This window comes from Neopelma chrysocephalum, unplaced genomic scaffold (assembly GCF_003984885.1).
Source record: "Neopelma chrysocephalum unplaced genomic scaffold, ASM398488v2 Primary Assembly neopelma1_84, whole genome shotgun sequence".
NCBI lineage: Eukaryota > Metazoa > Chordata > Aves > Passeriformes > Pipridae > Neopelma > Neopelma chrysocephalum.
The window spans coordinates 4,093,858-4,236,768 of NW_020897746.1; the positions used below are offsets into that span (position 1 = coordinate 4,093,858).

Genomic DNA, 142,911 nt, shown 5'->3' on the forward strand with positions numbered 1-142,911 from the left:
TAGGGAAGCAAAAGTGAGGAAAGCAGAAGCAGGTCTCAAAAGTAGATTTTGTGGTGGTTTTTTTTTTGCAAACTGCTCTTTAAAGATAAGAAAGCCCGGACTTCTCATCTTTTCTTCCCATTTGAGGAATTGCAGACTGCCTTTGGGAGGAGTGCAAAGCTGAGGGGGAGCTGCAAGGGGAGGTTGGCCGTCAGCAAGGTCCCCACACTCTGGGGTTGTGCCACTTCTCCCTGGGGATTGTGTCAGTGGCACCAAACCCACAGGACCTGGGAAACAGGGCAGGGCACCCACACAGCCCCAGGAGAGCCCCAGGTGACCTGTCCAGCTGCAGCAAGTCCAAGGCACCCCAGGAGCATCCCCTTGATCACACGGTCCCTCTTCTGGGTGCTAGGCATTTCCCAGTCTGCTTTGGCTGGGACAACTTTGTGATGCTCAGAAACTGGTGGGGCTTTGGGAAGAAGTGAGGGTGCTGAGGGAACGTTGAGTGTGCAATAGTCCAGCTTCCAGCCTTTTTGGCCATGCTAAGCAGTCATAGTGAGGGGCAATCCTGTGTCACTGACTGTGCACATCCAGACAGAGAGATGGCCCTGAGCCAGCAGGAGAGTGGAGGCAGCCAGAGCGTGGAGAGAGGGAAGAGGGGTCAGGCCCTACATTTCCAACCAGGCTTCCCACCCCCAGCCAGGCTTCCCACCCCCAGCCCTAGGGGTGCAAGGCAGCAGCACTTACGTCTCTGCATTATCAGAGCACCCTTTCATACGTGCAAAATCATCTGATGCCCACCCAAGGCACTATTAGGGTTACTTTGGGTTCAAGGGACAGTGCATGAGTTATCACCCAGGAATCACCCCATTAAGCTGAGTGGAGCTGCACCCAGGGTAAGGGGGATGGAGCTCAGCCCCACACACCCAGTGCTCACCCCGCTCCAGCCCTTCCCAGCACACAGTGGTTCCCAGATGAAGCTGCACATCATTTTCCAAGCTTTGGAGGTTCTGGTGGTGACAGGCACCCAGCTCCCACCAGCTGTGTTGGAGAGCAAAGGGCCTGACTCCTGTCACAGCCCCGCTGACTTGGAGCCTGACAGGCAGAGCTCCTGGTTCCTCAGGAGATGCAGACCCAGCCTGCTGCCTGTGATCACGGCTGAGTGCAGAGCTCGGCTAGACTTGCTTTTATCCCTTTCCTTTTCACTTCATCCTTAAAATTAGATGTTAAGTTTATTCCCCAATTAGACCAGGAAAGGATAAAATGTTTGGTTTGGGGGATTTTTATTTTTACTTTTTTTCTTTTAAAGGCTTGCTCTTGCTGTGAATTTATTGGGTATTGCTGACTGCAGAGGAAATCCTGTGGTTTTTGCTTTCCCTGCTTGTTGTTCAGATGTGAAGGTGCAGAGGATGCCTCAAGCCTTGAGTGAGCTCAGCTCTCACACAAGGCAAAGAGAGCACAAGCGATTGAGCAAAATCAGCCCACAACTCTCCTTTCTGATCTCAGCCTCCCCTCTGCTTGGACTGGAAGCTGAAGCAGGAATGTGGTTTTGGCAAACAACCTCAAAAAGTAAATTGCTTGCTCTGTGGACCGAAAAACACACTCTTTCTCCTCTAACCACTGCCTCTCTGCAGGGAAACAAGCCAATAAATGAACAAGAAAAGAGACCTGGCCTCTAGAGCTTAGCAAAGCAGGAAGGCTGCGGGTCATGGGTGGTATTCCCACAGGTCAGGGGGCTGATGCTCCAGCCCTGCTCTCACCCTAGAACCAGCCTCTGCTGCTGGAGAGGAGGAGAAAAGGGATTTACTGCATAAAACACCATTAAGGACTTTGCTTTAGGTACCAGCTGAGTGCACTTTGGTGGCCATAAACCAAATGATGTGTATATATTATGTGTGTGTGTTTGTATGTATCTATACAACATGTTGTTAGAGGTTCTTTCCAGGCAGATCCTGCCTCCTCCCAGGGGGAAGGGAGGCAACAAAGCCACAGCATTTTGCACTGACATTAGTGCCTTCCCCAGACCAGGTTCCCTTAGGCATTTGCCTGTGCTGGTGCAGGGCTGGTGCTGACAGCACAGGCAGGTTCCCCAGGGTGCTGCCTGCTCTCACCACTGGAGTTGCTTTGGGTCCAGCCTGCATCCCTTCCCAAAATGATGGTCTAGCAAATTCTGGCACCGGGTCCCTCATGTGCACTGGGCTGGACGGGACAAGGGGGCTGTGGCTCTGGGGCAGAGGTGGCAATGGGGCTGAAGGTCTCCCCTGGGACAGCAGAAGGTCAGAGCTGTTTCTGGGGCAGAGGCTGGCTGTGGCTGATGCCGGTTCTGACCTCCAGCACAGTTTTTGTGCGAGCTCTTTTCTCATGCCATGGCATTGCTGCTCTCTGCTTGCACGTATTTAAACCCCTCCGGGTCAGCAGAGAGGAGAAATGTCCTCTGTGCTACCAAAGCACAAAGTGACTCCTGCATTCTGTGCCTGTGACACTTCCGCAGGGGCCCTGGCTGCCATGCAGGGCTCTGGCTCTCAACTCCACCAGAAAAAATGATGGTGTTTGGAGCTGGGGTTTTGGCTCAGGCCCATCTTGAGCAATATTGTTTCTCTTGTTTTTGAAACCATAATGCACTGCACTTGGTGGTGATGTCAGGTACTTGTGGATTGTAATTACTGTGTAACCCAGCAGCCCAGAGAGGGATGTCTCAGGAGGGGCAGCCTGAGGGGAAGAAAAGTTAGTCCTTTATGAAATGCAGATGTTTTTAAAGAGCTGCAATTAACTGGACTCGATGCAGAGTATTGCAGATATAAAAGTTAAACAGGCTTGTATTTTAAATGTCTTCTGTGTATTTCAAGGGGTCACTCAGGTCTGTAGTGCAGGATTTCAGTCCTATCTGTGCTGACCCCAGCATCACCCTCTTGCTTCGGGTTCTGATCTTATCGTGGTGCTTTTTCTTCTCCATCCAAAAACTGAGGAGCACCTAAACTCCGTGTGCAGGGCTGTGACCCTTTGCTCCATCCTTCAGCACAGCACAGGCTGGAAACTGGCTTCAGGACGATGCAGAGAATGAGGCAAGATGGGCAGCACGGAAAAGAAAAACAAAACCCCCCAGCGCTCGCAGCTGAATAGAGCGAGCTCTCCAACCCCAAGTTATGAATTTTGTCAATGAAATTAGCCAACAATGTTTGGGAAAGAATAAAAATAAAGCAGTGAGGGCTCAAAGAAAAACCAGCAGAGCCCGGGAGTGAATGGGGGCTTTGTTCGGGCTCCGGGCCCTTCAATAGGCAGCCTGAAAGCCTGTGAGTCACGGCGCTGCTGGCCAGCGCGGGGCCTCCCGGAACGGCCGGGGGGAAAATCCGCCCCGCTCCCACTTCACAGGCTGACCAGCGACAGAATAAAGTTAATTTACTGTTAAAGTTAATTTGTTGGGTGAGAGGAGGAAACGAGGAGCATGTTATAATAAACGCAGCAGCAGAGAGGCTGAGGGAAGAGTGTCTGAGCAAGGGCTCCCCTTGCCCCCCAGATAACGGGGTCTGTTGTGGCTGTGGGTCTCACAGTGCACACGGGCACAGCCCAGGGATCCCAGTAACATTCTCTGCAGGGAGAAACTGCCTTTACATAGGAAATCCCTGGTACAGCAGCAAGGTGATGCTGGGGATGGGGATGCACATGAGCTGGGGATGGGGATGCTGTGATTCCCAGGGCCAGCAGCAAGCCTGGCATTGGAGATCCAGATCTGTGTTGGTGTGGGATGGCTGTGAGCCATATTTTGGTGGCTGTAGTGCAGGCAGGGCAGGCAGCACCTCAGGTCACACCAGGTGTGTTTGGCACACAGAGGTGGGCTCTGCAGGGCTGTGCAAAGCGGCACATTCCTGGGATGTGATTTCACTTCTGGCCACACACTCAAACCTTTGGAGAACTGGAAAGTGCTCGCTGTGCCCTGCACATACCCATGAGGGTGAGGGGGAACCACAGAGTGGGGGAACAGGTACCATTTTGTGCCAAACCAGTGCTGTACCTAACGCAGGGGTTTGCATGCGCAGAGCCCCGTGCGGGGTTTGGTGGGAGTAGCTGCTGCTCCCAAACAAAGGGCTCCTTTCTTCCCAGCAACCCGAGGTAGCTGGTGTGAGCTGAATACAACCTGCCTCAAGCCTTTGTTCTGTGGTACCTAACTCACCCCATACTTGGAATCAGACAGGAAAATGATGGCCCATCTCCACAGGGCTCGGAGGAGCTGCCTTCGCTTTGTCCCACCACTCCATCCGTGACCCTTCCCACAGGCAGGGACGGCCCAGCTGAGGATGATGGTTGTGCAGGGTGAAGGATTCCCAGCCTGGCACTGACTCAGCACGCCGGGAGTTGTACAAGTGCCTGCCACCCCCCTGTCCAGCCCCCGGGCACGCCGCCACGCTGCCGTGGTTTCAGACAGGCACGGCTTGTCCTGGGGGCGGCCGCCGAGCAGGGGAATTAGGGCACTGCTGGGGCCATCCGGCCGGAGCGGGGGGAGCACGGCAGGGCCCTGCAAGGTGGAATGGGCCGGTGTCATGAGCCAGTGACACGAACTGGTGTGGATGTCCAGCCTGGACGGGGCTCTCCTGCAGCCCAGAGCGCAGATGTTGGGTTGTATCACCTCCCTCGCCACATCAGCCAGTATCTAATGAGGCAGAGAGGCACCAAGATCGCTTCTGGATTACGCATCATTTGGGAGGAAAATGTAATGGTTTGTTACAACATTTTAAAATCTGGGTTAAGCCCAGAAATGGCACAGCAGAGGTAACCACCAGGCAGCAACAAAACGGTACCATCTCCCCTTCCCAGCTGCACGAGGCCATGTTGTGTGACCAAAGTAATCCTCCTTTCTGCTCACTTCACCTTTCCGGATTTATCATTTTAATGTTCTCTGGGCCACCAAGCCCCACAGCTGTAAATTAATTTTTAAAGTAATACAGGTTTTAAAACTTCCATCTGCTTTAATGAGCTTGGGGGAATCCTGTTGTATTAAAAAACATGCATGCAATTATTTTTCCATCTTGGGTTTGCCAGTTCCCAGAACCACTCGGGCGATGACATCTTCTTCCCCTCTCCAAAGTGTTTTCTTGTGATAATGTGGCATTGTATCCTGATGGTGTGTGTTTTGCCACATGTGGGCAAGGCTAGAGAGGACTTCTCTGAGGACGAAGCAGTATCATTAGCAGGTCCCTCGGTGGCTTCCCAGTCACCTTTCCATTAATCCAGTTCTGCATCACAGAATTACGAAGCGGCTAATGAACAGCTCCAGCGCCGGGAGCCTGGAGGTACCGTATTAACCGGACGTCTCTTTGAACTGCCTGATTTCTGGTGGGAAAACTTCATGGAGAAACGAGATTGTGTTTGTTTTCACAGCCTTCTGCATCTGTTTTTAAATATTTGCTCACAGTAGTTCTGGTGGGTTTTTTTTTCTTTCTTTCTTTTTTTTTTTTATTAGCAATTAGCCTAATAAGGCACCTTTTCATTGCTTTGCATGTAGATTAACCACTTCAGAGAGTACAAAATAAACATTTTGCAATGCATGCATGTATCTTCTGGAAGAGATGAGTAACTTGCTTCCGCTGAGACAAAGTCCTCCTAACATCAGGGTTTTGCTCTAATCATTAGTGCCCGAGACTTTTTTTTTGTTCCCTTTTATTTCCCTTAAGACAACTTCTTACAGCGTTCGTTAACCTGAATTTTTAACACAATTAATTCTTATTTAGCCTGTGCCTTCAAAATGATGTTCTTTATAAGTAAAAAATAAACAGTCTGTGATTGTGCAACTTTGTTTTGATACCTGAGCATTTAGAAGATGCATCTCCATCAGCCTGGCTGGCTGTCAGTCTAAGCAGGATCACAGCCAGGGAGTCATTCTGCACTTCGTGGAGACCCTACTCTAGTCTTTTTTACCCCCTGAATAAAAATTTGTAGGATCTAAACATCTTCATCACTTCTCTGTTGAGCACAGTAAATGTTGTGTTCCAGAACGAGAGGGGGACAGTGGGAAGGAAGAGGAAGCATGACTGCATGAGCATGATTTTTTTTTGGCAAATGAGGTTCAAAATCACCGAGCTGTTAATGCTTATCCCTTGACATCACAATATCGCCACTCGAGGAGAGCCCCTGAAGTCCTGGACTCAGCAATCTGCATTTTCACCTTAATTTTTGCTGTTCAACTCGAGCTACCCAGTGCTCGATTCAAAGGCACTTGAGCACAAGCAAAGCCCTGAAACTGCAGCCAAAAATTAAGCCTGAGTGCCCACAGTGACTCAGGGCAGTGGAGGTGACAAGGGCTGCCTCTGCCTCTGATTCTACACTGTTTCCCCGAGGATGTGCTGGCGGCTCCTCCCCGGCTGGCCCGGGCATGGCCCCAGCTCTAATAAGATCAGTCCTGCGGCGTGTTTCCTGAGCACTGGGAACAATGAGCCTCTGTCCCACACGCCGCCGCAGTGAGAACAAGAACCAGACCGAAAAACAGGGAGAAAAAATGGGAGGAGGGGAGGAGAAAGATCTTCATCTTGGAGCAAACCTGTGCTTGTGTTCACCTCCTGCGTCGGCGAAGCTGAACCGCTCTGTGCCTGTGCCCGCAGCCAGACAATAAGTTACCAGTGCTGGTGAAGGATTTTTTTCCAGTGCAAGGCCTTAACCTCCCCCTCCAGGGACTCCTTCACTCCTCTCAGCTCCCCTCGTGCCCACGTGGCCCTTTTCCAGAGCCGGTGACAAATTCCACATCACTGCAAAGGAATTTCCTTTCCCTTCCAGAGAAAAGGGACCAGGCTGGGTGCAGCAGGGTGGGCCCTTCCCACCCAAGAGGGGCATCTCCCAAGAGGGTTTTGCTGTGCTGCACCAGGGGCAGGAAACACCTCCTCCTATAACAAATGGGTCGGTGGTCCAAACATGGAGGACAACCAACCTGTGAAATGGAGATGGATAAATAGACTGTCTTAAATCACAGAATCACAGGATGGGTTGGGTTGGAAGGGACCTTAAACCTCATCTAGTTCAACCCCCTCGCCATAGAGGAGTTGGGAATGAGTTTCGCTGCTGTTTAAGGCTTTTGCCTAAATGATGGCTGCTGGTTCTTGGGGAATTTGATCCTTCTCCCAGCCTCAGGGTTGGGGCAAGCCCAAGGTTTCCAGCAGAGCTCCCTGGCCCTGCTCTGGGCTGGCTCTCCAGAACACTCCCTGCCCACAGCAGAGCCCAGGGCCAGCAGTGAAACACAGCAGAGCCTTGGACCAGCCAGGCTGTGCTGGCCCCACAGCCCGTGGATTTTCTTTGGAAAGGTTTTTAGGGGAGAAGTACTCAAAAGGAAGTCCTTCCAGTGCAGCAGGAATCGTGCTCTTCCCTGCTGCTTTTTTGCCTGAATCTTTCCCCTGTGCCAAGTGATTATTTGGTGTGACTCAGTGGCTTTGATGGAGCATTGCTGATTTACACCAGCTGATGAGCTGCTCTGATTTTCTTATAGAAAATCACAGTTAGGCTGTTACACTTAACCTGTACTAAACTGTGCATGAATGATTTATTGTGTACTTATCATGCAAATGACACTAATAGACTTTGTCATACGTAGGAGAAGATGCTAGAAGATTACTAAAAGCTGCTGCACTTAAAAATGTTTCAGAAGAAAATAGTCTTACATTGTATCACCTGAGAAATCCATCTGATCTCCCCTTGAAACACTTACATGAGAGAACAGTGTGAAGGTTGTGCTGCATTGTGTGAAGTACCTTGAGGCTGTAACAGAAAAGCTACAAGAAGTATTTTAAAGGAATATATATCGATACCCAGAGCTGCATCACAAGGAGGGAGAGAGCTGTTTTCCTCTCGTATCTCGTTCAACCCGACTCGTGATCCAGGAGTGTTTGATGACTTCAGGATCAGACTGCAGAGAAGAAACAAACCAAAAGCAGTCCTGTCTAATTAACTGAACATATTTACATGTGTAAAACTCTCCTGTAGTCCTCGTAATGACTAATGCATAATTATGCACAGACAAATCCCCACAGTAAACACAAATATTTTTGTTTGTGATTATTTATCTCAGGAGAGCTTGGCAATTTGTCAGGGCTTTGCTGAGCTTCTCAGCTGAGCCAAGTGAGGTGTGGGCAGCGAGTGACTGCCATGGTCACCCCAGGAGCCCCTTTCAGCCATGTAGCAATAGAGGAGGGCAGCTTTGGGCTCACAAAACACCTTTGCATTGAGATTTATAGGATCATAGAATTATTTAGTTTGGAAAAGACCTTTAAGATCATCAGGTCCGACCATTAACACACCACTGCCAAAACCACCTCTAGACCATGTCCCCCAGCACCACAGGTATGCAGCTTTTAAATACCTCCAGGGATGACTGGGATCAAAACAAGGCATTTTGCAAGTTTATTCCAATTTCATGGAAATACTGTGATTTCCCCCAAGTCCAGACAACGTTCACAACCTTTTCATATTAAACCCCTCCTTCTTTTGTGCTGCCTTCCCCAGACTGCTCAGATGGAAACGGGCTCATGTGTGGTTATCCTGTCTAGATGTGACTTTACCAGATGATGATTGTCCACAGAGAAAAGCCATTTCCCAGTGGCTCCTTCCTCTGCCCAAGTTCAGTTATCAGAGCTGCAGGAGCCAAGTAGGACAGGCATCCCTGTGCACCCTCCAGCACATTGCAGAGGGGAAAGGAACATCCTCCAGGGGCCAGATCTCTTGGCCCCTTCACCATGAGAGGACCAGCATGGACACAGCAGGTTCCTGTGGGGAAATCCTGAATTCTCCCAGTGCCTGCAGAAGAAATGACAAAAAACCACATGACAAAAAAATTAATCCTTGTAGCCAACATGGAAGGAGGATTTTAGCTGGGGTGGGGGGAGACTATTGGCACATTGATCCATTCAACATGTGTGCTGGGTAGCCAAGGGAGTGTGAGCAGAGCAGAAAGCAAGAGCACTTGCAGGGTATAAAAGTATAGCTCTACACTTCCCACTGGCCTCAGTGGATGCCAGATTTTTGTACTTTTGCTGTCAACTGGCTTGCCCCAGGGCATTTCACAGCTCTCTGCAAGGATGGACAAATCTCCCTGCTCAGACCCCACCAAAGCCTGTTTGACATCAGCTCTGACGTCCCTGCTTTCAGTGGGGCATCTGTATCAGAAAATCCATAGCACTTTCATTTCACACAGAACATTATGGTGGTCTGGAAAGCTGTGGGGAAAAGAAAGCCTGAGGTGGAAATCCCAAGCCAACACCACAGCAGGTACAGGCAGCTGTGGGACTTGTCTGCATGGTGCCCTGAGCTCACTGGACTTGCAGGAGCTCTGATCCACCCCACTGGTGTCACGTCTCCTCCCTGACCTGCTGTCACCCTGCCTGGGAGCAGCCTGGTCATTTCAACTTGCACCGAAGCCTCTGACTTCCCAAAACTCTCCGGGGTCACCAGTCTGCTCTCCAAGGACTCTGTGCCATCTCATCTTAATCCATGGAGCCATGCAACCCCTAGTGATAAATTCATCACTTGGTCAATGGCTTTCCTCCTAAAATCCTCTTCAGGGAACAATTCTCCCATGTCTGATACAATGACTAATTGATAACTTTCTTTAAGAGGACTGCACGATAACTTTCTTTAAAGCAGTATATTATGATCAGTGGGTTTTCCAAGGAGCGTGCTGCGCTCTTAATTCTCACCTTCATTATTTTAATACCTCTGTAAAATGGGTTTCTAATAGATCTATATTGCCATAAAACTTTAGGGATGGTGGGTGGGTGTCAATAAATTCTTTGCAATCTAAGCGGCTCCGCCAGCCAGGTTGGGAGCAGAGTGACAGGCTCTGGGGAGAAGCCAGGTCTTGACTCAGGATTGCAGCTTCCAGAGGCATGACCTTCCCTGATTTGACCCCGTCCTGCTGTCTCTGAACACCTTGCAAAACTTCATTAAGCTACATGACTAGTATCTGTCACAAGCAATTCTTTCTCTCCCACCTCCTCACCCCAGGGATAAGTCATATCAGCTCTGTCAGGAATACAGAAGCTGCCCTAGGTACAATCCAACCCGAAGTGTTGATACCTGGTAGGTCTGTGCGGAATAACAGTCATCACATCAGAGCTTTTCACCCAAAGATCCCAAGGCAGGCAATAAATGTACGTTATATTGGCATCAATCCCCTTCAGAAAGCTGTCAGCCACCAAGGAGATGGAAGGCAGCAGCCACGATCCCCAGCATAATCAAAGAAAGAAAGAAGTGGATGTTATGGCCCTCTGAAAACATGGGGGGCTTTTAGAGAGCTCAAATTATTCCCATGATGATTAGCCAGGACATTGGGAAAAACTCTTTTACCATTGAATCCACCACCTGGTCTCATGGAAACTGCCCAAGAATCTTGTTTTTGTCTCACCCATAGTAACTAATTTTTACCTTGAACATTGAAGTTGCTGGCTGTAGCTGTAAGCATTTGCCATTCTGCCTCCTTTGCCCTGAAGAGCTCCCAGCATTAGATGTCTGACACATATTATAAAGCCCTGCTGCAAAACCCCACCAAAGGCTGTTGTTTGTCCTAAGGAAATGGTGTTGGGTTGCCACAGGCACTGTGGAGGTGGTGTGGGAGCAGTGCCTGGCCTGAGGACTGGGGTTTATTTTTTTACTCAAGTGTTTGCAAGTTCTTGCACTGCTGCTCTGAGAGCTGGTGGGGTGCTAGAAGGCATTCTCCTCCCTGCCACTTGTTTCAGAGGAATTTTCCTGCCTTGGGCGTTTCTTGGGTGCAGCTGTTTGAGCTGCCCACGTGAAAAAAGGTCAAACTGGTATATACAGCAAATTAACCTTTTTGTGTTAAAACTCTGCTTTATTCCATTGGGATAAGAGACTCACAAACAGGAAAACCAAAACCATCTTGAGTTCTGAGCACATCATGAAAACAGCTCCAGTGCCTCCCATACATGCCTGAGGCTTCTATGGTGAAGATAAAAATCAACAAGCTGAGGGAGACTCAGAAAAACCTTTTCTGAAAGGTGTTTTCAGCAAAGAAGTGCTGGCACCTTCCTCCCAGCTCATTGAAATGTTGGGCAATCAGGGATTTTTCCCTTTCTGCTGCAGTATTCTTATTTTGGACACTTGGCTTGGTGCCCCTGTGAGCCTGCCAGTGCCAGAGGTGACAACTCCAGTATTTCACGGGGGGTTTGCACACTCAGCAGTGGGTTTGTTCTGAAACATCTGCAGCTGTGACCAGATGATGAGCACTGTCTGTGCCACTGGAACAGTCTGTGTCTTCCCTCTGCTTGTTCCAGCCCCCTCCTACCAACAAATGATGACCGTGCAGGTGGAAAACAGAGGAAGAGAAACTGATTAATGGCAATATTTTTACTCCCAGAAGCACAGCAGGAAATTTGCATCTCTGCACAGTTCTCCAGCCTATAGACTTAACTCAAAGTGGGCATTTACAGGTTACAGCCTTTAAACCATTGTTTCCTCTCCCCCAGAGTAAGCTATAGGGTAAGCAAGTCCTGGGCTCTGCCCATTCTGTTCAGGGCAGATTATGTATTTATTGTTAAACAGCTATTGATAATAAGCAGAACATGTTATCACCACTGCTGTGTGCTGTGGCAAGCGGGGTAGGGAGTCATGTGCTTCTTGCTTGCTTTTTGGCCTCAGGACACTTGTGTTCTTGTTTGTACAATAGCTCTGCTTGGAGAGCAAGAATAAAAAATACCTTGTTTTCCCCCTTCCCAGATCACTGTTTAGCATCGTGCTACATCTCTCTCGTGGGAAATACAGGTTAGAGACTCTCAGGTTGGGAATTGAATTGAATCCAGATGTTGTGTTTTCTGGGCAAGTGTTTGAAGTATTTGGTTGTTACACAAAAAAAGGGGAACCAGCTCATCCAAGCTGGGGGTAAGAGGTGAGTTGTCAGCCTCCTGTGATGATGCTTGTCATGGTGGTTTTGCTGATGGGAAATGTTGATGCCAGAGATCAGGAGGAACCCGGGATACCAGGTTTTCAGGAGCCTTTTCTGCTTTGGGTCAGTGCCACAGAAAGGACACTCCATAGCTGGGTACAACCATCCCAATGTGGGTGTCTCACAGCAGGGCATGGTCCCAGCAAGTAGGATGAAAATGCGGGGAGGGAAATGTAAGTTATTAAAGTGAGTTTTTCCATTAAAAAATGATGAGTAAGTTAAGTACAATTCATTAATGGTTGGACTCAAAGATCGCAGTGGTCTTTTCCAAACTTTAAAATTCTATGATGCTGTGATTCTACGATTCTATGTAAGTGTTCACCCTAAAGGTACAGTTAATTGGTAGGGTGGCCAGAAAGGATGTTTGCATCCTTCAGAGGGAATGGACTCCATGCAAACACCTCATACATCCATAACTTCCTTGGAAAAGCCCTTGCTACCCTTGATCCTGGCTTCCCAGAGTGATCCTGCCCACCCTGCCCCTGAAAATCAGCTCAGACAAGGGAGGGCCTTGGAGGTGTAGCTTCACTTTGTGTGGGCTCTGGGAAATCCTGTTCAGCGTCAGGGAGTGGATTCTCCTCAAGGCTTTGAGATCAGCTTTGTGTGTGCTCATTATCGCTTGGTAAGAGGTGCTTGGTGACTATTTTGACCCACTTCTGTACTCGGTTGGATGACAGGAAAATAAGCAAGAGGTGTCAAATCTACAGTAGAGGAATATTTTGCCTTGGTGTGGTTGAGCCACCCCAACAGAGCCCTGAATGTGTGAAGAGCTCTGCTTAGCCCAGCTTTGTCACTCCCAGCAAAGAAAAGGCTGTATCTGTGTGAGTGCCTGCCTCTTTGTGCTCATACCCATCCATTCAGCATGCCCAGCACCCTGTGAACATTTTGGTCACAGCCCTTTCCCCGAGACACAGGCGGATTGGGAAATTGGAAGTTTACAAGGCAGCGGTGCAAGCTCAGGAATTCCTCCTGCTCTGTGAGCGCTGAACTGCTGGCATCGTATGTCCCTTTTCCTCCCCTTCACACCAGCTCACATCTGTTCTTACTCATGTGTGACAAAAAAAGACTACCTGAGCGCTGGGGGGAAGGAGAAGGTTCAAAGGCAGCAGCGGCTGCCCGGAGCAGCTCTGGGAAACACGGCTCAAGGAGAAGCCCGTGCCCCACCAGGGTCCTGTCAGCTCAGGCCAAGGGGGCTACTGAGGACAAGTGTACGTGGTGACAGCAGTCACCAGCTCCTACAAAGCCTCAGCCCGTGGCGCTGGGGGTGCAAATGCACCCAGGATCTGTGCGAGCTTCCAGGATCTCTGTGAGCTCCCAAGGGGAGTGGGAGGGCAAAACCTCAGCGGGAGAACAAAACAAGGGGGGGGGAATAAAATTTCCATTGGATAAAGCCCTGTATTTACTGGTAAAAGAACTCAGGTAAGACAGGAAAGGTTTACTAGAACACGTTTTTACCTGTTAAGGATGGTATTTTAGAACACGGGTATCAAACACAGATATCCGTGTCTGTGTGGCTGTCGTTACATCATGCTTTTTGATGGTAATTTTGCCAGGGCCAAGAAAACAGATTAGTACACAAATCACTTTCAGTTTTATTCCATTTTGACATTTCAGGGTCTCCAGCAACTTGGCATCACTCTGCGGAGCCAGAAATATTTGTGTGTTAAAAGCGTGTTTTGAATTACAAATATTTCCACGTTCACAACACATAATTTAAGGGACCAGGAACATTCCTCCGCTCGATTGCCAAGCAGAGTTTTTGGTGCAGGGCAGCCTCTTGTATGTACATGGTGAGGATGAGGATGCTTGTCCCCTGTGCAGGACACGTGGCTTCTCCTGTTCTGCTTCTTTGGGGTGGTTGGTTTATCGGGAGAGCAAAAACCTCTTTTGAAAGCAGCACTGTGGGAGCTGCTGCGGCTCCAGGGCAGGTGTGGGAAGGAGTCTATAGGTGCTGACCTACATTTAAGCAAGGAGACCAAGCTGGAGCTGTGCCAGCTCTTGGGATGGCACAAGGGCATTTTCCCTCCAAGCCAGGTCTGCCACCATCGTGGTGCATTAATTCACTCCCGTTGAAAGGTGTCAGACTGATATTCAAAACGTGATGGGGGGGAAAAAAAGCACCTTGTTCTTAATAATTTTTCCTTTCTTTGTGCCAATGAAGTACAATGGGACATTTAAATCTGATTTTTATAACATTTTGCATGGCTATAGATCACGGTCTGACCTGGAGAAGACACTTTGTTCTGACTACAATGATTTGATATTTCATATTTTAGTATTTTTTGTCTTCCCCGTAGTATTTCTGCTGCATTCTGGCACAATATGGGCTCCCTCCAGTGGTCAAGGGGCTCCGGGCTCCTGGTGCTGCTTGCCCAGGGGCTGGCACAGGGTGGCTTTGGGGCTGGCATCACAAATCCCAAAAGGAATCGTGCTGGGGCTGTACTTCTCTTACCCCCCCCCCCCGCTGTGGGTGCGATCCCACTGCCAGCAGTGACAGCCCTGCTCTGTAACCCACGTTCAATTCAGATTTAAGCGGAATGGCCTGAGCAAATAAAGATTCAGGGTCTGGATTTCCTTGCAGTTCCCAAAACGTTTGCTGCAGAAGGGGGAGAGGAAGCAGGAGACGAGAGAGAACCAGAGAGGATCTGCTGAAAGACCCAGACACAACAATTTTTAGCAAAAATGACTCATTTTTGCATTCCACTCTTCCCTGTGTTATTTTGAGACCAAATCCTGATTCTCTCCTCAAGCAAACAGTTAACATGGTTATTGCGGGAGGCAAACCAACCACTCTGAAACCTGACATTTCCATCTCCCCTCTCCGAGGTGCACAATTCCCGGGGGGTTTCCCGGTTTGCTTAGCCACGGCTTCATTGGAAATACTGGAATTATTTTTGGAGGCACCTGGGTAGGATGGGGATCCCCTGTGAGGGGCAACAGCCCGGCAGAGCCGTGCAGGGGGGCACTGGGGAGAGCTGGGGCGTATCTGGAGATACACCCGGAGTGTAACCCAGTTGCACCCATGTGCAGACCCACACCTCGGTATATCTGCTGGCACACGCACGGCCATGGACATGCCAGGGTACAGGTAGAGCCAGAGGGATGTGTGTTTAAGGCAAGGGATGCTGGAAAGGGTGAGAGGGGGCTGTTGGCACCTCGGGGTGCAGCAGGACCATGTTTCACCCCATCTTTCCCTTCTCCTCCCCCCTGGAGCAGCCCCTTCCCATCCCCGTGGAAGGGAGCTCCAACGTGGGGTGTATGAGGGAGGGGTGAACGCACCCACGGCTGTTTGCAGGGGGTGTGTGAAGCCTCCCTGCACCCCTTTGAGGGTGGGGGGCACAAGCTCTTTCACCCCCCCTAACCCGGGTGCGGGTTTGCGAGGGAGGGTGAAAAGCACCGAATGCCGTTTGCACGGGGGTCTGCATGGGGCTCTGCGGGTGAAGCCCGTCTGCCCCCTTCGGGGGGGGACACAGCTCTCCCGCCCCCCTCCACCCCGGAGATTTGGGGGGGGGGAGAGGGAATGTGAATGCACCGACGGTCGTTTGCACGGGGTTTGTGTGTATGTTTGAAGCCCCTGTGGCCGCCTGTGGCGGGGGGACACAGCTCTCCCGTCCCCCCTCGCCCCGCGGGTGTTCAGGAGGGAGGGGTGAACGCCCCGACGGCGTTCGCGGGGGATGCGTGTGAATGCACCGCCACCCATCTGCACGGGGCGGGGGCGAAGCCCCTCTAAACCCCTCTGGGGGGCATTAGCCCCTCTACAATCCTTTCGGGGGGGGGGGCACAGCCCCTCTACACTCCTTTGGCGGGGGTGCCCCCGCACAGCTCTCCCGGTCCTCCCCTCTTCCCTCCCGCGGAGGTTCACTGGGGTGTTTGTGCAGTGAATGCACCGAGTGCACTGACACCCGTGTGCACGGGCTGGGGGAGAAGCCCCTCTACACTCCTTTGAGGGGGGCATAGCCCCTCTACAACACTTTCGGGGGTGGCACAGATCTCCTGTTTCCCCTCCCCCCTCCCGCGGGGTGGGGTGTGAATGCATCGAATGCACCGACACCCATTTCCACGGGGTGGGGGTGAAGCCCCTCTATAACCCTTTCGGATATGTGTGTGTGTGTGTGTGAAGTCACTCTGCATCTCCTTCGGGGGGGGGGGCACATCTCTCCCGATTCCTCCTCCTCCGCGGGGGTTCACGGGGTGCGTGTCTGTGGGTGTAAATGCACCTACATCCATTCGCACGGGTGGGAGGGCAAAACTCCTCTACAAGCCTTTGGGAGGGTGGGGGGCAAAGCCCCTCTAAACCCTTTCGGAGGAGTCACAGCTCTGCCGTCCCCCCCCGTCTCCCGCGGGGGTTCACGGTGGGTGGGGCTGCGTGTGTGCGAACGCTCCGAATGCACCGGCACCCATTGGCACGGGGTGAGGGATGAAGCCCCTCTACACCCCTTTTTTGGGGGGGGTGTCACAGCTTCCCCCCTTCTCCCCCATTCCCCCCTCCTCCTGCGCGCGCGCGCGCGGGGCAGTGGCGGGAGGGCGCGCGCGCGCGGTGGGCGTGGCCTCGCCGCTGTTTGGCTGCGGCCGCCGCGCTCATTTGCATGTCGGGGAAGGGCGGGGCCTCCCCCGCTCCCCTCCGCGTCACGTGGCCCGCGCGGCTGGGCGTGAGGGGGGGGGCGGTGAGCGCGGCACTTCCTGTTCGCGGGCAGCGCGGGAGGGGGCGCGCGCGCGGAGCCGCCCCGCGGTCTCGCGCTGCCTGGCGGGGCTCTGTCAGTCAGCGACAAAATGGCCGCGGCGGCGGCGGCAGCGGCGGCAGCGGCTCCTCTGCTCCCCAGGGCGGCACCGGCACCGGCGGCGGCGGCGGCGGCGCGGAGGAGCGGGGGACCGGCCCGCCAGCACTGAGCACCCCCACAACCCCCCTCCCCGGCACCGCCTTGCCCTGTGAGCGGACGGAGGCGAGAGCGAGCGCGGGAGGAGACGGCGAAGAGGCGCTGCGCCCCCCGCCCCCAACGCCCCGGCGGACCGACCGACCCTGCCCGAGGCGCTGCTGCGGCTCCCCGGGGACGCGCCGCCGCCTCCCCGCCGACCCCCTCCCCGGGTCCCAGCTGCTCCCGCCGCCCACCCGGATCCCCGCCGGATCCCTGCGGAGGACACGGAGAGAGCCGCGGGATCCCCCGCCCCGCGCCCGCCCGCGGATCCCGCTGCGAGCACAGACTGTCGGGTTTCCCCCGCTCCCTCCTCCCTCCGTGAAAGACTTTTTGCTGGATCCTCCTCCCCGGATCCCCCTCCCCGCGCTCGCTCCTTCCTGCGGGAGCGGCCGCCGGATCCTCCTCCCGGCCCGGATCGCCCGCGGGGTCCCTGCGGAGCCGCGGACCCTCCTCCCCTGGCAGAGACACCGCTGGATCCTCCGCCCCCCCGGAGCTCCCGGCGGGATCCTCCTCCCGCCCGCAGCCCCATGTGAGACTCCGCGTCCCCCCCGGTGGCTCCGCCGTGGTGTTTTATTTTTCTCTCTCCCCCTCCTCCCTCTTTTATTTTGAAGGGGGGATCCATCTTAAAACTCTCTCTTTTTTTTTTTTTTTCTGGATCCCGGTTTCTCTTTTTTGATTTGCACTTTTTGAAAAAGCCCTCAGATGCTCCTCCATGTGGACTGAGAACCCATCAAGGCACACACAACACGAGAACTCATCCTGATCAACTCCAAATCCTGGCTTTTCGTGGGTTTTGCTGCAACACATAAAAGCAAACTTGTATTTAAGACACACTCGTGCAAAAATTTAGCTGGGGACTTGAACGTGTATTTTGTCTTGGTCTTGGTTATATATTTTTTTTTTTGGTTTTTATTTTTGCTTCACTGGAAGTCAAAAGCTTGTTTTGGAATTGGACCTGCTTTTGCTGCACTTCTCCTCTGGGCTGGATAACACTGAAGCTCTTTGCTTTTCTACTTGGATAGTGTTTTCCTGTTGATCTGTTGGGTTTTTTTTTTCATCTCCTGTGTGGCAGACTTTTTTTTTTCTGAGGGGGGTAAACAAACGACAACAACAAAAAAAACTTAGTTTTTTTGGCCGTGTGAGATTTTTTTCGTATTCAGATTCGTGAAATTACGGGTACACTTACAAAAAAATTTTAAAAAGAAGCATTAAAAATAAGAAAGGAACACGTCAGAAAGACCCCTACACGGTAGACAAAATACTCACTTGTTTCCTTACAGCAAGACTGAATCGAAAGCTGCCAAAGAGCCCCATAAAGAAAAGACTAAAAGGTAAGAAGGGGTAAGAGCCTCTCTGAATCCGGGCATGGTAGAAGTTAGCAGGGAAGAGACCTGCTAGACTACTGCATTCCTCCTTTTCTCACAAGTCTAAACCAAATTATTATATTTTTGTAAACTGCTTATTAGTCAGTGAAGCAAGTACCACCCGGAAACACTTCAAAATGCATTTGTTTTTATACGGTTTTTTTTTCCTGTGAACTACTTGCGGATTTCTAATAATGCTAGAATTAATTTTGTATCTTTTTCTCTGTCCCTTTTCCCAGTTGCAGTCGCTGTTTTTCACCAAACAGCGATTTGAAATACCATTTGTAAGCATGTTGTGCCACTCAGACATGACACGAAAGCAGGTTCTGCTGCAAGGCATGACCGTGTGCTCTTGGTTTAGAACTTACACGTGTGAAAATCATCGCAGAGCGTGTTGGAAATGATCCCAGGGCTGGAAAATTGAGGGCATGGCCAGCAGTGCTGCTCTGTGGGCGAGCAGATGAGCTCCAGCTTTGTCCTTCGTGGCAGCTTTCTCTTAAAAGTTAGAATATCTAGATTAGGGTTTTTTTTCCCCTTTCCCCCTAAGGAATGAGGCTGTGGGGGTTCGCAGTAATTTTCTTCTGAGTATTCAGAGAGATGTTCCTCTAAACCTGAAATGTCCAGGGGCAGAGGGAATATGAAACAGAGTTTATTCCTTTAACTGCGACGCAGAATGGGAGGAAAACGGGGAGGGCTCAGTTGTTAACCTGAGAAATCTTGAAACACTGGAAGTTTATTAATTGTTTGAGGCTTCTTTGTTTGTATCACAAGTTTGTGTCAAAGGTTAATCTTCTTAATATGTAATTAGTTGAAGGTTCAATTATGGGATTTATTGAACTCAGTTGGGTTTTTTCTCCCTGTTTTTCCATTAAATGTAATGCTGCTGGTCTTTGTGGCTAGTTTATTTTCTGCTACAACTCCAGTGTATGCGCGAGAAGAGATTTATTCAATTATTCTAACAGCCAGTTTAAATTTAGAAATAATCTTCGGTACGTCATAGCCATGTCTGTTGCATATTTTCCCTCTCGTTTGCATATGGATGTATCTGGCGAATTATGCTAATTTATATACAGAAATTTGCTTTGGACATTAGGCCGGTTAGGGTAATTAAAATTCCAATAAATCCCGCTGTTAGTGGGCTGGTCGATGGTGCAGAGCTTTAAATCAGGTGGGTGTCGGTGGTGCCGTGGACCTGAGGACAATGCCAGAGTGGAGGAGCAGGAGAACATCTGCACTGCTGCTGGATGCACTGGGGAAGGAAGGCATGGCTTCCAAATCCTGCCCTAATCCCATGCGGTGGGTGGGTTTTTTTCGGCTTCACCTACGGCTGAGAATTTAAACGCAGTTTCCTCTCGGATATTACATTTTTTTATAATAATTTCAAGAAAGTGGTGGGAAGGTACGCGCAGATTCTCACTGCTTCCCCCTGTGTTTTCCAAGGAAACAGTAGGTGATTTGCAGCGGGTGCAACCTGTGCTTAAAGCACATCACACAGTTTTCCACCATCGCGGTTCCTCAAATTCAGAAATCCCTGGGATATCAGTCTGGCCGCTCCAGTGTGTTATTTGTGAGCTCAAAATGGTGTGCTGAGGAACCAGCCCCCGGATGCACTGGCGTTCCTGCTCTGGCTTCTGGAATCCTTTCCAGAACATGAAAGCATCAGTGTCAGCCCTGCGTACGCCAGTGAGAAAACTGCTCCAGCCTGTGGGAGGCTCGGTCTGTCATTGGTAACACTGATGCTGCTTTTTGGGTGAGATTGTTGCTTTTTGGGTGAGATACAGAAGCTGTGTTATCCTCGGGTGTTGGGTAACCTTTGCTGCTTCCGAGCCCGTGACTCAGTCTGTGAAGAAAGCTGTAGTAAATCAGATTATTTTGAACTTTTTTAGGGAAAATGAGTGCTGAAGGGCACCAGCAGTACTGTAATAATGCCTTGCGTCGCTTTGTCCTTATCTTCAAAGGAGAACGGATCATTTCTGACTTAAAGGGATCCGCCTGGCACGGAGCTGGTGAGATGAGGAAGGTTCATTTCAGTCCAGCCCCTGGAGAGCAGGTGCTGGCATCGGGAAAACTGTGCTGGAGCCAGGACTTGCTCCAGGGCAAGAGGGGATACGTGTTAGTAGGCGCTGTTATTTTAGGCAACATTTTGTAGTTGTGTCTAAAGGTTTTGTTTATAGTAATGAAAGAAACAGGGCAGGCAAACCTTTTTAGTGGGAGCTCGTCTGGATTGCAGTAGGATATATTCAGGAAATATTTACGTTGCTGTTCTCTGGGTGGATTGCCATATTGACAAATTTAGGGGTCGGTATCCATCAGACTAAGAGCTGACTGGACCCGAGCAGTGTGTTACATACGAGTGGCTTATGTGTGCTCGTACATGTGTTTTACAGCACTGGGATTATTTTGTAACTCGGCTGTCAGTGGTGCAGGGCATCGTTCCCAGTGCCCGGGAATGTCCCTGTGGGCAGCCTTGGGCCGTGCCGTTTCCATGCTGGTACAGAGGATAGTGGAGTTTGCTCTGGGACGCTGCCCTTGGCTGAAGAACCACTTGGGAACCTGGAGGTTCCCCTTCAGACCTGGTATCTCCCAAAATCTGATCCCCTGTGAGTGGATGAGGTTTGCCTTACCCGCCATTGCAAAGCCTGATGGACCTTGCTGGGATCCATGAAAACCCCACCTGTCTGGTTTAATTTCTTTTTTGTTATTCCAGGGCTTGCCTTTCCTGTTAAAATAACAAGCTGTGCTTTTTGGTGAGTTGTGATCTTTCACTGATGTTTAAGGGAAGGAAGGTAATTCTATACTTTTTCCTTTCAATGAGCTTTTTAAGACTTTGAAAATTATAGAACAAAATTCCCTTAATAAGAGAAATAACATACTACTTTTAACCTGAAGATTCTTTTTTGAAGTTCTCAAAGCCCCCACGTTCCATACCTTGCCGAGCTGGATTAACTATAAAACAAGATAAAGGTTTTGTCAAGCAGGGGCTTATAATCACTTTGTGTCTTGGAGCAAACTGTTGCTGAGTGGCAGCCTTATAGAAAGCTTACCTTTAAATTAGTTTAGTAATAAAACCTTCTGGTTTTCATTCAGAAAGGCCATGAAATTTATTTACAGATTAACTGCCTGCTGTTAATTCAAAATAACCTACACTTCTCCATCCCGTTCAGGTGCTCCATGCCATGGAGACTCCTTTTCTCTTTCGTGTTCAGGTTATTAAAAGCCCAATGGCAGCGTTTACTTTCAATTTTAGCTGTGAAGACTTAACCAAGAGCAGTGTATGTGGGAACGGGTAATATGTTAACTTAGCAGCTGGCCTCGCCGAGATAAACATGCGCTTTTCCAAATGCTGTCATCTGGCCCCTTTCCAAAACAAGCTGAAGGAGGAGGTCAGGGGTGGAGCCATCCCTTGCTTCAGTAAAAAGAGGCTTTCATTTGGAAAGAATTGCCAGAGCGTATTGACTACGAGAAGTGCAGATTTAGAATGAAATGGCCAAACCCTCCTTAAGTAAAGCAAATACTCTCTGGTGATGACTTAAATCTCAGTGCCTTGTTACACTGCTGCTTCTCTTTGAAGGTTCAGCAGCTTAAATGCAGGGTGCATATTGCTGCTTTTTTAAAAAAAAAAAAAATCAGTGCTTTATGTAGGACTTTAAACGAGAACTGATGAAAAATGTATCATCTTTGGTTACAGTAGAGACCTGCAACACAAAAGTGCTATTGTTTTAATCGTTTAAAATTCAGATTACAAGATAATGGTAATACCATTAGAAGGTTTCCCTTTGGCCTGGAAGCTGCAGGTAGGAGTGTGTCGATCCCTCAGTATTAAAGATGAATGATAAGGAAACCTCTTAAATGCCTGTGACGCTGCAGTCTAGCCAATTTAGGATCAGCTGATGCCTTCTAGTGATAATGGCTTGAGGTTTTCAGCTGTATTATGAAGATATCAGCCAGGGCAAATAGTGTTTAGAGGAGAAGTATACTTTATTGAATGGGGAGATGATCTAGAAGTGACAGTAAATTGCATTACTAAATGATCTATGTGCTCTGTGCAGTCTCTTCACTGGCAAATGCTATTGGTGAAATGAAAGATGGTTATTCTTAATGTATGAAAGCAGAGGAATCAAAGTATTATTTGATCTTCCTTTAGGAATCTGTGCTGTTTTTGAAAACTGTCTGCCAAAAGCATGGCTTAGTTGTACATCTTAAATTCCCAAAGTAGATGTACTTACAGTTATTTTATCATTCCTTAATTATAGTTAACTTCTAAAATTACTTAATCATGGTTAACTTCACTGTGGCTTCACTCACACAGTTACAACTGTGTTTTCTGAAACTTTATTTGTGCAGCTTCCTGCCCTGTCACTAATATGTTTTAGAATCTCCCGCACAAGATGAAAATATCAGAATTTGATCATAACAAAACTGCCTTTTCTTGCACACAGAATAGCCACAGTGCTCCTTGAGGTTGTATCAAAGATGGTATCACTCGCAGAAAACACAGCAGTACTTGAAAACATGCATCTGATTCCTTTGTCTTTTTTTTAAAGTGTAACATATCTCCCTCTTCATCCCAATGAAAAGGCTTCTGTCACTGAAGACAGCTGTAAAATAACGGGCTGTTCTTACATCTCATGGCTCAGGGTACCAAGCAAATCTGAGTGAGTTTTGGTCTCAGCCCTGGGTGTGAATCAGCACTGTAATTTCTCAGCACTGAGGTCTTGAACGTAGTTGTAATTCAAGCTCATAAAATATTCGAAGCCCTGACGGTACCGAGCTCTGCTTTCTGGAGCTCTTCCCCGTGGGTTTGCAGCCAAGGATGGCTGAGAGTGAGAACAGTTATCTGTGCTGCAGCAGTGATGGTTTATGGCTGGGTGCCCAGATTGTCTGGCTTTGCACACAGCTTTATAGTTTGCCTTTGAGGGCTGTGGAGGAGGTGGAAGTCATTTGTAATAAACAGCTATCTGCAGCCTGCTTTTTCTGGGGTTTGAAATGTACAGCCATTTAAAAAAATTGTAAGGTAGATATACATTTACTTAGATTTCAGTCAGGAAATTCTATGTTTATAAGCTCAATTATGAGAAATGTTAACAATTGGTTTATATTAAAAAATAGCTAATATTTATCCCTTGGATGTTTGGGCTGCTCTTAAGCTCTGAATTGCTAGAGAATAACGTTGGGTTTTTTGGGTATTTTTTTATTTGAGAGAAAAATTGACTTGTCAAATCGGCTGGCGTCCTTTGTGGTAATTAAACCCCAGAGAAAAATATGTTTATATGTCTCAAAATAGTTATCATGCAGCTACCAGCTATAGGCTCATTTAGGAAAAGATAACACCCACCCTCCTTCCACCCAAGGAAAACAGCCACCCTGGGCTGTGAAGTGTTCAGTGGCTGCCCATGGGTGTTTTCCAGAGGCAGATCCATTCTCCCCCCCGCCTGCCTCTCCCCAGCTTCTTGTTCATGAGGTCTGTGCATGTTTTCCTATGATTTTCCAAAGGGATGGTGGATGCTGCCTTTGTTATGGTCTTGACCAAGAGGAATCTCCTAGATTGGCATTAGCTGTTTTTTTTTAGCTGTGCTGTTTTCTTTCCTGCTCCTTTTTTCCCTTACTGTGTTCTGTCTGCATGAAGTTTACAGTTTTATCTCTCATACTACATTTCCAAGGCTTCCCGATGGGAAATGGGAGAGCTTTTTTGTTTTGGTTGAGGGATAAGGGAGCACTGGCAGTGGCTTGGATACATTCTGGGTGGTCAGTATGTTCACAGATCGATTGTTAGTCCAGGATGACTTCTGCCAAGTCTATTTTAGGCTCAGCCAGATATCTGTGTTGTGTCACTCCAATTTCAGTGCTGCTCTAGCCCTGGACTCTCAGGTCTTTTAGCTCTTCAGAATTCCAAAGTGTTTTGATGGCTGATGCTCCCGTCATTCATTGGTGCTGACAATGGAGATCCTTGTTTTTAAACAGTAGCTGGTTACTGGTAAACAAAAGAGCATCAGCCCAGTGCTTTAACACAAACCATTCTAGGAAAAAAAAAAGGCAGTTCAGGGAGAATGCCAAGGAAAAAAAAAATCAGTACAGATGCATAATGTGTGACTGCCATTTGCCTGTGTTCCTACAAGGTCACGGACAGACCACAGAAGGTGGTCTTTGACTTTGTTTGTGATGGTTTTTCTTGAACTCAGTGTATGCTCACGGTAGCCTTGAGGATGATATTGTATATGAAATGTGAAGTTAAAAACTGTAGTAGCACTTGCAGGCATAGCTTAATGGGGTGTGTGTAAATCAAGTAAGACTCTTTACACAAGTGTATTACCAAAGCCAGGCTGGAGCAGGATTCCTCGTTATCCCTCTACTGTCTGTCTGTACATTTCAATTTTCTTCTCTCAATATTTTTAATCAATTGCACTTAACAAGTGCACAAGCTTACTTAACACAGGAGAATTGCTTCTAGTGTTTGAGTTGTCTGAATTTTCTCCACGTTGTCAGCCTTGAAATGGATGCTACACTTGAAAGTGTGTCTCTTACAAAAGATACTCCATCTCTGCAAATCTAATCATCCTTATCTCCTTATGGGGTCACGGCTGGAATGCTGTAAGTGCCCAGTTCTGTACCTCCTTCCTGCTCTGTGATGCTGAAAAAAACTGCAGTTAGTTAAAAATAACCTGTAGGCATAAGAGTGCTGATCACATCTGCTCATAACGTACCTCTCCATCTTCCTGCCTGTGAAATTATTTGTTTTCTCTTTGCTGATGTGAACTATAATGAGGTGTATGTTTATCTTCAGCCTTTTGAAAATAAATTAATGTGGAAGATGCAGCATCTTCTGATAAGGAAGGAGGAGAGCATGGTGGTAGCAAACTAAATGCTATTTAATGTGTTCTGGTGTGATCATAATAAAATATAACTGTCTGATCTGGGTGTGGAACTCGAATTTGGTCTGTCACAATAATAGAGCTGCTGCTGAGGAGCAGAGTCTCTGTATAAAGAGGTGGAAGATTTATTATATGGGACTTACTGGAGCTTGGTGAATGTGTAATTTTTACTATTTCTGTTCTTCTAATCAAACTCACAGAAGTCCCTCACTTTAGAAGAGAATGGTCCAATTAAGTATCATTACACACCAGCAGTACATTATCTAGAGATGTCAATCTTTATACTCTGGTACCACACTTACATGTAGTAATTGAATAAAGCAATAGTTGGGTTAGTGGAGGATGTTTATGTAATGATTTGCTTGAAAAAAGACCCTCAACTTTAATTTTTTTCTTACGTTTGCGAAAATGAAATGTTCTTCACAGATTTCTAGGGGAAATACTGCAGTGATAACAAACCCCATTGCTTTTGAAGCAAATAACCCAGACTGATAGATATAGTCTGTTTTATCTGGGTGATATTGGAACTCTCTGATAGTCAACTGCACTGAAACCCTGATTCCATCTTCCCCCCATCCCCAATCCCTCCATCAGCATCTAGACGAGCAAGAGCTGCTCTTTCTGGAATTCTGTCTGCATCTCCTGATCAGATAACATACTTGGAGACATACTGGATATATTTCTGAGAATATTTGCTCCCCTGGGCATTTCATGCACTAAATGAAGGCATAAAATAGTTATTACTAAGATTGTAATTGACCATAAATTGATTTCCAAAGTGGTATTTACTGCAACTGGTTTTCCTGTCCTGGAAGATCATTTACGGCTATTTCCTTTCCCCATCTCTTCCCTGACCCCGTCTCTCCTCCCCCGTGGAGCTGCTATTCATTTGCTAAGTTGAAAAATGGATGAGGGCCCATTCTGATGGTGGATCTGATATTCTAATTTATGCTTTTACTATTGAAAGCCAAGTAGAGGAACAGAGAAGTTTATTTCCATCAAGTTCATCAAGTTTTAAGGGTTACCTTTTCAGCACTGCAGAGCTACTCTTTTAAACTCTGACAGATTTGTGGAGGGAAAGGTGCTGCCTTGGATCGTGCTGTTTCCTTAACTTTGGATGATAAATCCTTTTCTGAATTTTGTGGACCCAGTTTCCAGCCTAAGGATAGGTACAGAGTAATGTAAGGGTTTCTTATCTCTTGAGTTATGTTGCTTTACTAATTTTCAAAACAGCATTGCAGCTGAAGAGACAGTGGAACAAAAACTAAATAGCTTCAAAATGTATTGAATAGCTTCAGAATGTGTTGTCGTAAAGGTGAATGAAGGATCATGGTGAGCAGTGCATTGATTTTTGTGGTTAAACACCAAATGTGTAAAAAGTGCACAAACAAGTAGATTTTCTTCATTTGTGTTTAAACTTTCACGTATTTGCAGTGCACGACTTTTAGTACAGTTTATTAGTCTATAGTGTGTTTTGTCTTCCTTGACTCGGATCAAATTTGGTGTTAACCTCCTGCAGAGAATTCCAGGACCCCTGACATTTTATTGTGACTCTTGATTAGCTCACCAGGGTTCCTGCTAAGAATTCTTCTTTCATTCATTTGATAAATTGAATTCCCTATTCACAGTGCCTTTAAATAGAATGGTATTTGGAAAACTTGAAGACAACAGCTTGAATGTTCAATGAGCTCACTCAGCAAATTTAAAAATGCAGAAGAAGGAAATTGTGGGTTTGTGTATAAAACTTTTAAAAGAATAAATGTTTTATAAAAACTTAAGATTTGCACCTTCATATTTGCTTTAAATGTATTTCCCTTTTGGTTTCTAAGACAAGGGAGTTGTGTTAACATCAGTTTTCCCTTTTTCATCTTATTTTTCCTTGTTATGTTGTGTCTTTGTGGGAGGAGGTACAATGAGGTGACACACATCCATATAGTGGAACTTCAGCTTCCCAAGGCAGGATGGTTGTGGGGAGAGAGAGCATCTATCTTGTTCTTCACCTGGATTATGCCACTCACCCCTTTCACTGTGCTGCACTGTGCAATACTCCAGTCTGGGCTCTACAGCATGTCCTCATTCTTTTCTAATTCTGTATCTTGAGACACCTTCCCTGTGAGGCTGCTGTCCTTTGTCCTTTGATACCCCCATCCAGGACTGCAGCAGTGTCCTGCCCCTCCCACCACTTGTGTTTTCTGAGGTGACACTTGGAGATCTCAGTGGTGGGATAGCAGAGGCCCATTCCCTGGATGGGATGCAGTCTTTCTACAGGCTGGTTTCTGCAGGCTACTGCCACACATTGATGAAATGGCTTTAATATCGTGGTAAACTCGGGCTGGAGGGGACTCAGGAGGTCATCTCAGATGGGCAGGTCAGTGTTTAAGTTGAGTGACACGTGTGTGTCTGGTACCTGCTGCTCCTCACTGTGTTGCTGGTATGTGCTGGTGTTATTCTTAGACTTGCCTGGTGCAGCTTCCCTGCCTGTGGGTAGGAATCAGGGAAGTGTCGATGCATTTTTCTGCTGTGCCTGTGGCAGGAATTCTGCCTGAAGGAGAGGTATTGCTTCCAAACCTCATCTTCCTGGGCCTGTAATGACACTGGAGCCACTCATGAATGTGGGCACACAGTGGATGTGTGTGACTGTGGTTGGGTGCGTTTAGCTGAAGGTCTGTTGGCACCACCCTATTCCCAGAACAAGCACAAGAGTAGCACTGTGAACATACCTGTCATCAGTGTAAATTCTGTTTCCTGCTTTCTGATGCTCTAGGTTGTGTTGTCCAGCCTCCACTTGTGTGAGAGCACCAACCTCATCTTTAGCTCTGGCACTGTGGTTTCACCTCCTGCTACTACCAAAGTGATTGGGCTCAGAAATATGTATACATCACATATCACTGTGAGGGAAGGGAGAAAGGAGAACTAGGGGTGTTGAATCCTTACAGGCAAAAGGGTGCATGATTTTAGTTGTGCAGACTTGCCATTTTTTTAACCAAGAATCGTGAAGGTGTAGCTGTGTTTGCTGGAGGGCTGTGAAGGTTTGGTGCTCCTGCCCTGCTGGCCTGCAGCACATGTTGTCCCTCCTGAGCCTGTTACTGCTGGACAGGGGGACAGGGGATGCTCTGCCAGCCTCTGGCCCTGGGAGTGGTCAGCTCTCAGAGCCCAGTGGCTGTGCTTGTGTGGCAAAACATCCTGTGCAGCTGCTGCTTCTGTTCCTATTTCCCAGCCTTCTACATTGCAGTATCCCCGTGCAGCTGCCCTAGGAAGCAGTGCTCCTCTGACATCTCCTTCCAGTTCATCCAAATAATTTGGGACACAGACTTGTCCATAGATTGCTTCTGGGTTAGTTAATGGGAGATAACTCAGTTTGGCAGTTGGTCAGTGTGGGGCTTTGCCTCTGTTGGCACAGGGCTCTCATCTACTGAAGTATTTGCAGAAACCAAAATAGCAAACAGTATCTGGAGAGACAAATGCTGTGCTCTTGCTGAGCTGCTGGATTCCAAAGCTGTTTTCCTTTGTGCATTATGTCCCAGGAAGATTGGGGACGAGCTCTGGAGCAGATGCCAGATCAACTGCTGGTAGCTATCATCAGGCCAGGGAGGGAGGCAGCGCTGGGAAAGTAAATCTGGTTATCTGCACTCTTCACAGTGTGTAGCTTAATTTTCCAATTGGTCCGTGTTTGCTGGGGGAGGAGAGTTGTTTTTCATAGCACATTTTGTGCTGTTTGTAGCCTGCTTTGAGTGGTGAATTTAATGGAAGCTTTTTTGAGGGGTGTGGGTTTTTTCTCTTGGATCTTACATAGCCTGAGTGGTGCACACAATGGGATACTTGAAGTCTGCTGGGGTGTTGTCAGCAGGCTGAGGGAGCAAATTCTGATGTGATTCATGTCTGACATGTATACAAGGGTGAGAGGGTGAGGTTTGGTGAAGAGTGTTTTAGCCCATGCCCAGATTTACCTACTAACTCCTTAAGTTGCCCCAGAGTAGAGGTTGCATGGGCACTAATAGTCCTGCACCATGGAGCAACACCTTCCCAGGAGAGGGGATGTACCTGTGTGATGGCAGCTTTGCACCCTTTAGGATCATCTACATGAGCCTGTTGGTTTGGATGGGGAGTTCCATGTTTGATTGGCATCGTGTGTCTTGGAGTGCGGCTATTAGATTCCTTTTAAGTGTAATGGCATTGGATGATGAGTTCCAAGGGTGCAGTTAATGCTTTCCTGCTGCAAGTGAGGGTGGTGTACATGGGAGCAGACTGGAGCTGGACTCCACCTGAAACGGGGATAGCATGGCAGTGAAATCCTCTGCACCAATAGTTTTGCTCTGCAGATCCACTCCTGTGATCTGCAGTACTTAGTCAAGAAGATGTAACATCTTAAACATTCCCGTTTGTACTCCAGTCATTAGTACACTGTCCCTCTCTGCTACAGTCCAGGAGAAATTGGAGTGTTAAAGGGAAACAAAAGGAAGCCTGTAGGTGAAAAACAAAAACTCCAAACCCAACAAACATTCACTGGGACTTGGGGAAGTGCTTAAATATGGACTCTTCAAACTCCTGACTCATAGTTCATCTGCATCCTTAGTTTATGAAGACTGTGTTTCTGCTCTGGGATTTCCCCCCACCTCTAGTGACTGGTAGTCAACCAGTAGAAGCTGAAACACGGCCAGGTCAGTGTGCCTTGAATTGCATGATAATAACTACCAAGTCTGCTTTATTTTTGTTCTAATCTAATCTACTGCAGTGGTTGTTTACCCTACATGTACATAAAGTAGGGTCACAATAAGTTAATAGTGGGTGAACTTGCAGGGGGAGCCCAGGTCCCTCGGGCAAACAGTACCTGGCACTCAGCTCTGCTCGGAGTCCTGCCAGGATTTTACTGTTAGAAACTCCATGTGCTGCTGCTGGAGATGCAGCCTGGAGACAGGGTGTGGAACACAGGTGCTCTTTTTTCTTCTGATCATGGAATTTGTATTTTACAGCTTGTAAGAGCAGGATTATTAATTCGGTCTTTTGGGCAACCTAAAACCTGCCTGTAGTTTTAGTAAGATATTTTAATTGAATATGTTGCTTTTCACACCACGTTCTCAACTGATGCTGTGTTTATTGAGTGTTTTTTGAATGGCATCTACACTGTGCTCCTGCACAAATTCCAAATTTGGTGGAATTTCTAAGTGACTACAGGAATCAGGCTGCTGTCCTTGTTTGGGAGATCAGTTTTATGTTACGTTTTTCAAGATAAGTTGACAAGAAACTGGGGGCATCAAAGTCCCAGGCCCACAGCTGTTGGCAGTGGGTGATATTCTGATGTTTCAGAGGAAGGAATCCCCTGTTAAAGCAAGTCATGTATTAAGGAGGGACAAGTGCAGGGCAGGGACATAATTTGACAGCTAGAAACCCCAAAATGTGGGATTACTAAATCATCAATTGAGGTCAAACAAAAACCCTTGTCAAACTTCATTTAGGACTCCCCATAGGAACTAATTTTGCACCCAGACTTTGAAATTACAGGGTTTAGTTTCAAGCTCTGTGATCACACCTGTACATGTAACTCCTCCACAGACTTATCTTCTCCACAGTGGTGTGACTGAGGGCTTTCCCCCATTAATTCCCTTGGAAGGATATTGTAGGATTTTACTTTGTGAATGGGTAGAGGCCTCCAGTTTCCAGACTGATTGTCATTGTGGCCAGGACACGGTGTGGCCTTGTATCAGTGTTACTTCATAAAAACAAATCTTTTTTTTTTTGTGGTTTTTCTTTTCTCCCCCAACTGTATATTTGTAAAGATTTGGTATCTCTTATAATGTTGGGGTTTTTTAAATGCTTCACTGAGGAGGATTTTTCTTTATGCCTAATCCAAATCTTCTTTGTTGCAATTTAAATTCGGTGCCACTTACCACAGCTAAAGTAGAAAGATTTTACTCTGTACTTCTCTACCTCTGTCTTTAACACCTATTTGAATAACGGGGTTGCCATCTCTTTAGATTAATTGAATCCAAGTCTGAAGTCTTTTCCAAGAGCCTGTGCTTTTTTGATCTCTGATCCTTGGTGCTGTTTTATTGACTCTCCAGCTGACCTGTATTTCTGTTGCTGTAGATAGACCCAAACTGGACACAGCACAGCAGCTGATGAATTTCTGACCATCTGTGACATTGTTGCTTTGCCTTTGCAGTGAGATCCGCTCTAACACCTGCTTTTTTCCTCCCCAAAACTGGTGTTCAGCCAGTTGTTCGCTGTGTTTTATTTATTTAAGATTATTCCTCCCAAACATGGTACCCTACACTTTTTCTCACTGAATTACTCTTGTTTTTTTCCTGCGTCTTGAGTTTATCAGGTTGTTCTCCATACTGTCCCTCCTTAATTGTTTGGCAGCCCCATGACTTGACATATTCTGGAAACTAAGTAAGTGCACACAATTTTCCAGCAGCAAAGTGGTTAGTAAAAATTTTGCTGCTGGCCATGTGTCATTCTGCAACAAAAATCCATTGATTCCCTGCCTCATCAGAGGGGTTTTGTGGGTGTTTTATTGTAAGTTTATGTACCTTGTTCTTAAAACTATTAAATTATAAAGGAACCATGTTCTTATTAACAAAACTTTGCACACTGGTTGAGAAGTCAGTAAATTAGTTTTGTTGCCTCCCTTTCATCCTTTTCAAAAATACCTGTGACTGTGCCACAGGAAAAAAATCACTTCCCCCCACCCCCCAAAATTCTTGATGATGTTTTTCTCTCTTCCCCTGTAAATTATATGCAGTCTTTGTCATTTGCTGCTCTTCCACAGTGTTACCCACCTTCTGCTCATGCTTTAATGACTTAGACACAGTTGTTCCTGTGGTAAATGACAGCAGGCCCAGCCAGTGGAGGAACATCCCATTTCTCTTGGGACTTTTTAAGCTGTTCTTATTTTTGCTGGTCTGATTTCCTGTTTGGAGTGCTAGCAAAATGCTTAGCTCCATCTCCTTTTCTTCCCTGCTGGTTCATGAAGTTTTCCAGAGAAGCCAAATCATTCGTTCTTCCCAAATTTTAGGAGAAGGGACTTAAATACATCTTGAGCTTCATGCTTGGAGCCGTGTTCACCAGCCCTTTTTGGGGAGGGAGCCAGAATGGAACATGGTGGTGGTGGAGATGCTGGGGGCAGGAGCAGCTTGGTTGTTGGTGCTTTGCTGCCCCTGGAGCAAAGCCTCCCTCCGCAGGGAAGAGCCCCACAAAATCCCTGGGAGAAGAGAAGTGCCGTCATCTGGGGGCTCAGCACCAGTGCAGGCGGTTGTTGGCCATCTGTTCCCAGCTGACCTCTTTAGAGAGGGCTAAAGCAGAAAGAAAAGTACTGTCACTTTAGCCCTCGTAGGGTCATCTGTCACTAGTCCCCCTTTCCCACTGAGAATCAAAACTAATATTTCTTCTTGCTTATTAATGAAGCACTTAAAGGTTGATTTATTGTTGCTTTTTATATGCACAATGCTAATATTTTGTTGGCCGTCCTCAATTTGTCCCCATGTGTTTGTGCTGGGGTTTTTTTCATATTCCTTCTTATTTATTTGACCTAGTTTTGCATGCTGCTTTCTTTTTGAGGTGATTGGAGAGCTTGTAATTAGGGACCAGCTTGACTCTCCTTGATTAATGACTGAGCCTGGATATCAAGGGAACAAAGCTGGCACTTCAACGTCACACCAGCTCCTTGCCTTCACCAGTATTTACTCTAGAAAGGTCACAGAGCTGGGCCGTGTAAAGATGAGACAAAACCAGCAGTAGGAAATTGTGGAGTTTTAGTTTATCCATTCTAGAAGTCATGAAAACAAGGACTGCTGCTGCTGTTGTGACTTCTTGCTTTATGTAGTATTCTTCCTATATATGTGATGTGCATTATTTAGATTCTTGGTGATTTCCAAGAAACAACACCTGCCTCGTCCTGTGGGACAGTATTTTTCAGTTGCCCTGAATGAATTGAAACCTGCCTTTCCAGAGTTTGCTGCTCTTTTTTTTTTTTTTTTTTTCAATTTTACACCCCTTTTCATCACCACCCTTCAAGCTGTTTTCTCCCTTTGTTATCTCAGCCACTTCTTTCTTACCATTTAGAATCAGATCCTGAAGAACTTTCTAAATACTAATTTTCTTCATCTCTGTTCGAAAAAGTGTGATACCAGATTTTGAGAACTTGTGATTACTTTGTGTTTCTTGTCTGTGGTGTCCAGACCCTCTTGCGTGGATCTATTAATTCCTTCAAAAAACCTCCACTGGTAGCTGCCTTTGGGTGATTATTTGCCAGTTCCTTACAATTCTACTTTAAAGATTTTCTTTTTCTTTTCATTTCTTTTTTCTCCCATCCTCACTGCTAGGAAAAACACCTGCACAGGAATGCAGGAGGGCCTGTTTTATGGTGAGGGAAGTCAAAATGAGAACACTACTTGAGCAGTTTGTAGGATTTCTGTCAGTAATAGCAAGTTTCACAACTGTCAAGAGAGGTTATTCCAGCAGGATATAAATTTAAGGTACAAAAGGTATTCTGGAATTAAGATATGGGGTTTAAACCAGACAAAGGCATCTGTAGACCAAGATTAATAATTCTGTGCTGAAGAGGTAGTTTTCCTATGTTGTTAAATAAACCTTCAGCATCTTACAGATACAACAAAATTCATTAGGCTGTTGGGGTTTGGAGCAGTGTCACATGGAACAAGAGAGACAGGTCTCTGTTTTGTCCTCAATTACTGCAGGAACTTTTGAACTCCAAAACACTGTATGGGTAATAATACAAATACACTCTACTTGAAGTTTGTTTAAGAATGCAATATTCCCTACAGGTGTACTGCAAAATGCTGTCAGAACGTGACATTAGCTCTAATTCAAAATACCAGCTGTGGAAGCAATCCAACGCCTGACACCAACTAGAAAACTCAAGTTCTTACTTAATCTAAGAAATAAATCAGCCGAGAGTTGTTATTTTTTTAAAGGGCATTAATAAGCCTTTCTGCAACAGGCACTGACAGACCAGAGCCACAGTCCTCAAGTTGTTCTCACCATGACCTGCAGTTCCTCTTGTTTTCCTGTTCTGAGAGCTCTTAAGCACATGCACTTTAAAGATAACCTTGGTTTAGGCTTGGATTTAATAAGCTGTTTGCAACCTGTGAAAACAACACTCGATTCTGTAGTAAAACCCTTTGCTCATGAAAATCCCCCACGTTTCTGATACATCCAATCCATATATATTAAAAAGGCAAACTCCTACAAGGATATTCTGAGACACTCCTGGTTTAAAACATGAGCTTTGTGTTCATAAGTGTTTTAGCGTATTTCCTGTAATAAAGATTAAACTGTCTCTCAGGAAGTAAAGCTGCAACATGTGCCTCTGACAACGTAATCCAACTTTATATAGCAATGTTTTTATTGTTTTCCTTTTGTTTTGCTCCTAGATGACTAATTTCTGACTAGTGACAGCAAGAGTTGCCATCTGAGGGGCTGCTTGGAGCTTCATTTCTATTTTAAGCACATTTAAAGCACATGTATTCAGAAGTGTCATTATGTAAATCAGTTTTGAAAATTGAACTCCATTAAAAATTATAGTATCATTTTCTGAGCTAATCTGAGGCTATTTTAATATCAGGAGTGAAAAACCCCCGCAACCAAAACCCAGGTTTTGGGGCAGAGGGGCACTTTTACCTCAGATGTTGTAATTGATGTGATAATATGGTTATAAAATGTGTTGTATTTTTAATGGAGCAAAACATTTGCTCTTCTTTGATTTTGAAAATCCACTGAGGTGTTGTATTACCTGGAAACCAAAGTTCGTAGTGGAGTCCAGTGTGAGGAGTGAGACTTTGGCAGTGATGAAAGTTGATCCCAAGTGTTGGACATTTAAGGTTTGGCTGGACGAGGTGCTTTGGCCAAGAAAGGTTGGACCAGATGATCACTGAGATCCCTTCCAACCTGGTGTTCTGTGGAAGGAACTTGATATTAAAAAAAGAGGCCTAACAAGAAAATAAATACTTTCATAGCTTAAAGAAGACTCTGCATATAAAGCAAAGTGGTGGTGGTTTGTTTTTGTGGGGGCTTTTTTGGTTTTGTTTTTAAATACTACCCTGAGTATTGAAGGGGTTTGAAGTGTAATTGTGGTGGTGTGGGATCGCTGTAATGCCGGGGGTTTTCTTAAGTACTAACAAGAGGAAGCCAAAAAGTTTCTCATTTTGCGCTGACTTGTCTCATTCACCTGCTTTAAAAAAAAAACCAAAAAAAGGCTTGAACTTCCCCTGGCAATAGTCTGACAGTTTGGGAGAGTTCACTGGAACACAGGCTTTGTAGAGTCTGGTGTGACTTGGGTAGGGAGCACTGAAAATGAAGGGACTGGATGTTGTTTCTTTGTAGTTCCTGAGATCCTGGGGACTTCAGTTCTCCTCCGGAGCTTAGAGGAATAAAGGCAAACCTGTTACGGTTTCAACTCAGTTTCTTTTGGGAATGTAAGTTATCACTTTTTGCAGAGCCCTAGAAGAAGCCATTTAAAAGTACAGTTTTAAGTACCTTTTTCTTAAGTGCAATTTAACATGTGTTGCAAACACCCACCTGCAACTCCTATGAGCAAACGTTTGTCAAACCTTGATTTACAGTGTGAGCTCTAAAAGGTGGCCCTTTGGAACTGGAATAAAGCTGAGCAGTCATGCAGGTGATGAAATTTTGGCCACGACAGGAAGTGATTCAGTATTTGAAGTACAGATATCTAATGCCATTTCAGATGTCCTGACCTTCAGTGGTGCACCAGGCACTCCCCGGTGTGCCTGACCTCCAGCTGCTCTTCCAGACCCTGGATCTTGCCCATATATCTCACTTCTGTACATAGTTTGGGTGCTGTGAAGTGTCTAAAAGGACACTATCACCTAAGTTTAGACCGGTGAAATGCTGATGTAGTGTTTACTGTTTTGGGTAACACAAGGAAAGGGGGGATCTGCTTTGGTTTAGTCTGGAGCTCCATGCAGGATCTGTGTAAGCATTAAAGCATCTTCAGTGGCCAAAATCAATATTTTCAGGCAAACGAAAAAGCCAAAAACCAGAACACCCTTCAGCAGCTGAAATCTCAAAAAAATTTACTGCAATGTTCCTTTTTTTATGAAAAGCCAAACTATGTAGGAATAGGTAAATTTGTTAAAAGGGAAATGAAAGAAACAGTTAAATTCAAAATGTTTCAGGGCAATGTTTGAAAACACGAGGTGTGAAATGCCCTTCAGCTAAAGGGCTGAGACACACACAGACCTGTTGTGATTAAAAATTAAGCAAAGAGTTTTGTTGCTAAAAAAACCTTTTTTAACATCAACAGAAAAAATCTAAACAAAAAAAAGGGGGGGGCTGTAGGCTTTGGCAAGTTAAATGTGAAGCAGTAGTGAATTAGGCTAAAAGTGGTCTTGGGGAGTAATTGGAAGACATTGAATCTAATAATAGTGATAGTAATGGCCTCAACCCATCAGAATCAGCCTTCTCAGAAGATCTGTAAGGCTGATAAATGATCAGGACCTGAAGAGCTGTCAAGGATGATAAAATAGTTATAGAGAAGTAAATGAATTATTTGCATTGGTATTTATTGGGAAGGATGTTAGGGAGGGTCACTGCTATAACCATTTATTACAGTGATGGACATAGCAGAGATAGGAAGCTTTCAAATGGGTTTTCTTCTTGATTTGGGACAATTCAGGTTAAATTTTAATCAGGATGCTACTGGAACAGTCCTATTTTGTATTAATGCAAATGATTCAGCTAGAATTTATAGGATGAACACAAAATATGATTGGATTTCTTCCGGATCTTAGTGTACAAGTCTAGAGAACAAAACTGATGTGTATGAGAAATTAATACAGCACGTTTGATCAAAAAAAGTAAAGTAATTCAAAAATAATGTACTCATTCATGATCTTTAAAGTATATTGTGAATCACAGCTGTTGAAAGCCAGCAAAACTTGCACTAATTACCTGGAGTTATTCCTTTTTTTCCAGTTTTAAACTTTCTTTCCCTAGAATTTGCTAATATTAAGTAGTACTTGTGAGTGATTGTGGAAAGAGGTTCCAAATACAATCTATTCTTTCTGAATTTTCATTGCCTACTGGTTTATTTGTTGTTAGTTTCAATTTTGGAACAACTTTTTTTTTAGTACTTTTATTGCAGCCTTAGAAGCAGCCTTTATTAGACATGAGAGGTAGAAAGTTGGCAATACAAGCATGGATTGTTTAGTTTTCTAGGTAAACTTGGTCTTATTGTAAATCTCTTCCCAACCTTTGTTCTTATCAGGGAGAAAGAACAAGAAACACAAGAAGAGGAACATTTGATGGAAGAAAAGAAAAAGAAAAAGCAGGAAGAAAAGAAAAAGAAGGAAGGTGCTCAGAAAAAGGTTTGTTCATGTTCCTGTTGTAAATGAGCCCTTTACTCCTAAGAGTAACCTGCAGGTGTTGATGGATTACACTGTTTGTTTTGATTTTAAAAAGGAATCGATCACTGTCTTTTTCAGTATAAAAATTGAGCATCATAAAAAAAGTGGGTAGGTTCCAAACAGATAAAAACTTCACAGGTTTTGTGTCTAAGCCAATAGTGTGTGTGGATTCAAAGGGATAGGGGGCAAGTTCACAGAAGTTACTTCTGCTGAGTGTTAAAAAGTTCACAAACATAATGTTTGGTTCAGAAAGCCTCTGTTTCTCAAGAGAGAGAACACTGGATGGGTAGATGGGGTCAGTGCCATATCCCTTGCCATACTTTATACTGTCTCTTTGGCATCTGCTTTTGGCATCAATCAGACAGAGGCAGCCATTCTTACATTCCTTATACATGGAGTTGAACTAACATTCTCCAGTTCTTAACTGGAACTAATGCCTGATTTGTGTAAGGACTTCCTGCACAAAGTTAGGCCTGCAGCCCTATCATTATTAGGTATAATTTTGAGTATTGACAAATAGTTGATTTGTTTTGTTCTTTTCTTCTTTCAGGCTGCTGAACAAAAAACCAAAGGTAAATTCATGTTTATTCTTTGTGAACTGTTTGATATTTTTATGAGCTTGTTTAAAAAAGGAGTGCTTGTACTTTTCATTATTTGTGTCTGTTAATTGGGGAGAGTATATCTTACTAGGATAGTTCTGTTCCTGAAGTTTTGTTGGAGGATCTGACTATATGTTTGGTTTCTCAGCTTTTGCTTATATTGCTGTGTATCCTATCCAGCTTTTTGACAAGAATATATGGATTAATTTTCTGTGAAATGTGACACAGCATTTGTCCTCTTTTTTTCTCTGGTCTCAGGACAGATGTAGTTCTCCATTTAGTTGTTTAGTTATTTATCTGTTTCAAAGACAACTAATGGCCACTCTGCCTCTGCATGCACAATTCAACTCAATTTAGTGTGCAAACTCAGGTCATTGAACTTACTGGAAACTATTCCCCCCACTTGCACCACTGCCCATTTTTTTTCTTGGGAAGAGACTGGGGCTGGTTTGCAGCACAGTCCCAGAAGCAGCAGAGGTAAGGACTGGATTCCCCTTCGTGGGCACTGAACTCCCAGTTGCCCTGGGAGAAATCTTTTTGTCTGGTCTGCCCTTTGGTGTACATGGCAGCACACAGAACTCAGGCTGTGGAACAGTTCTGAACCAGTTAATATGCACTGTTATTTATTGCTGGGTAATTAGGTGACAGACAGACAAGTGGAACTTCCCAGATTCCCAAAGACTGAGAATTAGAGAAGAACCAAGCCTAACATACGGGATTGACTAAACAACTTATGTTTCAAACACTTTTTATTATTATACACTTATTATACAGCAGAAATTAAGTATTGCCTCAGTAATACTGAATTCAGAAAAATAAAGACCTGACTACCTGATGAAGACACTGTAACAAGTAATTTATTGAAACTCTGTCCTTTTCTTTCCAAGTTGTTCCTATGTAGAAAATGTGAATTCAGAAGTTTAAGTTTGAATTCTGTTGCATCTGCCCTGTGAGATCTCATGCAGTTTATAACAGTGGATTTTGCTTTCAGAAGGCAGCAGAAGTAGCTAAATCCCACCAAGTCTTAGGTACATAAAAAAACTTTGGAATTAAGATGCATGAGAGCGATTTCTAGCTAAATATAATGTTTCTGTTTCTGCAGTATTGCATGTTTTGTTCTCTGTATCAGCTCATTTCTGTGTGAAAAGATTTCTCTGTTCTATAATGGATTATAATGACTTTTTAATGTCACAATTCAGTGGCAGATGTTTTTGCTGTCAGAGTAACTGCATTCATTTTCACGTGCTAATGCAGTGGCTCTTCATTTCTGTTACTAGTGAGACTCAGCGCCTTCTGCTTTGCCTCTGTGGGATGTTACTATTTCTGTCTCTTGTTGTGACAGCTTTGCTTTTAATTGCTTGAAACTGCCAAGTTTAAGTTTTTAGATAATAACTTCAGTTTTTCAGGTATGCTTGGGAGTTTGTTTCTTTCAAGTATTTTTGGTCCACTCTCCTTGTACTTAATCATCCTGTGCTACTGCTATAAAATATGAATTGGGAAGAAGACAACAGTGAATAAAAGTAGTTATCTTAGAGATTAAGTAGTTTAGGCATTTATTGCTTCATCTGTCCGAAGCAGTGATGCACCTTTTTGTAGTTCAGGGTCCTTGGAAGGAGTTGATCTGTCCTGCAGAGAAACAAAACCTCCTGTTCATCCTCAGGGCAATGGCCAGGGGTTATTTACAGTCCTTTAAGTGACCCTTCTTTGAATTTCCTTTGTCTGGCAACTACTCATTTCTTTTAAGGTTGCTCTGTGGGAATGCTTTTCCACTTCGTGGTACAGTTCCTTACCTTTTTCTGTAGGAGGGATGTGCATAAGCTTATGATAGGTAGCAGGAATTTCCTAAAATATGGAAAATATTAATACAAAATTAAAGAGAGGAAAAAGTTGACTGAACCTTTTTTCCTCAGATATTCAAAGTTGACTGTAAACTTTATTGCAGTGCTGCACAACTATTTAATTTGGATACATTTTCAAGGTTGAGTGACAAATGCTACTACAACTAAAAGGCAACCACAGGGATTATCATTGAATTTAATTAATTTATTTCCTATCTGGGACACAGTAATTAAATTAGTTGTAAAGACAGGATGTCACAGTAACACTGAGTGGACTGCATCAGGTATCACATGCCAGTGGGCAGGATGCATTAAATCAGAGATTAAAACTGGGCTGAAACTGAACATTGTGCAAAATGTAGATTTTGGTAGCTGAGATATAAATATGACTTAATGTAGTTGCTTGTGGTAACTTAAAAGAAGATTGCTTCATTTTATGCATGTGTCATTCAGTTCTGCAACTGGGTTGCCATAGCAGTGAGAAATGCTTGCACCAGTTGGAGAAAATAAACCACACAACTGGAAATGGGATATGGAAGGGTTTTTTGGTTTGTTTTTTGGCTGATTGGAGACAATATATTTACTCTCAGCAGAGTTTGTGAAGGAAAAGACACTTTGTTGAAGTGGGTTGGAAGGGCTGAGCTTGGGAGTTGATAGCAAGGGAGGGTTTACCCTTTGGGGGTGTGCTGGAAGCCTGTGCTCTTATCAAGGTGCTTTTTAATTCTTTTTAATTAGTAGTAAGATTAATAATTAATAACAAGTAATAGTAAGGTTTTCATTTATTTGTCCAGCACAGAGGCAGATGTGGAGATGTGTCCCGTCTAGTAATGAACTCGTTTGCTTTGTTCACGGAGCTCTGATCTCCGTAAGCTGAGATGGGGCTGTTGCATGTTCAGTCTCTGGTGAGGCCTCAGGAAAAGAGAAACTAGTAAGGAGGAAGGAGGTTTCCTGTGGGGGTGTGTATGTGGTGTGTTGTCAGTTCAGTATTGCCCTGAGGCCTCAGCCCGAGCTGAATGTTTCCATTTGTGATGTGGAGCACAAACCCCTTCCAAAATAAACACACATTTCCACCCACAGAGGAAAGGTATGTGGCTGCTGCTGGAGTTACTGGTCCAGGGGTAGGAAGTGCTCCCTCACACAGCTCTTGCATCTATTTAAACAACTTAAATTATTTTTTGCTGTTTAAACAACGATCCAACCCTTTAAATCTTCTCTACATAACAACTCCTTCATTTTCTATTTTTTTTCCTGCGACGTTGTTTGCCAAAGTATTTTTGCGAGGCTGAATCTTTTATAAATACCCTGTTGGCAACAATTCTAGGGAATGTGTGAAAGGAAGAAAGATTGAAGAGCTGATAAGTAGCTGAAATGTTTCTCAATTACTTGAGAACAAATGAAAGTAGTCTTCCTGTTCAGCTGAAGAGGAGTGCTGCAGAATTAGATGAGGTGAAATGAGCAGGTTTTTGTTGCACATCCACGTTACTGTTCTTTTATGGTAATTTTTTTGAGAACAGGACTATTGAGCACAGGCTATTAGTGTTTATTTTACATGTGTAAACTCGTGCCAGTTTATATTCACTTGATAAAGAAACTTGGTGTATAAAGGCTTTTGTAATGAAAACATTCAGCTGTAAGTACTAGTAAGAGTTCTGTTCTGTATGTTAAATAGTCACTAGTATGGGAAATGGCTGTTATTTAATAACTACAGGGGACTTTAGGGGAGCTGTGGTCGTGATAAATAGTATGAGGTCAGCGTGTTTTGCTGCCTGCTTCTCTTCCAGCCATCCTGCTGCAGGTGTAGTCAGCACACAGGTGATCAGTTCCTTGGCTGCTTTACTCACACCCCAGCTGAATACACTTTGTCTAAAGCAAAGTTGAAGTGCTGGTATCAAATAGTTTAAGTGGGTCGTTACTCAAACATCCACCATGGTAATTGAAAGGCAAAGTATCCATCCAGGTCTCCAGCATTACCTCTAGTAAAGGTAAGTGTTAAATCTGCAAACAGAGAGTTAAGTCTATACTACTTTTAGTTTAAAGTAGGAAACAAATATTTGATTAGAAATCTTAATTTGGACACTATTTCTGGAAAGCAGAGATGGTCAGTCTGCCTCTTGGACCTTCATGATCCTTGTAGGTCAGTCTTTGGCATGTTCATGGCGTGGGACCAGGAAGAGAGATGTGGGCTTTCCAAGGGGAAGATGGGAACTTCAGCTCACTGCTTGTGAAGCAGGATTGCAGAAGCTGGAGTGGCTGCAGTAATCCTGGGATTCAGCAGCTCATCCAGCACTGCCCACCCTCTGTTAAAGGGGTTCAGTGAATCTTGAGCATTGTTCCTTTCCACCTATGGTCTGTTCTGGAGTTTCCCCTCCCCCAGGCTGTCTGGGCCTCTTGGGACTTTTCACTATGTCATGATTTTAATCAGGAAGGTTGTCTGCAGACTGGGAGGTTATTCTACCAAGGTTTAGGCTTTAATATGTTTTATTTTGAGGGACTGAACAGAAAGCACTTAGCAGTATGTGATTGCTTGGTAAACCATTGTGGTGTCGCAAATGTTGGCATACTTTCTTCAGGTTAGCTTTAAAAATTTGCATAGCATTTTTTATCCCACAAGCAGTGCTGTATATTTTACCTGGAGCACCATAGTCAACTGTATTATGAAGAAGAGCTAAAGGGAAAAAAGAATGGATGAATATATCTGAAATACCATCCCCTGTTCTGGCATTTCTATTTAAATGACAGGAACAGTGGCATACCTGTCTTAAAAGCCAGGCATTTCCATTTCCAAATTAGCCATGTAGATGGTTGCATAGTTGTAAATTGATTCTTTACTTACCCTCCCCAAATGGGCTGTTAGAATGTTCTCTATTGGGCTCATTTGGATGTGAATCACCTTCCTGTAACCTCCATTCTCCTCACACAGAAATGCAGTTTGTGTACACTGATAATGTGCTCTTTCTGGCTGTGGTAGATGTGACTGATGTTTAATGGTAGTTCCATAGAAAATAGGGGAAAATGAAACTTTTTAGAGAATTTCATTGGTATTTTAAGTGGAATTAGGTGTGTAACACAATCAGTCTTTTTTAAAAAGTAAAGTCTTGAGCTTTTCTGGTTTGTGTCGTATTATTGTAGGAACCAGCAGAGGCTTTTTCCATAAGATTAGAAAATGTGTTCCAGCCTACAAATCAGGTATGATTTTCAACAGATTTACAACCTCTGACTCATTTGAGTATTTATAGCTTATGCTTGAATATCTGCCTCTGCCATCTTGTTAGTTAAGTGCTGTGTTTGTACTGAACTGCTGCACATTGTAGTGACAAAATGTGCCATAAATCATCATTGCAGAAGGAGGGGGAGCACTGCAGTAAGTTCTTCAATTAGATCTTAATATGCAGTCACTTGATAACTTAATGATAACCTGTGGCCATACATTAAGGCTTAATAACACAAAAATGTTTTCTTTTTGATAAACGTTATCATGGTGATGTTTTGCTATTATAAGTATCTTTAAACAAACATGAGTTTGTTCATAAAACCGACTGAGATATCAACTTCTCTGATAGAGGAGTAATTACTGTTTTATAGCCTGCAAAGAACTGAGTATTGAGGTAATTTGTGAGTCCGTGCCATAATACTGGGAGAAAAGGAGTAGAAAATGCAAAAGATTAGAGCAGACAGGAGGAGCAATTTGCATAGTCAAGGAGACAAAGCAAGAAGGATGAGCTGGGAGGCTTGGAGTTAACTAGTACAGGGAAAAACTTTGGTTTCCTGCTTATCTTTTTCAGTTGGGATGGCTGTGACAAGCCATTGAGTTTTTAGTGGTGGCAGTAGTTCAGTGGTATTTAATAGGGTTTTTGCTGTCACAAGTGTAAGCAGCATTATGGGCATCTTCAGCATTGCCATTATGAAGTAAAGAAAAAAAAAGTAAGTGTGTGGATAACCTGTGGTAAACTATATCTGGGGATGTAGCACTTTTTGTGTTGGTCTTCAAAGGTGTCCAGCTAGAGATCTGCTTTGAGAATTGGTGTCTTTTTGCAGGAGAGGGGTTTGTCAGGGCTGGACACCCAGAGCCCTGTAACCAAGTACTGGCAGCTCTGAAGGTTTAAGTCTTCTGTAGCTCCTGTGAAGCTTTAGACTCTTTAGCTTTCAAATAAATCCTCTCTTCAGACAACGAGGCACCAAAGCAATCAGTTCAGGTTTTTAGGAAAAAAAGAAAAACAAGCAAACACAAAATTCTCCAGGGTTGTTTGAAAATAAGGAGAACCCAAGAGATACATTCTTCCTGATGTGTTCCTGTCCTGAGCTGGATTTACAGGACACCTGCCCCAAAGAGGTGCTTCAAAGTCTTTTCCTGGAGTTGCTGCTGCTTCCTTCCTGCTGGTCCAGTAAAGCACCTCCAGTCCTGGTCAGTGGTTGCCTTGTGAGCTTTGCACATTCCTCATCAGGGAATACAAGCTTTTATTTTCCTTAGAGATGGTCTGTGGTAGTTTGCCATCATGCAAATGTAGGGATGTTCTTATAATATAAATACAGGCAGAATATTGCTCTGGTCTTCCACGTGCTTTGCCTTTTCTCAGTTTCCTCAATTAGGAAATGATCTGGGCTTATCAGATTGAGGATGGCAGTAGCCTGACCTGTATATAGTTAGTTTTAAAGCTAGATGAAAATGAGAGCTTTCCAACACTAGATACAGTTAATTAAAAGCATTTTTCAAATGCTCTAAATGTTGTAAGGGTTGATAACCTGGGCAGTAGGACTAACATGCTTTCATCAGATTTCCCTTTACATTGTCCATTGTCAAATACATTTAAAACCTGGGATATTATCTCTACATGAATACTCTGTGAAGAGAGAGTAAGCACAGATTAGGTAACACCAGTTTGGCTTTTCTCATGTAGACCTAATTGTCAGGGTTCCCTTTGGTGGGAAGCGTTTCCAGGTAAATCCCTGGTTTGCTTTCTGAACAACAAAACCGCCAATACAATTGTTGACAACTGGATATTCTAGAATTTAAATTCTAACACAGCTCCACAATGCTAACACTGGTGGTTAGGGTCAGACTGCACGCTGGGTTATGGTTATTTATCTGCCCACAGTGGGCTCTTTCATCCCCAGTGCTGTGCTGCTTTTGCAGTGCTGGGCATTCCCCAGTGCAGTGTGTTTGTGAAACATCAAACTGTTGCACTTCTGGCATCCCAGCAGCTCAGGCATTGGCATATATTCTGTTCTTCTGTCAGTCTGCTTATAACTGTTTTCCAACTGTAAATAGAGTGTTGTCTGACACTTATTGTCCATCAGAGTGTATATGCCCCAGTATTAGAGACCAGATGTATTTTTCCATTTTAACATGCCACTCCTGTATCTACTGATCACAACAGACACCCACCCCACATCTCTTCGCTTTCTTACCCACCCAAAAAAGTCTGAGATTTGTTTTCTTGGGAGTGGCTTTATAACACAGCTTATGTGTTTATCAGTGTGCTCCTCCCTTTGCTTTCTAAACTGAAGTCTGTCGTTCGCTTTTACTCTTCTTTTAAAGAAATATGTCCATGAAGGTAGTTTCTTGTCTGCCTTGAGGTCTGGCTCACTTAGGTTTTCCTGGAGAAGGCAGCTCACAGTTTCCCATGAAAAAATGACCTCTGAGCTTTGATTTATCTGCAGTGTGCTGACCACTTTCCATTATTAGATTATCATCTTGCTACCTGGAGGAGGCTTGTAACGCATATAAATATAATATTGATAAGATCTGCAAACTGTAAGCTGGAGGAGGGGTTCATCAGGGGAATGGATTAGCTCACTTTGGTAATGATTATTTTGAGATATGTGCTGGGTTTCTAACACTTCTCCATCCCTTCCTTGAGAAGGATGAAATCAGCTTTGAACTGTAACTCTAGTACATGCTCTTGGGGGGTAGTTACTGTACAAATGCTGAAGAGGGTTATCTTGGGAAAACAAAGGGAACAAAAACATGAGTTTGATTCTTTTACACTGTGTGTGAAGCCTTTGGCCTGAGGGACCTTGTATTCTGGTGTTGACATTCCTCTACTCTGAGAACCCAGACTTCCCTGTGTTTTGCTAGATAAATTAATGTTTTTCTCAAGTTCTTATAGATTGTAGCCCATACTTTACAAATCCTACAGGACTACTTAAAAAGTGTGTTTGAGCAGCTCACACTCTTGGTCAGGCATGCACTATGCATGTGATCCTTCAGGTTATTCCTGACCTGGCTCAGGCAGTGCAGTGTGCATCAGCATCCAGAGAGGTGGTTTGCTCATGAGGTTGATTGTAGGTCCAAAATCACCAAGAGAGGAGGTGATTTTCCCTTTAGGCATCCTGCCCTGGCCTTGTGGGATGGCAGCAGTGGCTCATGCTAAACTGTCTTGTGGGACTGCATTTAACACCACTGCTGAATGCTTTGGACGCTCCTCAGCTGCCCTGAGCCTGTCAACTGTTCTTACTGTTTGCCCAAGAGGAACAGCTGAACTTGAGGCCAGATTCAGGCTCTCCAGTTGCCTCTTCCCATGTTAACAGAAGTGGTTCTCTGTGTTTATCATAGTCTCCTGGAGATCTGTCCTCCTGTTTTCAGGATGCCCTTAATGTTTCTGGCATCATTCCTGATTTGGCTGCTGTTGCTGTCTTTTTTTCAACAGTCTATGGAGCCAGACTTTTCACCTTTCCAAGGCCAGACAGGCTCTCATGAACTTCTCTAAAGCACATGAGTTACTAAGCTTCAGAAATGACGATTCCTCACCTCTGTTTAAAATTCAAATGCGACACGGAGGTCTTATTATCATAGGACTATATATATCCCTTTAGATGAGCAACAGGGATTATCTTAACCGTCTCCCCATTCTGACAGGCCCAGCAAAAGTTCTTGAAAGATGTATTGATTATTATTGGAAAGTCATCTTTGTACAGACCTGAACAGTTTTTCCTGTAACTTCAGCCCCTTCTTTCCTGGCTGCTTTGCCCAATATGTGGAGAGCTGATTTCCCCTCCTCTGCAGGGGCCTTTTTGTGTGTCCTGTTTTTCACTTAACAGCCCATTCAGTTTTTCCTTGTGCTAGTGTTTTCAAGCTGTTTTTCAAACCATAATAATTTATGTTTCTCTTCTTTGGAAGGCCTTCCAGTTGGTCCAGAGTTATTTTTTAAATGCAGTATCTGTATGTTGTGGTTTAACCCCAGCAGCAGCTCAGCCCCAAGCAGCCACTTGCTCACCCTCCCCCGATGGGATGTGGAGAGAACTGGAAGAGTAAAAGTGAGAAAACTCGTGGGTTGAAATAAAGACAGTTTAAGTAGAGCAAAAGTCACACACACAGGCAAAGCAAAACAAGGAATTCATTCCCCACTTGCCATGGCAGGCAGGTGTTCAGCCATCCCCAGGACAGCAGGGCTCCATCACACATAACAGTGACTTGGGAAAACAAACACCACTGCTGCAAATGTCCCCCTCTTTCTTCTTCTTCCCCAGCTTTATATGCTGAGCACGGTGCCATCTGGTCTGGAATATCCCTTGGGTCAGTTGGGGTCAGCTGTCCTGGCTGTGTCCCCTCCAGCTCCTTGTGCCCCCCCTTTCTCCTCGCTGTCGCTGTGGGGTGAGGAGCAGGAAAGGCCTTGGCTGTCTGTGAGCCCTGCTCAGCAATAATGAAAACACCTGGGTTATCAGCACTGCTTCCAGCACAAACCCAAACCACAGCCCCACACCAGCTACTGTGAAAAAAATTAACTCTATCTCAGCCAAAAATTAACTCTTTCCCAGCCAAAACTGGCATGCTAATTGAAGGATCATTAAAAAATGTTGAGTTAATCTGTGTAAGGATATTCTGGTGCTTTTCATAAGTAAAACCAAAGGTTGTATTCTGTGTATGACAAGCTCACCCCATTGCACAGCTCTGTAATCTGGGCTGTTCCATAGTAGTGCTGCTTATTCTCCTTCAGTTACCTGTCCCTGAACTGGGCTTGCTTTAAGGAGCTCCCAAGTTTTAGATACCTTCTTTAATTCTGTAAGGATGTAGATTTAATAACATGGAGTTTCTTCTTCACACTCTCCCTGTTTCTCCTCTTTGACCACTAACGTTTTTCCCTCTGCAGGTTGTCCTTTGAAGTGTACATTTAACTGTATTACTTGTTTTAGTTTCCCAGCAGTTTCCACTGCAGTTGCTTAGGCCTGATTGACAAACCATGAGAGTACTTCCAGCAGTGCTGGAGGTGACAGGCTGTCCTGTGCTGCCTCATTGTCAGGTCTTTTCAGGTGTACCTGTGAACATCAGGCATCCGAGGAGTAACTTTCCTCTCAAAAGCAAAAAGTCTTCAGAAAGAAACAGGAAGAAAATAATGTGTTCAGTGCCACGTTTCTGATAGGCTTCATCATAATTCCTATCTTGCTATAACTTCCATATCTTGCTGCCAGCTTCCAAGAGTAATAATTAATTGTTTGTTTGTTTGTTGTATAGTTATTTCTAATCTTGTCCAGTGGTCACTGTGGGAATTGAAATAGGAGGTCATCTTCAGCCTTCTCAGTTGTTTTGCTCTTCCTTCCCAGAAAAGATCTACGGAAGACATCATGATTTGATGCCTTATTATGTCTCCTAAGACCCTAAAAAACCCCCTAATTCTAACTTAAAATCTCTGGATAATAACTTAGATGCACAGCAACAATGAACACTTAAATCCATAATCCCGTTTTACTGATACCTGGGATGTAGTCGGGATGTCGAAGCTCAGCTTGTTCCACCCCCGGGGTTGTCGCTGTGTTAATGCACCCCTGCTTTTCACATTTGCTTGAGATGTTTTAATCCTTATTTACTGTATTATTTTAATGGAAGTGCTGCCTTTCCTCTGGGTGTTCCACAGAACTGACGTCATTGTGGCCAGTGGCAGATGTGACAGTGCCGTGTGCTCCCTCTGCTGTCACCAGCTCCCTTCTCAGCACAGAGTTTCTTTCTGAAAACTAAAGAAATAATGTGGCTTGTATTTCTGAAAAGTGATTAATGTTATTTAGGGCCCCTTTTTGCCTGAAGTGTCTTGATGAATCTGTAATACAAGTTAAAGTCAGGGTCGTGGGGACAGCATTGACACTGTCAGCTGGCAACTACAATAACTTTTTATTTATGTGAGGAACTGGGAGCATCTTGGATTTGCCTCCCCTAACTATCCTATTCCAACATGCAAGAAACTACTTTAAAAAAATCAAACTTACTAATGCTTTTCTTAGTAGGTCTGTAAAGCCATTAAAGAGCTCTTATTTTTGTACCCTGCCTAGACAGACATGGTGTTTTCCTCTTTGTTTGCAGTTGGACTTACTGTAAAACATTTTCCTTTCTTTCTGCAAAAAGCAGAAATAAAACTCTTTGTAAGCTGGACACAGTCATTGAAGATGTGGGAATTTACCCAAAGTATTCACAGAGAAAGAATTTTAGGATGACACATATTAAGCCAAGCTGTATTTCTCCTTAAAATGCTGGTGTTACTTCTTTTAGCTCAGTCTAAGCACACTTCTGTGAAGTAACTGTGTGTAATGCATGTGGAGTAATTAGGTATTCCTTCCTAGTGAGGGGAAGACATGTGTCTAAAATAAACTGAGCAGAATTTTTGAATTAAAATGAAGTAATAATATTAAGTTATTATTAGTAATCTTTATTAAAACATCTTTAATTTCTTTTAACATTCATGTAATAGAATCTGATTTACTGGGAGTGGCATTTAATTAATTTAATTCAATTTAGAGAGTTAACTCTATTACATATTAGTACAGAAAATTACCTCTGAACAGTCATTTCTCACTGGTGACATGCAATAAGTTAATTTAGCTCGGAGTTCGTTTGGGTGCATTGTGAGTTCTTGGTGAAAGTTGCTATGGTGACAGCCCGATCACCAGAGCTGTCACTGCGACAACAACCCCGCCTGACACCGGCCTGGAAACATGGGCAGGTGTTGGAATCCTGGGAAGAGCTTCCTGGGGAATGCCCGGGCACTGCCAGCCCTGTGCAGCTCTGCCCCGCTCACCAAAGGGGCGTTGTCAGAATGGGCAAAACAAACCGAACTGGGTTTGTTGTTTGGTCTTTCTTGGCTTCATCTGAGCTGCAGTGAAATGATTGCTAAATCCCCATTGAATTTGAGTTTGGTTCCATTAAGGAAATTTCCCTGAAGAATCAGAATAGGAGAAGCTCTCTAAACTGCTAGGACTGCTTTCTTCATGTTTCTGAATAACTTAAATCCTGTTTTTCGTATGTGGCATTAATGCACGATGGCACTGGAGACATAAAAAATCTGTTCAGCTTTAGCTGAATTAATGAAGAGTTTGCTTCAGATTCGGTGTTGAATCTGAAATGAAGGCTTTGCTTCAGATTCTCCAGGTTTGGCTGTCAGGTAGACAAACTCTTAGTTCAAAAGAAAACCCTTCCAATAAATAGGCCGTCATTGAGAAGCTCATTCAGAAAAACACTATTGCATATGACATGTCATGCTTAGATTTAAGGACAAGTATTAAAAGAATTGAAATAGAATTTTTAAGTTCAGTGTATTTTCTTCCACCAACCCCCCCCCCCCAAGATATATATGCAGACTTAAAAACTTGTTTGATTTTTTTTTTTTTAATCTCTAGAGCACAACTTTAATTTAATTGGGTTTATCCAAGTAAGGGATTGTTCTTCATTTTGAGCTTCAGGTTTCTCACAGCTGCTCATTTCTGAAGCAGAAGAGTGACATTTCCATAGGGCTGCTTGTCTTTGCAGTACTGGGAACTGCATCCAGAGTAGGATGTAGAACCCCAAACAGGTTTTTATAATTAAAAATCTGTGAATTTTTTAAGTACAGCCTCCTAAATTGGTAACGATGTACCTCTGGTTTTTTATGTGTTTTTAAGAACCTACCTTGCTCAAAGCATCGATTCTCAAAATAATTTTATGAAATACAAATGATCTCTAGTTATCCCAATAAGGATTCAGACTTTGACATCTAAGGCCAAAATATTTCAGGTTTAGCTTTCATGGAGTTGACTCCATGCATGGTTTCTTGGGGTGATGCTACCTGAATCTTGGAATATATCCACACTGCCCAGGAGTGGGGAAGCTGGTCCATGCTGGACACTGTGTTGGCTCTGCTTCAGTTTTTCATGCTGACTGATTTAAAACAATTGCTGACATCACTATCTTTAGAGCTGTAGTATAAACATATTAAATCTTCTTTTGAGATACAATGTGAACTGGAAGGGTTATGCCAAAACTACAGAGGCCTTTCAGTGGTTGCCCACAAAATTGTTACTATTTTAGGATTGCACCTAAAACATTCATTTGGTACCATAAATGTACACGACAGGAGAGCCGAGGCTTTGTGTTTACAATGTGACATGTGTGCCCAGTCCCATGATTCCAGCAGCACAGCCAGTGTCAGTAAACATTACACTTCATGCCCCACCAGCAGACTCGTCGTCTGCGAGCGGTCGACACCGCGCTTTCGTAGGCACGTCTGAGAGGAGTTAAATAACAGCCTGCTTGCCCTGCATCCACCCCAGAACATAAACACAATGCCTGGAGAAGCTGTATTTCTGGTTTCCAGAAGGAAAATGTGCGTATGCATAGCGACTGTGATGTGTCCAGGCTGCTGGACCCAGCGTGGTGCAGTGGTGTGTATCCACTCCCCAGGCCTGAGGCGTTCCCGGGGCATTGATCTTGGGCACACGTGCCAGCTGCCTGCACACCCACTAGGTCAGATGTGTCCTGGAAACATTGATCCCTCTGTCCACATGTTAAGACATTGATCCATAAACACACAGTGGCAATTTCCAGGCATTCAAAAAAAAAAAAACCCAGCCAGAGTCCTTATCTTTTTTCTGGCTCAAATGTCAAAGTGGAAAAAAAGAGTTTGTACCTGAGGCAGCGTGAGTGCTTAGTATTCCCAGTTGTCTGGGTGGGATGCCAGTGCTGACTGTACCCTGGGAGACCCTGAAACTCCAGGAACATCTGCCTTGGGTGCAGAGACCATGGGTACAGCACATATTCCAAGTGTGATACAATCAGTGTGCTGCTGAATAGATTTCTCTAGAAACAATCCAGGATGGAAATGATGGATATATGAGGGATCTCTTTACACTACCCAACCACATACGTTTATGAAACTGGAAGCATTTACACTGTAATTAACTGTCCTCGAGCCCCAGCTGAAGAGTGGACTGTACCTGTAGATCCATCAGTGTTTAAGGTTTGAAGGAAATTTCAGGCTCTTGTAAACAGTAAACCAATGGATACTGAGATTATCACAATTTTCAATTACTTATGAATGTACTGTGAATTTTCGTATTTATCTGTTGGTGTGAATGGTTTAATGACTGGGTTTCTGTTGTAAAGAATATTTACTGTTCAGTCCATGCCTGGAACTGATCTGTGGAAGGAAGAAAAAGGAACGTATCCAGTGTGATGGCTGCACCATTTGAAAATTTGTTTTTAAAAAAAAAATCTTTTTCATATGAAAACTGTGTGTAAAACATTATCTAATGAGATTAAATGCACACAGTCAGCTTAAAATTGAGGGATTCAGTTCCTGGTTCTGCCCAGACTTCTTCTGTGACTCTGTATGAAGTTATTTAATCTGTTATTATATGCTTGAATTTTCCCACTTAGTACTTGCGGTGATGATAGTGTTGGTTTTGGGTAATTTAACTTAAAGCTGTTTCCTGTCTTCTCTGACTCCTTTATTGTGTAGATACTGATGGGGTTCGTTCCCTGGAGCAACACTGAGGAAGGGTTTGGAGGGTGAGAGCAGAGGTGAAAGAGGGAGCACATGCCCGTGACTGGCTCCTGACATGTAAATGCTGTGATCCTTTCCTGTGTGACTGAATTGTTGGCATTGTGTTTGTGGGGTTCTCATGTCCTGTTGGTGGGATAGAACTTAATATTTTTCCCTGGTGGGTCTCTATAAAATGAGTGGAGTTCAGATATTTCTAAATACTCTGGGAGGGAATAAAAGATGTGAATTCTCTCTCTCTGAAGAGGCCTGAACACTCTTTATAGGAAAGTCTTATATCAGAAACCTGAAAACACTCTGCAGACATTTCTAAGTGCTTGCTGAGAATCCCTGTCTTCATTCAGAGCTGCCCTCTCACTTAAATTTTACAGTAGTAATTTCCTGCACAAGCTAATTTGTCTCAGCAGTGACTCTTATCTCCCTCCCGTCCTTTTTAGACAGTTCTTAGTGCTGTTGTTTCTTAATGTTATTAATACGAGTGATTAAAAACTTCTAATAGCTTCATTTTTTTCCTTTTATAATAGACAAGGTGGCTTTCTAATGTCATTGTATTGTCATGCTCTGGGGGTGGGAATTGAGTTTACAGGAGTCTTGAGTTCAAAGTTAAATATGTAATGACATGTTAAAGGAAATAACACCTGTGCTATGTCAGAGGCTTCAGGACAGATGTAGTTTAGGGAGCAGCTTTTAGCTAGATGTATTCATGTATTTATTTGTTGCTTTACAAGGGGTGGTGAGTATTTGGACGAGCCTGTGTGTGGAGAGATGTACATGATTAATGCTGGTATTTGAGTTACATGAATTCATAAAGGCGCCTTCACATCCCTTCACGTTGGAGAATTATCGCTTGAAAGAAAACAGATGAATTGTTAAGTCTTGAAAGTTACCATCTGTTATCAGTTCACGTCCTGAAGGAATGCAGCTATGCTAATCTAACTGTTCCATTACCCAGAATCCTGATTCCTAGCTTGGACTGCCGAGTTTGAGGCCTGATGTATATGATCCAATTCCTGTTCATCAATTAGATGACGGCAAACCCCATGTGTGTGCACTCAGAGCCTTCAATAAACATGAGAGATCTTGGCTTGCAGTGGGAGAGCATCATATTTGCTTTGGATTATCAATCTATTGTTGATGACAACCTATCAACCTAATTAGCTGTACCATTTTTAATGGCACAGCTAATTAATTGTGAATTTGAAATTAAAATTATAATCAGTGCTAACATGGAGGAAAGCAGCGAGGAAAATATTAAAGCTGTTAAAAGTGTAAATATTCGTCACAAGACTGCTGCATGTGAAACCAACCTGAATAATGTAGAATGGGATTGAAGAAAACTTTTAAAAATACATGTTGAGTCACCCAAAACAGGTTTTGTATCTTTCTCTCAAAAGAAGTATTTGTCACCCTCTCTGCTGACAGATTTGAGAGAAAAAAATGTAGATCTTGTTCCAGAAAGGGAAACGAAATCTCGTGTCTGAGCTCTGAAGCATGCAAGGATCTGTGTTTTTATTAGGAGCTTCTCCACCTCTTAAGAGAAAAGTTGAATTTGTGAATACAGAGTTGTGTCAATAGAGTTGGGCTCGGACTCTTCGCTGCTCAGAAGTTCTGCTGCAGGGTGGGCTGTGCTGGGCTTACACAGAGGAATCACTGTTGTGGTGAAGGGATAAAATGTCACTCAGGATTGATACAATTCCAACTTGACATTAATCAAGAACGAGATGGGGACGGTCCGGACAAGTGGGGCTGGTGAAGAAAGACCACATCTGAAACTTATTTAAAAACCAGCTGAAGCTGGAGGGAGTGCTGGGACTATCAACCTGGGAGAAAAATGATCTCTTTGTCATGGCTGAGGGAAGGAGAACTGAGTAAGATGGATTTGGAGCTCCATTTGACATGTAGGGTGGTAGAAAATGATGCTCTTAAGGTTCTTGAGAGGTCATCTACTCCATCCTCTTGCCCTGAGACAAGATCACCAAACCTGTATCATGACTGCAGATAATCCCTAATCATCCTTATTGTTAGGAATGTAAATCTAAATCTCCCTGACTGCTGTTTAAACCCAGCAAGTCCTGTCTTATTCACTGTGGGATGGAGCAAATTAGAAATAATTTTCCTTTTCCTTTGTGTTTTTTTTTTCTTTTTTTCTTGCTTTGTGTACCCGGTGTCTTCTAGACTGAACATCTTCCTTGTCTCTGTCTGCTGTGGTAGTTCCCATTTCCAGATTCCTGTGTCCTTTGTACTCTTTCCAGGTGGTCCAGCTCTTCCTTGAAGAGAGATGGGTACAGACAGTGCTGTAGTGAAGGCTTTGTCATACCAGGCTGAGGTAGATGGGTTACTCTGAGCCTCAGAGCTGGGTATTTATCCCATTACAACACTTGGCTTCTTACAGTCTTTTTGATTGATCTTTTACTTCTCTTTGGATTGTGATCTGCTAAAGCATTGCTTCTTTTTCTGCGGAACTGCTGTGGGGTGAGTTTGCTGTTCTGCATTTAGTTCTTCATGCCTAATAATGTGACTTCTTTTATTCAATTGCAGTCGTTTTGTCACATCACTTCTCCAGCTCATCATTGCTCAGTTCTGATCCCATCACACAGTGATCTGACCACCCTTCTTTCCCCCCTCTTGGTGTCATTTGCAGGTTTAATAAGGATATCCTCCAGTCCTTCATCCACTTGTTAATGAAAATATTGAACAGTGTAGGCTCGGCTCAAGTCCCCATGGAATCTGTTCTGAAACACACTGCTGTTTTGACAGCAAACCATTGATTCTCCCAGGGAACATTTCAAATGATTTTACATTTTGCTCACATTTCCCCAATTTGCTTATGACAATATCAAGTGCAAATGTCATTTCAGAAACCATTACATAGTTAAGTTATAGAGAGAGAGCTTTCAGTGGTGGGACACGGGGGGGAAATGTGAGAAAACAGGCAGAACTTGTTTGAACTGAAGCAGATGAGGGGTCTGAGGGGAGGGAGGAACAAATGAGTGTCAGGGTAGGAGTCAGGGTCAGCTGGATTTGTGGATATACAGCTCTGGAGTCAAAACAGAGGTGGGTGGTGGATGAAGTCCTTCCTCAATGTTTCTCTATTTCAGACCTTTGCATAAAGCCAACACTTAAGAAGGTAAAACCTTGTTGAAGGTAGTTGAGAAATCCTAATAAGTGATTTGGAGGTTTTCCATGAACTTCACAGCTTCCTGTTAATTCTTGGTCTGACTTCAAATTTCCTGGCAAAATAAAATTCAAGTCCTGTGTAGAAGGTCCAACTTGGTAGAAGTGAGAAGTCTGTCAGGAGAGGTGGGTTACAGAAGAGGTTTTAGAACTGTGATGATGAAAGGCTAAAGAAGGAGGAAGGAAACGTTGCAAAAGTCAAGAGAAGGAAGTGGAGAAGAAACCTGTGGAAGAGGAAGCAGGAGAAGATGCACTGTGGTCAGTTGGGAGGTCAAAGTAGGGGGGAAATGAAGGTAAACCAGGAAAAGACCTTATTTGTTCTGAGTGTACCAATTTCTGACAATATCATTTATCCAATAAAACTGAGTGATTTCTTTAAATAAATGATGATAAAGTTCTAAAGCCACAATAACACATGTATTTTTACTTTTATCCCTGGGCTTTGATGTCAAACAGCAGCTTCTGGTTACATTATAAAAACCATTCTGAGTACTGTGGAAAACAAGTTTTTGGGTTTCTCTTGGCTTTAGACTAAATTTTCTGCAGGTGTTTTTCAGGAGAAGTTTGTGAGCTTGGGGGAAGGGATGATCCAGACAGAAAATTACCAATTTTTGTATAAAAACATTAAAGTCAGCTTTTATGCAATAGTTTCTGAGTACCTTTGCTGTTACCAGTAGATGTCACTGTGGATAACAAATCCCAGCGCTTAGGAGACAAAGGAGGTAATTTGTTAAATGAAAATTCAGCCTTTGAAAGTAGGTTGGAAAGGGGGGGGCAACAATTTTTTTTCCAAAAGAGACTTTTGTCAGCAAATAAAAACAGATTTCTTGCTAATGAGGATGTCTATTTTTGGCCACTCTAATCCTGTATTTCGTGGCTGCCTTCGCCCGACTTGGGTAAGTTCCTGGCGCTCCGTGTGACCTCAGAGGGGGTGTCTGTGTGAGTGTGCTCCTGCTCAGCTTTATTTTGAAAGCCTTTAGTGTTTGGAGGGTGCTTCAAGCAGCAGCCGTTGTCGCTGCAGCGTGTATGTTCAGGGAATTGGCCATGGAGGAAGTGGCTTCATTAAGGTTGATTTGGAGGGGGGAGCAAGATGAGGAAAAAAATTGCCCATATGATTGGCTGGGAGAATAGCTCTGAATTATGGGATCCATCTGTTTCCTGTAATGAATTCATAAACCCATCAAACAATGACCTGAACGAATTGCTGAAGGAAAAAAAAAATAATACACTGGCATGATATGTTTAACGCAGTGAGGCATTGGCATTGTATAATCAAAAATTCTCCTCACATCCAGCACTTTGTAATGGAGCTGCTGTGTTTAATAGAAGCTGTAAATAAATCCTGTCACAGTAGCAGCCAAGAATGCATTTCTGGGTTTAACTGTTTCTCTTCTGGAATGTCTGGTACTCGAAGGCTTTAGAAATGCAAGTTTTATAGGGCTGGAGTGGGGGATTCTGAAATATAAAGAAATGTTAATGAGGTGAATGAAAGGAAAAAGCTGCCATAAATCAGTATTATGTGGCTTAACCAGTTTCTTTCATTTATGCATGTTCTTTCCTTATGTCATAGAAATGTACTTAAAAGCTATTGTTGTAATTGAAATCTGTTAGACTGATCCTATTCATTATATTAATAAAATCCACCTACAATTGCTCGTAACACTTTTTTATGCAGTTGGGATTCCCGAGATTGTAATCATCAAAAAGCATATGGAGTAATTATTGGATTTGTTTGGGTGAAATTGGATTAAGAAGTTTAGATACCATTAAGTACTGATAATTATTACAAGCAAGCTCATTGTTTAGTGTATGTACAGCTCGGAATGGAGAGTAAGCAGATACCCATCACAAACATCTTAAGAGCGAGCAATCTCAAGGCTTTTATTTTACGCCTTCAATTGTATTTTTGCAAGAGGCTTTCTGCTTAAATGTTTTTGCTTCAGCTCTTAAATCACTCAGTATTAAATCCATTCCCCCATACATTTTAAACAACAGTTTTAGCATTCAGGCAAATTTAGCTGTAAAGGCTCCGTGTTAATTCCTGGGTTCCCAACAGCTGCCCACATGCCATTAGCTGTGACAGTGGATTACTTTCAGGTGAAAGGGTGGACAGGCTGCTCCTCCGGGGCTGGAAAGGGCTCTCCATGGATTGGCAGGTCGGCCCTTGGGGCTGATTAAACACGGAGCTCATGGAGCATCAGTGCTGGGGCAGCTCCGCTGACTGACGCACTGCCTGGGAGAGGCTCCCCCTGCTCTGCTTTTGTACCCTGCCATGAGCTGAAATGTTGTGTCTTTGTGCACTGTGTGTTCTGCGAGGGACAGCCCTCGTCTTGGAATGTAGCCTTTTGGGAAGGAGAATGGCCAAAGGGTTTATAAAGGTGTTGTTGGAACAAATATCACATGAGACATGCAGGGCAGACACTTCGAGCAGTTGGTATTTCTCACAGTGCATATCAACTGAAAATTGCTGTTTAAACATTGCTGAGGATGACTATAGAATACAGTCATATTGTCTTTGTAACACATATTCCCCCAAATGTTATTGCTGTATTTGAAGTCTAAATTCTAGCCTGGTACGAAGGTGGAATTTGGAGCTCAAGCCCATTACTATGATGTTGTTCACTCTTTTTGCTTTATTCCCTGTCAGTGGTGTAATTAAATGGTTATTTGCCAGCTGCCATGATTTGTAGGCACACTATTCTTGCAAGAGCCTTCATTTAACTACTCTTTTAAAAAGATTTTTGATGTACAAAATAAAATATACTTTTCTCTATTGATTAGAGAAAAGCTAACATATACGCAGAAATATTTTTATTCTAAAATACAGTGATATTTTGATTTTCTTTGTTCTTTTCTCTCATCTGGGATTCAGATATATAGAGGGAAACATTGTCTCTAACACTGAAATTGGGTTTCTCTGGCCACACCTTTTTGATCAAACAGCTTTGTGAATTTACATTAAAGTGGAAAGTGTGCATTCTATGACTTGCATTAGTGATGGGTTTTATGTATATCTGTATATGCACACCTATTTGGAAGTATCAGATGTGATTTATATATACACAGTACGGAGAACATAATCTTTTTAAAAAGCAGCCTGCCTTGCTCTCTGAAATATGTTTCCAATTAATTGTTATTCCTTATGAAATCTCAGGGCCAGACAAATCCCGACTCTGCTGGCATTGTGCCAGTCAGTGGTTTCCATTCTCTTGTCCTTTCCCTCCTCTTCCCTGGCATTCCTTCTCATCTGTTGGCACAAGGGTTTGTGTGCCTGGTCTGTCAGCCGACTTGGAGAACCTTTCTTGCTGGAAGGGTGGGTTATTTTTGGTCCATCAGCTGCGTCTGGAATGCTCTTGGTGAATCCTGTGGTAAAGGAGTCGCAGCTTCATCCTTTGCAGAAGGACTGAGTATTTCAGGTCTTGGGGTTTCTAAATGTTTGCATCTTTGTGATAATGGTGGTTTTAGTAGGTAAATGCTTACGTTGCTGTAACAGTAGTAGCAATAGAAGGAGGAGTTAAAAAGCACCCATTAAAATGAAGTAATATTTTCTGTCATGTGGACAACAGATTTATTTATATTGTGGAAACAGAATAGTTTTCACGTACATGTTGAATGTGCAAATTTGTTATTTGAAAATAATTATTCTGCATTCCATGACACTTTTAAACTACTTTTTTAATTGTCAGAGTATGGATAAACTGTTTCCAAAGCTGGTGATACATTTTGAAAAGGCAGTGAAGGTTTATTCTCTGCTCTTCAGGTGTTACTGGTACTTCAATTTTTTTTATATCCAGAGTTCCTTTTTTGTCACAGACATAAGCATAGGTGAAATTGTTTAGGCTTCCAAAAGAAACAATTTGGAGAAGCAGAATGTTGATGATTCTGTCAAACTTGGCATATTTTTGCTTGGCCGAGTCCCTGCTTGCTTTGACCACCCTCAGCATTCCCTTGGTTCCTGCTCACTGCTGCTGCTGTGGAAGTTGATTAGTTTTCCAGGGTGGCCTGGCTGGCTTATTGCAGGCAGGGTCAGTGTGGGGCATATCAGATGTACACCTGGGGTGTCCTGAAGTGCTTGATGTGAAGGTTTGTATAAAGACCACAAGAAAATTAAAGTTTGTGTGAGTGTTGAGTAAGCTGGTGTATCGAGTATTTTAACTTGTTTTTGGGAGCTCATTAGAAACCTGAAAATGTTTGTTTTCGTGGCTGTAGGCCATGGGGTTTGATGTTAATATTGGCAAGCTCGCATCCAAACGTGCAAAACTGCTGAACTGAAAAGGCAGTGGGGGCTTTAGGTGGGTGCAGCTTAACTGACCCTCCTGTTCAGTGCTGAATTATCACAGCTCTTTCTTGTCCTCTGTGTGGTTTAAAACAGGAAGGAGGATGTGCTGCAGTAGGGAATAAAAGGTTCAAATACTGTCCTGGGTCATGTTTTGCTTAGGCAGAAAACATGTTTTGCCAACTGCAGGACTAAGAAATATTATCCATTTGCTCATTTACAGTAAAAAAACCCAGAACCCCCAATCTCTCTGATACTAAAACAATTAATTTTTTTTTTTTTCTTTTAAATGCAGTGCCAGAACCTATTAAGACCAGTTTAAGCCAGCCCCAACCTGCCGGTACCGGTACCAGTACTTCCACCAGCACTATTACCAACAGCAGCAATGGCAAGCGCGCGTCTGCGAATGGGCAGCAGCCGGCTGCGTCCCGATACCTGCCTCGAGAGGTGCCTCCACGCTTCCGCCAGCAAGAACAGAAGCAGCTCCTAAAGCGGGGGCAGCCACTGCCCACCGGGACTCTGAGCGGCACCAGCCCCGCGCCAGGCGCTGCGCCAACAGGGGCCAGTCCTCCTCCGCAGCAGGGAGCAGGTGGACAGCATCATCCCAGTAAGACCCAACCAGGTAAGGCTCCGAACCCAGCTCATGTCCTCCACTGCTGGCATAAAAAAACGTGAGGGATGTTAAGAATCGTCTTAAAATCACAGGTTTTGAAGCAAAGCGTGTGCTGCTGCTCGTCTTCTTACCGGATACGTCATTTCTAGCATCCACTTCTAAAAGGTTTTCTTGCTTATTCAGGTGCTCAGACCTGTGGGGTCTTTCTTCAGTTTGTTTGTTTTTTCCTCCCCCCCCCTTTCTCTGATATGAATCTAAATATTTATCTAAATATTTATTTAGGGGTCATTCTTACAGAAGCGTTGTTAATTCAGGTGTTTCCGAGTTTTCATCTATAATTTTGACAGTTTTAATGCTCTTTAAAGAGTCTTTTGCATATTTGTAAATAAGGAATAGGAACTTTGCTTATGTCCTGTTATGTTGCTTTTATGCCTTTATTTACTTACTTATGCTCTCAATTGTTATTTTCACGTTGGGAAAATAATACTTTGGGGAAAGTAGTTTAGTGTCTTAGGCCTTTCTACCACTTCATTCTGTCCTTAGCAGATCAGAGAATCACAGAATGGTTTAGGTTGGGAGGGACCTTTGGGATCATCCAGTTCCAACCTCCTGCCACGGCAGGGACAACTTCCACTGTCCCAGGTTGCTCCAAGCCCCGTCCAACCTGGCCTTGGACACTTCCAGGGATGGGGCAGCCACAGCTTCTCTGGGCAACCTGTGCCAGGGCCTCCCCACCCTCACAGTGGAAAATTTCTTCCTTATATCTCATATAAACCTACCCTCCTTCAGCTTGAAGCCATTCCCCCTTTTCCTGTCACTCCAGGCCCTTGTCCAAAGTCCCCCTCCAGCTTTCTTGGAGCCCCTTTAGGCACCAGAAGGGTCTCTGAGGTCTCCTTGGAGCCTTCTCTTCTCCAAACTGAACACCCCCAGCTCTCCCAGCCTGGCTCCAGAGCAGAGGGGCTCCAGCTGTTGTAGCATCTCTGTGGCCTCCTCTGGATCTGCTCCAGCAGTTCCACATCCTTGTTAATTTGGAGTCCCAGAACTGGAGGCAGCTTTGCAGGGGGAGTATCAGACACACCAGCCTTCCTTTGGCTATTGGAAACAGGATATGGAGGAGTAAGTCTCTTAACTGCCTTTATTTTCCTGAAGCTGCTAATGAATGAGGAAATAAGGAGCTCTCTTCTTACTTGCCCTTCTGTGCTAGAGATCATGTAAGTTTTCCAGTGGAGATGAACTCAGTCAGTAAATGGTGCACATCCCCTTTTCCATTACTGCTGTGTGTGTGTGTGTGTGTGTGGTGTTAGGGAAGGCAGGGAGTGTTCTGATATAGTTATTTGGGCTTAAAAAAGTTATCTGGACTAAGTCATAAGGAGTTTTTTGATATCTTGAATATTAGTGATTTCTGTATGATCTGAAGTGTTGCTCATTATCACTCATTAAATGCTGTCAAACATCACATACTTCAGATCTGAACTGTCTGTAATTTTTCCCTTTGGGCATTACTGAATCTTTCACTATTTTTGCTGCTGAGCTGAACTCCAACAGAGCAAATTCTTTGGTGGTATCCTTAGAAGTTTTAGTTAGATAAGAAAATAATCTCTCAGAAATTACAGCTTCTGTGGTTATCAAGATGGATTTGGAAATATTATTCAGCTTCTCCCCAGGAACACAAAACTGAATAGACAAAATAAAACAATTGTTTATTTACTTAAAATGGTCCTGTTTTAGGGAGGGAAGAGGTTCTACTTCTGCATTCTCAAGTATTTGGCTTTAGTGGAACGGAAAGCAATCAGTTCCCACCAGTTAGAGCAGCATCCTCATCTTCCTTGCAAATCCCAGTTCAGCAGGGATGGTTCTGACATTTTTGGCTTCTTTTGCATTTGGAGATGTTTGTTAACTGTCAGATTAATGTTCTGTGTTGTATATGTTTTTTATTTTATTTTCAGAACTTTAGAATCATAGCATATCCTGAGTTGGAACAGACCCACAGGGATTATCGAGTCCAGCTCTTGGCCCTGCATGGGACACCCCAACAGTCCCACCCTGTCCCTGAGAGCGTTGTCCAAACACTCCTTGAGCTCTGGCAGCCTTGGGGCTGTGCCCACTGCCCTGGGGAGCCTGTTCAGTGCCCAACCACCCTCTGGGGGAAGAACCTTTTCCTGAGATCCAGCCTGACCCTGCCCTGACACAGCTCCAGCCATTCCCTTGGGTCCTGTCCCTGGTCACAGAGAGCAGAGATCAGAGCTGCCCCTCTGGTCATTATTTATGTGGTAGAGACAGACTGACCAACTCAAGTGGCTCAGGCTGCCTGAAGGTCAGTGTGAGATTTCTTCCAAGCATCATTATAAATGTATCTGAAGCATCTGTGTTTGAGTTTAAAGAAACACACTGTAAATCACGAAACAAAGTCCACTGTAAATCATAACATAATTCATAAAGAACTTCACTTGTAAGAGTGTGGTACAAGCTGTCTGACTTTGATCTTGCCAGATGCATTTCTACCTCGAGGCTTCAGACTTCTTTTCCTGATTCCTGTTTTAACCTGCTGTAGGTGTAGTTTGTCAGCCTGGCAACCTTCAGCAGATGTTTTGCACTGTTGAATTAGTTTGGTTTTTTTTATTCTTTTGCTACTTTTCTGTTACCATTGGAAAAATTCAGAGTACGGCAAAAGCTAGTACAAATAAGAGGAAGAGGAGTGCAGCACCTTTTCAGCTTCATATTATATTCCATATTGCACCAAACAAGTTAACCAAGATCAGACTCTTAGCAAAAGTGTTGCTTATAATCACAGAATCACAGAATGGTTTGGATTGGAAGGGATCTTAAAGCTCATCTTTTTCCACTCCCTGCCATGGGCAGGGACACCTTCCTCTATCCCAGGTTGCTCCAAGCCCTGGCTAACCTGGCCTTGAACACTTCCAGGGATGGGGCACCACAGCTCCTCTGGGCAACGGGTGCCAGTGCTTTATGCCTCACAGGGAAGAATTTCTTTCTAACATCTCATCTAAACCTGCAGTTTTAATCGAAAGCAATTTGTGCACAGTCACAGTTGTCTGGTGGTTGTTTATTCTGTAAAGGCAAAAGCTTTCAGTGGCATCAGATCTGCACAAAGTTCTTAGTTCAGGGAATAGAATCTTAGGCAAGCTAAATCCTTGGCTAATTTTTTGTCTGCTGACTAAAGAGATGGTTTTTTTGAGTCTTAAAGGATTGCATCTTCCCCATAGGAAGAACTCTCTGAATTCTGGAACAAATGTAGTTCTTTCCAGCAGGTGGAGCATCAGTTCATTTACTGACTGCAGATGGCTACAGGAGGAAAAAATAAATGTCCAGCTCAGTTTATAGTGATGACAGCTGTGTGCCTGGCTTCTTTGGAAGGCTGGGAGAGAAGTATCTCACTCCTGAGAGACCTCTGTAGCCATGAGATACATATATCAACAGTCTCACCCAATCTCTCATACGGGCTTTGTCTTCACCTTGACGAGCATAAAGAGGAAAGAAGTAGGAAGAGTATCAAGGGAAGGCCAGAGCCTTTTCTTCTCAGCTGTTAGGATCTGAGTGATTGTTAGCATTAGGAAAAATTGGGGGATTCTATATGCTGTAAACATACAGCATTTAAGTGAATTTTCGTGAATTTCCCATGAAATTTAATTTAAACTAATCACATTTTTGTGAATATGAAAATAAATTTTAAACAGGAGGATTTCAACTGAGCAATGCTTTATCAGAAGGAAGATTTTTGCCTTCCTCCTCTTAGCATCAGTAGGAACTGTTTTCCTTTGAATGTCTGTCTCTGGTTCCCTGGGTATTTCATTTACTAAAGAGACTTTGCAGGTAAAGGTTCTCTGGGGCAGGTGAAGGGAAGGAACAAAATAAATTTAACTTTTCCAGAAGACTCAGTGTAGGTACCTGATCCACATCTGAACAAGATTTTGTCTGCCTGAAGAGCACCTGTGTTGTGGGAGAGTGGACGTTATTCCTGGCCATTATTAGACATCTCAAAGACTAAAGGCAGCCAGTAATGAATCCATGCCCAGGGCTCCCTCCCTCTCTGGTGCCCTGATTGCCTGACCAGAGCCCCTTAGGCCTGGGCTGGATTCTGCCCAAACAAGGCTCCATGTGAGGCTTCTTTATACCCATCATGAACAATAATAACTTCTTTCCATGGACGAGCTGGCGTAAATCAAAGAGCCAGGATCCAGAAGATGCTTGATGTAAATTCATGTCTGTAGCATTTCTTTTTATAGGCTCATATTCCTTCATAGTTAATTTGTAATTATGCAACCACGTTCCTTCCAGGCACTATTTATAACTACCTGGATACAAGGAAGGCTGTTAGAGAGGCATTGCCAGCCTCCTCACTCTAAAAATCACACTATTTTATCTCTTTATTCTCTTATCAGCACAGTCTCTGTTATCTACTATCCAAAACACTGATCAGAACTTAACTGCAATGTCCTGAATTAAAAAGGATGTTCTGCCAGTGTAAGGCAAGTGGGAATTGATGGCCACTAATATATTCTTTGTCAGGTTTATCACCTGGAAATATCAGTGAAGTGAGTGAGAGCAGGGATTTTTTGTTTCTCTCTTAAGGTAATGTCTAAAACATTAACTAGATAAACTGTTAAGAGAAGAAATTAAAGCATTTTAAATTGCATGGAACATTTTAGAAATCTTATCCCTTGAAAACAGTCTTCTACTCATTGTTAAATATTGTGAAACTATTTTCTGAGTACTTTAGAGTAGAATAGTTACTTGTCTGGAGCTTCTGCCTTGAGCTACAAAGCTTGTTCTTGACATCCCCCCTCTGTAATCCTTTTCAGGATTACACCAAAGGGAAGCTGTATCTCTAATTTATGAGCAGCATTCTAGTATCTAGTCAAGTTTGTTATTTTTAAAAATGAGGCTTTTTTTCTCTTCCCACTTTGTCACTGACTCCAAAAAACGTGGTGAATAGTTAACTCCCCTTATTATTGTGAAGCATTAGTTGAATCAATGGAATGGATCTTTTGCCACGTGACCTAAAAGAATTAAAAAGGTAATTTCTGGAAGCTGCCATGGGAGATTAAAAACAAGTAAATACAGACTTCTTTGTTTCTTTACAAATCAAGAAGTTTGTACAGAAGTCTCCAGGCAACCACTGTGTGTTTGATAATTGTTAGAACAGAGATCAAAAGAAGTCATCAGTTCTTCTCCAAGATGCCTTTGATTTTCCTGCAATTCAGTGATGTGGAACCACCATCCATCAACTCAAAACCAATGTACCATGTCCTGCAGGAATCGGGATGGAACTTCTGTCCTTCTTTTTTATTGGCAACTAGAGTGTTTTGTGGAGCAGATCCATATCATAAGTTTTCAAAGTCCAAAAAGAAACGAGAGCAAGTAATTCCTGCAGTAATTGGAAGGAGAAAAGACACCAGCGTTGTGGAAACCCAAGAGTTAGGCTTTTAATTTGTTCTGTCTGTTGCTTTCTGGGAAGTGAGAATTGGACAGCAGTTACAGAGATTTATTTTCCTCCTGTGTGCTGATGCCAGATTCTGTGCTGAGCTTTATTCTTCTTTTCTGTGGAACTGGAAGTTTTATTTCATGTTCGAAGATTTCTTTAGTTGAAGTTTGCAGGCTCCTGCTCATGGCATGGTACGTGCACATAAGTGGAAGTTGCTTTGTGCTGTTGTGTGTCAGGATAACTCTTATAATATGTTTGTATTAATTCTGGTTTTGATAACTTTTTTAGGAAGCAAGATTAAAAAGTCCTGCTTACTGTTAAATTCATGTCTGGCAATACTCATTCCAGACATCCAGTCCTTGAACTGTGGGTTGCTTCAGAATTCCTTCTGATAGGGTAATTTTATATGGTTGTAAAGTCAAAATTGGAGAAAGGTTTTAGGGTGAAATATCATTTCTTCTAAACTCAGTCAATATAGTTGGAAAACATGATGAGCTTTGACATACAGTTGTTTCATCAGATCCAGCAAAGTCGTAGGACCTTCCTGCTAAACTCATGTTTGAACAATTCAGCTTGAACAGTTCTGCTTACTGTGATTTGTGATGGCTGTAGGTAAGGCATGTACTTGCAAGAGCAGTTCTGAAATACATTAATAAAGTTTAATTTCAAAAGTCTGAAATAAGATTTAGCTTGATCTCCTGGAGGCATTGCAAACAGGCTGAGCCTTGACAAACAAAGCACATGTGAGAACTGCCTTTATGGAAATGATTTGCTGAACTTCATCTCTTTGAGCCCATATCCTGTAATTCCATTAGCAGCATATCTTTGTTGGCAAAACAATACTGTCTTTTTGCTTTTAGTTGGAAAGTTACACAATTAAAACCAGAAAACATAGAAATTGATTTATTCTGGGTCTCCCATAAGCAGAGCTTTTCATATGTAATAGTTAAAACACTGAACACTGTAAAGTAGAAATCAGGGATTAGATAATATTTATTCATCTTGTTTGCACACTTTCTATGTATATAATTTCACGCTTTCTATAGAAAATACGCTTTAAAAAAAAAAGTGTTCTCCATAATACCTGATGTGCCTCATTGTGCCCCATGGCTGTTGATGTCGGATGAACAAGCGTGGTGATGTTTGTTTGGAAACACAGGAATTGGCTATTTATGCTGCTTCTGTGGAAGGTGGCTGTGTGAAGCAAACACACCATGCCATTCTGCAGTGAAGCTCCTCACAGCTTGCAGTTCTTACACCACTTGTCGAGGTGTTGGCCGTGATTTGCAGAGCAGGTCCTTCTACAGCTCTTCACTGTACACACAGTTCTGCAAAGTGGCTGTGTGAAAGTTTTCCTGCTAGTGGGATTTGTTTAAAAACATGGGGAGATTTTTTTGCCAATACTTAGTGCTGTAAAGGGATGTTCAGGTATAAGAGGCGATTATGTTTCTGTCTTCTCATGGTATTCCTCAGGGCTTTGTTTAGCTTTTGGTAGTGCTTGTTGTCTGGTTCATGTCCCTGGAAATCAGGCAGTGTTCCCAAAGGTCACCAGAGCCAGGTATGTATTTAGACAAAAGGAAATGAAAACATCATACGAGGACATAAATGTAGAAGTTAACATGGAGATGGGATCTAGCCCATGGTACTGTCTGGATGTGCTCCTGAGTGATGAACATTTCCTGAAATGCAGTGATGGGAAAGTTGTGGGATGTGATTCTCAGCTTGTGGAGGGTTTTGTCTCCCATCTAAATTTTCAAAGATTCTATGTAATAGAATCTTTGAATATAGAGAAGAGGCAAGCTCTGTGTAGCCCAAATACGGGCATTATGAATGAAAAATAATGGTAAAAGCTCATCAGTAAACTAATCTCTGGAATGAATTTTTCTGTATTGTGTGTGTTATCTGACATCAGGCAGCAGAGCATGCAGAATAAATCTGCTGCTTCAAATCTCTTTGACAGTGATTAGAATTTTTCCCTGGGAGAAGGAAAAATAGAAATGGGTAAAAGGATAAATAACTGAGGTGCCTTTGTAGTTTTGCTGTCCTCACTTTCAAAGAGTGGGGCTGTGCAAAAGCCTGATGACTCAAAGGTGGCTGCTTTTGGTTTAGAAGGTTCAGAGCTGCATCTCCCTCCTCCAGCTTCACTGTGGATGGGCAGTGCTGCAGTGATAGCCAGGGACAGGAACTGCCCAGGTGTCTGTGAGGACAGAGCCTGGCAAGGTGTTAAAATGTGCAGGTGGCAGTTTTCTGACAAAGCATGTGAAGAGATGAAGTAACAGGACATGCCTCTGACGGTGGAGAAGGAAAAGGTAGAAAGCAACTACCTTTCCAGGGAATAATAATTGACCAGGGAGTAAAAGAGTTTGGCCCTTGGGAAGAGCAGAAAGGGTGTAAGGTCATGTGGAAATTATTGGAAAGCTGAATTTGTACAGCTCAGGAAACAGGTATGATACTACAAGAAACAAACAAAACCTCAAATTTGTAGCTGTTAGGAAAAAAACAAACAATGAATGAAAATGTAACAATTTCACAAGTCAGTTCAGTAAAGGGAAGGCCACTGAAACTGGTCGGATGTTCAGCAGAGAGAACCACTGATGGGTGGCATCAAGAATATTTTCCCTTTTCCCTTTATCTGTAAACTAGTGGTTGACTTAGAACTAAGGCTCTAGCAAGTTAAGAGTACTTAAAGAAATAAAGTTTCCAGTTGTCTGGAAATAACAACATTCATAGTAGACTACATAGAGGATGGGTTGGAGCAATGTGATCACTTTCAGAGTATGAGAACTAGAAAACAGAAAATAAAACAACCGATGTTTAAAGGTAAGAAATGAGGAACTGAAAGATCAGTCAGAGTAATTGCTAGAACGATCCTAGAAAAATAACCAAAGCTTTTTTTCTGTGCATTTAGAACTTTGCAAGAGAGACTTTGCAGAGTCAACAGGGGTCTGTGGAGAGCAGGTTGTGCCCAAGGAGGGTACTTCCCTGTCAGCAGTGCAAAATGTCCTGGAAGCCAACTTGGTGCAGTCTTCGATAGTGGCTCAGAACACTTCATTGTGATGGATGTGTGGTGGTGTAAATAAGTGGGAAGTATAAGATGAAGCTATTGTAAGAAGTGTCACAGCTGCTCAGGAAGGTGTAGACAGGGAGTAGCTGTCGGTCCTTACTGGCAGAATGAGAACATTTTGAGCAAGAGTGCAAATTTGTACTCTCTGATATTTGAGTCAGGCTTTCAGCTGTAAACAACAGCCTTCATTAAATTTTTGATTGATTCCAACTGGAGAAGAGCGCAAGGCCACAGAAGGACAAACAGAATGGAACAGTGGTGACACAACTGTGTAATTGGATAAGAAATAAAGAAAAGAAAAAGGCTCTTTTTTTGGGCCAGAACAGCTCTGTACCCAAATACAGGTATGTGAGTATCATGCTGCAGAAATGGATTTGGTCACAGGGTAAACTAGACTAAGGTGTCACACTGTTGAAAAGAGCACAGACACACTGAGGGATATGGACAGTGCTTCCCATGGGGCACATGGGATAAGGCCTCTGAATATTAAGTCCAGTTTGGGGTACTGTGCCTTCAGAAGGATGTGAACCAGCTGGAAGAAGCAGAGGAATGCAACAGGAACGAGTAGAGATCTTGGAAAAAAAAGCCTTGCAAACCATAAAGGAATTGGAGCTCCTAAGCCAAAGGAAGACTGGAATTATAAATGCAGAGATACCTAAATGACTGCTGCAGGGGAGAAAATGATATGTTCTGTACGTCTGTGATGGATCAGATAAGAAATAATAGGCTTAAATTTCAACAAGGAAGATTAAGGGTAGACATTAGGAAAAACATGCTGGTATGAAAACTGTCTTGAGAAGTGAGATAGAGCACTTGGGAATGTGCAGACTCCATTGCTGGAGGCCTTCCGTGGTGAGTTGGCTAATGTCATCTAGTGTGTCTCAGGAATAATTCCTTAGACCAGGTAGGTGGGTGAGCTGCATCACCTCTGAAATCCCCTTTTTTAGTCTGCAGGCATCAGTAGTTATGAATTTCAAATTTATCAGGCATAAGCCCCATCAGAGTTGCTCCAAGATGGGACACACAGAAGGGAACAGATGTGCTCTGCCAGCACGGTTGGAGTGGAAGCTGTGCTTCGTTTTGCTCCCAGACTTTTTAGTAGGCTCTGACCTTTCTTGGAGTTCTTCATTGCCTTTCTGTGTACTCGTGACTGGTAAAAAGAGTCCCCTTCAGTAGGTGCCCGTTGTAAGTACCTACCTCCATAAATCGAAGTTGATTACAGGAAGTTTGTATTATTAATAAGAAGAATACAAGGAACATGGGAGTGTATCCGATGTTCTCATCCATTTTTGACGTATTTTAACTAACGGAAATTTCAGTTGTGTGTAGTTGGTGTTAAGGGACTGTAATAAACCACAACAATAGTTTTGCTTAAAAAAGTTACTGCAGAATTGACTCTCAAGCTTAGTTCCTGGGTGCGTTTGAAATAGTTTTCTGAATAGAAACAAAACCAAACAGATTTGGTTTTCATTCATCTGTTGTTTCTCAAATGAGGTTGAACCTGACCAGTATTCAGAGACTATTGCAAAGAAACAGAGAATAAAATGTCTTCAGAAGGAAACCCAACTATTTTCAGGAGTACTTCAGTGGAGCAGTTCTCGAGCCAAGAATAGCAGCGGTGATTGTGCTTTGCTGGTGAAGTGGCAGCGACCCTGAGAACGCAGCCAAACCCTTAAAGAGCCATGGGCTGTGAGATCCAGCACAGAGGGGCCAAACCGCTCCAATGGGCACCTGACATGAACTGAAACAGCAAATTTAAAACGTGCTCCACTTACTGCACCATTGATATGTTTTTGGGGCAGGTAGGAGGGGAAATAATCATAAAGGAGTGTTTTGGACATACTGGAAGTTCGTGTAAATCAGCCTTTGCAATTTGTGTGTATGCACCGATACAAGTTCTCCATGCGTGATCTGAGAATTTGTGATGATCCTTAGTCCCTTAAAAACGTTAGACTGACCCCCTTTGTGCTCACCCTGCGTGTTCCTGTGCCTTGAAGAGATCCGGGGCTCCCACTGCGGGTGTTCCAAGATGGTTGGTCCCGGCTGTGCAGGCGCAGCCAGCGCCCGGCTCCTGCCGCATTGTTCGGGCAGCTCTTCCCTTCCCTGCCTCTATAAACAACCGCGCCGCTGATTAATGCGCTCGTGTTTGCCACTTAGAGCTGGTTTAGATAGAGGCAGGGAAGTCATTAAGGGCTTGGCAGCGATCCAGTGTACATCTGGGACTTGGGAGCTGCTGCTGGGGCAGGGAGGAGGGCGGCGGGCAGGAGCTGGGGCAGGGAGGAGGATGGTGGGTAGGAGGAAGGAGCTGCCATTGGGGCAGGAAGGGGGGCACTGGACAAGGAGGCAGGAGCTGGAGAAGGGAGGAGGGCAACGGGAAGGAGGCAGGGGATGTGGCTGGGACAGGGAGGAAGATGATGGGCAGGAGGCAGGAGCTGCCATTGGGGCAGGGAGGAGCATGCCAGGCAGGAGCTGGGACAGGAGGAGGACTCCAAACAGGAGCTGGGGCAGGAGGAGGACTCCAGGCAGGATGAGGACTCCAGACAGGAGCTGGGGCAGGAGGAGGACTCCAGGAAGGAGCTGGGGCAGGCGTTCGGCAGCACCCGCGTCTTCTCTTGGCTGACTTTCAAAAGCGTCAGAGCAGCAGCTACGGGCGCTAATTGTAGCTGGGTCCTGAAGTGAAAATGTTTTGTGACAGTTGAAAGAATTTAAAGAGGAAGGAAGATCGGTTTAGTGTCAGCTGCAATTAGATAATCAAAGCTTAAAAATCCTGCTCTGTTGATACCTTCACCTAGAGCTCAGGAGCGGAGCGAGGGGAAGGGGGAGGAGGGCTGTGCGTGGAAAGGGCATTTCCATAGCCAGCGCAGCCGAGGCCCGGCCGAGCTCGCAGGTTGTCTGGGCGCACGCTTGCACAGAGAGATTTTCTTGGCAGCTCTACAGGATGAGGCTTACACTGTACACAGCCGACATATTGAAGCCGGGAGCCCTGGAGAACGTAGAGGCAGGAGTAGGAACAGCTCTGCACACAATGTAGCGTCTCCTAGGATGGTTGGGCGGCTCCTTTCTTCAGGTATTTTATTACCCATCAGCCCTTTTTAGAGCCAAAAAAAGAGGGAAAGTAACCCTAACCCTGAGAAAATAGCATCTGCTTCTGTTAAATCAATTTATTACATAACATTTCAGCGAGAGAGCAGCAGCACAGCGTCCTGAGCTTTTGGCTGCGTTTCAGGTTTGATAAAATGGCGTCTTCGCAGCAAACTGCTTGTAAAGATATGTTGCACTGAGCAGAAAAATGCAATGATTTTGGTGCTTTCTACTGCTGCTTTTGTGCTGGAGAGGTAGCATTTAGTGGAATCTCTACTAATAATGGGAAATGCTGTTTATTTTTGCTTGTTTTCTTAATGCATTTAAAAGCTTTCAGCACCAGAGGAAAGCAACTACGTTTGAATGTCGTAGTGCAGAAAATGAAAAGGGGATAACAGGCTTCCCCCGTGTGGGCTTAGCTATGGTTTAGTTTTAAAATAAATAAAGCTGCTTTATTCAATGCCTCCATCTCTTTTCTGTCTTGCCACGTTATGTACGCTGTGCAAGATTTCAGCTTCCTCAATCCATGAGACTTGTTGTGAGTGAGCTTTGTAGGGGCTTCACATAGATGCCAGTTTTCAAATCTCTCTCTCTGTGCCTACAACTGGATGCAGCAGCTAACCTGAAATATTAGCACTACAATGCCCAGGTTTTCTACCTTATTATATTTTGTACTTCAGAATAGATGCTTATATCATATTTTCTTTATGAAATTAGGCTACATTTGGTTTAGCACTTATAATGTTCCCAGTGATTCCTATTTAATTTAGATTTAAAAAACTGAGTTATAGTCTTTTAAAGATTTGCTCATGTTGAATTGAAAACTATTTCTTTTTGGGGGGAGACAGTAATTTGCCCTTTTTTCCTCATCTGCCTACTCAGAATCACTAACCTTTGTGTGCCAAGGAAAATCCCCAGTGGGACTATCACTGGCCTTTGGGATTTTATTCTGTTCTGCATGTCAGAGCAGGGAACATTGTCTGTCATCTGTCCTTTGGGCAGCACAGGGCGAGCCAATGGGTCTGGTTGTTGTTACGTGACTAACATGGGCTGAAAAATAAAACTTGTAATAAGAGAGGGAGCCACTGTTAGTTCTGATTTAAAATTGGGTGAGCAAAATGTATTAATAATATTCCATTAAAAGTTCATCCTGGGCTTTGCCATTTAACACCCTCCCCCTGCTTTGGTTCCAAAATCAGCTGAATGTTGTGTTCTAGTCAGGGATGCAGGTTTTACTGTGCAGCATTTGAACTAAATACTGTGGTGGAAGTTACAAAGATACAGTTACTTGTAATTCAGCTGAATAAAAAATTGAAAGAAATATTATTCTAAACGACATTTTCAGGGGAGAATGGAAGTTTTAGGCGAATTGTTTGTGCAGGCAAAGTATTTTGCTTTTCTAAGAAATGCGTGCAACAGCTTCTCCTATTTCACTCATATTTTGCATTTGTAATCTATGTAAACACTAAACTGATTTTGCAACTAATTATTCGTTATCAAACACAGCCAAAAATGTTTTCTGTTTTAATAACTACTAAATTGAAGTTGGTCAGGTATGTTGGCTATAGTATGTAATAACACCAGCAAACTCCTCCCACCCCATTAAGGATATTATTTAAAGAAACCAACCCAAAACAACCCCCTCATGCTTATTGGTAATAGTGTTCAAAGTACGTTTTTCAGGTCACATCTATGATTGTTGTTGTACAGAATTTATATGCTTGTTAAAAACAAATTTGACCCATTATGTTCAAATTAATATTTCCTTCCTGATTGCTGAAGAAATGTTGTTAATCAAGGAAACTGTATTATATAAAAGATATATAAATACCATTTTAAAACACAAAGGATTAATTTAAAAATCAGTTTCACTTTGTGGTGTACTTGCACTGGGATTTGCTAACACAGAATACCTGTGGTTCCTGTTCCTCGTGCCTTGTTTACAATCTTTGCTCAGCTCACAGAGGAGGGATAGAAATGCTTCTGGTGGACTCAGTGCTTTTATTCCAAATCTTTGCATAAATAAAGAGGAACTGATTCTTAACAATTTTCAAAATGAGTTTCTCATTTCAGTTTTAACAACTTTAAAAGTGAAAGAAAATGTTGGGAATTTCTATGAAGAGTTGGTTTCCTAGAAAGTTGAAGGAAATCCTTGTGTTAAAAAAAGAAAACTCCAAGCAAGCAAAAAAGGTCTCTAGATTTAATCATATAAAATATTTTGCTTTCATTGTTTTTCCCAAATGTTTAAAGTCCTTCTGTACTGAGTAGGACTGTGCTACCAGTTATTTGATTCACAGGAGCAAATTCCGTTCAGGGTAAAGAAAATGGAAAAGCGTCTTTTGGCTATCTGCTTCTAGAGACAAGAATATAAAAACTGCTCTCTTCAGGATCTGTGCTCAAACTCTTATGTTTGTCTGGCAGCAAACTCACAGTTTTTGCAGCTTTCTGTTTACTTTGTGAATATTTTTTTTCATTCTCTTCACCTGTCCTGTTTCTGACAAGCTTTATAGCAGCAGCCTTTGGTGTTAGTTGCTCCAGTAAATATTTGGACACTGTGAGTCTATTACACATTTTTACTCTATTTTGTGAATCAGTGACTTGTGGAAGGCACTGGAGTGATCCCACTGCCCCCGGAGCAGGGAAGGCACAGCACAGGTACCTGCTGCTCCAGAGAGGGATTGCTGATTTCATGTCCCCTACACGGAATTATTGTAATCCCTGTCAAAGTCACCACTTTCAGATTAGTCTGTGGTTATTGTTGAGGGCATAATCTGAACCTCAGGAAGAGCAACGAGGCTGGTGAAGGGACTTGAGCACAAGTCCTATGAGGAGAGGCTGAGGGAGCTGGGGTTGTTTAGTCTGGAGAAGAGAAGGCTTAGAGGCGACCTCATCACTCTCTTCAACTACCTGAAGGGAGGTTATAGCCAGGCGGGGGTTGGTCTCTTCTCCCGGGCAACCAACAATAGGACAAGGGGACATGGGCTCAAGCTCTGCCAGGGGAGGTTTAGGTTAGATGTTAGGAAGAAATTCTTTACAGAGAGGGTTATCAGGCATTGGAACGGCCTACCCAGAGAGGTGGTGGATTCACCATCCCTGGAGGTTTTTAAAAAGAGATTGGACGTGGCCCTTAGTGCCATGATATAGTAATTGGAGTTGGATCAGGGGTTGGACTTGATGATCTTGGAGGTCTCTTCCAACCCTACCTATTCTATGATTCTATGATGGTACAGGAAAGGGAGTAACTATGGATTTGCAAACCCTTGGGAAGCACAGGGGTCTGAGCTGCGCGTGCGCTGCTTCCCAGCCAAGCGCTCTTGGTGGGATACTGTCTGGAGTAGGTGTGCTTGGCCGTTTCCTACTCTTATTATGGACATCCCTTGCTTTTTATAGTTCTTCCCCCTCATAATTTTCTTTTCATCTTGTTTCTCGTGCAGCTCCTCAAAATCTGGTCTCTTATTTAATGAATTATTTTGCTCCCAACTCTCAGCCATCTTTCTTAGCTGTTTTGTCATCTTCCTCTTCCATCCTACCTCTTCCCTTTATTTTCAGTCTCCTTAGTGCTCTCAAACTTGAGCATTGCTTTAACCACCATCTTTGAGGGAGAGGAGAAAGGAAACTATTAAAGAAGCAGCTCCCTTTTATCTCATCTTCTCGGTCGTGGTGCCATTTTTGTGAGTACGGAGACGTCTTGCTTGGTGCTCTTGATCCTCCCTCCCGGGCCTGCCCTGCACAGCTCTCCTCGGGCAGCGCCGTCCTTCTCCCAGCACCAGCATGTGGAGCTCAGGTTTTGGCTTTTACAAGACCTTTTGTTGGAACAATGTATTTCAAGCCACTTTTAAATCCTTCTGTCATGTCTCAAACGCAGTGCTGAATCGCACCACCCACAGGGTTGAAAAAAATCTCCCATAACTCCTCTTATCTGATTCCTTGGTTGGCTCAACTTCTTATCTTCTGGCCTGGCCTGCCACTGCTTTTTTCCCTTTGTTCATTCCTGCTCTGCTAAGAACGTTCCTCGGCTCATTTCTCTGACCCTGCTGACCCTTTTTAAGTCATTTCACAGACTGCCTTCCTCTTCTGTGCCTTATCTGGGATTCTGGTCTTCATTTAACACCTGTGTAGCAAATCTAGATTGCCAGGTAAGTGTTCAACCTGCTTGCTTAGCTCTGTGCTGTAACCAGTTTGCTGTATCCAGGAATAACAGCGTGCTTCCTTGCTTTCCAGTCATTGCATGTAGGGGAGGGAATCGAGGTAAATCCAAGTGGCTCCTTTCACATTCTCTTTTGGATTTGTCATACGCTTGTTGGTTATTATGGAAGAAGTTAAATTGCTCTGTGAGGGTGGTGAGGCCCTGGCACAGGTTGCCCAGAGAAGCTGTGGCTGCCTCATCCCTGGAAGTGTCCAAGGCCAGATTGGACAGGGCTTGGAGCAACCTGGGGTAGTGGAAGAGGTCCCTGTCCATGGCAGGGAGTGGAACGAGATGATCTTTAAGGTCTCTTCAAACCCAAACCATTCTATATTCTATGATTATTTAGCTCTTTTTGTGAAATGTTAGGCTTTTCCTGGCATCATGAGTAGAAAGGCGAAGAGCTAAGACTGTTTTCCCTTCCTTTCTCTAAAATGCTTTCTTTTGCTTCAATTTATTTAAATTTTAAAAAAAGCAGCAACATGACTTGGTTTGTTATTTCTTCATCTTGCTGAATCTTCATAAGACTACCAAATTATCCCCCCCTCCTTTCTTGAAAAGCTACAGGTGAAATGTGTGAGTAAGACTTTGACAAAGAGAGAGAGAACTTTTTCTAAACTTGGAACAATTTTTCGCAGTATCAGAACACCTCTAATTGGAAGAGCTAATCACACCAAAATATTTGTGATTTAAATTAATGCATATTAGGCATCCACTGGTAACAGCTTGTTTGGGAGATTTACTATATCCGTCTTCCCCACAAAAATATTCATTTAATTCAAATAACAAAGGACAAAAGTCGGGTTTTGGCAGATTTGCAGCAAATAAAAACAATTGACTTCCAAAATGTGTTACTTTGGTATGTGCAACCAGTTGAGAGGAACTCTTCTGGAGATTGTCTCCCATATGGATCCCTTGGATCAGATTGAATTACTTGCTATCAAATTCCCATCAAAAGAAACTAAGAGGAATAATCTTGTAGAGAGCAATCAGGATGGCAAGTAAATGCAAAAACTTGACCAAAGCTTGAGTTCTTAGCATGAGATGTGTTGTGCCTCCCAGTTTAGCTTCATACCCTAGTGAGCAAGTAGATGAACTCAAGAGCTTTTGTTTAATTTTTTGGATTAGCATCTGTGAGGATGTGACAGTGCTGAAAAGGCTTTTTGGGGTATCTGTCCAGCACAGCATCGTTCTTCACTGGGCTGGGGAGAAATAGGACTATGTGTACAAGTGCAAAAGAATGTTTAAACCACATGTAAAACCTTTGAGAGGTAAGTTTCTTGACAAAACTGTCTCTTATTTAGAGATGCCCAAGTTCTCTGCTAAAATATTAAATAGTGGTGTAAAATAGTGGTATAAAATATAAAATAATTGGCACCTAACAATAAAGGTCATTGTCTGTATTTGTTCTTTATTTACAGGAAGGGTGGAAAACCTAAATGCTGTATGAATTTAGTGTGTTAAATGTGATGTGGGGGTGTGTGTGTAATAATAGGCAGGCAGACATTTTTACATTTCTTTATTGGATACTTTTTCTTTGTGTTTCCCTAAAAAATGAGAATTGAGTCAAAATAAATGGCAAGAGTCTGCTAGATACTCGTCTGTGTTTTTTCCAAATTTGCTTTTTAGATTCTTCACATGGATTAGTGTATTTGCTCGCCTTATTTTCTTGCCTGCTTATTATTTTTACTGGTACACTGAGGGCTATGAAACACTTCCTCTGTTCTAAAATGGGATTGTTTCATTATTTTAATTGAGAGTTTTTCCAGATTAAAAAGAGAAACAAATTAATATGAGCATCATGCTCTATTGTGGTGGGGAAAATCGCTGCATTGTGTTAGAGAATGTTCTCTAGATTTCAGCAGAATGTAGTGTTGTAACTAGTGATGTAAGACAGTACTTAATAAAGGGTTTTTGCAGGGCTTGAACACTGGACTCATTTTTAACCTTGGATCCTTTCAGATCTCAGCCACAGTGGATTGGGAGACCATTATGAGAATTCCCACTGGGGACAGCAGCCCGCTTTCAGGAGTGAAGGCAACTGCAGCTGGGATAAAGTGATAATAGACAGGACTGACAAGGAAGCGTGGCCTTCCATAACCGGAGCTGAGACTGAGTCTGCCTCAGAATGTACTACAGACACTGACTCTGCCTCCAACTGTGGCTCAGAGAACAGTAGCATGGCTACAGGGAGTGCCCAAGGCAACTTCACTGGGCATACAAAGAAAACTAATGGCAATAATGGCGCCAACGGAGCACTCGTCCAAAGCACTTCTAACCAGAGTGCCCTTGGAGCTGGTGGAGCAAACGGCAACGGCAGCTCGGCCAGGGTGTGGGGGGTGGCTGCGGGCTCCAGCTCTGGCCTAGCTCACTGCTCTGCCAGTGGTGGGGATGGAAAGATGGACAACATGATGGGAGACGGTAGAAGTCAGAACTGCTGGGGTGCTTCCAACTCGAATGCTGGCATTAATCTTAACCTTAACCCTAATGCCAATCCAGCTGCCTGGCCTGTACTTGGACATGAAGGAACTGTGGGAGCAGGCAACCCTTCCAGTATTTGCAGTCCAGTCAGTGCCATAGGTCAGAATATGGGCAACCAGAATGGGAACCCAACAGGCACCTTGGGTGCTTGGGGAAACTTGCTGCCGCAAGAGAGCACAGAACCACAAACGTCCACTTCTCAGAATGTGTCTTTCAGCGTACAACCTCAGAACCTTAACACTGATGGACCAAATAACACTAACCCCATGAACTCTTCACCAAACCCTATCAATGCAATGCAGACAAACGGACTGCCGAACTGGGGCATGGCTGTTGGCATGGGGGCCATCATCCCGCCCCACCTGCAAGGCCTTCCTGGTGCTAACGGAACATCGGTTTCTCAAGTCAGCGGGGGCAGTGGTGAAGGAATGGGCAGTTCAGTGTGGGGGATGTCCCCAGGTAATCCTGCCACAGGAAACAGCAATTCTGGGTTCAGTCAGGGGAATGGAGACACTGTGAACTCAGCATTAAGTGCTAAACAAAACGGATCCAGCAGTGCTGTGCAAAAGGAAGGAAACGGAGCGAACGCGTGGGATTCGGGGCCTCCGTCCGGTCCCGGGGTCCTGGCGTGGGGCAGGGGCGGTGGCAGCGGAGGTGTTGGTGGTGTGCATTCTGGAGCTTGGGGCCACCCCAACCGTAACACCAGCAACGGTGTCAACGGGGAGTGGGGCAAGCCCCCAAACCAGCATTCCAATAGCGACATCAATGGGAAAGGATCAACAGGGTGGGATAGCTCTAGTGTTACCAGTCCGAACCCTGCCATGCAGCAGGGCAATGAACAAATGAACTCTTGGGCCAAAGCTGCAGCATCTGGCACCACGGCTAGTGAAGGAAGCAACGACAGCGGTGGGAGTCAAAATGAAGGCAGTACTGGGAGGGAGGGGGCTGGAGAGGGCAGGAGGAGAGACAAAGGGATGATAGACCAAGGGCAAGTTCAGTTGCCAAGAAATGACCTTGACCCCAGGGTCCTGTCCAATACGGGGTGGGGACAGACCCCTGTAAAGCAAAACACTGCCTGGGAATTTGAAGAGTCCCCAAGGTCTGAACGGAAGAATGACAATGGAACAGAGGCCTGGGGTTGTGCAGCTACTCAATCTTCAAACTCAGGGGGGAAGAACGATGGGTCCATCATGAACAGTACAAATACCTCTTCAGTATCTGGGTGGGTCAACTCTCCACCGGCAGCTGTTCCAACAAATACAGGTTGGGGAGACAATAACAACAAAGCACCAAATGGCCCGGGGGGGTGGGGAGAGTCAGCAAGCTCTACTACTGTTAATAATGCTGCTGCTGCCAAAAGCGGCCACGCTTGGAGTGGGACCGCAAATCAGGAGGACAAATCACCTACCTGGGGTGAACCTCAGAAACCCAAATCTCAAAACTGGGGAGATGGACAGAAATCAAATCCAAGCTGGACTTCAGGAGGTGGAGACTGGACAGATTCATCATCTGTTCCTGGACACTTGGGTGATGGGAAGAAGAATGGATCTGGATGGGATTCTGACAATAGATCGGGGTCTGGCTGGAATGATTCCACAAGGTCTGGGACCAGTGGGTGGGGAAATGGCACAAACAGCAAGGCTAATACAGGTACAAGTTGGGGGGAATCTTTAAAGCCAGGCCCCCAACAAAATTGGGCTAATAAACCCCAGGACAACAATGTGAGTAACTGGGGAGGAGCTGCTTCTGTAAAACAGACGGGGTCAGGGTGGGTTGGTGGGCCAGTGCCAGCCAAACAAAAAGAGAACTGTGAGGCAACTGGCTGGGAAGAGCCATCGCCACCGTCCATTCGCCGCAAGATGGAAATCGATGACGGTACCTCAGCTTGGGGCGACCCAAATTACAACAACAACAAGACTGTAAACATGTGGGATAGAAATAATCCTATAATTCAGAGCAGTACCACAACCAACACCACCACCACTAGCACCATTATCAACACCAACATGGTTGAACCTCAGCCATCGCACCAGCCAAGTGCCCAGCCAAACCGGTCCCCGCTGCTTGGCCCAGGTATGAAAATAGTTTTATAAGTGATTTTATAGTTTTACAAAGTACTTTATACCAGTACCACTTAACTGAATGCTGTCTGTCCTATCAGTGCGTAGTTGGCGCATTAAAGGTAGAAATCCTGTATTTATGTCGTAGAATATGTTTATTTCTTTACTCTGAACCTGTTCTAACATCTCATCTTGAGGACAGAACTTATGGGACCCGAAACAAATTTCCATAGTCCAAGTGAATGTAAGAAAGGCTTGAAACAGTGTCTGGTCAATAACCTGGAAGGTTTTTAGATGGTGGACCCATATTTATTTTGGCATGTCTTCCCCAGTTACTTTTAATTTGAGAGTTTGGGGTCTTTTGGCAAACCTTTCTTATTTGTCTCCTGTTCCTGTTGGAGAGGCTCTGTTCTTGTTTAGATAGTCTGCATCTGTTTCTTTGCTGCAAACCATATCTCTTGGCAACACATGTTTTTTAGCAGTTGCATGAATTCAGGCTTTTGCTGTTTCTCTTTTATGAAGGAATAGTTCTCCTCCCTACCTCAAGGCACGGCCAGTACCCTGGATTTTGTGTGATTCTCATAAAGCATTATTGGCTAAACACGTTAATATTCAGGGTGGCTGGGAAAAGTTATTTTAACTTCGGCTGTGCTCCAAAGACAAGTTTTTAGAGATCTAGGAATTTTTCTAATCAAAGACAGGGTACTCTTGTGGACAATCAGCAAGGAATAAAAATGCATAAAAATGAGAAAAATCCTTAAGGAGGAGGTATTTAAATAAAAGTTAACACCAGCAGCCCTGATCTGTATCATGACCACAGACCTCTCCAAGATTAATCTAATCTTGCAATGCTGTTACAAATTCTTCATCTGATTTTTGTCTCCAGGTTTGTGTTCCGTCTTGGTCATGACTAAGTACTCTCTTTTTAACCACATTTTTTTCCAAGTGGGATTTGTTCTCTCATTTCCAACAGTTTTCTCTTTGATGTTGTGAAATAATTCAAATTTACTCTAATGACTGTGTAAAAATAGTCTTGTGTTCCCCACTCTGGTCAAATATTTCAACAGTTGAGGCAAATGTTATTGGAACACATGTTATTTTAATAAAAAATTTAATAAAATAATATGTGCTTCCGAAGGAGAAATCTTTAAATAGCTTTGTACTTGGTCAGTTCAACATACATGATTGATAATTAATTTACTTTAAACTTATTTCATCCATATTTAAAACTTTACCCATGGAACAAGAATTCAGATTTCTGAATTGTAGTGGAGCTGTCATGGAGGTGAATTTTTGATTGGTTTAAGTGAGGTTTTGTTTTTCATTAAGGTGATTTTTGGAGGATTACCTTGGTGCATGCAAAACAGTTCATACACAGCAATGCATTGTTAATGCTATTAAATAATCTAACACCTTGCAGAGGAAAACTTACAGTTCTGAGTCTTTTAGGTTTTGAAAAGAGAGTTTAAAATGTGGTGTTAATGTGCAGTGATTCCTCTGGAGAATGGACAGTAGCAAAGGAGGGGTTTTGTTGAAGCAATATGTTTATACACTTGGAGAACTGCTTATGAATCTGTAACCTTCTGCTCAAGTTGCCTCATGACCACGTTAAAGTTACAGTGTTGGGCATCTTGTAAAATGTGAATTAGAAAGATTCTAAGAAAAATATTTCTTTTTTTTTAATGTTTTAAGATAAGCAAAGCCAGCTCTCAGAGTACACTGAAGTCAGCATGCAAGGAAGTATAAAATGAGCAGTAGTGAGAACAATTCAAAATATAGTTCTGATATTAAAACTGAGGTCAAGCTGCTCCAGGCATAAATTAGGCCTTTTGTTGTGTATTTTTGTTCCATATACTTAGAACTGTGTACGGAGGTACAGGTATAAATGCCAAACAAGGGAATGTTTTGAAGGATTATTGTCTAATCTGCAAATGGAAGCGAGGAGCAGTCCCCTGAGCCTTGCTGTGTTCTGCCCATGTTTACTGGTGGCTGTGCCCAAGGAGGACCAGCCTTGTGCTTATCTTACTCAGAGAGCAAAAATTGCAGTTTCAAGTGATCCCATTAACTTCCCGTTCGGAGTGCAGGGGGCCCAGTTTCCCCAGTGCCAGGGCAGCTGCAGAGCAATATCCTCTTGGTCTGTGTGGAAATTACACAGACTTAAAACATCTACAAATCATCTCCCATCTGGGACAGCTAAAAGATGGGAAGCAAGTAGTGTGTGTCTTCCCTCCCACACAGACGGGGACCTGCAGCTTGGAGTCGTGCTGTTTAACTGTCGTTTTTCCTACTCCAGTTCCCTCTCCACTTGGCTTTGCTTTTCCAGCCTCTGCAGTAAGGAAGACAGGAATCCTGTAACCAGTAGACTTCAGTAATCCACAACCAAATTTCATCCGGCAACAGTTCTTTTCCATGTACAGTATTTCCATGCAAAACATGATAGTGCCATGAGAGGCTGTGCCATAGGGCACATTTAAGTGCTTGTCTAAAATCTTGCAGCACTTGGACCGTGTAGTTACCACGGGCATTTTGTCATCTGCATGGGTCATGAAGTGCTTTGCCAATCACATTCACGGAGTAGAGTGAATAAGGAATTATGGATTCTCTGTAAGTAGGGAAGGTGATGCAGCTGTAAGATGTCACAGTCATACATCCTGAAAGCAAAAAAGTGGATTTTAATTTTGCTGTACAGCACTAGTTAGGGGTTCACAAAGGATTAGCAGTTCCCTTTAGGGTTGAAGTTTATGCTTTTTTAGTTTAGAAGTAGAGGCCAAGTTACAGTCTTGTTATTCAAGTTGTCACCCATCCCCAGAAGTTCTCCAAATTCTTTGAACACAGAACTTAAAAGCTATTGATGGGAAGCAGATGTTGGTACACACTTGATGAAAATGCAGAATGCTCTAAGGAGTTTCTTCTTCTATTGGAAAAGAAGAAATAAAAAGGGGGGAAGGGGATAGATGATGTGATAGATGTAGTCCTTTCTGGTTCTAGGAGCTTGGTCACAAACCTCCAGTGAGTTACTTAGGAAGATGAGCAGGAAGCTGGTGGGTTTGAGTTAGATTTGATTTTAATCTCAATTACTTGTGCATAATTCTTCCCAGCACTTTTATTTCATGCGGCTTTGATACAAGGGGAATAAGAAGCAAGAAAGGTTTTTCAAACAGGAATGATTAAAAGAGGTTTTTGGATCCCAAACAGCACCAGATCCTTCCTCCAAGTGCTGATGAGTGGGCTTGATGCTTTCCTGTTCCCATTAGGCTGTGAGAGCCTGGCAGGGTTCCAACCACCCATCCTCTGGCTGAGGAAAGGAAAAGCAAAAGATGATATAGGCTTCCCTGTGGGGGGTTTAGGTAAAAAATTAAGGTCTTTGTGATTCCTAGACAGCAATAAGCTTAAGTTTTAGAAATCTTACCCAGGCCTACGATCTGAAAGCTCCAGACATCTCTCTGTTCCTTTTGTAATCCTGTGCCACTGTCTCAGTGGTAACTCGTGACAGCCATTGCCTGTGATTGATGTGAAATGCAGGATGCAAGTGATGCGTTTTCCTTACTTTGAACTTCCATCAGAATGCATTTGAAACCAGCTCAGCTTTGGGCTCAATTAGGATGCTCGTGAAAACCTAAAACCCTGTTGTGGGAGCTCAGCCCACGAACAGCCAGGTTTTTGGGGAGCAGCCAGGTGATGATGAGAGACCTTGCCCTTGATTTTCACACAAGAGTGATCTCACTGCTGAAACCCAAATTAAAGCTTCCTGAATGCTGAGAGGTACAAGAAATCATGGAGTTCCACTGCATGAACTGGAATCCCTTCGAGAAAATGAGGATTTGAAAGGTTAAGGGTTATAAGTGGCTCTTAAATATATATGTTTATTTATTTATATATATATATATATAAACCCCTCCCTTGTACATGCACACCTTATAGCTTAATTTCTTCTATTAACAGACTAGTGTCTAATTAGTAAACAATCTCTTTTCTACCTGATTTCTTCATTTTTTATCTACATAAGGTTCTAATATTTTGGTTTGCCTGTATCGTAGTCATGTATCTGCTGTTTATCACGGACCAACAACTTCAAGGAAAACAATTTCTGCCATCCAAATGGCTATAGGGTTATTTTGAGGGAAAACAACTGCATCCTGCCACAGCTTAGTTAACATTTCACTTTCCCTTGAGGATTTCCTGTTGGCTGTGGCCCAATGTTAATTATGTTTTTATTTCTATAAAACAAAGCTCTGCCAATGTGTCCATGTTTATTACTCACTGTGATCTTTTTGTTTCTTGCAATTCTAACAATGTTTAAAAGCTTCAGTACTAAAACCTCACTTTCTTGCCAAAGAAGCCTTTAATGGAGCTCATTCTGTTGCAAAACAACACTCGTGCAGATCTGGGTTGGTTTTAAGGAGCTTTTTCTTGAGAAAGCCTAAAGCATATTATTTTCATAAAGAAGTTATTAAGTTTTCTCCAAGCAGAATTGTTGCAAAATGTTAGCCAGGTTCAGGTTTTGAGGCCATGTAGAGTTTTGCATCATTCATTCAAAAATGTAACTACATTCACCTTCAGAGTTTCTAAAACAGAATCATATGGAGTCATAAAAAGGTAGCACAGAGATAGTAACGTTGGGACAGCAGGTACTTACACAGAGAGGAAGCAGGTTTGCAATTCAGAATTACATACAGGTTAATTCTTGCAGTGCACAGGTGGTTTCTCCAGCAGCCTTCACGTTTTATTTACTAATTTCCTCCACTTAATTTGATCTGGTAAGATAGTTTTGAAACCTTTTTGTTGATTTGTTTTGTTTGCTTTTATGTATTTGCATTACCCTCATTTAGTAAAGGCTGGTTCCTCCATTATTTGTAATCCTGTATTATTTACTGCTCAGTGAATTCAAAAGCACTTAAAATAACTTGGACCTTACACATATGTGGCCTTTAATCGATGTTGTTGAATTTATAGTAAAAAGCAACAGCAGGAACAGTTCTTTCGAGGCTTTTATTCTATAATGTAGCACACTTTGGCTTTTTAATATATGAATTGTGTTTTAAGGATGATTTCATAAATGAATTAGGTAGACTTTCCAGTATAGTTTGCATGAACTCAAGGAAATATTAGTATTCTGCACTGTCTCTGCTTGTAGTCTGGTTGGTGCTGTAGAGATGTTTTGTTTCTATTTCATTTGCCTGCAGTTAATCTTTTTCAGCTGCCAATATGATTAAATACACGCAGTTGTCTTCCACTTGCCTCCTGAGTAGTGAGGCAGAAATTCAAATAAAGCTTCCCTTAAATAAAGTTGGCTTGAAGATACAAGCAGAAACCTTGAAATGAGTATTTCAGGTGCAGCACCAAGGAAGCTGTCGTGTTAAGCAGAGGTTCATTTAGATACATCTGTGGATCTGCCAGTTTATCTTCTTTACACACCTTAAAATAACATTGACAGAGCCTAAACCACAGTATTTTTTGTTTCAAATGGAAATCACTTTAATAAAACAGTGACATTTTGGGTTGTTTCAGGAGTATGCTTTAAAACCGAGTGAATCTTGCTGGTAGTGAAGGGGTTTTATTAAGCTGTTTGTTCCTGAACATGTCGCCGTGGTTTGTGCCATCTGCACTTTGATCAGTGTCTGAGAGAGCTGCAGTGGCTTCAAGAAATAGAACCTAAAATAAATATCTAATATGGGAACACTGGAGCCATGGACAGATCTGAGCACATCTATTTGAAAGGAATTTTTTTTTCTCTGCTGGGCAACGTTTGAGTTGTTATTGGCAGTGAATGTTGCTGCAGTTTCTGGTAACAGAAATTCTGTGGAAATCAGTGAGTTCTGCAAAGACTTGTTGCTTAGTGAAATGGTTAGTTCAAATTATTTTGAGGTATTCTTAGATATAGTTCTTTTGTGGTGACTTCCTTGCCGTTGTCTACCTATTCTAAGTGTCAGTTTGTGGAGAAAATGTTGTTCCTGCTCTTTGAAACCTTTCCAGAGTATTTTTATAGAGCACTGGGGAGCAAAAAAGGAATACTGCCGAGGCAAAGTAGGCATTTAGTTCTTCAGTTATAAAATACCTGTCTTAATAACATTTGTCTCCAGTTAAAAGAGAACAAGTTCCTGAATTAGCAGCCTAATTACCAGGGGAAGTTTTAAGCAGACTGAATTCTGCAATACTTGTTGAGACCTCAGTTGTCATGTAATGGGTTGCAATTTTTTATAATTGTGGAAAAATAGGTTAATATCAGGTATCTGTTCTTGTTTTCTTGCTTGTTATGCATCTCTTTTGTATATATTTAGAAAGTACCTCGAACTCCATCTGTGATCCAAGTTCCCTCTTCAGAAAAAGCTCTGGTAATGATAGTTGTAAATTCAGTTTAGCCTTTTGCTGTGTTGGTCAGGGTTGCTCTGTAGGACTCAGAAGCTCCATGGCTGTTCCTGCCACATTCAACTTCAGGGCTAAAATCGTGTCATATGGATTTAAGCGCATTACATTCAAGCCAAGCCAGACTAAGGCTGTTTCTGCATAGTGGCTTACGTCTTTCAGTGAGTTAATGCAATACTCTTTAGAAAAACAGTGACTTCTACCTGCTGTTCCTCATGGTTTGACTGTGGATCCTAATTGCAGTCTTGTCTAGTTCCCATAAAAAATTATTATACTGTAGAGGCTCAGTGTTGAAGGGGTATGTAGGGAGCACAGTCAACCATGAGCCGGAATAACAAACAAATAGCATCTTACAGGGCACGAGAAAAGAGATTTTATAATTTGTAAATAGTTAAAAGGAATTAAAATAGGTTAAAATCTTTCAGTGAATCAAGGCCTGACTCGGGTTGGGTCTCCTGGACACTGGCCCTGCTGCCTGTGCTCCCTGAGCCCTGTTTAAGCCGCTCTGAGAAGTCACGTTTGAAGCAGCTGCTCCTTGGGATCAGGTGTGCTGCTCACCTGGCTGTGGAAAAAACCACTTTCTACCCTGGCCACTTGGTGTTACTATTCAATTAAGAAAAAGACTTTTGGGACCACATCTAAGGGATTTTTTTTTTTAATACACTTAATTAGAATCACTGTCTGTGCTTACTGGTTCGCGTCCTTTGCAGAAAAACTCTTTAGTGAAATGTCCACCTTTGAAATGAGTGACAAAAGAAGCCTTTCCTCTCATCAGTGTTCTCCTTCCCTTGCTCCAGCAGGCTGGGGAGAGATGCCTGCTGTCCACACAAAGACCGAAGCTTCTTGGGGAGAGCCCTCGTCCCCTTCTGCTGCAGTTGATAATGGCACTTCGGCGTGGGGGAAACCCCCCAGCAGTGGGACCGGGTGGGGAGAGAATCCTGCCGAGCCGGCAGGGACATATGGAAGAACAAACGCTCCAGCTGCTGCCCCAGCACTGTGCAAACCAGGTACACACGTGGCTGTCACACCCTTAGAGGTTGGGGGAGAAGATGGGGAAAGTGGGTTTGTTTCTGCCAGCAGTTTTCAAACAGAGCTTCTGGTTTTCTGCGCTTTGAAATCAGAGACTGCCTTAATTTCATTCTCAGAGCTGCATTAGCTGCCTCTAACTGTCGATACTCCAGGTACCAAATTAATCCAAAAATATGAATATAGTGCATCAATCCAGTAAATTTAAAGGAGAGTAATTTTGTGTACTTGGAAGGCAGTATGGTACAGAGGCAGGAATTGTAGAGATGCAGAAGGACATGACTAGGTGCCTAAAGAAACCTGTAATTGGGATGAGAAGCAGCAGAGTTCAGCCAAAGTAGGACTGATTCTGGTAGGAAAAGCAACACCTGAGAACAGCTAGTCATAACCTCACTGCTGGGTCATAACCTCACTGTTGGGTCATACTTGAGGGAGTGGGTATTTTCTTCAGCTGTTACAATTGTTCACAGGTTCAGGAACATCCTGAACTACTTCCTGCTTCGTGATTCCTAACTCATGTTATTCGATAAAAATCCTTTATCTCTGAATGCCCTGAAGGCTACAGTGATTGCTTTTGGCTTCTGTTTTGGCTGTGGGAGTTGCCTGAAGTTCACTCCTGCAAAATACCGTATTGAGAGATAGATAGAAGGCTCAGAAAACATAAAAGGAGAAGCGAGAGGTCTTAAGATGAGTAATCCCAGCTTTAAACAGAGTAAACAGAATAAAATGGACTGAGGGGACACAACCTCATCACTGAATAGAAAGCGTTCCCTGCAGCCCAGGAGCTCCTTTCAGATTCCATTCTTCCGAGATGGGAATGAGTTTCTGACCGTTAATGACCTCGAAATTTGGGTTTGTTCGTCGGAAGAATGTGGCAGCTAAAATGGTGAGATTCGTTGAAAGCAAAATAGCATTTAACAAGTGTGTGGTCATAGTTTGGTTCCCTGTTCCTAGGAGACTGGAGTGGCCATGACCACAGATCTTGCTTGTTCTGGGGAAAGCAGGACTTGTGGTTGCTGGATTTTTTTCTTCTCTAAGTATTTAGAGCACTTTTCTTTTTTGCTAGCTTCAGAGAAGGCGTCCTTATCATTTAATGCCAGTTAAACTATTTGATAAACCTCTGTGTCTCTTGGAAATACTCATGTTAGCACACTGAATATGGCATATTTTTGCAAAATTAAGATTTTTCTTCTCCCTCTTTCCCTCCAGCTTCAAAATCTATGCAAGAAGGCTGGGGCAGTGGTGGGGATGAAGTGAATCTCAGTACTAGTCAGTGGGAAGATGAAGAAGGAGATATGTGGAATAATACTGCTTCACAAGAGAGCAGCTCCTCCTGTAATTCCTGGGGGAATGCCCCGAAGAAAGGACTTCAAAAGGTAAAACAAAAATAAAGACACTCCCTAGGAAGAGTGGAATTAGTATTAACATTTGTAGAATAAGTTGTCACAAGTTTGCTGTTGCATTGCACCTGAAATTAGATCTCTGACACCTGAACCCAAGCACAACTTGCCACTACAGTGGTTCAAGTACAGCCTACCTTGTTTCCAGGGGAAAATGGGAGATCTTTGAATTAAGGCATGTCAGATGCTTTGGGAGTTTTGTTGCTGTTGCCTTTGTTTTTTTAAGTTTTCTAAGCTTCCATGTATTCTAAAATGAAAATGTATTAACAGAAAGAAAAAAGGTGTTAAGGGGGCTTTCAGTCACTTCCCATGGTGGTGGGAAAGCAGTAGTTTGTGATGGATTTGTTTAACAAAACCAGCTGTTTTCTGTTTGTGAGGAACCAACAGATAACTGTACGGGGTGTGTGTGTGTGTGAGAACAAAGCGAACTTGTATTAATGCTGCACTCAACCGAGAACGTAGAAAATTGTGTGAGGAAGTTTCCCATTGCACAATCTTTATTTCAGGACAAGGCCAGGCTGTAACTTAAAGGAATTGGGAATGCATTTAGCCACTTTGTTTGTTGTTCCATTAGCCAACAGTTAGGCCAGTGATTTGATCAAGTATGGTTGTTTCTTGTACTGTCCGCAGCCCAAAACAAATCCGCGCTTGTCCCTTGGTACTTTCTGGAGAACTGAAAGGAAGAGACTTCTTAAGGATTTTGTGATAGAAAAGCTGCACAGAGATCTTTTAAAGGTGTTTATCTAGACGCTCTTGTTTGTTTTTAAGAAAATACACTGAGTAACATTCTTAACTTCAAGGTCGCAAACTTGTTTTTGGGAATGTTTTTCAGGAAGTGTTGTACTATTTCGGCTTTATTTCATTACGTTTTTCTGCCAAGGATTAAAATGAAATATGTAAATTCAAAGGTGGCTTTAATTCAGTGGTCGGCAAATCAAATACTAAATAGTACACTGAACTTTATTCAGCTGAGATAAAATTTGTTACACTTTTGGGGGAAGAGAATCGTAGTCGCGTTGCTCGGAGGGTTCTTCAATACTTTCTGAATTAATGTACTAATACATCTTTCAGTAGCATGTGTTATTAATAAAAAACACTTACCATTTCTTTTATGTACATCTCACTAGTACAAACGTGGAAACCAGCCCATTAATGCAGTCTCCCATTTATTTACTAAGGGCATGAAGACATCTAGCAAGCAGGATGAGGCCTGGATCATGAACCGTCTGATAAAACAGCTCACAGACATGGGCTTCCCTGTGAGTAGTGCTCAGACAGACACCTCTGACTTAGCCTTGGTAGCTTATAGTTCTGACTTGATTTGTAGGTACAAAAAGATCTTCAGTCTCTTCTTCAGGTCAGGAAGCAGCTCTGTTACCTGCACTTAGACTGTAATTTCAGAAATCTGCTGTAAACTAGTAAAGTGCTCTGAAATCAACTGGAGGATACACTTTGTGTGATGGCATTTAGAATATTTTGATATTCAGAGTTTAATGACAACAGGTATTGCTTTGAACTGCAGTAATAATTCCACTCCTGTTCCCCTTTTCTTATTAAACAGGTCAAATGAGAGTATAGCTGGATTTTTTTTTTTTTTTAGAGAAAAATCATCGTGATATTTAAGTTGTCCATAGGAAATGGGAAGACGTTTAAACAGAGCAGTGTGGTTTGACCTTGTAGAGCTGGTACTTGGCAAACTGAAACAACTGAGTTGTGGGAATTGCCCAAAGGAGAAAAAAAAATACACGCAGACATTATTTAGGCTGCAGAGTAAATATTAGATCCAGTATTTAAGAGATTTATCTGTTTTCTCAGGTTGCTTTGAAATCCTATGAGTGTGATTACCTTTTTCTTAACATAATTCATATTTTTTGACAGAGAGAGCCAGCGGAAGAGGCCTTGAAGAGCAACAGTATGAATCTCGATCAGGCCATGAGTAAGTATCTGTGTAAGTAATTTTTTTTGTCTTTAAAGCAACAGAGGAACCCTTTGTGATTCCGAGAGTTTTATTATATCCAGATCGATTGGGTAATATTTATTTTCTTGCTTTTGCTTTTGCAAGCAAGATGTATTTCTCAAAACTACTGCTGGCAACTTCATACTGTCTCTGTGTCACCTTTTCCAATGTAATTCCCTTTTCTGTGCAGGTGCTCTGCTGGAAAAGAAGGTGGAAATGGACAAGCGTGGAATGGGAGTGACCGACTATAATGGAATGGTCACCAAACCCCTTGGCTGCCGCCCACCACCAATCTCCAAAGAGTCTTCCATGGACCGCCCCACCTTCCTTGACAAGGTGAGCTCAGAAATAGGAATGTGATACACAAGTCCAGGTGTGCACTGTGTAGAAATACTGATGATTTCCACTATTTGTTTAGAAAGCGTAAAGAGAAGTATCTTAGATATGGCTTTATTCCTTTTCTGGTCTTTTTGTAATCTCGTGGGGAGTTCGGTCCTTGCACAAAGGACCAGTGATTTGATTCCCACATAGAAATAAACAATGGTCATCACTGGTTTTACACTTGAAAACTTATCAGGGAATCAGTAATACAATGCAATTAGAAGTGGAAAAAAACAAAGAAATGAAGCACAGAAGCCCTTTCACTCTGCGAGGGTCCAGACAGTCAGTGACCCCTGCCCACATTAACAATCAGGCAGGACTAAGGCCAAAATCTTCAAGAATTAGGCTCCTAATTCCTCTTTCAGTTTTGAGCTTCTTATAGATTTCAGTGAAAGTTCAGTACCTAAATAGGAAAGAGAAGCTGAGGTATTTTTGTTAAGTCTCAGAGCAGACACGCACAGTCAAAAATAGCTTCTCCAATGAGCTTCCCTTTCTGTGGTCACGTATGACAAATTTCACAGCACTATTTAATGACTGAAGAGAAGGCTCCACAAGTTTGTGGTGTCCAAAATTCGAAGTGACTAAAGAAAAGAATGTGGAGAAAAGTGCTGCCAGGTATTCAGTACGAAATGAGATTTACAATCTGATGCAAAGTCCCACCAAAGTCCCTCAGAACTCCCCTGAAAATTATTGATAAGGAAAGAACAATCTCACATGCCAGGTCTGTGTGTCACAGGTTATCTAAAGGTTCATACAGATGGGTGGTGGTAGATTCTCAACACAGAAATTGGTGCTTTTCACAAACTGTGCTGAAACCAATTCATTTTGCATAAGCTGTGTACAGGATGTGAGGCAGTAATGACACCTAGTCATATAAAGTTCATTCTTAGCTATGGCAAACTTTAATGAATATGTTAATTGAAGGCCACAAGATTGATGCATGCATGCCAGTTAACCTTCCCTTTTCTTGGATAACAATATCTTCAGCAGTAAAATTATTGCCAGAGAGAGAGGTGCATTATGTGCAGCATGATGCATAATTATGGAAACATATGTTAAACACAACTATTGAGAAGGGAGTACTAAAATCATTAATATTCATACAGCAAGTAAAATCTATCAGTCTAGGCATAATCTGTCACAGTGACTTTGCTATAACAAAAGGAAATAATCCCACACTGTATTTGTTAGCTATCACAGTGTTGAGCAACTTGTTAAGTGAATTAAATAAATATAGTTCCTACTCGAAGAACGGATTTTTTTCCCCAAAGAAATTCTTTCCAGTTTTACAGCTCATGCTAATAGAGCAACTCCTCTTCTTCCCCAAAGGCTTTCTGCCCTTTGTGGTATTATTCCAGAGCATGAGTCTGGAGCTGTCTCCTTTCCTGCTCAGATCATCCTTGTGAGGAACAAGCTCTCAGCACAGCTAGACAGAGCATTCCAGCCAACATTCCCTGTTTTACTTACTGCCTTAGCAAGTCATTATCCTTTTATTGGCTCTGCCGAGTCTTCAGTGAGTTCTGCAAGGTTCCTCCTCATGAAATTTTAGGTTGGGTTTGTGTGCTCATTGATTCTCTCTCACTGATTCTCTCAACTCACCTGCATTGAGACTCCCATCATTTTTCTCCTGTGTTTTCTCTGACAGGTAAAGCCAGCACTTGCTTTTTTTTTAACCTTATGCATTTGAGGTGGGAGAATTTCCAGCCCTGACATTTGCTTCTGGACCCTCTGAACTCCCTCTTCTCTCTGAATCAGTAGTGATCTGTACAACTCAACATCACCTTTGAATGTTTGCTTTCTCTTGTTCCACAGTGCTTGCTGCAGGTGCTCTTTGTTCTGTGTCACACTGAGTCAATCTTTGGCACTTGGTGCTTTGTTAATTGTTTTATTTCTCAGGGTGTTATCTTGACCTGTAGGAGCATAACATGAGAAGGGAGAAAATCCAGTGGCTTTGAGGAAATAAAGATGCAGCCCTGATGCATGATCTCAACCACATTATCTTATACTTTGCCCTGATGCTGCTTCCAAACGTTCTCCCAAATTCTTGAGCACACAGGAGACTCTGAAATTCTCACCTTACAAATGAAGTCTCCTTTTCTCTACTGTCTTATTCATTGATGAGCTCTTCCTTTCTACTACTGAGAGATCCAGGTCTACAAGCCTTGATGCCTCTTAACTGCAAAAGTCTTATGACTAGGCATTTTTCTTGTTTCTAATTGAAACATCACATTTGTTGGTTTTTTTCAACCTCATCCTTCACATTCTGATCTCAGTAATCTCTGGTGACTGTGACTGTTTTTTGTCATTGGGGCAATAAACAGGATATTTTGTTATTATGCAGAAACACTTTTTAAGGCCTGGCAATTAGATAATAATTGCCAGAATTTTAAGCTTGACTTAAAATTCTTCTTTCCTTCATCTCTGCTTCCTATGATTTGATGACTGCTCCTTTTTTGAACTTCCAGACTTTGAAACCACTTTCATCTTCCCATGTATAATGAGTATTTCTTTGAGTATTGCATTTCCTCCAAGTTTCTTTTGGCTCTACCTGACTCCTGTCTCATTTGAAGACAACTTTTTTTGAGATGAGATTTTATTACTTTACCTTCCTCTTTTAGAAAAGGGGGTTTTTTTTAACTTTTTTTTAAAGAAGTCAATGTGTATTTTCTACCAACTGTTTCTGTTACTGACTTGGCATAAAGACCTCTGACAAAATTCATGAGCCTTGCTCTCTGTTTATGGCATTTTGATTCAAGAAGTGGCAGTTGTTGGGAGGTGACTGTCAAAGTGTCCAGGAATCCTCTGCTAAATAATCCGTATCTCAAAGGGCTGAAAAAACCTTAGAGTAACACCACTTGCATTCTCTCACATTTGGTGCTTGAGAGTTTTGTGAGAGACTTTCCAAAGTCCTAAAAAGCACCAGTGTGGTGTTTTGTGTTGGATTACTGTAGTAGCAAACCCTGCAGTAGGATTTTACAGCTGTGTCAAGTCCCTCCAAAAAAGTTAAAAGCAGTGTTGGATTGAGCATAATGTGATGATTCAAATGTGGAGGCTTTGCTTAATTGATTAGCCTGAGGGAGAAATGTAACATAAATTTGTAAGTAAATCACTGAAGAGGAAAAGTTAGGTAGAAAAGATTTCTCTTCAGGAAACAAATATTATGTAAAGGAGCCTGAAAAATAATGGATTACAAACCACTGTGAGCAGTAAAGGTGTCCCCTGGTCTGGGTTGGGAATGGTTTTAAGTTGACCAATTAAAATACTTTATGTTAAATGAATTGATTTCAGTTCAGTTACAGAGCACAGATTTGTGCAACAGTTTAAATAAAATAGAACCAAATGAATGTGAACAAAGTGTCATAAACTTGAACAAAAGCCATTTGCTGCAGAAGGAACACCCTTGTGAAGGAGTCTGCCTGGTCTAGAAATTAAATGCCTGAGTCTCCAGTGTGGCTTCTCCTCCACCATCCCTGGCACTGCCTATTTCAAAATTGAGAAAAAATAATGTCAGTGAGACAAGACTTGAATAAATTCGGGGGCCAGGGAGGGATTGCATTTCTCTTTCATGGTCAGTAGGTCTGTTCACATAGGAAACAATGGCATCTGAAGGAGAGAGCACACACCAAGCTTGAAATTATTTTCACTTTAAAGGGGGAAGGGTAGAATTGTAAACATATGTCTGTGATCTGAAGAGAAATCCTTGAACCTGTTACTGTCATGCAAGCTGCAGTTGTTTGTGGAGTGTGACTGATGTCCAGTAGAATGTAAAATATCTCAAGCTGAAAGGCCTTGGGGATATCATTAGAAAATGTCAGTGTCCCCCTCAGGATAGTCAGATAACATGTCAAGTGTCACTTTGCCTCATAGTAAAGAAACTTTTCCTTTGCATCAAAGGAGAGCTGTTGAAAATGCATTTTTCAGCATTAACTTAGAACATAAAATTCACTGAGCATGCTTGCTGCATTAGGTCATTTATTTGGGTATCTGGTTCGCAGACGGGGCTGCTTTTTGAACAAAGAAGGTTTATCAATATCTCACAGTCTTCTGGGGCATTGAATTTATAGGCTGAAATAACCAGGCTCCTCACCTGTTCAAAAAGCCTTTCCTTGCAATGAACATATTGCCTGAAAAACCCCAGTCCAGCGCATTGCAAATTAGAGATTTTTCACTCTGCCTGTTTTTTCGGAGCCCTACTTTGTACACAGTGTTATTTGATCATGCTTGCCGCAGGCTCCCCAGACATCAAAGCACAGTTTGAGATAGAACTCGGTGCCCCACTGTAATATGAGTGAGATATCTACCTGTTTGATTGGGGATTCTGTAATTTATTTTATTTTCTGCCTTGCTGTTTGCCCCCCGTGGGGGCTGCCTCCTGTGCATCACAGCCACGCTCAGCTGTGGTTCCTTGCAGCCCAGTTATCAGAGGGGGCTCCTCCTGCCTTGCTAAAATCTGCCTCCTCCTGGGGATGTTCAGGAAGGCTGCACAGACGATATTGTCATTATTGGGTTTAAGTGGTTTGTGTTCATTGGGTGCAGTGTAATGTTTCATAGTGGGTATTAATAACTCAGCGCTATGTGAATATTAAAAGAGGCTCATGTGTCTCAGTTAGGAAAGGGGATTACTGCAAAAATGCTTTTTTAAGAGCAGAGCTATGATGTGGAACCAAATCCAGACTGTTGTTAAATAAGCTGATCTGGCCTCTCCCAAGTTTTGGGTTAGCTAAAGCGGTATGTCTGATGTCTGCACTCCGCTGCTGAGAATTTTCCAAACAGACAGAGGACTTCCCTGAAATGTGCTGGCTCTATTCCCTTTGCACCTTTCAATCTGGTGGAGAAAAGAGGAGATAATCCAAGTGGGGAGGAGGCAATGGCCACATGATAGCTCTGCAGTTGGCTGCTAGAATCCCTCCTTTCCTCTGGAGAGGTGGGTGAGGGTGATTGTGCATTTGGGGATTAAGAGCAACAGATTGAAGAAAAACAGTACCTTAATGCTGTTTCTCTCTTTCTTCTCCCTTCACTCCATGCTTCTCATTCCCTGTTATTCATACCTTTTTTTTATATATATATTTTTATTCATCCATGCCCTTTTCTGTCTCCATGGGACACTGTTTTGTGCGCTGTCGGCTCCTGGCACCGCACACAGCTCACCCTTTCTTTCTCCAATCAGGATGGCGGCCTAGTGGAAGAGCCCACTACTTCACCATTTTTGCCTTCACCAAGCCTGAAGCTCCCCCTTTCAAACAGTGCACTCCCTAATCAGACCCTGGGCGGGATTGCCTCAGGGCTGGGCATGCAAAACTTGAATTCTTCTAGACAGGTAAGGCTGTCAGGGGAGATCCAAGGTGAATTTCAGCTCTCTTGGATTAGCTGCTAGAGCCCGTCCGTCACTTCCCCAGGGAAAAGGGGTTTAAACTGAAAGTGCAACATCTTTGTTCACGTGAAATATCAATGGAGGAACTACCTGCTGTGTAAACGTTTCACCTTATAGGACATAAAACAACTGCTTAGTTGTAATTAGCCTGTTAATGGCACACATCCATTAAGAAGAGTCTGTAGCCTTTTGAATTTATATCCCTGAACCCTGGTGTGGCTCTGCTTTGATTGATGGAAATCCCTTTTTTTGAGGCATTGCAAATTGTCACACTCAGAGGCAGAGACATTGCTCTAGTTCATTTTTCCTGGCAGGCTTAATTATTCAGTGATGAGATGGGGAGAAATGAGGGGGGCTTTTTTATTCCTGCTTTATAAGTGTCAAGGCAGCTCATAGTTTTGCAGGTGGCAAGAAAGAAGCTGGACTTCCAGCACCCGGGTCAGATGGAGCACTGAGGCAAGGGGGGTGTTTTGGCCCCTGGGTACAACATGCTGAAAGGGAAAGAAAAGGAAAGGAGATGGGGTGGAAGACTGATAAACACCATAAGACTGAGAGGCTATAAAGGCTGTTGATTATGAAAAGGTTATTTTGTGCCATCAAATTGAAGTTCTAGCAAAAATAAAAACAACACAGAAAAACGCTGTCTGTCATTCTAGAGTGGCTCTTATTATGTATATTCTTTTAAAGTTAGTTTTTTAAAGGCAATGCTTGACCAGCACTTCCAGCCCATTAAGCACATCTTTCTGAAAGAGAGCCTGCACTAATACCATGTCCATTTTCAGGAGCTTTGTAAAATGATCAAGTACAAAAACTGCTTACCTAACTTGAGGTTGGGGTTGCTGTGAGTTTAATGCCTCTATTCTCCCTTGCTACACAAATACAAACATTTTGGGCAGGTACTTTCCATTGTTCATCTCTTGACCCTCCAGGGCTATGCATCTTTATAAAAGCCATGTTCAACTTCAGCTGCCTTTTGTTCAGGCATCTGTACAAAGTTTTGGGGGTTTGGGATGTTGGGTACGTGGCAATCCCTGCCATGCCCGATTCTAAACCCGGTTGTCAACACAGTCTGTGTGTGCTGCTTTCTTTATTCGTGCCTGTCATAATCACTGAGAATAGAGACTGCACAGACAAGTAACATCCAGGTTATGTGTTGAGTGATGTCTTTACATGCCAGTGCCATTCTTGTCCTGCTGCAGATACCGAGTGGCAATCTGGGTATGTTTGGCAATAGCGGAGCAGCACAAGCCAGGACCATGCAACAGCCGCAGCAACCGCCAGTGCAACCTCTTAATTCATCCCAGCCTAGTCTTCGTGCTCAAGTGCCTCAGTTTCTATCCCCTCAGGTTAGATTTCCACTCATAAGTTTTGCCTTTCCCTAGAACTCTTCCATACTCTCCTCTCCTGAGGTTTGCAGCCACTGCTGCCTGGCTGTGTCCCTGTTATCTATTTACATGTTGCATGGCTGAGATGGTCTCACATTATGTACATTACTTGTGAGGGCACATCATTGAGTCCCTTTTTGCAAACAGTGGTGTTTCTGAGCAGTTTGTTTTCATCTCTTTTTCTGCTAATGAACTTTTGAGTATGGTTATTAAGATAACCTTGCTAATTTTTGGATAGTTCACAGTACCACTTCGGGTAATAGTAATATATTCCAGCTGAAGTTTTGTGGCTCTTATGAATGGCTCACACAGTTGTCACTGTTAAAAGCGAACATACAATGTTTAATACACTGCTCTTCCTTAGGTTCAAGCACAGCTTTTGCAGTTTGCAGCAAAAAACATTGGTCTCAGCCCTGCACAGTTAACCTCGCCAATTAATAATCCTCAGCATATGACGATGTTGAACCAGCTCTATCAGCTGCAGCTGGTAAGTTAAAAGACATGGGAAATAAGCTCTAAATCAGAATTGAAGGCATGAAGATAAAATGGGGAACTGCTATCTGAATTTTTAAATGACATGACAGATCTTCAAAACAATCAGATCCTGATTTCTTTGGTAGAGTTTCTTTTTAAAGAAACAAAATCATATTTTTTGCCTCAGGCTTTATAAATAGTCATTTGTGGAATAATTATCCTTTACAGCTGATCAGTGGAACTAAAAGTCAGTTGTCTTCCTACTGCTATGAGTAACAGTGTATTCTAAAACAGCACTGATGTGCATGTTACATGTCAATATGGACCACTGACTGACCAGCTCAGAGGTGTGTCACAACACAACCAGAGAAATCTTGGCAGTGCTGGTCACCTGAGTTACCTGCAGAACTTCTTTCATTTGCCTCATTAAAACATAAGGTGTAGGGCAAATTTCCTTTAATTAATGGAATTAATGGTATATTAAAAATACCATATATTAAGAACTACTTATTTTTTGCAAACATGTTCTTTTGCTGTTGTGTGCAAATTTTGTATGTATATATCTGTGTGCATATGAAAATGTTGAATTGGATTTTAAGATTATTTTAAAAGAGATACTGCGAAGTCTGTATTTGCCAGGGTTAAACATAAAATTGAGGATGACAAACTAGCTGAGTTGCTGCTCTCAATGTGCTAGAGAAACTGTTCTGTTAGTAACAGTGTTTGATACTATTATTCATTTCTCGTTAGGTTTTGAGGAGCACAGCATTATTGTCATAATAATTTAACAGTACCCAGCTACTTGAAAAATATCTGTATGGAATTCCTTTGGATTTTGAATTCATGTGTTTCAGAGAAACACCTTGCAGATCAGTTTGCTGCCAAGCTAACCATTTTAAAATCGTGGATTTTTTTCAGGAATAAAGCAGAAAAAGCAATTTAACTACAGTGTTGTCAGAACTAAAAAAAAAAAAAAAAAAAAGAAACAACAAACCACAAACACAAAAATGAACACTGGACAAAAATAAATATATTATAAAATACATTTGTGACAAGGTTGTTACTTTTGCTTCATTGACTGTTTTCAGAGAACTCCAGTGTTTGTCTTTTCTATTTCATGATGTACCAGAGCAGCTCAAGCAAGCATGTTCAGCCTGTTGTGTGTGTTGGGGCTCTGACCTCTCCCTTGTCTCTCCAGGCGTACCAACGTTTACAAATCCAGCAGCAGATGTTACAGGCTCAGCGTAATGTTTCCGGACCCATGAGACAACAGGAGCAGCAAGTATGTTTGCCTGCCAGCCCAATCTCTGCATTACTTTGGTTTCAATAGCTTAAAAAGACCTAATGACATTATACCAAAGCAGCTAAAGCATCCTTAAAACAGGAGTGCAGTGCGTGACAGCAAAGGGTGCTGAGTGTTAAAGCTGTTTCACAGCGTTATTGGAGGAAAGCTCTTCACCCCTTAATACAGTCAATTTTTATTTGTAAAGTGATCTATTGTGTTATTTCACTGCAGAGAAAGAAATCTGGTGTCTTTTTGTTCCATTGAGCATTTATTGATTCTCTCTCCTGCAGGTTGCACGTACAATCAATAACATGCAGCAGCAGATCCAGCAGCACCAGCGCCAGCTGGCCCAGGCCCTGCTTATGAAGCAGCAGCCTCCCCCTCCACATCTATCTTTGCACCCCTCTGCAGGCAAATCAGCCATGGATAGCTTTTCACCCCATCCCCAGGCTCCCGGCCTACCTGACCTGCAGACCAAAGAGCAACAGTCTTCACCGAACACCTTTGCTCCTTACCCTCTTGGTGAGTGTCCTCCCTGCAGCAGGTCCACATGGAAAACACAGAGGGAGTCTATATTTCCTTAACTCAGCATCTAAATATTTTGCTCCGCAGTGTAACAAATATAAATACATAAATATATATGTTTATGAAATAACATTGAAATGCCAAAACAAAATCATGGCACCACATGCCTGTGTTTTGGCTGTGTTTGAGGTTTGTGGTAGCTGTGTTTGCTCACCTGTGTTCTGCCTACAAATAACCAGAACACAAAATTCGCCTAATTAACTATTCACTTATGTTGCTGTTTATGAACTAAGTGTAAATTAACAGCATCATGTTGTAAAATGCACAAATGTCATATCGATAAACAGGAATATCATCTGGGAAAGTCATGGAAAGTCATCTTTCCACTGTAATCAGCACTGGTAAGGCATCAATTTTGGTCAGTGTATTTCAAGAAATAAATGGATCAGAGTGTAGGGGAGGTGATTAGATGTTTCAAAAACACAACTGCTAAGGAAAAAATGAAATCCTCTGCTCACTATAGTCTAAAGAGGATTTCAGACATATGCAAGAATCCTCAAAAATGTAAAAGAGAGCTGTGAATAATTTTTCTTGCATGTGGCTAATGCAAGAGGTAATAAACTTTTGTTGCCTAAAAGGAGAACTAGCTAAACATAAGGATCACTTGGTTGCTTTAAGCAAAGTAGAGTGTTGGAATGAATTATCTGGGAAGTTCCTAAAATCTTCTTCAACAGCCATTCTCTGGTAGATTAGACATAGATCTGTCAAATATGATTGATGTCAAAATAATCGATTGGGCCTGGAGACAGGCAGAACAGAGCAACCTTTCAGACCTGTGTGATTGTTTGAAGTATGCTACAGACTTCCTTTATGACATAAAGGAATTAATTTAATCTCTTTGTGACTCTCTTTATGCTGGGTACAATAGAATTGCCAAGCTTTATCTGCCATGCAGCAGTTAAGAAGGTAATTCTGACTGCTGTGGTGAGCTGTTATGGCAGGGAGCATCAGAAGGCAAAAGAATTTGTGAATTAAAGGCCTAAGTCTAAGAGGCTCTTATGAATTCTCAGCTTCCTGTGATCTGCTAACATTCAGGATTATATATCAAAAAAGACCCAGATTCGTGTCACAGGAGCATGTCAAAATTATTCCCTAAATAACAGTGTGAGTCTGTTCTGTGTATACAAAACACAAGCCCAACTAGTAAAATACCTGCTCTGATGAACAGCCGTTGTTTGGTCTTTAATTGGTTGCTCTGTTTGGGATTTTTAAAATGTTGTTAGCAAAATGAAGTGGCAGACATCATGAGGGTGTGCTGGGGAGACATTGGGAATATTTTGGTGTAGCCATGGAATGCTGCAAACTCTTCACTGGTTTAAACATAACATTCCAGTGCATTCTTCCAGAATGCCTTTCCTGAGACAAGTGAGGAGACTGTAAGTAGAAACACAGACAGCTTTAATATATTATCCCTACATCTTTTTTTCCCCTCCTTTTTAGCAAAGTTTTAACATTTTCTGAATTCATGGGAGATGTTTTGGTGTTCCCATAAAATCAAATGTTCTTGACAGCAGGTTGAAAAGGTGCATTGTAAGTGACACATATACACACATGGGTGTTCAGTAATTCCTGTAGCAGGGTTTTTAAACACCTCTTTTAATTATATGATGGATATCTAATGACCTGTTTCCCCTCAGCTGGACTGAACCCGAACATGAATGTAAATAACATGGACATTACTGGTGGTTTGTCAGTGAAGGACACTTCTCAGTCCCAGTCTCGCCTTCCTCAGTGGACACACCCCAACTCAATGGATAATCTGTCTAGTGCTGCTTCTTCTCTTGACCAGAACTCCAGCAAGCACGGTATGTCCCCTGTAATCCCTGTGTCAGTCTGGTTTTTTGGGATTTGAGCCACGGTGTAATTGTAATAATTTTTCTCATGTTACTTCCTTGTGTAAGTGCTCATAAATGGTTGGTACCGAACACCTTTTGAGCCCGTGAGATTTTATAGATGATTTCTGCAGTCACATTCAGCAGTGCATTGAAGTGCCTGCGGCTCTCACTTCCTACATGCAATGTAGAAATGGTCTTTTCATTTGTTGAATTTTGTTCTTAAGAACATGGAGTTCAAATAAAACAACCCTTTAGTGTCGGCAAAACAAGTTCCACAACCTTCCCCTTATTCCAGACCTGTATACCTTCAATCCTAAAAAACTTTACATGGGCTTTCTCCCACAATTTTTCCAATATCATCAACCTTTCCCAGCCAATACTGTACAAAGGCACGATGGATTGCATAGTTACCCACCCTGGAGTTAGGAGCACAGACTTCTTATTTTTCCCAAAGTGATTGCTAATCTGTTTAAACACCTTTATCCCTAACACCTCCAGTATCCTGAGTCAGTTATTCCTTTATTTCCTGTACCGAGTTTATTCTGTTGGAACATGGGGCTCTGTTAACTTTAATATATCCTGGATTTTATTATGAGCAGCATGAATTATTCCTTCTGTGACAAGTTTTTTATTGTGAAAGTAGCTGCACTGCTTATGCCAAATTGTTGTTTGATAGTTTGTAGGAACACGAGAACAATTTCAAGTCATCCATCCCATCAGCAATGAATGCCTTGGGAGGGATGAGATAAGGGGTTGCCTACAGTGCTATTCCTCAGTGTGCTGTTGCAGCAACTTCCTATTTACCATCAGTGTAATGGTTTGAATTACTTAAGTCTCTTTTTGGCAGGAATTTAATGCAAATTTCTTAAACTTGAGTCTAGATTGTACCAGCAGCTCATCTCACAGCTGTAGTCCCTAGTAAGGCTTCAGAGGCTCTTAAGCCTGGCTTACTGTGTTTGTATTTTAGTTTTCTTTTTTACCTTTGTAATACCAAAAATAATAATAATAAAAAAAAATAATAACAAAATATAGGGACCGATGAAATTCCATCCCCCAAATTAGTCCTGCTCCTAAACAAAGCCTTTCCATCTCATTCCTTACAGGTGCTATACCTGGAGGTTTAAGTATTGGTCCTCCAGGAAAGTCCTCCATTGATGACTCCTATGGCCGGTATGATCTGATTCAGAACAGTGAGTCTCCTGCCAGCCCACCCGTAGCTGTTCCTCACAGCTGGTCACGTGCCAAATCCGATAGTGATAAGATTTCCAATGGCTCCAGCATAAACTGGCCACCAGGTAACAAAACACAAAGCCTTGGTGTTGAGCTGATGTCCTTAAAATGTACTGTTGGGTTGATTTATTGCATCCTTCTGATGCACGGGGACTTCAGAGAATTGTGACCTTATACCCTTCTCTTTTCTGTTGTATTTGGAACAGAGTTTCATCCAGGAGTGCCATGGAAAGGACTGCAGAATATTGATCCTGAAAATGACCCCGATGTTACTCCTGGAAGTGTTCCAACTGGGCCTACCATAAACACCACGATACAGGATGTTAATCGCTATCTCCTCAAGAGTGGAGGTAAACACACAAGTTACTTTCACATCTGTGCATTCTCTCTTCTTCTCTCAAAAAATGTTGACCTCATTTGTTACAGATACAGCATATTTTTGCATGTACTCCTAATCTAATAGTGCTTCTGCTCAGAACTTTCACTGAATATCGAGAAATACTTGTTTTAATTATGGGATTAAGAAGTTTCTTGTTTTCCATGGGAACGTAAATATTTTTCTGTTGGAAAAGGCTGTGAGATGTAATTTAAACTTCTGTGGTCACTGGAAGTTTTCCCCAACCTGTAACACTTGATTTTCAACGAGATTTTGCTCTCCACACTGCCCACCCTCCTACTTACACTGTGAAATGCTAAGAAGACACAGTACAAAAGTTCCACAGTTGTTGCTGAGGCAGCAGGCTTCTGGCACACTAATTAATTGTAGCTTTGTTGGAAGATCAATCAGCAAAATAAATTAGGGCTGTTTTATCCCCAAAACCATAAAAGAAAAGAAAAAAATAATGGAATTGACTAGTAAACTACTATTTCCCAGTGTCATTTCCATTCCTTTTGTCTTGGCAGTGCTTACTTCAGAATAAAAAGAGAATTCTATAAAACAATCAAGCATTGGGACTTGTTAGCTAGATGTACTGGAAGTGGATCAAAAGGAAAGGTGGCTTGGTTTAATTGTGATCAGGGTGCTGAAATAGCCAAGTCATCTGCAGTCTATTAGAGCACTGTAATAGGCACAGAAATAGCACAATCAGGTTGTCCAGCAGGATCTGTCAGGATTAAAAATGTGGATTTTGTTCTAATAGTTACATCTGTGATATCAGCACAGATTGTAAATCAGAACTATCCTTGAAATGAGTGTCCGGCTCTGGGCTTGTTAATTCAGCGAGGGATGTGAAACGTGAGGGAAAGGAGGCAGGGGTTTCATTGCCTCCAGCCCTTTGAGTGGTCTCTTGCCAGGAAGCAATCTTTATTTATGCTGAAGGACAGAGTATTTGTGTGCATGAATAATGTTGAATTAACTTTCAATGGCCCAAGTGTGCTTCAAGGGGCAGGCAAGTTTGAAGTTATAAAAAGTATAAAGATGTAATTCAGTGACAGCTCAAATACAGTGCACCCAAGAAACACTCTCTTCAGGCCAAAAGCCTAAACCTACAGAGCTGTACCTGTAAGTCAGATGATACCTAATACAGGCCTTCCTGTTTTAGAGAAGGAACACTGGCTCTGCTGGTGTGTAATCTGCTGGTGGAATGAAGAAATAATTTGCTTCTTGGAGAGGGTCAGCAGAGATGGTCTTTGCAGAAGTAAAGAGGCCCGAAGGAACTCAAGCCTTCTGCAGAGCAGGGACTGTTGGGGTCCTTGTGTGCTTCCTTTCCTCATGAGATTTTTAGTTTGGTAATATAATACTAATAAAAATATAGTTCAGAATCTGTTTCTTTATGCTCATATAACCTAGGGGTTTGCTCTTAGGTAAAATCGCTTGTTGCTGTCAGTACCCATCCATATGAGACTGTGGCTTTCATGGGAAGAGCCTGTCTTTGAACACTGCAGCCTAAAGCACACAGCTTGTATTGACAGAGCTGATCCCCATTTAGAGGGTTAGGCTGTGGTGTGCCCTTGAAAGGCAAAACCCAAGCTTTTGGGTTGGTTTTTGCTTTGCCCTCTTTGCTAATGAAGCTTTGCAGGGTCAGGTACTATGAGCTGAGAGACATAGCCACAAGGAATCAGGACCAGTGTCAGCTCTGTAGGCTTTTGAATCTGCTATAATTCCATCACTCCTGCCTAGGGAATAGATTATTTCCAGAGAAGGCCTGATAACAGAGTTATTCTGCTTGAAACTTGATGTCTGTATTGGTGTCCTGTGGAGTGCAGGGAGTGTGGTGAAGGTAAAGTTTGGTGGGTTGCTGTTCCAGTTGAACAGACAGCCTTTGTTTTTTACTGAGCTGTGAGGGATGAGTTTGTCCTTTTACTTCCTCCTTTCTCCCTCAGTACAGTGCTCTTTTCTAAAGAACTCACCTATTTTTATTAGTCAGTTAAAGATGTTTCAGTATCACAGTCCATCTACGTGTGACAGGAATGATAAGTCACCCGGGATACACATTTGATTTTGTTGGTGGCTGGAGAGAATACTTCCAGCTCTTCTGGTCTTTGTAATGAAGATTTTTTTTATTTTATGTTCAGTTTCTTTCATTTGCTGCCAGCAAGGAAATGTATTCTTAGATAGCTCCTCAGATTGTAAATGATTTACTGAGGTAGTTTCAGGCTATTTCATTTATGTTATCAGTTGAAGAAGAGATTGCTAAAATATATCCTTACTTTACTGAAAGTCTGCAAAAATTTAAAGATGTTTGTGGGCATTAGGATGTAGGGGAAGTACTTACCTTGAGTAATTTAGGACAGATCACCCATGGTAAGAGGTTAGTTTATCATATGCATCTCTGCTCATCTACAGTTGCCATTACCTAAGTCAGCTGGCAGAGGACCTTGATAAATGAAGCCTGTTCCTTGAGACTAAACAGTTGAACACTAATTTTTTTGAGTCACATATCTTAAAGGAAACGCAGAATTTGCCTCCCTCACAGGCAGTACTCCAACTGCTACTGTGCCAGCTTTCTTCTCTTTTCTACCAAAGACTTCTGCTTCACTGTAACACACCTTCAATAACATTTCATCCCTAGCCTTCAGAGACCAGGCTGATTAAGGAGAAATGCCTTTGCATGGTTTGTATTTGCACATAACAGATTTGCTTATGTCACACCAAACATCATTGTGCCCATCTTTCTTAGTTGCTTCTCTGCTGGTTCTGCAGGGTCATCCCCAACATCATCTCAGAATGCCACGCTGCCTTCATCGAGTGCCTGGCCGCTTAGTGCCTCCGGCTACAGTAGCTCTTTCAGCAGCATTGCATCTGCACCTAGCATTGCAGGTACGGAACTGGCCTTTCTACTTCCACATCCTTCTGCATTCTCAGCAAAAGGCCCTAGGAAGTGCTTTCCCAGTGGTTACAGCACTGCTGCCAGAGACAGAGGCGTGTTCTCAGTGCTGTGCTCGGCGGGCAGCTCTCCCGGCAGCCCTTCAGCGGGGAGCGTTGGAGAGTGTGCCTGGAACTGTGCTCAGGAAAAATGGGTTTATTCCATTTGGTGCCATGTGCTGTCACTCTGTATTGGCATCGAGATCTCTGAGGAGGAATGTTGTCTAGGACCTCAGCAGGAACACCCCTGCTAGACACTTCCAGAAAGAGCTGATGAGAAATTTTTGTTACTAAACCCACTCTTAAAAGTGAAACATCTTCAGCTCAGGAAAAGCTTTAGTAGTACCTCCGGGACTTAACTTTGCATGGCTCTGGAGGGGTCGGGTTTCTTGGGGCTCTTAAATGTCTTTAATAGCCAAGCCAAAGCCTGATGCTGCCCTGTATGACTTGAGCTTGTAAGTGGACTAAATAACTGCCCCGTTCTTTTTAATGAGCTCTGAATTCTGGAGTGTATCTCTGCAAAACATGGCAACTTTGCTTGCAAACTATCTATCTAAATATCCAATTTGTCCCATTATAAAAATGTGTTGGGGCTGTTGTGTGGATTGGATTAGCATTTTCACATTTAACCACTAAAAACCCTCCACTTCTCTGGGTGATGGAAGGTGCAGCCTCCAGGTCATACTGCAGAATGCGAAACAAAAAGGGGTTGTTTGGAATGTTTTCCTCCAGTGAAAGGAAAAGAAAGGAATGGCTTGCCTTTCTTTATCTGCCATGCATTTCTGCTTTATTTGCTTCTTATATTTTTGCAGTGCCATCTAATGTTTGTGTTACCCCCATGAGAAGTAGTGACATAGCAACATCTGGTCTGTGGTGATGTGCATGTGTTGTGTGCCACATCACAGGCTGGGCTACTCTGAGTTCTCCAACTCAGACTTGCTCCCTTCCCTCACACCATTTTACACTCATTAATGTCCTCATCATCATTGTCAAGTTGTTCTTGTTGCTACAGTTTGCAAGAAGATGGGAGAGTGGTTGCCCTTTCACTTGAATTGTTATGATTCAATATAAAATCATTGAGTTAAACGATTTAGATAAATGGAGGCAATCTGGGGAGAGTGGGTGTGTATATAACTGAGGCTGTGCCTTTGCAACTGGTAAATTTGGCTTTAGGATTGATAAAAAAACCCTCAGTGGCTGCCTTGTTGCAAAGCACTGATCCAGTATAAACTTAAATCTGCCAGTTCAAATCTAGTCTTGTAAAAACCCACAAGATTTTTGCATCTTAGACTTTGTCAGACCAAGTATTTTCTTATTCTCTGCAATCAGCATTAAAGCACTAAGGCAGCACAGTCACAACATCATTTGCTGTGGCAGAAGATGCAGGATGTGTCCCTTTCAGTCCATTCCAGTCCAACACGTGCTGCCAGTGTTGGTAACAGCAGGACTGTGCTGTGACAAGGGAATTGGGCTCTGATTGCACAACACGTGTTGGTACAAGAAGGAAAGGCAGGGAGGTGTAACTCTTAAGGTGAATAAAGAGGTTTATTTTGGTACCCGTATTTTAAATCAATTTTGTCTGCCTCTCTAAATGCTAAACTGTATTTGCTATTGTTGCTTTTGTGTTATTTTATTGAACTCTGATTTGGCAGGAACGGTAGTCAGAGTTTAAAAACTGATTAGGGAAATAACAAACTGAACAGCAAAAAGTTACCAAGAGTGACAGGTTGTGATATGATTTGAACTTCTGCAGACTTCATTTTTCTCAAAGATACTTGGAAAAAAGAGTATCAGTTACTTTGAATATTAAGAAATAAAGTTTTCATTGGTTTTTGATCTTTAGAATTTCAATAATATGTCAGAAGAACATATGGATATACTGGTTTCTTTGTTAGATAAAATGAGTTGTTAAAAAAAAAGTTTATAAGTCCTATTAAACCTTTGAGAGAGACAATCTTGAAGCGTTTCATTATAATTTTGGTGCAATTAGATTTCAAATACCTAAGTCCATTTTCTGGCCTTTTTTTCGTGTATCATCTTTAAAAAGAAAGAGAAGTAGCAGGAGATTTTAAAGAGGGAACTGTGTACATAGCAGGTGTTCATTAAATACAAAATTTTTTGAAAATGTAAACACTAGTAGGTTCAAAGGATATAGGATTGATAGCACTGGATGGTACAGAAGGTTGTTGTTGTTTTCCTCCTGAAAAGTTGGAGGAATGGAGTCAATGATACCCTTCCTACTGGATGTTTAAAATTAAGAATGCACAAATGGTTTTTTTTCCTGTTGCAGGTAAACTGTCAGACATCAAGTCCACGTGGTCCTCTGGCCCGATCTCTCACACACAAGCCTCTCTGTCCCACGAACTCTGGAAGGTACCCAGAAACACTACGGCTCCGACGAGACCCCCTCCAGGCTTAACCAACACCAAGCCATCATCCACGTGGGGAGCCAGTCCCCTGGGCTGGACCAGCTCTTACTCCTCTGGTACCCACAGCTTCTCTGCTTTCTAACACCTGCTTTTATTCTGTGTATTGGGCTCCAGAATCTGGAGGTTCAGTGCAAGCAGAGTTGTGTCTCTTTTGGGGATTAATCTCGTGTCTATTTATTTCACTTTGGCTAAGTTGTAAATGGAGCTGCTGTCTTTCAGGTGGTCACATGAGTAATTCTGTACAGGAATTGCCAAATTATTTACTCCAACTGGGATTTTTTTTCCCATTTCTTTATTTTCTAAAAATGCCTTTCTAGTTTTGTGGTATGATCTAAAACTCCCTACGAGGCTTCAACATCAGCTCATGGAATTTAATATGGGATACATATTTGGAGCATGGATGTGAAGCATTTAGGACCTGATGGCATTGCAGGGCCCTCAGGGAATGCCTTAATTTTTTTCACACAGACTCTTATTTTAGATGTTGTTTTGCTTAAATGCAAATATGAGAAACCATGGCTGTATATATATATATATATATACACATATATATATATACATATATATATGTATGTATGTATATTTGGCTCTCTATATAGAGATATCTGTATAAGTATAGATATATATGCAAGTATTACACCTATTTTATAAAGCTGGCTATTTTATTAATCTGCTTTCACTAAGCTGAGAATTAAATGTTTTTCCCTTTTTTGGCATTAATTTTGGATCTGTTTCCTTCACCAAAGCCCCACCTGTGGGGGCAGATATTGCTGCTGCCCAGATTCTCTCCAACCTGAGTGTGGTCACATGTGTGACCACAGGATCCACTGGGGTTTCTCAAATGCCACTCATAAATACCAAACTTGGACAGTTTCTTAATGCAAAACTCCAAGCTGTAAAACACCAGGCTGAGGTTGGAAGAGCAGGTTTTGTTGGTTATGTCCTTGTATCTTCAATCAGGACATTGTCAGTGCAGAAATACCTGTTTTGAATAAGTCATGTACATTAATCTGTCATTGGCAAGATAGCAGAGTGCTGCAGTGCTATAAAATCTTTAATAGCAGGCAGCAGCCTGAGCTTGGACATCAGAATTGCTTTTAAAATGTGCCTTCCAGATTAATTCTAATGTATCCTGGAGATCCAGTTTGCTGCAGTGTCATACCTGCATCTGCCAGTTTCCTGATAGTTACTCTGGGAGTGTGGAAAAAGCCACAGACCTTTTAAATGTAACAAGAGGAGGTTTTCATTCAGCAACCTTTCATTCCAGAGGAGACAGTAAATCAGGGTGTGAGGAAATGGGATTTGTTTTCAGTAGCAGTAAGGCTTGCTAATGTATTGTGATTCCAGAAAAATTTGCTTGTAATATGCTCTCCAGACCACGATCAGTGGTTTTTATTTGTGGAATTTTATTGCAGGTTCTGCATGGAGTACTGACAGCTCAGGGAGAACAAGCAGCTGGCTGGTTCTTCGGAACCTCACCCCCCAGGTAACTGGAATTGTGCTTAACTGGTTAGGGAAAAAGACCTGGTACATTTAAGGGATTATAAGAACAACACTTAGCAGCCTTGGTTATTTGAATTATTTGAAGGAAGAATAATTACTCTGCATTTGTTACAGGTGTCTTCTTCAGGGAATTTGTTAGGTTTTCAAAGTGCTGTCAAATCAAGTATAAACTTTTAAGGCTGTAATTAGTCATTCAGTGGGCACCATTTGTGTATGTGTAAGTTTGGAGGTGAATGGTGCTTTAAAGCAGGCACAGAAATGTAAAGTCTGCTTTTCCTGTGGGTTTTTTTTGGTTCTTCTCACAAGTCTGTTAAATCCTCTACTTGTCCTTCACACAGTGTCATTGAGAAGGAAGAATATAACCCACAAAGCCTTGAATGCAGACATCCAAACTGATCTTGGGGAAAATTTAGTTATATTTATGAACAATGTGTTTTTCCTTTGACTTCTTTCTCAACTTCTGTGGACTTTCCATGATAAATATAATTTATATGACCTAAACTGGGAAATTTTGTGCGCTGGACTATAGGGAAGTCTTAAGAAAAGACAGGATGTCTCCCTCATGCAGAGAGTGCTAAGTCTGTAATTAAATTCTTCTTTTTTTCCTTTCACTTGTACTCACTCTTTAGCTTTTAAAACTTGCTTAACAAACATTTAAAGTAATATCACAATAGCACAGACAACCTTTGCCCCCTTCTCTCCCCAGATTGATGGTTCCACACTGCGGACACTGTGTTTGCAACACGGCCCTCTCATAACATTCCACTTGAACCTGACACAAGGGAATGCTGTGGTCCGATACAGTTCCAAGGAGGAAGCAGCCAAGGCCCAAAAGTCTCTGCACATGTATGTTTCTGCTCTCTTTTTCTTTGGTTATTAAGCCAGGTTTATCTCAGAAACTCATTTCTTAGGCATTTATTTGTCAGAACTCAGATCGTTAGTTACTTTATTCTGATTTTCAAAATTACCTGAATGAGATAGAGAAAAATTAGCTGGGGGATAGATACTCATGTACTACTGAATAAGAGGTCATTACAAAACTTTATTCACCATTAATAATGTTTTCAGTTAGGATTTGTCACCTGTAAGGCTGCAAAGAGTTTGTAAGGTGTGATAAGGATTCCAGAAGAAGCTCAGAGGGAGGGACAAGGTTTTAGCTTTAGAGAGCAACAGAAAGGACATAACGATGATAAATTAAGAATGTGTTCATGGTGGTCACCTTTTTTAAAGGAGTTATGAGAGAAGTGTATGACAACAAAATGTGGGGTTTAGGAGTTTTAAAACCCATGGGATTAATCGGCATAAAAGCGGGAGGAGAATCTGAGTGATGAAATCAGTGAATCAGGGAGGATGAAGAATGCAAAGACTGATGTTTCAGGAGAATACTTGGGTGCTTAGTGTTGGAAAGTAGTTTTCCTCATGAACAGGTTATAGCATGAGTATAATGAAAGTATTGAGGTAGCAGAAACAGCAGTTTGCTGTGGGTTTTTATCCTTATACCTAAAGAGAGTCCGGGCTCCCAGGATGTGTCAGTTGAAGGAGGTGATCTCCACACATATGGCTTTGGGTGTTTGCCTGTTGGTGCAGAAAGGTGGACAGAAAACAGGATAGAGAAGGCTTTGTCAAAGAGGCAGTGATTGGTCAAAATGAGTGTGTGTGTTATAAATCTACACCTCAGTTTCAGCTTGGAGTTAGATGGATCTGTGTCACAGAATCGTAGAATTGCCTGGGTTGGAAAGGAACTTAAAAGACCATCTTGTTCCACCCCCTGCCATGGGCAGGGACACCTTCCACTAGCCAGGTTGCTCCAAGCCCCATCCAAGCTGGCCTTGGTCACTTCAGGGATGGGGCAGCCACAGCTTCTCTGGGCAACCTGTGCCAGGGCCTCACCACCCTCACAAGGAAGAATTTTTCCTAATAGCTAATCTGTAAGATAGAAAAAGCCATTCCCCTTTTCCTGTCACTTCAGGCCCTTGTAAAGAGTCTCTCTCCCTGTTTCTTGTAGCTACTTCAGGTACTGGAAGGCAGCAGTTAGGTCACCCCAAAGCTGACCAGCTGAACAACCTTCAGGCTGAACAACCCCAGTTCTCCCAGCCTTTCCTCACAGGGCATCCATCTAGGGTATTCCCAGAAGTGCCTTTTGCACCCCTCGCCTCACATCGTTCCGCCTTTTTTTGTTTGTGCCCTCAGGTGTGTCCTGGGAAACACTACCATCCTGGCCGAGTTTGCTGGTGAGGAAGAAGTGAACCGTTTCCTCGCGCAGGGCCAGGCGCTGCCGCCCACCTCCAGCTGGCAGTCCAACACTGGATCCACCCAGACCCGCCTGGGCTCCTCCGGCAGCTCCCACGGCCTGGTGCGCCCCGACACCGGCCACTGGAACCCCCCCTGCCTGGGGGGCAAGGGCAGCAGCGACCTGCTGTGGGGGGGGGTCCCCCAGTACTCCAGCAGCCTTTGGGGACCCCCCAGCGCCGACGACGGCAGAGTCATCGGGAGCCCCACGCCTCTGAATACTCTTCTCCCGGGGGATCTTCTCAGTGGGGAGTCCATCTAGGAAACGAGAGAGAAAACAAAATGGAAATAACAATCATCAGCACTAAAGGAAAAAAAATTTAAAAAAAAAATTAAAAAAAAAAAATTGTAACCCTTTCCAGTCCCGGGCTCGATGAAGAATCCAGCTTTAACCCATGAGACTGGCAGCCCTCCTTAGTACCTCTGTCCAATATCGAATCCGAAACTGCAGAAGTCCTTGTGAACTGTTCCTGAAACAGTATGGGCTCCTTTTGGTCAGTGTCACATGCTAATGACAGGTTTTATTGGTTGTTTTTTTTTTTCATGGCTTTTTTTGTTTTATGTTGTCTTTTTATGTTTGTATGGTGATTTTTATTTTTTTTTTTTCAAAACCAAGTATAAAAGCTGCTTAGGATAGGTCTATCATGAAGGGCACTTTTCAGAATTTGGGCTGGAAAGGGTTATTTTATCAACTTGGGGAGGGGTGGGAAGGGGAAATGAAAGCCTATTTAAATGAGCCTGTGACTATTATGCACATTACAGAGGCGGACCCAATAATCAGAAAGGGTGAAGTGTGATATTTACCATTGGTACAGAAAAGTGACGAATCCAAGTGGGAACTATGGACTGTACAGGTTGAGTGGGGGGGAGGGAGGGCAGGGTTGGGGTATCTCTGTGTCCACTACTCCCATGGATCTGCCTATGCACATTGCCCTTGTTTCATTACTTTTTCATGTCATTTTTTTTAATCCCAAAAATATAAAAAAAGAAAAAAAGTAAAAAAAAAAATCAACAAAGAAACAAAAAAAAATTAAAAAAAAAAAAGGCAACAAACCATATCAACATGCAAATACTTGAATCCAGCAGGCCAATAACAAAATGTGAACACTTTCTGAGTTGAATTATTACACTTCCAGGTCAGCATCAGTACACAAAAAACAGGCTCTAAGAATTTTTTTTTAAAAAAGTTCAGACTCTATGTTTTTGTTGGGACAGATGTGAGTGTGCCTGTGCGTGTGTGTGTGTGAGTGTGTGTGTGCCCACGTGCGGTTTAACTCAACGTGTGAAGTTTTTCCTTTTGATTCAGTATATGCTTTTTATTTGCTCATTGGTCAAATGTTTAATTGTTATTAGCTTCTAACTTTGCACTGAGTGTCCGCAGCCCTTCTTGTAGCTAATCCTGTAATGGTAAAAAAAAAAGAAAAAAAAAGGACAAAAAAAAGGAAAAAAAAAAGAAAGAAAAAAAAAGGAAAGAAACTGATAGAAGGGGCCGGCGACAATTCACGTGTAAATGTTTACTCAAGGACTCTTATTGCATTTTAAAAATTACAGTGTGTATCTCTGGAGAATAATATGTATATCTACCTTTAGCGGCTTTTTATTGTGGACTAATGCAAGAAAATTATTACCGGAGTATTGCACCATTTTTCCATTCGGAATATAAAGTTTAAAAAAAAAAATACTCTTGTTGAACTGTGGCCATAGATAATTGTAAAGAGTTGATAGTTCCCTTGCAAGCAGGAACAGAAACAAGCACTTGGACATAAGTTTTGACTGCTTTTGGAGGAGCCAGGAGTTTTGGCTCCCACCTGTTTACAGACCTTTTTTTTCTCTCCTTCAAACTTTAAAATAAAAAAAGGAATTACAAAAAAAAAAAAAAAACAAACACAAAAAAAAAGGAAAAAAAAAAGACTTCCATCGTAAAGAAAACTATTTTCAGAATGAAGATATGCTACTTCAGAGCTCTGGGATTGAACAGTGTTGTTGTATTATCCTTTTCTTTGGCCATTGCTGTGTACTATTTTTGTTGTTGTTTTCCTCCTCTTCGTCAAAGTGGCGAAAACTTTGTGATCACTATCTTGCACATGGTGGAAGATGTCTCAGGAAAGCCGGGTTTCCCGAGGAGCAACTCCACACCATTTCATGTATTTTTAAAACCCAACTCCTAGCACTGAAGATATTATTAAAAAACAAAATAAAATAAAAAAAAAGACAGTAAGAAAGAAGAAAATACCTAATCTAATGTGTAGCAGTTACATATTTACCAAATAATGGACTCAAAAGAAATAGATGTTTGAAGAGTGCTTTATATATTAAAAAATCGCTTTATGTTTAAAAAAAAAGATCAATGTTTTTGATTGTTTTGAAAGGAAGAAAGACAATGGAATAACATACACTTCAAGTATGTTTTAAAAATTATATGAACATTGTGCTCCCTGCCTGCTTGGATCAGGAAACTTGTGCATTACATTTTTTTTTTTTTTTGGAAGATTAGCTTTTTAATGGTTTTATCAGATTTAAAGGGTCCTGCAAGATTGCAAATTAACAAAAGCTGGTTTTATAGAGGATCATGAACTATGCACAAACTGGGTTCAAGACTTGTTTTTTTTTCCTCAAGTTTTAGTAGTGTATTTAGCTGAATAACCTTTCCTCAGAGTAATTGCATCTCATTGCCATTACACGCCTGTTACATATATATTTTATATATATATACACACACACACTTATATAAAATATGTATGTGTGTATGTGCGTGTTTACATACAATTTTCCATGCTGAAGTTTAGCATTGAGTTGTAGAAAAACTCCTGATATTTTCAAATTGGGAATGAAAATTTCTGTTGGCGGGTTAGGGGTGGGTGGGTTTTGTTTTGGGGCTTTTTTTTTCTTTTTTTTTTCTTTTTTTTGCCTTTTCCTTTTGAATTAAAGATGTCTGTAACTCTGAGATTAAAAAGAAAACCAACAATTGTGGCTTTTAATGTTTATTCTCCTCATAGAATGTGATTGTTAAAGAACATGCACCGAAAGTTGCTTTCAAGAGTACGAAGATTCTTTGAAACTTAATAAATTGCAGTTTTTTCTTGGCTGTTGAAATAATGTGTATTTTTCTTTTATGCAGGGGATACTAAAAATATATATATTGTTAAATCTGTTAAGGTATTTCATGAAGAAGTTTAACTCTTTCACTTTGAATGAGGATGACGTGTAAGCCAGGAAAACCCCTCCTGTGGTCGCTCCCTCTGCTTGTTGGTGACACAGTCATGAGCTTGTTCCATGAACGCTTTGCACATCACATCCAAAAGCACTGCAGAACCAGCAGTAACCATTTTTATGTTAAAATTCTGTTTTTATCATTTTTCCATGTCTTCAGTAACGTAGATGACTCGTTAGCCCTTTGAACGCCGCGAGGCTGGAGATGACTGTCCTCCATCATTCCAGAGCCTCCCAGTTTCTGGACCTGGATGTCTCTAAATTGCCAGTGAAATTTTTGAGCTGAGCAAATAGCCCATGAACAGGGTAGGAACACCAAAATATTTTCCTATTTGGCCTTTCAGAATTTGATTTGAGGAAGGTGTTTGCAGTGGGTAACCACTCCAAGGTCCCGTTACCCCCACCATGCCAACCTGAGGCACAGGAGATGAAGGGCCGAGGATTCCTGGGGAGATCCCAATCTTGCTCCACCTCCCTCATCTGAACTTTAGTGTATGTTCTCCTCCCGCCTCCACCAAACCAGTTCCTGACCCTTGGTGGCACTGGGGTAACTGGTGCTGAATGTGCTGTACAGCAGGGCTGGCCCTGGGTCTCAGTAGGTGCGAGTTTGTACTGGTGAAACTCATTCCCCCAGTCCCTTTGAGAAGGAAAAAACTATCATGGACAGCTGGATTAATAAGAAAATGGTTCCCAGTCCTGAACAACCACCTGTGCTGTCACTGCGATTGCCCATAAAACATAATTCCATAAGGAAGACCCGTGGGGCAGGGGGTCCCAAGCAACTTCAGAGTTGCAGTTTGCTGGTGGGTATGATACAGTTTAAAATACCCAAATTTGGCCTTGGGGGTAACTTCTGTTATTGAAACAGCTAAAAAACCCTGTCTGCAGCCTGTTCTGCCGATTTTATTGATCTGGCCTAAAGTTGCACAGCTCTTTTTTACTGTTTTCCTTCCCACCTCCCTATTTTTTAACTCTTCTAGTAGTTTCTAATGTAACTCTTGGAAGAGAGTTTCCTTCTCTTTTCCTTCCTTGGTTCTTTGTTTGGTTTGCATTTCGTTGGGCATTTTTTCCTTGGCAAGGAAGGCTTTTGGTTCTGGTGTCTTTAGGTTTTGTTGCCAAGACATCAAAGTCCCTTATGAAGTTGGATGTTTCAGTCTTCCATGGGGTTGGCAGTGATGGCTTTTTGTAAATCAAATGCACTCTTAATATTTAGCATCCCCCTGGTATATTAAAGGGAATACAGCTTTTGACCAAAATCAAATCTTTTACTGCTGGCATAGCTCTTTATTTTCAGTGTCATTCTTCTGCTTCAGTGCTATTCAGTATTTCTCAAATTGTAAAGAAAGCTCCTGATGATCAGGATTCACCCTGTGGCTCCAGAATCTTTACAAGAAAACATTTTTAACAATTTGTGTTTTTTCTGTATATTGCATTTGCTGTACCCTCCATGGCACCTTCACTGCATGGCTCCCTGTCTTAAGGCCAAGAAAATTCCTGTTTCCTAAGTGATCTGAAACTGTCAAACTTCTTCTTAGTTCCTTGTCTAGTTTGTGGGTGGCACTGGCAGAGCAGATGTTTTCGCTTTTTCTGCTCCAGAAATATATTATTGTTCTTGCTAATTCAATATATGACTGTGTATGTGAAGGAGCTTTTTAATTAAAAAAAAAAAATTGTATATGGATATCTGTATATGTTAAGAATTATTGGAGTTGGAAGAGTCTGGAAATGGAATTGGAAAACCCTTTAGGATTCGGGTTGTGGGCAGCTACAGTGTGGAGCAGATCCAAGCAGATCCAAGGTTGCCGTGGTGATGGATCCTCTGATGCTGTCCACGAACTGCTGCTGAGTCCCCGCTGTCCGGTGCCAGCTGTGCCCCTGTGTCACTGTATTGATGCTGAATGTACAATCTCAAGTCCTGCATAGCCAGTTTCAGGGAAGGGGAGTTCTGGAAAAATGGGATGTGGAGCTCAAAGGAACTCTTGGTGTGAACTGCCCGGATGCCTGGCGTCCGCCGCCTTCCGCAGCGCCCCGAGGGAAACGGCGGCTCCCGAAACGTCTGCAAGTGTCTGTGGCTCCCTTAGCAGGGTCAGAAGGAGATGCCCAGGACGTGTCAGCTCCCTGCAGGTCTCCTGGACTGTCTCACCCAGGTCCTTGTGCCGCTCCCGAGGCGGCGACGTGCCCGTGAAACCTTAACGGCCGCGGGAGCAGCCCGGCTTCTGTCCTCTCACATTCCCCCTCCTTCCCGAGGGGTCTCTTCCAGAAACGTGCTCTTGGAATTCGGGAGAGGCGCCTCCAACACTCATCCACACTGTAGCTTTCCTGAGGGAGGACGGACTAACGTGCCCATGTTCTAGTGGGGTCTAGGTGTCTTCCTCCAGCGGATACACCAATCGCTCAGGTTAACTATTGCTGCAAGTTGCCAGACTCCATCCTCCAGCACCAGTCCAGCCTCTGCAGAGACAGTCCAGCTGACCATCAAATGACCATTTTAACCCCTCATGCTCCACCTGTTTCCTTCTCTCTAATGAAGGTGTTTCATTAGACGTGAATATGACACTTTGTCCTCTGTGTGTGTGCCCCTGGTGTTTGGTTTTTACTGTCCCATGCATTGGAAACGAGTTGCTTGTAAATTTTCTCTTGATGAAAACGTGGTCCCAGTGCAAGTCATGATTTCAGGGTTATTAAAACCATGTTATAAAACACAAAAAGCTGGAAGATTGCTTTGCTTTCAATAAATATGGTTATTGGTAAAGGTGGTTTGCCTTGACCTACCTGTGAGGTGCTGCTCACTCCTGGGGAGAAGTGTGTGGGTGTCCCCATCAGTGCCTCTGTCTGTCCTGAGTTAATATTTATTGCTTTAAATGTTCATTTTGTTCGGGGAATGGTTGTGATAATATTCAAAACTGTGGCAGATTACTCTGTAATTTTTCTGTTGTTCTGTCTCCTGGATCCTTTGCCCACTTCATAATTTTTCTGAATTTCTTAATTTATACCAAAAACATGTATTCAAGCAGGTTACAGACCTCTCTGTGTTACTGATGGTGGTGGAAAGGAGCAGAGTCTCTTTCCATTTTTGCAGTAGGTCTCCTTGTTTTGGCTGCAGTATTCAGGAAGAATAAGTATGTTTTACTGTCTGTACCTCACACGAGCAGAAAAAACATCTTTTCATTATTTTATCTGATTTCAAGAGGGACCCACTTTTTCTGCCTTTTCCTGTCACTTGTCTGTCTCCTTCCCATCTCTTCCCTCCCTACAGATGACAGGAAACTTCTGATAAAGGCAGAGGAGATGATTATTCTGCAGGTGAAGAATGGCAGCTTCTGCCTGTGTGAAGTCTGTAAGTTGCCTAATTAGAACTATAATCCCAGTGGGATATTGGAGCACAAGCACAAAACATCTGAAAGACATAGGAGGGGACAGGCATTAGTCCCCACAGCTAAGCAGCCTCTCTTTTCTGGGAGAATCATGAATTCAGAAGGAAAAGCTCATAGGAAGATTGCAGATAGCTCTGATTACCTTGTGATTCTTTTATAGCTGAACGGTTTCCAGAAAACTACCAGGATGGGGAGACCTGCTGCATCCAAGGTGGGATGTGGCTGCTGTGAGGAGGGTGGAGAGCCCAGGGACAGGGCTGGAAGTGTACAGGGATCTCTCTGATTTGTAGGGGATTTCTGAATTAGCTAAAAATGGCTCAAATTGAAAAATAAACAAACAAAACCAAAACAAAAAAAAACAAACAAACAAAGAAACCCCCAAATCAACAAATGGGTTTCCCCACTGGCTCTGGCTCAGTGATGGATTTGGATTTTTCTGTAGCATCACTATGCAAACTTAAGCACGGAGTGAGGTGGTCCTAAAGCTGTGTCCAACTTACTGGGTTGGTCTAATATTCTTTATTTCTTGCTCACCAGCAGTTACTGCATGTTCTGCTGCTGTCACCCTGAACTGCTTTTTAAGCTTTTGCTGCCTCTTGGTTTGTGAATTGTGGGTCACACGATAACCTGGCAGGGAGCACAGGTGGGAGCAGTTTCAAGATTTCCCCAGTATCTTTCCTTGAAAAAGACCTTTTCCTGGGACTTTTCTGAAACACAAGACATGAAATTGGGCACTCAGAACCAGCAATTCCAGCCCAGGAAGGGGCCTCAGACACCCTTTGGTGCTGTTTTTAATCACAGACCATTAAAGATTAAAACTGGGATTGATGCACCATAAAGCTTGAAACTTTTTCTGCAGCAGGACACTATTTGTTTGTTATTTAGTGGAGGTTAAGCACGAAACACTAAACTCTCAAAAGATGAAATTTAAGACAATGTAAGGAATTTTTACTTCTGTCCCTAAATAGGGGGGCAGAAGGAAGAGGGGAGTATCCAAAAATAACAGGACCCAGTACACAGGTGAGGGATTGAGTCATCCTCTAGTACAGACATCTCCCAGTAGAGACAGGGATCTTTATCCCCTTATAGTTCAAACACATGATTTTTTTTGATCTGTTTTATAGACTCCAGGTGTTCCAGGACATTGGAGCCCACTCTGGGCACTGTCTTTAGATGAGAAAGGGAAATTTCTGAAGCAAGTCTGGAGGGAATTGATTGAAGTCTCCTTTTACCTGGACCTTCAACAAGGCTAGGAGGCCAAATACCATGTTTTCCAGATGGGGTTATTCCTAGTGTTCTTGTCATTTCCCCCTGGCACAACAAGGATTGGTGCATTCTTAAACATGCTTTGCTGGTTTCACAGCCCCTGGTGGGACCACAGAGGGATCAGTTGTGTGTCCAACTGCTGTCCTGTGTGGGACCTGAGAGAGCAGAAATACCAAGTCAGAGGATTTATCCAGCCTTTTACCTTTTTTCTTCTTTTTCTTTTATGTATTTATCATGGCAAAGTCTGGAAGTTCACGGTCTGCAAAACAAGCAAAGGCTTATCAGCACCTTGGCTTCTCCCCATGGGTTACAAGGCTGTAACAAAAGGGACATCGGGGCTCCAATAGCACAGGCAACACTGGATTCTGCTGCCCTGTGATTAAAGCCAGAGCCCTAATGGGGATAATCAGAGCTGTAGTGAAAAGCTGGGAAAACACTGCATAGAGTGGAGATTCCTGCTGTTTTTGGAGGTGCTGTCAGGCTCAGCCCAGACCCAGAAGCCAGTCTGCCCTCCAAGGCCCAGGGGGGCACCGCCCTTCCGTGGCTTGTGGCACAACTTTGTGTCAGGGGAACAAACCTCACTTTTCCTCTCTTTGCATGGACAAGCAGCCCTGTTTCATTAAGGCACTGCCATGTACATTTGTGGTCTTTCCTGAAGGCCACCTGGATACTCTGCTCTGGGAAGATGCAGGGCATGAACTCACGTGTTTACAGAGTAGTTGAGGCTCCTCGCTGGAACCTCCTGGTTTGGAAAGGCCTTTGTATCAGGCCAAGCTCAACTCGCTGCTCTCCGTGCATTGAGCTGTCAACTGAAAGGCAAAGGACTGTGAATCCTCTTTGCAAACGCTCAGAGTCCTGCTGCCTGTGGAGCCCTGAGCTCCTGCTACCTGCTCTGTCCAGGGTGGGCTGGTGGTCACAGGGGCTGGTGGTCACAGGGGTCAGAGGGTCAGCGGCCAGAGGGGTCGGTGGTCACAGGGTCAGTGGTCAGAGTGGACAGTGTTTGCAGGGTCAGTGGTCACAGGGTCGGCATTCAGAGGGTCAGTAGTCAGAGGGTCAGAGGGTCAGTGGTCACAGGAGTCGGTGGTCACAGGGGTCGGTGGTCACAGGGGTCAGTGGTCAGAGGTCACAGGGTCAGTGGTCAGAGGGTCAGTGGTCAGTGGTCACAGGGTCGTTGGTCACAGGGTCAGTGGTCAGAGGGCCGGTGGTCACAGGGGACAGTGGTCGGAGGGTCAGTGGTCACAGGGTCACAGGGTCAGTGGTCAGTGGTCAGAGGTCAGGGGGTCAGTGGTCAGTGGTCACAGGGTCGTTGGTCACAGGGTCAGTGGTCACAGGGTCAGTGGTCAGTGGTCAGAGGTCACAGGGTCAGTGGTCAGTGGTCCCAGGCTCAGCCGTCACCGCTCCCCCGGGGCTCAGCCCTGGCCCTGCCCGTGGCTGCAATTCCCCGTGTCCCCACACGGTGGTGCCGGGGAGCCGCTCCGAGCCCCCGGCGCGGGAGGTTTGGGGGGGGATCCTTTAAAAACTTCCCTTCTTGGAAGCAATTCCAGACAGGGTTTGTGTCCCGGAGGATTTCTGGGTGCTGGTGGCTGCTCTGCCATAGGGGTGCAGACCGGCAGCGCGGGGGGTGCTGTGGGGCCGCACTGAGCGGATCCATCGCGAGCAGAGAGTGAATTGTAGGTGAGTGAGCAGAGCCGGGAGCCCACGGTCCCGTGGCCGGTACATGGGCTCAATCAGGGAATCATTAAGGTTGGAAAAAACCTCTCAAATCATTCAGTCCAACTGTCAACCCAGCACTGCCGAGCCCACCACTAACCCATGTCCCCAAGTGCCACATCTACACAGCTTTTAAACCCTTCCAGTGATGGTGACTCCATCACTGCCCTGGGCAGCTGTGCCAGGGCTTGACAACCCTTTGAGAGAAGAAATTTTAGCCAACATCCATCCTAAACCTCCCTGGCAGGACTTGAGGCCGTTTCCTCTTGTCCTGCCGCTTGTTACCTGGGAGAGGAGACCAAACCCTACTTGTCTCCAATCTCCTTTCCTGCATTGAAAAGCACTGGAAGCTGGGAGGGCGCTGCCCTGACAGGGCGCAGCCCAGCGCGGGGAACTCGGTGACCTCCCAGGTCTTTTCCAGCCTAAACAGTTCCATGATTCCCCGAATGCCAACCCCCTGGGAGAGCCCTAATGGGGCTCATGTGATGCGGGGGCCGCAGGTTTGCTCTTCCCAGAGCACTTAGCCCGCCTCGTTTCCCCGGTGCTTCGCCAGAGGCTCTAAAGACAAATACCCTTAATTATCCCCTCGACGAGTAAGTGCCGCTTCTTCGGTTTAAAATGTTTTGCTTTCTCGTTGGGTGTCCTTGGCGCGAGTGTCCGTGCCAGGGCCGCGCATCAATCAGGGCTGAGCAAACTGCAGCAGCCAGCGCCAATTAGGCACATCCCGGGCGGCAGCTGCTCCCTCCCCGCGGCCGCGGCTGTCTCTGGTGCGGCGGCAGCTTCATCCTCCCTGATTGTTTGTGTACACAAATTAAGCGGGAGCGTCTCGCGGCGGTTTGATGGGATGTGCTACATGATGTGGAACAGAGCGGGAGGGATCACACGGAGCTCTTCTCCCGGGGGGTGACACGGGTGAGCGTGGGGACAGGGCTCTTGTCTGCGCTGGAGGCGAGTCTGGAGTGAAACGGGTCCAGCTGGGGGAAGGGGGAGGCAGAGGGAAGGGAAAGAAGTTGGAATGAGATGATGTTCCAGATCTTTCTGGTGTTTTGAGAATGGAAAAGGCAGCCCTTGGTTCTGCAAGTTCACTGTGATGTTTTTTTTGTGGAAAAACAGCATCAGAGACCTCGGCACCAGCCGGGGCAGCTCTGGAGAGCCCCGTGTGTCCTGGCACAGCCCTCATGGCTTCGGAGGGGCTGGAATATCCAGAGCAGCCCAGTGCAGGGAGAGCAACTGGCCCACAGTGACCCCACAGGGACAGGGCCCTGTGTCCTTGTCCCACTCTCATGCCCTGCAGAACATCTCCCTTCCCCGGTACCAGGGGAAGCCCCCCTGTGGAAAACCAACTTCACCCTAAACCACAGCTGAGAGGGCCAGGTGAGGAAACCCCTTCAGCCCCAGAAATGGGATCAGAAGAGCAACCACTGCTGCTGCCTGGGATGCCACACTGGGGTCAGCCATGTCGTGCCTGGGGACTGAGGGACTGAGGCTTTTCCTTGGATCCTGTGCCTCGGATGTTGCATCAGCCAATGGAGACAACAGCCCTCAGCCCCCAGCAGCCCTGACTGCCCTGGGCCACCATCATGGGCACCCTCCCCTCTACACTCTGGGTCTCCTGTGTGCTGGAGGCTTTGAGCAGCTGCTCGGGAGGCCAGAGGACTTTCATCTGCTGCTCCCCTGACCCACAGGGGCTGTAGGTACCCGGGGATACAGTCAGCTCCTCTGGACAACCAAGTGCTTCAGGGCAGAGCTGAGCTGGGGGAAACCTAGATGGGTGTTCAAATGAATCCTGCTTTTCCCCTGAAGCCCCAGCACGAAGCACCTGCCTCAGCTGCCCTCTCCTCCTGGCAGGGGAAGCAGAAGGAAGGGCAAATGTTGCTCATCTCATTAGGTGTGTGCCTGGGTGATGTTTGCAGGGACAGCTGTAGCCAACCTGTGTGTGCAGGCTCCGTCTGTCACATCCCTGGACTGGGCTGCAGCTGCGCCGTGTTCTGTACCTGTGACTGCTGTCTGGGGAGGAAAAGCCATTTCACCTGTTGCTGTTTGTTGGAAGAAAATGAGCTGCAGGTGTTTAGCCCTTCAGCACCCCACGTTGTACAGAGACACACCCGCAGGTACCAGCTGGCTCCAGCCCTCAGCGAGGCTTTACCACCCCTGTGCGAAGCAGACACCCCGGGACCACCTTCACCTGCATTTTTCTGCTTCAGCAGAGGCTGAACACAACTTGCACACACCCCCCCTCAGGCCATGAGACATCAGACCTGCCTATTTTTAACCCCACTTGGCACATTTGCCTTGGGGTGACCTCTTGCCCTGCTCTGGGTGAGGGAAGCGCTGCTGGAGCCCCAGCACAGTGATGGGCACGGGTGGAGACTGGGACAGGGCTCCAGCAAGGCTGTGCCTGGCACAGATCACTCCTCTGGGACAGGCACCAGGCATTGCTTTGGGTGCATTTCGATGTTGCAGCTGTTCCACAGCCTTCCTGCAGCACAGCACCGCTGCTTCTCGGGCTGGGCTGAGGCTCCCGCCTGCCCTGCCCTGCCTCCTGCACAGAGCCGTGGGGAGAAGGCATCCAAAGGCTCTTGTCCTGCCAGAGCCCCTGCATGGCAAACGCTTGCCAACCCCAGCTCCATTCCGTGTCCCTGCACAGCCAGAGCTGGCTGATCCCAAAGTCCCGGCGAGGTGATTGTCTGCAACCCCGGCACAGCTGCCCCTGCCACAGCATTTCATGGGAGTGATGCAAAACAGCCCCAAACCTGCAGTGCCCAGAAAGGGGCTCTGCAGGTGGGGGCTGAAGGGCTGTGGAGCGCTGCCCTGCACCCGCACTGCATCCCTATCCTGCATCCCTGTCCTGCATCCCCACGGCATCCCGAGCCCCTGCCCAGCTTGGCCGGGGGGAGCGGGGCTGGGGGCGGCCCTGGGAGGGGACCCCGCCGCTTGCAGGGCCGGGAGCCGGCGGGAGGGGGCTGTACAAGGCTGGCGGGCATTGGGCGAGGGGCAAGTGCTGCTGGAGAGCTCCTCCAATGGCTCCGCTCTTTGCTGGAGCCCAGAACTGCGGGGGCAGGAGTTGGGCCCGTGGAGAGGGTCCGGCATGTGCGTCGGGAGCTCCTGCACCTCCCTCTGCACCTCCATCTGCAGCTCCAGCATCTTCTGCACCTCCAGCACCTTGGTTTCTGCATCCGTTGCAGCTGCAGCATCTCGGTCAGGTCTTGGGCATGGACTGGCTGGGAGTGGGGGGTCCTGGAGCCCCCTGGGGTTACTGCTTTGCCCAGGGAAGGCAGCAGTGGGACACAGGGGAGCCTCTCCCTATGGAAGCTCTGCCAGCCTGAGCCTGGGGAGGCTGCTGGGCCCCCTCAGATGTCAGGAGCTGTTTCCAGTCCATACCATGGATCTGCAGAGGAGGGGGCTGGCAGCCAGCCTTGCTCGGCCCAGCATCCTCGTTTTACACTGCAAAGAGAGGTTTTCTTCTGCTTTTAGCATAATACTGTAAAACCAAGGGCCTGATCCTCCTGATTCTGCATAACCCAATCCAAACACAAACCCTCTCTGGAAGGTGTGGGACTCCTGCAGGGCCAGCTGGTTAGTGAGAGAGTTAGTCCAAGGCATCCCTGGCCAGGGCTGAGTGTGGTCAGGGCTGGCAGGACAACCCTGTCCCTGTCCAGCCGTGCCAGGTGTCCTGGCTGGTGGGTACCACCACGGTGCAGCATCCCTGTGGCTGCATCCTTCACACCCATCCCTGCTGTGGGCACCACAGTGAACTGTCTTTATATTCCATTCCCTGCAGGCAGGAGCCCTGTTTTCCCCAGGAAGGGGCTCTATCCTGAGCAGCTCTGTGTGTCCCCAGGGTGCTGGACCAGGGATGGCCACACAGCCTCACAAAGCAGCGGTGGCAGCACAAAGTATGTGGCAGAGAGACAGAGAGAGGTGAGGGCAACCTGAACCCCCAGCAGCCACCTGCCTGTCCCCTCTGCTGCCTGTCCCACACCACTGCCTGCCCCCCAGCCTCATCCCACATCAGACTCCAGACTGCAGGAGAAGGATTTTGGCTGCCTGGAGGTCACTGTCATTGCAGCAGTGTCCGGGGGGATGTGGTACCAGGGTGCCCCAGCAAATGATGCCTGTGGAAAGGCTGGGCTTTCCCTGCTGGCACCTTCTCTGGGAGCATTGGGTGCCTCCCAACTGAGCAGGGAAACACTGTTCTGTAGGGCTGGGCTTCTGAGAGCTGAGGACCCCAAAGTGCCCATCTCCCTTGGGTCTGGACTAGGGGGGTTGACTTTTTAATTCACTGAGTTTTAATATCTCTATGAAAACTGGTGTGTGTGTGGCTGCTGGGCAGGTTAAGTGCTCATTACAGCAAGGATGGACTGTGTGAGGGGAGAGTAAATCAGTGCAGCACACACTCAAGCACAGCAAACAGGGCCCTTCTGTGCCTTCCCCCGCACCATTTATTATCTCCTTTTAATGTGTTTGTGGTTTTATTCCAGTGGATCAGCTGTCTTTTAATGGCTGGTTGTTGTTTTCTGTACTTGGAGGTGAGAAGGTGTTCTATTGTTAGTTTCTCCTGCTTGGTGAAAAATTGAAGTGTGGTTCAATTAGCAGCAAAATCATAACACTGAATGTCCTGACACTGCCAGAGGAGGCTGGAGAGCTGGGGAGGCTCCTCCAGTGCCAGGACACTCCAGACAGGGATGGAGCATGGAGAAGGGAAAGCAAACTGCAGAGTGATAAGGGCATAAAACACTGATATTGGGCACTGCAGCACTTGAAAGACAGGAGAAAGAAACTGAGACATTTTCCAGCTCCACTTCGCAACAACGTGTTTATTGGGAATGCTTAAAAAACAAACAAACGAAAAGAGAATAGAGAAAACCAAACTGATGCACAGACTGCCCTATCTCATGCTCTACGCCAGGTACAAACTCAGAACTACTTCGGACACTGGGTCTGTCGTGGTTGCCGTGGCCGTGCCGGGAGGTGCGATGCTTGGGCTGAGGTGACCCAGGGCCTGAGGGCTCCCCGGGAGAGCGGCACCAGTGGGGGTGATGCAGCTGCAGGTGCCCAGATCTGCCTTCCAATCCCATGGCCAGAGCCCCACTGTTTGTGCCTGTCTGCTCCCACACAGCACTCTGGCTGCTGATGGCTGTTTCCCAGGTAAGCCTCCTGCCTTTTTTGGGAATTCACCCTCTCCCCACACTGTCCTGGCAACCAGCATCCCTTCCAGCTCCCTCCTCCTTGTCACCTCCAACCCTCTCCGCTCCCGGTGGGCTGGGTGGGGAAGAGGGAGGAAGGGATGGGAGGCAGCAGGGTTAGTTTTGGCCGAGGCAGCGCCTCTCCCCACCCAGCCCACCTGAGTTTCCAGCCAGTGCCGCTGCTGCTGGTGCCTTCCTCCCGGCCCCAGGGCGGCCGGCTCAGCACATGGAGCAGCTGTTGGTCTTGTTCATGGGCGGCCTGAGCGCCTGCTCCTTGGGCAGGGTCTCCCTCCTCTTGCAGAGCGCAGGGCTGAGCCGGCTGGGCAGGTTGGCTTGCTGCAGCAGCTCCCTGAACACCTCCAGGACGTTCTCGTTGTCCTTGGCCGACGTCTCCACGAAGCGGCTGTTCCAGTCCAGCTCCACCAGCGACAGGGCGTCCTCCACCGGCACCTGCCGCTCGCCGCCGCTCTCCGCCTTGTTGCCGACCACCACGATGGGGGGGAACTTGTCCTCCTTCACCTCCAGGATCTCTTCCCGCAGGCTCTTCACGCTCTCGAAGGACTCGGCGTCATCCACGGCGTAGACCAGGGCGAAGGCGTCGCTGTTCTGGATCGAGAGCTTCCTCATGGCCGGGAAGGAGTAGCTGCCGCTGGTGTCCAGGATTTCCACCTTGACCGTGGCCCCGCACACCTCGTACTCCTTGCTGTGCAGCTCCTCCACCGTGCGCCGGTGCTTGGGCTCGAAGGTGTCCATCAGGAAGCGGCGGATGAGGGATGTCTTGCCCACGCCGGCAGCTCCCAAGAAGACCAACCGGACGTGGTTCTTCTCCTTCACCCCCAGGGACATGGCTGGCGCAGAGGGGACAGGATGCTCCGCAGCTGGTGCTCACCCCACAGGTGCCCCTGAGTGGCTGCAACCCCGGTGTCCCTCCGTCTGTCCCTCCGTCTGTCCGTCCTCCCCTGCAGCGACTCAGTGCAGCCAGAGGATCTCGGTGTCACCGCTCCGCAAACTTCTCCCCGGCTGTTTCGCCGCGCACTCTACAATCCACAAGTCCGGCTCATTTTTTTTTATCCTGGTTCCTCTGCCATGTGGCACCAAGCTGTCCAATCTCCAGTGGGTTGTGGGTGCTGGAGGAGGGAGGGCAGGGAGGGAGGAGAGTGGGGTGCTCCGGGCCAATCCGCGGAGTTCAGCCCTGGAAAGCCACTCCAGCCCTGGAGCTCAGCGCGCTGCACTGCACCGCCGCCGCTGCCGGGAGCACCGGGAGCCGCAGCACCGCAGCCGGCCAGCACTGCTGTCCTGCCTGGAGATTAACGGGTGCTCCTTGGCATTCCTGGGCTTGCTGGCAGCAGCAACAATCAGTGGCAATCCCTACCCATTGGGTGGCTCAAGGCCAGGCATGTCAGAGGCTGGACAGCGGCACCCACAGCATTTCTTGTGCTTACCTGGGGCTGGGGACTCGTTTGCAGACAGCGCTGCTGCAAACGTGCCCAAGCCTTCAGTGAAGCAATGAAATATTTGACTTGAGGGGGAAAAATAAGCTCTCCCGTCCGTCATAACCTCCACACTCAGCTGTCAGTTATCCCCTGATTTTTATGAAATATTTAACCAGAGGGGACAATAAAATCTCCCTGAAAACGATGCACCGCGGTCTCCAGGAGCGGATGCCGGCAGATGTGGGGAGGAATGCTGGCCCTGACTCAGCAGTGGGGTTGCTTTAGAGGTGCAGGCTGCCCTACCTGGGTGTGTTTCCTCAGCAGCCACCTTCCATTCCGTGCTTGAGTTGTTTCAGAAGCTGATTTATGCAAAGTGCAAATACAAAGGGAGCTCGCTCAAAAGTTAAAATAAGTTCTTATCATAAATTTGGGCGTGTGTGGTTTCTTGTAGCTTTAATGCAGCTGGTCTCCTTTCCATATCCAAGTCCCAGTTCCAGCATTTAGTTCTGGCTGAAGGTATTGATTGTGATTTATTGATCTGGCTGAAATTTGTTGATTTCTTTTTTCACAAGAATTATTCCTCCCTCTTAATCCCCAAATTATTGTTACATTTCAGCCATGTTTAGCTTTCCTTAGCTGGTCTTACTATTAGGAGAGCCAAGATTTTATCAAGGTGAGCAGAGTCCTGCCCTGGTCTCAGCCTGCCCTCGGAGAAGGAAAAGGTTGGTCCCTAACAGGACTGGCAAAGGATTGGTCTGCAGTACCCCGTGGTGTCATCTGGTGATGCACCTTGGCTTGCCAACATGAAGCTCTTTCTGGTAAGGTTTCCTGAGCCATGGGGAGAGCCCAAAGGTGATGCCGAGGGCTGAGCCATGGGAAGGAGCTGAGGATGCCGAAGATGTGATGGCACAGCTGTAGGACCTCAACAGGCTGAAAACCAGGAGAAGGAGTGGATGAGCAGAGGTGTTGGGTATAAGCGCATGAACGAAGGAGTGATCACACTTTGTTGCCTGGTTGTGCCATTGGCATCAGTGGAAATGACCCAAACGTGCTGCGGAAGCAGGGCAGGACAAGTAATCGTACCCCAGGTTTTGGAAGCTGTTTAAAGCCAAAACCCTTTTTGTTTTTTTAAATAGAAAAGAATTTGGTCAATGCTTCTTTGTGCTTAGATAGACGTAGTGACAGGGGTTTTCAAGGGAGGAGATGAAAGGGTTTTCCTGTGGTTCCTCCCAGCTGCTATAGCAAAACTCCACATGCTCTCAGGATGTGCTGGGGGACTTTGTGATGCCCTTGCTGCTGCTCCTTTTCCCAGCATTTCATTCCAAAGGGCCTCAAAACATGGATCTGTTCAACCTCACAACACCCAGCGTCTCTCTCACAGGTGCAGAAATGATGCTGAGGGTGGAGGAGGACCCCATGGCAGGAGGGATTTGGGCACCCCAGGCTCCAAACACCCCATCCTGGCTCTAACCCTCCACCAGCACCCCACATTGAAGGAGCCATGAGCTGATGGACATGCAGGCAAATGCCAAGCAGCAATGCCATCCATGGAGGGTTTCCCAAACTCCAGACTCTGGCTGGGAAGGTGACCCTGGTGCTGTGGGAGCCAAGACTGGGTCATGTCACGAGCACTGTCCTTGGTCTGGGTCATTTCTGCAAAGAGTGGAAGTGTCCTGTGTGGTGTGGGCAGGACAAAGGGCCAGCCCAGGCTGTGTGAGACAAAGAGATGTGGCACTGCAGTCACACACAGTCACACAGAGCCAGTCTCTGCATCCCCAATGATTTTTCACATCACTTGTCTCCCTCAGTTCTCACATCTGTGCTGCTATGGTTACCGAGAGCCTGAAAGGTTTTAAATCTCCCTCAGAGCAGCGGAGGATTTCAGGATAATCTTGTTAGGAGATGAGCAATGAATATTTCCAAAGGCCTTTTGCATGGATAGCTCGTTCCCCATGAGCTTATGGCCCCTGACAGCAGAGAAAGCAAAGGGGGGGGGGGACTGTGTGCAGGGAAGGGAAGAGACAGGGAAGGATGAACGCAGCAACTTGTTTTCCACTGCAGCCCTTTGTGCCCAGAGTGATGTCCCTAAATGCTGTATTTTTCAAGGCTGACCAGCTTGCGTCAGGTATTATAAAAAAAATAATTATTTCAGTCTGTGTTTCCCCCAGGGAAAGACTCACAGAGCCTTTATGGGCGCTTGGAGATGGGGACAGCCGTGGATGAGTCCTACAGAAGAACTCTGCATCCTGTGAGATGAGCAGAGGGACACATTGGGATGGCCAGTGGAGCTGGGGTGGCTCGTGGCTTTTGCAGTGCTGCAGGAGGGAGCAGGATCCCTGTGGGATTTCGTAATCCAGGTGCACTGTTGGATCCTGCTACTGAGGGCACGCGCTGCACCCGTGGGGACTGGAGCATATCGGAGGCAAAGCCTCTGCCAGCTCTGTGCCCGTGGGAGAGGGGACCATGACGCCCCAGGGAGGGAGGGAATGAAGGAGGGAGGGAGGCAGCAGGGAGGGAAAAGAGCCCTGAGCAGGGCAGGGAGGGGGGCAGGCAGTGGGAGAACGGATGAGAGGAATCAGCAGTGATGGGCAGGAGCTGGGATGGAGCACAGGTGAGCCAGGGGTGGGTTTGGGGCAGGTGGAGTCACAGCCTGTGAACATCCAGCATTCCCAGGCGTCTCTGGAGCAAAGGGTCCGTCAGGACATGAAGTGCTCATCCTTCCCCAAAGCCAACCCTCTGCAGGGCCAACAGCCACGGAGCACTGGGACACCCTGGGGGAAGGTGAGAGATGGTCCTCAGGGTCCCAGTCAGTGTCAAGGCTTAGGCACAGCCGAAAGCCAAGCTTGGAATGCCAGCCAGTCCCTGCCTGAGCAAAGCCCCGGCAGGTTGGGCAGCCCTTGGCCGGCAGGAGAGGGCAGTTTGGGTCAGAACGATGGAAAATGGCATGTGGGCTGCTGCTTCCCACCGTGTGCTGGCAGGGGAGAACTGGGGGGAAGCTGCAGATGAAGGGACCAGGGAGGCACAGGGACGAGGGCAGAGGAGGGGGCTGGACCCCTGCTCCTGGACAAAGCCAACAGCACTTAATACAGGAGAAACCCTGGGCTCTGCTCCCCTCACACTGCTGATTGCAAGCTGGAATGTGGGACACTGTGGAGCCTCTTCTGTCCCTGAACCAGCCCACAGAGCTCCTCTGATGGAGGGGTGTGAGTGGAGTTCTGCCAAAAAAGGCCCCAGTGTCCTGACAAGGTTTGCAGCATCTTTAGAAAACATACATTTGTATTTCACTCTCAAGCTTATGTTTGGTGTCTGACAGTGACTGTGTGAGGGGGAAGCCAAAAAAGCACAACAGACCCTTTCCACTGCCCGAGTGCTGCCCAGCTCCACTGCCAGGCATGGCTCTGCTGCAAGACACTTTGCACACTGCAGGAACAGCCTGTGCTGTGTCTGGACGTGGTTTTGGGGAGCTCACATCTCAGTGCTCGGCTGTCATGGTTCAGAGGGAGCGGTGGCTCCAACGTTCCCAGGCACAGTGCAGGAGCAGCTGGCGCTGGGCACTGCTCCAGCCCTGGACACGATGCCCCAGATCAGCACCACGGGTCACACACGGGGTAAATGGGAGCCTTGGGCCTTGCCCATTGCTCACAGGCAGTGAAGCATCATTATAAATGTGGTGGTGAGCAGTTTGCAGCAGGGTGACACATTCCCATGACTCTGGGCCAGCTTCTGGAAGCTGTTGGAGCTGATACAGCGCTGACTCCTGCGATGGGGTGCCCGCTGCCCCAGCACCCTGTGCCTTTGCACCCCATAGCAGGACACAGTGGCAGTGAGGGCAGCCTGTGCCTGCAGGATGCTCCCACCCCACACCACCTGCTTGTGCCCCTGCCTCCTGTTTCTGCCCATGGATAAATTCATGGTGGATGTGAGAGCGGCTGCATTTCCAACAGGGTTTTCTGGTGTTCCAGCTGAGGTTGGTGAGAAGGAAGTGGGCAGTAATGAGGAACCCCAGTGACATCATCGGCACTGCCTGGTGTGTCCCCAGCTGCTGCCCATCACCACAGGCAGTGGGGAGTGTGACTCATTGCTTCTCCCACACGGAATGAGCCCTGGGTGGGAGACCAGTCGAAAGCAGGAGAGGGGAAGAGAGTGCTGGCAGTGAGCTGCCTGTCTACTCCCACTGCCTGTACCAGGGTCAGGGAGGTAGGTCCTCACCCCGGTGTGGGGACACCCAGCTGCACCAGAGAGGGTTAAACCTGCCTCTCTCGGAGATTAAATCCAAATGGCCTTTGATTTAGCGACAGGTGAGAGGAGAAACCTGAACCGCTGTGGCTTCCGCCCCCACTGTAAAGGGGAGCTGCAGCCCTCCCGGATGCATAGATGGATCAGCCATACGTGGTGCTTTGTGCCTGTCTGGAACAGCCTGTCACCATATGGATCCTGTTCCTGGAGCTGGTGGGGCCACCATGGGGAACGTGCCACTCCAAGGGGGCTCAGCCCTGTTTTGGGGCCATATGGAGGTGACAGGCCCTGGAGAGGGTCACACCCACCCTGGCTCCTGCCCTGCTGCCTGGTGACCCCCAGTGCCAGATGGGGGTAGAGGCAGGAGTTGGTGAGGGCTGGGTGTCAGTGGGGAGAGAGGAGGAGAGTGGTGCTGGATTTGGGATCCTCCAGTGCCAGCGAAGGAGGTATGGGAGAAGATCCCTGCTGGCATCACTGATCACTTCAGGGGAACCGAGGGCATCCTCATGGCATATCCTGCTGATCCAAGTCACAGCCAGGCTCATGGAAACCAGTGTCACCTGTGCTGCCATCAGCAAGGAAGCTCAGCCCTGGGGTCACGGCTGTGGCACCCAGTTTAGGCACGGGGGCACTGGAAGCCAACTCTGGCACAGGCACTCCCCACCTCGTCCCTGCTCCACACAACTGACCTCTTCCAGGTCCAAGAGTTCATCTGAGGTCTCAAAACCCACCTTGGCCCCCATCCCATTTCCAGCCCCTGTTCCCCCCTGGCCGAGGGGGCCGAGGGACCCGTGCCGGTGCTGCGGGGGGTGGGCAGGGAGCCACGGACAGCCTGTACCAGACACCCTCGGGTAACAGAACCCAGCCTGCCCGTAAACAAATGTCTTGCTGGGGACTAAAGGGATTTAGTGCAGCTGTTCTCAGGCTCAGAGGAGTTTCTGTAATATCTCTTATCTTGCCCTGGCCGGGATTATTGGCTGGAGCAAAGAGCTGGTGTCTCTTTGGGCCACCGACACGGCGTTTCCTTGGGTGACACGGGGTGACACGGCAGAGCTCTCAGGTCATCAGGAGATGAAATGTGTGATGCCGAGGTCTCAGATGTGTGTCCCACAGCCCTGAGGTGCAATGGGGGAGCAGGGCTCCGGCCCAGCCCCTCTGCAGCAGGCTGCAGTGGTCCTGGTGGTACAAAGTGTAGTAGCATTAACCAGGGCAGGACTGCAGGGGTGCACCTGGCAGTGCATCTCTGCATGAGTGATACATGTCCTAGCAGGCACAGGCAAGGGATTTCCAGGAGAAAAATGGCAAATTAGGTAAGAACACCCCTGAAGTACAGCATAGGGTCCTGCCCAAGAAATTTAAATGTGAATAGCTACTCTAAATTCAGAGAGAGCCTGGCACCCTCGAGGGATGCCTGAAGGGGTTTGTGGGGCTGGGAGTGGTATGTGGCTTCTCATGACAGTGTCAGAAGGAGATGGGATCTTCAGTGGATCCACAGTGTTAGCACAAGGTCTGGTGCAGCAGGGTCTGGTGCTGGCAGGAGATGCCCAAGACCCCAGACTGGGGACATAGGACCACAGAAGGGGGTCTTCACCCACCCAGCCTGGGCTCAGCCATGGCTCCTCTCTCCCAGGCTGTCACTGAGGCTGCCAGGGGACACTGCAGCCATCATCACATCTCTGCTCCCAGCAGCCAGGCTGAGCTCCTGCCCAGAGCAGAGCTGGCAGCCAAGGCTCCCCTGCCCCGTGTCCTGCTGGGAGCAGTGCTCCGTGCCATGCTCAGTGCAAAGGCAGGCAGACGTGACGCTCTTGCCCTGAAAACCAACTGGGGTGGTTTTTTTTTTCTTTCCAGAGTGCATGAAAATGTCATATTGTAAACATCCCCCAGTGCTCTGCCTGCCTGGGGCCACCTGTCACTGCCCATGAGGAGCCCTTCCCTGCTTACTGCATGGCCTTGACTCCTTGGGCTTTCATGCCACGGTCCCCTACCCTTTCCCCAGTGACTCCTTATCCTTAAATAACCAAATTAACCTTCACATCTTGGGGCAGAAGTGACCTCAGCGTTGTCCTGGATCTGAGCTGATTATTGCTGTCCACATGTCCATGGTCAAAATGCTCCTTCCTTTTCAGGGCAGGAGCAAAGGACGGATCTAGCCAAAAGCAAGGTCAAAAAAAATGAGCTTTTCATTCATTTTACAAGGGAGACTGATGTTCCCTCTGAATGTGCCAGGTCCCACAGAGTGGGCTGCATGTCCCCTGCCCTGGGGGACAGGTGACCCGGGCTGGCAGCTCCTTGGCTGCAGCTTTCAGCTGTGGAGTCTCAGCATTTTGGTCTGGCTTGCCCCAAAAACCTCTCCCCCTGCCCGTCCTGGTTTCAGAGGAGGAAACCTCTTCCTGCTCCCCAAGCACCGTCCCCATGCCCCATCACCCCCTCTCCCAAGGCACTGTCACCATAAGAGCTCCTGACAGCACAGCTCGGGCAGCCGCTGTCTCGGCTCCGCAGACTCTGCCGGGGGCTCCGGCGCAGCCGACGCCTGTCAGGGCATCTCCTGCTCCTGACATATTTCCTGTCGGGGACTATCAGCAGCAGCCAGCCCTGGCCATGCCCAGGGGCACCATCCTGCTGAGCCCGTGTGCCCAGCTCTGTGCTGTCTCCCGGCTTCTGGCCTTTGAGCTCTCTTGGTGTCCCCAGCACAGCCCTTCAGCTCTCCTGGTTTCCCCAAATTTTTGCTTGGAAGGAATGAAAGTGGTGTTGGTGAGTCATGAAGAGGCACCTTTCCTGGCTGCCTGTGGTTGGAGCCTCCTGCCATGGGGCCCTCCCTGCCCTGAAGGATGAGCAGTGCCATGTCTCTGGTTTGCAGAACACTCAAGGCACCTGTAAACCATCTGCAAACAAGGAAAGTCCCCTCTCATGGTGGGTAACCAGGCAAGAGCATCCTTCTGTGAGCAGGGACACTGGGGACTATCCCCAGCAGGACAGGTTGCCAACTGAGCCAGGAGGAGGGATCATGGAATCATGGAATCATAGAATGGTTTGGGCTGGAAGAGATCATCTTGTTCCAACCCCCTGCCATGGGCAGGGATGCCACCCACTGACCAGGTTGTGGTGAGGTGATGCTCTGGGACTAAAAGATGAAGAACCCAAAATCACATTTGTCAGAGGGGAGTGGAGGGCAGGGGACATTGCAGACCTGGGGACCTGGTGGGTGAATGGGGGGCTCAGGGCTCCCCTCCCTGCAGGGTTCTGAGCTGTGGTGTCTCCTGGCATCGGAGCTGTTCCCAAGTGCCTGAGCAGTGCTCTGTGGCTCTTCCATGGCTCTGAAGATGGGGAATGATGTGCACTTCCATCAGCCTCCTCTGGCATTAGTGTGAAGCAGAGAGGAGCTGGCAGTGATAAGATACCCCACGTAGCTGCTTTATGCTCAAATTCGGGTCTCATTTCTGTCAAGGCCAGTGTGGCTCCAGCGGCATCAGGAGGGGAGGGGAGTTTGATCTGACACCAGGACCTGAGCACCTCTTCACATCTCCCAAACAGGGCTGTGCTCACCCTGTGGGTCAGCCAGGCCCTCCCACTGCCTCCATTTTCCTTGTGCAGTGACCTGTGTGGGTGCTCATGTGCTTCCCTCCTCTCCTTTCCAGCAGCGCTCCAAACAATCGTCTGTATTTACCCGGAGCTGATGGATGTGGCTCCTTGTGCTGATCCTGGCCAAGTTCCTTCTGGTCTCACAGCAGGGATGTGGGAAGGGAAATGTCCCAGCCTTCAGCCCACACTTCCAGCTCTTTGCCTCCATCCCTCTGGCCAGGGGCTGGTAAACCCTCTGCAGGAGCTGCTGCAAAGGGGACAGAGGTGAGATTTGTTTTTATGAGATAAACTGAGGCAAGGAGGGCAAAGCACCGCTGCGTTCCTGGCTCACAGAGCAGCTTCTCTGAAGGTGGAAATAGAAGTGCAAAGCTGCAAATGGCCCCAGCTGTCCCCTGGACTGCAGCAGATGTCCCCAGGGGCTGCCAGCTGCGGTTGGACCCCATTGCTCCCCAACATTCCCCCTGCCCCCCACTGACACTCCCCACAGCCTCCCAGCATCCCCACTGCCTCAGCCTGCTGGGGACACCAGGGGTGGGCTGCTGGAGCAGCACTGCACTGGTCCCCTGGTCTGATCCCCACTCAGCACTGGCACCACTGGGAAACCTGCTCCGGCTCAGAGAGGATCAGAGAGGCGAATGGCAGGAGTAACCTCTGAGTAACCTGGTCCCTCCGAGCAACCCACTCTAGTGGAAGCTTCCTTGCCCATGGCAGGGGGTTGCAGCAAGGTGAGGTTTAAGCTCCCTTCCAGCTCAAACCATCCTGTGATTCTCTGAAGAGGGGCTGTGGCAGGGGCTGTCGGTTTCTGCGGGCAGGCTCACACTGGCGAAGGATTTTCCTGGTATGGATGGGGAGAAGGACCCTCCTGAGTGCACTAACAACAGGCAGAACCCCCCCCCCCGCCCGGTTTCCTTTCCCAAAGCTGACTCTGCCATTCCAGCCTGCCCATCGCACAGACAGCAGCAACCCAGTTCCCTCCAGTGCCGCCCCATTTCCCAGGGCGGTGTGCTGTGACTCACCGGAGCCCGGGGGGCGGGCAGGCACCATCCCGGCTCTGACACGGAGCTGTGACAGCCCCAGCCTTGCTTTTGGATTCGGGAGCACCTCCCAGTGACCGAGTGACAGCTCACAACGTGTCCCCACCACCACGGCCACCTCCACGGCCACCCCTGGCCCCTGCAGAGTGGTCACTCTGAGTGACTGGCTCAGCCCAGCCCAGCTCACACTTGTTTGTCAGAGAAGAGCCATCCAGACCGAGCCCTTCCTTCAAGGGTGCTGCTGCTTGTCACTCTGTCACATCCATGAAGCGCCAAGGCAGCGCTATGAAGCATAAATGACACGTTCTGGCAGCTGACATCTCCAGGAAGGGTTTAGCATGAAGACAAACTCACCCTACGGTGAGCTAATGCTCCCGAGCTGCCATCCTGCAGTGCCCAGGAAGCTCCTGATGCCCAAACAGGAGCAAACAAAGGCGGGGGTTTGTCCTGGATCCATATGACGAGCGCCAGCGGTGCGGGGTGACCTGACAGAGCCAGATGTGTTTGGCAATCCTCTGGCTCATAAATTGGATTTGCTGCCACCGTGTCACGCTCCAGATGGCACAGTATGTGTGCCCTGGTACTGGGGAGGGGCACAGATGCGTGGTGAGCCGCGGACAAGGGCTGGCATCTGCCCCTGCCTTCAGGTGGACTCGGATAAAAGGGTCTTTCAGGGCTGTGCTCACCTGTGAATGGGGGGGGGGGGGTTTGCACACATGTGGGTGTGTTTGTGCACAGTGTTAGCACATACGTGGGTGTGTTGGTGCACATTGTTGGCAAAATAAAGCACTGATTGCAAAGTGACGGTGCCAGGGCTGAGCAGAGGCAGGACAAGGCTCCCTGCTGAGGGTGGGATGCAGGGATTTATTCCTGCAAGCTTCCAGCCACATCTCGCTGCTGCCTGCACCATCCTGGCTTGTTTTAAGTCCCCATTTCCCCCTCCCATATATGTATTTCTGTATGTGGGGCAGATATAGGCACTTTGTAAACTCACATTCTCCCCTCCCAGCACAGGGAGGGCAGTGTGGGATGCAGAGTTGGAGAGGGGTGCTCTGCCCAGGGAGGGATGCTGCTCTGAGGCTCACAGGGCTACCTGAGCCCCTGGGACCCTGCACTTTAAAGGCATTAAGAAACCCTGCAGAGGGGGGCTGCAGGAAAAGCACTCTCATTGTCAGGGGGGTTAAACTTGCCCCACGAGCACCCCTGCTGCAGCCTGGCACTGGTTCAGCTCTGGTGTCCCTCTGCTCTCAGCTGCAGGGCTGAAAACACTTTCTTTTGGCAGCACTTTCTATGGAGCTGCAAACCACAGACAGCTGAAATTTATGACTTTGCCCTCCCTGAACCAGGACCCTGAAACTTGTGGGATGAAGGCAGCAGCTCTGCTCCTTGCTCTGCCTTCACTGGCCGGGTCTGAGCTCTCCAGGTCCCTGCCAGAGGCTGTCCCCCAGCCTCTCCCAGTGAGCACTGATCCAGCAGCATCTCTGGCTTGCTGTGGGGGCTCTCAGGGGCTGCCAGCACTGCAGAGGCCATCAGCTTGTGACGTCTGTGGCCTGACTCAGAGCCCCGAGGCCCTGCCTGCTCCATCCCCAGGGTCTTCACATTCTCCTGGGGGAGGCTGGTTTTGTGTGTGCCAGACGTCACTCCAGGTCCCCACAGCCTTTCTCTTCATCCCCAGTGGGCTCCTTGGACTGGTTTCTTAGACAGGGGGTTCATCCCTGGGGGTGGGTTGGTGCTGCTGTTTGGGCTGGGCTGGAGGAGCAGATGCTGGTGTCTCCTGGCTGTTCTCCACCGAGAGCCCTGGGGCAGCTGCAGGCACCACCAGCTCCCCAACATGACACAGAGATACAGCAGTTTTCCAAAAACCTAGTGCTGTGTGTTATCCACTGACTTGATTCATGCCCCCTCTCCCAGCCCCTCGCTAATTAACACTCATCCTCCTCATCCTCCTTCTCCAGCAGCTCCACACCAGGGTCTGTGCCAGGCTCTGTGCAAGTCCCAGCAGCTGGTCCCCATCCCACATCAGCCCCTGGCCCCCAGGGCAGAGCCCTGCTCCTCCAGGAGTGATCCAGCACCGTTCCCAGGGATGTTATTTCAGATCCACAGCTCTAACTCGCCCAGAGGTGCCTCTCTACCCCCAGCCAGGGCACCTCAGAGGGCAAAGCAAAGCAAACATGGAACAGCATCACAGCCCTTGAGCCTGAATACATTTATTCTTCTGTTTCAGGAGGCAAAGACCCAGCACTGCTGGTGTCACATCCTCTGGGATCCAGTGGGATGCTCTGGGATCCTCCTCCATGGCTGCCAGCAGCAGCGTGTCCCATATGGGGTTGGGCTGTGGTTCAGTGGGGTTTTGGATATTTGTTTGCACAGGTTCATGTCACTGCTCCATGTCCCCCAGGGGAAGGACCTGGAGATGTGACTGCTGAGTGTCCCACTGTGGGAGATCCTGCAGGACAATCAGCAGGGTGCCAGGAGGGGTGACTGGGCCAGTCTGGTGTATCTGCCTTCACACCAGTGCTCCACTGGTCCCAGTCTGGGATGGGTCTGTGTGGTGCCCTCTGCTCTCACTGGGTGCCAGCCATGGGGCCACCACTTGGGCTGTGTCTGGGGGTTGGAGCTCCAGCTCCAACATCCCACTGAGTCCTGGGCAGCAGCACCAGCCACCCCTTGCCAAGATCCTGCCCCATTCCAGGTGGGGAAAGCTGCTCCTTAGATCCAGAGAGCTCTCCTTGTCCCAGGGGATGGCCTTTGCCGTTTCTCCTTCTCAGTCCTTTGCAGTTCCTCCCAGCAGCATCCAGGGCCCAGGAGGGTCGGAGAGGCAGGTGGAGAGCAGGTTCCCTCCTCTCTGCAGCAGCAGAGCATCAAATATCTTCAAAGAGAATTGCTCAGGCAGCCTCAGCCCTCGGATACTGAGGGTCCTGCAGGGCCCTGGGTGCTGCAGCTCTGTTGGGGTGAGCAGAGCAGAGTTACTGGGTGGACTGCAAGGGCCCAGCGACCTTGCCCTGGGTGATGTCCCTGCCAGTGCTGGGCAGCTCCAGCCCTCCCTGGGGAGAGCTCACATCATGCTTTCCTGCTTCTTTTCCTGTTTAATTCTTGTGAAGGATGAACAAACAGCCGGGTCTGTGGCTGCCCAGGGCTGGCTCAGAGCATCAGTGTCATCATGCAAGTGTGTCCTGGCTGCTCTTGGGGGAGGGATGCAGACAAGGCTGCTGCAGAGGGGTTGATGGAATGGGCAGTGGAGAGACAGGCCCTTCCCTTGCTCAGGAAATAGTGTTTTTAGGGACAACTGTGTGAAGGAGGTTGCCCTGCAGAGGCCCCCAGCTGCAGTTGGCCCCTCTGTGGGGCCAGAGCTGCCTCGGGAGTTTCACCCCTGAAGTGCCCCATGCCCAGCAAGAAAAATCTTCTGTCTGCTTTGCTTGGCTCTGCTCTGGGTGTCGATGGGTGCTGGGGTCCTGCAGGACCACCCACCCCCAGCTGTGCCAGCCCCATATGGGGGGTGCTGAGCCCAGGGTGGGCACATGAGGTTGGGCTGCTGATGGTGGCCAGATGGCATCGCCACAGCCTGGTCTGGGAGCCTTGTCCTGGTGTGTCCCTGGGCAGCCCTCACCCCTGGGGAAGGAGTTTTGGGAGTGCAGGTGCAGCCTGGCAGGAGCTGCCCACACAGCCGGGGTGTGAACCAGCCTTGTGGTGCTCTGCTGGCACCAGCCGTGATGGGAGAAGGTTTCTGGGAGCTGTTACGAAATATCCATCACTGACTTATGAGGGATTTCGGGGAAATCCCCTGGAGCAGGAGCAATCCATGCAGGGGCTGTATTTGCAGCAGCCCATGTCCTGCACACCACGGCAGGTGGGCTCTGGGGTTCCAGTGGGGCTGGAGCTGTTTGGCCTCTCCAGGCTGGAGGGACTGGCAGAAGCTTTAAGGAGGGATGCACTGCCCATCACTCCCCAGGGCTGGAAAAACCCCTGCCAAGACCTGGCAGTGCCAGTGCCAGCCATGAGGAAAGGGGCAAGTCCTGCCCTCCCTGCTCTGGCACACACATTTTGGACCTGAGGGTCCTCCAGCCACTTAGCTGCTGT

General features: G+C 45.2%; 1 protein-coding gene, 1 long non-coding RNA gene and 1 pseudogene across 12 annotated transcripts; 2 read left to right on the forward strand and 1 right to left on the reverse strand.

Annotated features, from left to right (window-relative positions):
* The first annotated feature begins 16,715 nt into the window (after positions 1 to 16,715).
* TNRC6C (trinucleotide repeat containing 6C) lies at positions 16,716 to 115,273 on the forward strand. Of its 10 annotated transcripts, none has more exons than XM_027691308.1 (23): positions 16,717 to 18,152; positions 37,302 to 37,401; positions 37,991 to 38,012; positions 60,360 to 60,686; positions 78,411 to 81,002; positions 88,150 to 88,359; positions 89,588 to 89,754; positions 90,957 to 91,037; positions 91,657 to 91,714; positions 91,926 to 92,071; positions 97,260 to 97,433; positions 98,687 to 98,833; positions 99,237 to 99,359; positions 100,545 to 100,628; positions 100,922 to 101,153; positions 102,854 to 103,021; positions 104,155 to 104,346; positions 104,488 to 104,631; positions 107,424 to 107,540; positions 109,876 to 110,070; positions 111,430 to 111,500; positions 112,224 to 112,363; positions 113,708 to 115,273. In XM_027691308.1, exons 2-23 carry the CDS (start codon positions 37,339 to 37,341, stop codon positions 114,066 to 114,068), a joined length of 5,814 nt encoding a protein of 1,937 aa, XP_027547109.1. In that variant the 5' UTR covers positions 16,717 to 18,152; positions 37,302 to 37,338; the 3' UTR covers positions 114,069 to 115,273. The 10 variants fall into 10 exon arrangements, with proteins under 10 accessions (XP_027547112.1, XP_027547115.1, XP_027547114.1 ...); XM_027691310.1 differs by having other exon boundaries at positions 97,284 to 97,433; XM_027691309.1 differs by having other exon boundaries at positions 88,153 to 88,359.
* Positions 115,274 to 116,689: 1,416 nt separating this feature from the next.
* LOC113971427 lies at positions 116,690 to 121,611 on the forward strand. The gene is made up of 3 exons (XR_003535546.1): positions 116,690 to 119,078; positions 120,273 to 120,353; positions 121,515 to 121,611. It is a non-coding gene; the product is annotated as an uncharacterized LOC113971427 (long non-coding RNA).
* A 7,135-nt stretch (positions 121,612 to 128,746) lies between these two features.
* LOC113971635 lies at positions 128,747 to 129,656 on the reverse strand (annotated as a pseudogene). Its single transcript, XR_003535611.1, has one exon. The product of XR_003535611.1 is annotated as a GTP-binding protein Rhes pseudogene (transcript).
* Positions 129,657 to 142,911: the final 13,255 nt, after the last annotated feature.

Excerpts from the sequence above, each read along its gene's own strand:
- TNRC6C (XM_027691308.1), top strand. The coding sequence starts at position 37,339 with ATGGAAGAAAAGAAAAAGAAAAAGCAGGAAGAAAAGAAAAAGAAGGAA. Across the intron at positions 89,755-90,956 it reads CGAAGAAAGGACTTCAAAAG|GGCATGAAGACATCTAGCAA; the intron begins GTAAAACAAAAA and ends TTATTTACTAAG. Across the intron at positions 91,715-91,925 it reads GAATCTCGATCAGGCCATGA|GTGCTCTGCTGGAAAAGAAG; the intron begins GTAAGTATCTGT and ends TTTTCTGTGCAG.